Below are 144,179 nucleotides of genomic sequence, written 5' to 3'. Positions count from 1 at the left end.
ATGCCCAAATTTACTTTTGATCATCATTTTTTAAATTATATACATACATGTATAAAATAACATTAATTATTCAATTGAAATTATTTAAATTCGTCTTAATATATACTTTTGAGTTTTGACAATTAGTAAAAGCAACGCCCAGTATATGTAGATCCGGAAATAATTAGATAAAACAACAATTTATCATGCTTTCAAAATTATGTGCTTTTATAGTTGTGTTAATATTTTTTTATGCTTTATTCGTTTTTTATTGTTGTCTATGTGGTTTTAATTATTTACTTCCATTGTCCTTCTGTAACAACATTTGTGATTATATTTTAATGTTTTGTACTGTGCATTGTGTGTGCTTTTTAAAAAAGAATAATTAAAGCCAACCCGATTGGAATATTTAATAATACAAATTAAAGGGTAAACATTTTAAAGATAACTGTTGTATACAAAGCACTCTTACAAAAGAAGATTTTCTTTTAATTAAAAAAAAATATTTCTATTGTATTCTATCAGCTATCAATTTTTAAACAATTTAAACCATCTCAAAATAATAATAATAATAATAATAATAAATAAATAAATAAATAAATAAATAAAAATGAAAATAATTTAGAGATAAAAAAAAGTGGTGAAATCTAACCTTTTGCATTTTATGTGGGTGTTTAAATATAATAAACGAAAATGTAGATGATTAAATTAAAATACGAGTAGGGTGTTCTGAGGGAGGTAAAATACAATAAATCCAATAATTAATTGGTGCTCTAAAAATTTAGAATTTGAAACTATTTAAAGATTACAAATATATATTTGTGGATGTACGTAATGTCTTAAAAAATCAACATACTTTTTTTATTTTTTATTTTCTGTAGAAGTGCTAAACTAACCGTGAATTGGGAATTTTTTTCATACTTGATTATTTGGATGTGTAATATCAAGTTGGATTTTGTCTTGATTTTGATTAATTGGGAGATAAATACTCAAGTTTAGTTTAGTGTTATGGGTTTGATCTACTTTGATTTTGTTCCTAAAATGATTTGGTCCTGTGTAATTCGTTATAAAATTAGCAAATAATGGCCCTGTTTGGCAATTGGCTGTTGGCTGTTGGCTGTCGGCTGTTTTAGTTGGCTGGTTTGACTGGCTGTTTAGATTGGCTTTTGAGTTGGCTGTTTGACTAGAGTTGTAGTGTTTGGTAAATTGGCTGTTGGGTGCTAGCTGTTGTTAAACTATATTAACACTAATGAACTAATATAGTAATTTAATATTACTTAAAATAATAAATAATTGGTAATTATAATTGTAAATTAATTATTAATTATTTACAATAAGGTTACAATAATTTAATAATAATTAATTATAATTTAAATTAATTAATTATTGGGTAGAAATTACTAATAATTGTATATTACTCCATTTTAATACTAATTATTAAAAACTAATTATTCAATGATAATAATTAATTATTAATTATTAAATAGTAATTATTAAAAACTAATTATTAAATACTAATAATTTATGTTTCAAAAAAATATTAATTATTTATTATTAATTATTAATTACTAATTATAAATTACTAATTATTTATTATTAATTATTAATTACTAATTACTAATTACTAATTACTAATTACTAATTATTAATTACTAATTACTAATTACTAATTACTAATTACTAATTACTAATTACTATTATTAATTATTAATTATTAATTATTAATTTATTATTAATTATTAATTACTAATTTATTAATTATTAATTATTAATTATTAATTATTAATACAATTATTAATTATTAATACAATTATTAATTATTAATTATTAACTATCAATTATTAATTATCAATTATCAATTATTAATTATTATTTATTAATTATTAATTATTAATTATTAATTATTAATAATCAAAAATTAATTATGTCAACAAGCCAAAAGCCATAAGCCAAAAGCTGCTCCAACTAGCTTTTGGCTTTTGGCTTAAAAGCCAGCTTTTCAGCTAGTTAAAAAAGCCGCTAACCAAACATGTTTTTTGGCTGTTTGACCAACTTGAAGAAGCCAAAAGCCAAAAGCCAGCTGAAAAGCTGGTTTCCAAACACCCCCAATATTAGAGTAAGGAAAAAACAGTCCAAATGCACAAAAATATGTTCTAATGTACATCTATCTTATCAGATTTGGATAAAAAAAAAATGGTATCACATACTATCTTGCTTGATTTTGATTCTTTTTTATTTGAATTTCTATATAATACATTACAGTATAATTATTCAGTCTCCACATTTCTCATCTTGTACATTTATCTCCCAATTCATTTGCATCAACAAAAGTAACATAGATATGGTCTCTTGTGGGCCATGTGGCTGGTACTGACTTACCTTGAATGTATTACAAACGTACTATTTTCTCTTTGTAATTACTATTTATTGTGATCCAATTTCTTTTTTTTTTTTTTTTTTTTTTTTTTTTGAAAGAAGTCCTAAAGGACACTAAATTTCATTAATTAAAGCCATACGACATCTACAATTGACAAATAATAATAATGAAAACAAATTTAACAAAATCAAACAAGAATATTGAGGATATATTTTAGGAAATATTTTGTTAGTTTCTTTTGGGCTAGTTAATATCTTTTGATATCTTTTCCTTATTTTTCTAGTTTCCTAACCTGTCAATTAGGGTTATCTTGTATTTATATATTGGGGTTGAATCCATCAATGAGAATTAAGCTTTTACGTTTATTTAATTTATCATGGTATCGGAGCCAAGGTTATTTTAATTTTAAATATTTTTTTTTCTCTAAGTAAAACATGGTGGAAGAATACAATACTCCACCACCATCAATTAATGAGTGTAATAGTGGCCGTAAGGCTGCCATTACATTGATCAATCAAGGTCCTTGTTTGAGTTCTAATTGTCAGTTATTTATACATGACAAATCAAATGATATTACAGGTTTAGTGGGCACTACCACAATTGTCGATAATCGTGTCAATAATAAATTTGATTGTACATCTTGGATTATTGACACCGGAGCTACACACCACGTTACAGGAGAAAAATCTTGGCTTTTTGACACAAAGAGTCTTGCATGTCCAGTAGGGTTACCAAACGGTGAAACAGTGTTGACTTCTCTTATTGGTTCCGTTTAATTGTCGGACAAAATTACTCTAATTGGGGTGCTTTATGTACCTAATTTGAGTTGTAATTTACTTTCTGTTTCACAGCTTAATTCACTAGTATAGAAAAGGGTTATTGCGACGCCAAAAAATGGGCTCCTGCGACGCTAAAAAGTGCTGCTACACCCTATACCGACGCTACAAATAGTGCCGCTTAAGCTGATGCCGCAAGACCCTACGGCGACGCAATTTACAAGTGTCGGTATAGTATTAAAAAAGCGTTGCAACCTTGACGCGCTTTATAGTATCTTATAGAGGCACTTATAAGCGTCGCTATTTTCTAGTACCACGCACTGTACACCAACCTACCAAGGTACTTATAAGCGCCGCCATACCTTGTAAGGTGCACTTTTCTACTTTCTGTGGCGCTTTTAAGCGCCGCCATTACCATTGGAGCGCACTTGTCTATATTCTATAAAGACACTTTGAAGCGTCGTATAAGGTAAACTAGCACACTATTCTACATTTGTAAAGGCTCTTTTTATTGCAAATTAACCTGTGTTTTTTTTTTCAATATATATTTATAAAATCTATATAAAAAAATATCAAAAGTGAATTATAATTACAAATGTCATTGAGCAAGAAACATTAAAATTTATTCAATACCTAAAACATTCAAACAAACAACCATCTAAAATTTTTCAATAGCTAGAATGTATACTATTTTATGCCTAAAACAAATCTATGCATCTAAGTTCAACAATAATTTGTATGTAAGATTGTAAGACAGTATAACATGCTTCGAAATGGCCTTCATGTTCCAACTTTTGCCATCGCATAACCTGCATTAGTTAAAACAAAATATCAACAACTAAATTAAAAAGTAATCTATAAACCTTACAATTATTAATTAAAAATACACGTATCTAAGAGGTACCAAAGGCTTCCATTTTGAGTAAATTTATGAAATTTGTTAAAACTACAATAAACTCCAACCTTCATTTAAAAATCATACTACTACATGCAATAACTAATAACAAAGGAAACATCTATACAACATTATTATCTCAATAATAAAAAAAACAAAAGTATTTATAATGATAGGCGTTGAAAGGCTGATCAAATCATTGGGAAAAGGTTCCCTAAACTCAAATGAGGATCAGCTGAAATAAGAGGGAGCAACATCTAAATAGAAATTTAATCAAATACGGAGTAGAATGCACCTATATAATAATCCTTCTCATAACTTAGATATCCATGTATTTTATTCTCAAGCTTATCCCACTGCAACAATTAGATAAAATAAAAGATGAATCTGTTCAACAGTTAAGCAATGACAAAAGAAAAGCAGCTAGTATGCATGTATTTCATTTGAGTTCATTATTCACACTGACCTTCTCTTTCAGGTGTCAACTAATTAAAGATCGAGGTATCTTATGTTGAGGAAGCCTTGACCTGGAGTGAAGAGAACCTCCTTAGATCTGTAGAGAAGAAAAAAACAAAACAAAACTGGTTGAGCACCAGATCGATATACAAAGAAGAAGCCATGATAGCCAAAAACAACTACATCATCAAAAACAAAACAAAGAATGTCACATCAAAATATCAAATGAGAATAGTTTTTAATCCCCAATTTTTAGGGAATCTCCTTCAATAGTGTTGACAGTTGGTGAGATTAAATGTATAACCTACATTTACATAGTTAATCTTTTATATTACTTCATAATAATTTACGAGTAGTAATTAAATAGCCACCAAGATACATGCTCTTTACAATAATGCATGTTCTCTAAAACTCAAAGGACAATACATGCTCTTTATAATAAAAGCTCAACAACACAAAACAAAAACGATCCAATATTTGATTCCTTCTAATTAGTATAACAATAGTTCACCAAGATACTTAGTTAAAGTGAAGATACATAATTTATCAGCCCCTAAAATTTTGAAATGCAACTAATATCTAAATTGTTGGTTTGGCATAAATTTTAAAGAAAGACAAATATAACTACAGAGACCAACTCATATAGCATCAACTCTAAAAAAAAATCTGAAACATGGAGTAAGCAGGGGATATATTAATGAATTAATCAATATGACACACAATTACAAAATAGAGAGCAAATAAAACACTAATATATTAAGTATGATAAAATATTAAACAAAGCCAAATAAATTCAATATTGATGAGAAATATATATTCTTAAAACATATGAAGTATATATCGTCACAAATATGCAGTAAACATATGTAATTAACCTGTTTTTTCGACCTCTTTCTTTTGATCAGAAGTTCTTCGAGTGCTGCTGCTTACAACCAGACAACAAACCATGAAATTATAGCTTCAATTATTGATAAAAAAATTAGCTTAATTAAGCAAAACATAATCTAAATTGACGAAACAAACATGTAATAATGAGAAATAGACAAAACGCAAAACATTCATCAAATCGTATGTATTATAGTGAAGTAGATAATAATTAGGCAAAATTAAAAGGGGAAATTCAGCAAAACTCTAAAATTAATGAGAAAAACTTCACCTAAGGATGAGAAATTCAGCAAATTGTACAGGTCGATTAAGATTCACAAATAGAATTGGAAAATTAAGCAAATTGAAAGGGCAAATTCAGCATAAGGGCTACGAATTCAATGTTTAGGGTTATTTAAGCAATAATCGATCATAATATAGAAAGAAATTGGAGAGATTAAGGGCACAATTTGGGGAAATTGATTTTTTCAAGCGATGTTAGGGTTTCTCACCGAAAAAAGTAGAACGGCAGAAGCAATAAGTAGTGGGGTAGTGGGAGTTTAAGTTTTGAAATATTTCACTCAATAAAAATTTGAAGTCGCGCGTTTTTCAGCTTTAACGGCACTATATTGTAGTGCTTTTTAAGAAGCGCTCCAATTTTACACGGAAAGGTAAAATTTCAACACTATTTTTATATTGCGCTTCTATCCAAGCGCCTCAATAGACTCTTTTTGTAGTAGTGATTAATGATGAGCTTAATTGTACTGTCCAATTTAACTCTTATATGTGTGCTATGCAGGATCAAACGAAGGAGTTGATTGGAACGGGAGCTAGGAGGGACAGATTGTACTATTTTAGCAAATCAGATTCGGTGCATCATGTGGGTGCTATTGACGCAAGGTCTAATTTGGAGCTATGGCATCGTCGTATGGGTCATCCTTTCGAGAAAGTAGTTAAGTTACTTCCTACTGTTAATTGTAAAGATAGTCTAAACAAGGGGTGTGAAGTATGTATGCGTGCTAAACATCCTAAACATAGTTTTCCTTTGAGTGATAATAAAGCGTCTAGAATATTTGAGAAAGTTCGTTGTGATTTATGGGGTCCATATCGTCATGTTTCGTCGTGCGGAGCTCGTTATTTTTTGACAATTGTTGATGATTATTCTAGAGCAGTAAGGATATATTTGTTGATTGATAAAACTGAGGTGTTTTGTATGTTTTTGTCATTTGTTGCTATGGTAGATAGATAATTTTCCCAGACAATTAAATTTGTGCAAAGTGATAATGGTACCGAGTTTAATTGTTTACTAGATTTTTTTGCTGCAACTGGGATTATTTTTCAAACCTCTTGTGTGGGTACACCGCAACAAAACAGGAGGGTTAAGAGAAAACATAAAAACATTTTGGAAGTAGGGAAAGCTTTGAGATTTCAAGCTAAGCTGCCGATTTATTTTTGGGGTGAGTGTGTTCTTGCTGCAGCTCATTTAATTAACCGAACCCCTACTCCTTTGCTTCACAACAAAACCCCCTTTGAAATATTTTTTGATAAACCACCTTTATTTGATGCTATTCGCACTTTTGGGTGTTTATGTTTCTCTCATAATCAGAAAACAAATGGAGACAAATTTGCAAGTAGGAGTCAGAAGTGTGTTTTTGTGGGTTATCCGTTTGGTAAAGGGTGGAGATTGTATGATCTTGATCCTAAGGTTTTCTTTATGTCTCAGGATGTTAAGTTTGTGGAAGATGTGTTTCCGTTTGATACTCCGGAAGATGTTAATATTGAATCACCCGTATTAGAGTCACCTTATGATATTTATGATGATTTTGTTGAGTATGATTTGTGGGACAATAGTGATGGCAATGATGATTCTTTGTTGGGCAATAATACGGGGGATAATAATGAAAATGTGCAAGCCACCCCTACTCACACAGAGCCCACGCAGCAGGTCCCTGTTCACCAATGGGGACCCTGTGGGCGCTGGCCCTGCAAGGCAGCAGCACAGCCACGCCACTGGTCAGCCCGATGGAAAACCAGTGGGCGATGGCGTGCCTAGAAGCCCAAAAGCGCAGCAGAAGCAGCTGGCTAGGACTACCGAGACTAGCAGCCCGGCACAACAGCAGCAAGCCACGGCCCAGCCGCCCTTGGGTCGTGGTCTTCGTGATAAAATTCCGTCGGTCAAGCTTCGGGATTATATGACTCACTCAGTTTTTGCTAACAATCCGTCCCCGTCCACTCCGTTTTCCAATTCTCCTTCAGGTACGCTTTATCCTTTGGCACACTATATAAATTGTGACATGTTTTCTGTGAATTATCGAAAATTCGTTGCAACTGTTGTTCAGGAAAAGGATCCAAAATCCTTTAAAGAAGCCATGAAATCTAAAGGTTGACGCCATCCTATGAAAGAGGAAATACGGGCATTAGAATACAATGGGACATGGAAATTAGAGCACCTTCCTCCTGGCAAGAAGGCTCTAGGCAGTCAATGGGTGTATAAGAAAAAAAATTTATCCAATGGTGATGTTGAACGTCTCAAGTCTCGCTTGGTTGTTTTTGGTAATCATCAGCAAGAAGGTATAGATTATAGTGAGACTTTCTCTCCGATTGCAAAAAAATGACTACAGTTCGGGGTTTTCTCGCTATCGCCACTTCTAAAAATTGGGAGTTTCATCAGATGGATGTTCATAATGCTTTTTTACATGGTGATCTGGATGAAGAGGTGTACATGAAATTACCTCCAGATTTTGAGAGCTCGGATCCAAGTTTGGTGTGTCGTTTGAGAAAGTCTTTGTATGTGTTGAAACAAGCTCCAAGGTGTTGGTTTACAAAACTGACTGCGGCTTTGAAAGGGTACCGTTTTATTCAGTCTTACTCTGATTATTCTCTTTTCACATATACTAATGGCGATGTTCATCTTATTATTTCTGGGAATGATTCCGTTGCAATGACTGTATTCAAGGCTTATCTTTGTGATTGTTTCAAGATGAAGGATCTTGGTCCTTTGAAGTATTTTTTGGGCATTGAGGTAGCTCGTAGTAAATCTAGTTTGTTTTTGTATCAACGCAAATACACCTTGGATATTATTACAGAGGAAGGGTTATTAAGGGCAAAGCCAAGCGGTTTTCCAATTGAGCAAAATCACAAGCTTAGCCTTGCTAGTGGTGAGTTACTTACGAATCCTGAGTCTTATCGTAGACTGGTAGACAGTTAATTTATCTCTTGGTTACTAGACCAGATTTAGCGTATTCTGTTCATATTCTCTCACAATATATGCAAGAGCCTCGCATTGAGCACTGGGAGGCGGCTCTGAGGGTAGTTCGTTATTTGAAGGGAACCCTGGGACTGGGTATTTTGTTGAGTGCATATAGTGACCTGACATTGCAGGGTTGGTGTGATTTAGATTGGGCGGCATGTCCTCTTATTCGTTGTTCGTTAACAGGTTGGCTTGTGTTTCTTGGTCATTCTCCTATTTCTTGGAAAACCAAGAAACAAACTACAATATCTACATCTTCTACTGAGGCCGAGTATCGATCTATGGCATCAATCACAAATGAGTTGAAATGGTTAAAAGCTTTACTATTGAGTTTGGGGGTTCAACACCCTAAGGCGATCAAGTTGTTCTGTGATAGTCAATCTGCCCTACACATAGCCAGAAATCTAGTTTTTTATGAACGAACAAAGCACATTGAGATTGATTGTCATATTGTTCGTGATGCTATTACAAAGGGATTAATTGCTCCATCCTATGTTTCCACCAGGGAGCAATTGGCAGATGTTTTTACTAAGGCACTTGGGAAGACTCAGTTTGATACCCTTCTTTCCAAGTTAGGCATTTTTGATCCCCATGCTCCAACTTGTGGGGGGGGGGGGGTATTGAGGATACATTTTAGGAAATATTTTGTTAGTATCTTTTGGGGCTAGTTAATATTTTTTGATATCTTTTCCTTATTTTCCTAGTTTCCTAATCCTATCATATTAGGGTTATTTGTATTTATATATTGGGGTTGAAGCCATCAATGAGAATTAAGCCTTTACGTTTATTTAATTTATCAAAGAATTAATCGAGGAAGGGCTAAGAATCCAAATACATAAATATAACAATTCGGCACGTTCTCGATTCGTTGTCTCATACAAATTTTTGAGTGGATCCGTCGTCACTTCGCAACTTTGTGAGATTGTAAAATTCTTGTGCTGATTCCGTAACCCGAATTCGAGCCATAATCAATTGTAGCCCCGCACAACCAGAGACCAAATCAAACACAAATAAAACCTTGTCTTTCGAAGGAGTTCGAAAAACCTTGTCTTTAATTTCGAAGAGATCGAAAAAACCTTGTCTTTCGAATGAGATAAACCCTTTCTTTCGAGGGAGACATTATTGTAACCTAAGAAACAAAAAGCTTAAAAGAAAGTAAGGATTGGGGCTTTGCACCGGTAAAAATACGATGGAAGCCCCTTCAAAATTTATAATGAAAGCTAGAGTTTAGAAGAGAGAAGAGAGAGAGGAGGCTAGGGTTTTTCTTTTCTGTATTTTTTATTGTGATCCAATTTCAAGTTAACTAAATTTTTATTTAATACTCTTATTTATTAGATTTGTGGCGGCGGAGACTTCTTAAGTCAATCAACACTCACGTGATTTCTTCGTTTTTTGTTTCTTTTTTTTTTTTTTTGTACGTAAGCTGAAATTACTATCAGAGAATCATGGTGTACAAAATTACTCGCAAAGCTGAAAGACCTGCGAAAAGATCTCCGATAAAAAATAATAGACATGTCAATGACTTATTCCCTCAAGGGTTGGTACCAAGGCGAAAGAGGTCCGAAAGCAATGCAGTGAAGAATACCAAATTGATAGCCATGTTCGTAGCAAAAGATGAGCAACCAAGTGAAGTTGAGATTGAGAAAGTTGAAATTGGGGAATCAAATCCTCGTCCCTAGGTAACTCAATTTGTTATTCTGGGTCCGATTCCAAATATAGAGTATAATTTCATATCATACTCTCTTTGAAAATTTCGATGAAGACATGCCTTCTTTATCTTAATGCTTTGTATTCAATACAGTAATAATTGTCATTTGAAACTTTCGTGTGATTTGTGGTACCACCGCTTTATAATGCTCTTAATATATTTCATGGCATTATATATTCTTAATCTCTACTTTGATTATGTCCATTATCCTTATGTACTCATAACTCATTTGATGTCTTGTTATATTCATCTTATGTATATTTGAAATATTAACTTGTTGTACTCCATTTGTTCTAACTATAATAGCTTACACAATTATAAAGCTTGAATTGACACACACAATCACTATCCTTATGTACTCCACTGCATGAGTTTGAACACTAATATAAATAATTAAATATAAATAAAAAAATATTACAAAGTTTTTATTATGAAACTTCATATTAATTTCCGCCTATCCAAAAAAAATTACATGATAATAGTTAATTGATTTTCATACAATACGAAAAACAAACCTACAGTTAAAATTTTCTTAAAAAAAAAAAAAAAAAAAAAAAAAAAAAACCTATAGTTAAAGTTAGTAGTGAATACTGAAAAAAATCAACTTATACCAATTATTTTTTAAAAACAAATTTACAATTAGAGATATACTTAAATTCGTTTCTTTTTAGTTGACACGTTTCTTTAGTCACGTTTGCCAATGTACAACTTCAACCATTCATATCTTTAATTACCAATAAGAAAAAATTATGAAAAGTTGATATTTTGAAAATATATATCGTGACGAATCTAATAGGATCCCACATGAATATATTTTTCATTATATATAAAGCACAAAATACGGTCAAAGGAAAGTGTGTAAATAGTATTAAAGTCATAATGTGTCAACTAAAAAAAACGGAAGCAGTACTAAAAAGGAAAAATAATGTTAGAGATAGGCTCAATTGAGTGTATTATGTTGAATTGATGTAGATATAAAGCATGAATCCACCACTCATCAACTTGAACAATTTTATGATTCATAACTTGTCGAGTAAGTTAGCTACTATCTTGTTGATTTAATTCATGAGAATTTCTATAAGCTAGCTTAGGTAAAGGAAAAAGAATACTGAGTAAAGGGATATTGCCAACATCTTTCGCAAAGCATGAATCCACCACTGTTCCCTCGCTTCTCAACAATCGATGTTGAAAATTATTCAACAATGGAGGTCATGGAAATGAAGGTCGATAAAATCAATGGTGGAATGAAAGCTCAGAAACAACAACAAACACTTACCATTTGGGGCTAACCTTACCCTTAATTTGAATACTCTTCTTAGAGGTTTTCGTTAAATTCAATAACAAAAGAAGAATAAATTTTAAAACGGGAATTCCATGTTAATCTTCATGATGGACAAACTTTGTCAATCTAAGGGTATTTATGGTATTTCAACCGAGTTAGTTGAGGACATTATTGTCAATTTCGTCTAGTGAGTTGGATTACTTCCCTTGACTGAGCATCCACGTATGCATGGCCTTGCATTGTTGGACTTCACGGCTGATAATGACTACTTCCTGCCGTTAGTCAAAGAAAGTTTGAAGACTCATCATTAATTGTTGCAAAATTGTTTCATAGTCATCGGCACACACAGGGAAAAATATGATTTGACACAAATGAGGCATCTGATTTAGGAAGAAATCTATTAAATAAAATTGAAATTTTACTTTGTTTATTTGTGTAAATAAACATGTAAATAAATATTGTAATTAGGTAAAATAGATTTTCAATATTATAATGTGAATAAACTGTATTGTAGTTTAATTTCAATATTATTGTCGGATTCCAATAATTAGGTAAATATTGGAATCTGGCAATAATTGGTTTTTTTCCTCGACGTTGACCTTAAAAAATGACCCCCTTTAATTTTTTTTCCATGGTTTCTCTCAAATAATGGGGGTCATTGTTTAAGGTCACTTAAGAGGTCAACGTCGTAGAAAAAAGTCAATTATTGCCGAATTTCGACCTCAAGATCCCCCAAACAACAAAACAAACTTATAAGATCCTTTTAGACCACTTTAAACATATAAGGTCCTTCCAGAAAAAATAGTGAACATATATGCCCCTTCCACACAAAATTTCCAAGAAACTTCCCATATTTTATAAGGAATTTATTAGTACAACTGCCTGTCAAATTAATAAAAGAAAGAAGATTATTCTATTGTAACTACAATAACAGTAATTGAGATCTATCAAACATGAAGATCAGTGCGAGGTTAATGTGTGAGAGAGAGAGGGGGGGAAGTAAGCCATTGAAGGCAATCTTCCATTTTATGATGAGTGAAATTAAAATAAAGGGAAAACCAGGTCACCAGGGGATTGAAGAGTGGTAAAAAAATGTGATGATTGTGAGCATCATGATGAAGAGAAGTGCTTCTCAAAATGAAAAACATGCAATGTGGTTTGGCAGAAAAGAAGGGCTTCGAAAATATATCATTGATGATATTCGAAATTTTGCAAAAAAAAAACCACCTTTTATAAGCAATTTTTTGCAAGAAACCACCTTATAAATTTTTTTTTTTTTTTTTTTTTTTTTTTTTTTTTTTTTTTTTTTTACAATAAAACACCTTAATCATTTTTTTTTTCATATCAATACCTTTATGCCGGAAAATGAGGTTTGACCCCATTTTCCGGCGTTAACTACCTCAATCTACCCACGAAACCACCTCTCTCCCCAGCCCCACCCACGAAACCACCTCCTTCCCCAACTCCACCCACAAAACCACCCTTTCACGGCATCGACCACCCTAAACACACCCCTTTAACGGCGTTGACCACCCTAAACACACCCCTTTAACAACATTGACCACCCTAAACCCTCCTCTATAGCCCTAGCCACCCTTCTCCCCTCTAGTACCAGTGCCGACACCCCTAGCCGCACTCCCCTAATTCTAAATTAACACTTGAACTAGCCTAAATCTAGATTTCGCGAGGTGGTGGAAAGAAGGGAGTTTGATTTCGTTTGTGGGGATGAGGAGGGGAGGTGGTTTCGTGGGTGGAACGAGGAGGTTATTTCGTGAATTGGGCTGGGGAGGGGGAGGTTCCGTGGGTGGGGTTGGGGTAGTCAACGCTGGGAAATAGGGTTTAACCCCATTTTCCGACATAAAGGTATGGTTTTGCAAAAAACAATTTGATTAAGGTGTGTTTTTGCAAAAAAAAAAAATTATAAGGTGGTTTATTGCAAAAAATTGCTTATAGAAGGTGGTTTATTGATGATAATGTGACTAGAAAAATTGTGTTGGTGATGAGATATGCATCTATCACAAAAATGATGTAAAATTTGAAAAGAAATATAATCTTCTTTCTTTCAATAACTTGACATATTCCTTGTCGGAATGATGTTGCAGCTAACCAACGTGCAAACTAATAATGCTAATTCAATCTAATGGTATTAAACATTTCCATAATGGTACATGCATTTCCAAATGATACAAATGCATGTTTAAATATGCTATATTTCATGTATCAATTTGAGTTTTCAAATTTCCAACAAATTAAAAATTTATTGGACCAAATACTTCCTCCATCTCGTTTCCAAAATTCATTAACGGAGATTGTTCGGACAAATTTTCACACATTGGTTCTCTTCGAGGAGAAAACAACTTGAGTGTACCTTATATACTTACAAGTAAGTAAACCTAAGTATATACAAAAGTATCATTTTGAATTGATGGAGGGATTTGACATCATTTTGAATGAAGTTTTCTTCCCCGTTGATGCTAGCAACATCCGCAACTTAACATTTTAACATTCCCATCAGTTCAAGGTTGCATTGTGATAATAGGAATTGATGTGGTAGCTCAAACTTTTGACTTTTTGCATTATTCACCTAATCTATCACACGTTGACTAATGTTAGTGATCTATGTATAATAAAAAATATATAGTTGTCCTATGGGTATATGTTATAATCGTCGCAATGAATAGTTTATTGATTATTATTTTTTACTCATTGATGATTGGCATAATCCGTTGAATAAAAATAATTTGAATATTTTGTAATAGCCGTTTAATAAAAATATTTTGTAATTGTCTGTTCAATAAAATTAGTAAAAATATGAGAAAATATAAGTTTATCACCTTGATAAACAAAAGGGATAACAATGTACTTTTGAGTGAGTTGTCAGCCATGTCAGGGTTTATTTAGTAAACTTACTACCTTTAATAAACTTTAGGTGTTAACAGACGTTAAAGCCTATTTTCTCTCTCCTTTATTTTCTTACTCTTCCCCATAGATGTGTGACATATCTCTATTCATTGCTAGCAGAAGATCGTTCTTTGTTTATTTGGAAAGCTTAGTAGAATCAAAGAGGGAGAATTTAAGAAGGTGATAATAAGCTATTTTACAATCAATGGATGACGACAAACTCACAAGCATTATCAATGGAGGACGACGAACTCACAAGCATTATCGATGGACGACGACGATATCCCTTACCCTTTAGGGTTTATATGCCATTTATTTCACGATTTTCTCTTAGGTTTTCGTTTAATTGGCGGCAAAGCCGCCGAATATGTGGTGGTGGAAAAGGTGGTTCAGTTATAAGCAACTTCAACGGAGGAGATAGTAGATAAATAACCAGCTTGGTTCCTCCATTGTAAAATGTGAAGGTGCCCAAGGTGGGTCTTCTCATTCTGTCTCTTCTATTTGGAGGAAGAAGTAAAAAGGGAGTTAACGGACCGTTAACTGCAAGTCCTCATCACCTTACAACAAATCATTTAGTAAAAACAACGTGACTTTAGTTAGGTTAGGTTCTCATCACCTTCCAACAATCATTTAGTAAAAACAATTTAATTTTGATAACAATAATTTTCGTTAAGTAAAATAATTTAATTTTAGTAAATAAGTTTAATTAAGTAAGAATTAGTAAGTTCAAAGAATAATTACAACAACGAATCATTAAATATAATTTTTAATCGAAAACAATAATTTAAGATTAATAATAATTAAAAAAAAAATTAAGTTCAGCAAAAATAATTTAATTACTGTAAAGTAATTTTATTTCATCAAAAATAATTTAAGTTTATTAAAATTCTGGTGAAATGAACAAGACTTTTAGGGCAATGTGTTTAAGGATAAATTAGGATTTAATAAACGGATTTTTTGGGTATTATTATTATTATTATTATTATTATTATTATTAGGACTTTTTGTGAAGAAATACCTTATACATTTCAATTTTTGTGAAAAACTACTCCCTCTGTTTTTTCTATTTGCATTTGACCGGCATATTTGCCTAGATGCAACTTTGACCATTAATATCTTTAATTGTTAATTCGTGAAAATTATAACAAAATTATATTATGAAACTAGACATTATGATGAATCTAATAATATATTATATAATTACATTTATTTATTTTATAGAGGTGAAAAAATTAAGTCAACCATGGTATGTGAATAGTGCAAAAACCAAAGTGATGCATTTAAAAAAAATGGAGGGATATAAAAAAAAATGTTGTAAGAAACTACCTTATATAAACACTAAATGTTGCAAGAAACTATTTTTTTTTTTTTTAGAAAACCCGAGAGGGGAAATATATTAGGCTAAATCAAGGTCCGCCAAAGTATGAAGACTTTGGGGAAAAGAGTTGGTTCAAATTTGTTCCGGAGAGGCACTAGTATCCCATCGTGCAACAAAATGGGCAACCGTGTTTCAGGAGCGCCTAATATGAGAACATGAGAAATAAAAGAAACCATTACACATACGCAACACATCATCAAAAATCAGAAAAATGGGAGCAGCACCAGACTTCTTGCTTTGTATCACTTGGACTACGGTAAGAGCATCGCATTCAAAGTGCATCTTCTCGAATCCCTACCTGCTGGCGACCTCCACACCAAACCTCGCCGCATCGGCTTCTGCTATATCAGCCCCCCCAGCATGCATCAACCCTCCCGACAGCTGCTACAAGTAACTTACCACGATCATCTCGACATACAACACCCAATTGGAATCCTCTTCCACTCAAAATGTGAGCATCAACATTTACCTTTACAATACCCCTTCGAGGAGCAGACCAAGACAAGGAGAAGCACCAGTACATGGCGTAACGGTCCCCCTCACCCTCGCATTATAGGTGTAGTAGTCGGCATTCAGCTTAACAAACCCCGTAGCTAAATACACAGCATAACAGCCTCCACATTCCCAAACAAGAAATTGTTTCTGCAATGCCAAGCTGCCCAGGCTAGAGACGCAAACACTCGTAGCTGATCTCTATTTACTTTCTTTGCCATCCAACACAATCTATCAGAAAAATATCTTGCAGCCTCTGCTATCAAGTCACGGAAATCACTGCACCCCCAAATTTCAGTAGCAAATTTACATTCAAATAATGAATGTAGAATTGTCTCAGCCTAAGCCCCACACACTGAACAGCTACGTTCCAGACGAATATGGCGCTTGTAGAGGACGTCCATCACCGCCATTTGCCCCTTGCAAGCACGCCAAATGAAATGACAAAGTTTTGGTGGCCCATCCAACTTCCAGACTATGCTCCATACGTCCTTTTCATCGGACTCATCATGGTACAATTGCCAAGTACGTAAATACCCCAATCTCCCCGGCCAATACTCGCTCTTAATAGAGTAAATACCATTAGAAGTTGGCCACCAAAATTGCCTATCACACGAAAGCGATTTTGACAGAGGGATGTCAAGAACTGCATTCCTCTCATTCTCAGCAAACGTAGCATTTACCACCTCCTTATCCCAGCAGCCATTCACCGTATCAATTAAATCCACAACCCTTAAGTCCAAATTACTACCAGTATTAGGAGTTGGAACGAAATGTGTACCTTCCCCATTGAGCCAAGCATCATCGCATACTCGAATAGAGCTTCCATTGCCCACCCTCCATTTAAGGCCATCTAAAAGAAGAGATTTTGCACCCCACAAGCTTCTCCAACTATAACTCGGGTCATAGCCTCTTGCCGCACCTATAAAATCTGAATTCTTAAAATATTTGTCCTTGAAACAGCCATATAGCAGTGAGTTAGGGTCGTTGCAAAGGCGACATCCTTGTTTGGCTAGAAGTGCTTGATTAAAGCATCATAAACTATCTTGTAAAACATTTAATGTTGTAAAAAACTACTTTTTGTCAGATTATTACTTTAAATAAGGGACGTTAATGACCCATTTTCAATAATTTTTTCTCCTTTTCCCACCCAATTTCTCCATAGCCCCCTATATATAACCCCTAATTCCCCTTCTCTTTCATTGTTAAATCAAGCACATGGTAGCAACTTACAACATTTAGTTTTTATAAGGTAGTTTCTTACAACAATTTTTGTATAGCTTTCACAAACTTTGATGTATATAAGGTAGTTTTTCACAAAAAAACCTTATTATTATTATTATTATTATTATTATTATTTTACTACCACTACTACTTATTAAATCCAGTTCATTTTAACTTAGCTCCATTAAATAAAAATGAATATGGTTTAAGGCTCTGTTCACTTCATCTTACAAAAAAAATAATATTCAGTAGAAATAAGTTCAGTTCAATAAAAAATAAGCTCATTTGTTAATTTCACTTCAATAAAAATCATTAACTTAATAAAAATAAAAAATATAATATAGAATTAGCAAAAATAATTTCTATTCAATAACATTAATTTTAGCTTATTAAAAGTAATTTAAGATCAACAAAAAGTATTTTAGTTCAGCAAAACAAATAAGGCGAAGTGAATAGAGTGTGATTCGTCTAAAAATTATTGTAAGTTGGATTTACTTTTATAGAGCATTAATTACATTAAATATATTAGGTAAAATTTATTATATTTCAATGAATTATATGCAAGAGAAAAAGAAATAAATTATTTTCTTTTAATACAATGAAGATTTGATTCCTTATTTTTCATTCAAAGTCTTGATTTGCTATACCAAATAATATTCGAGTCATGCTTTATTAAGACGTTTTATAACCTCAAATAGTTTTAATTATATAGAAATAATTTTTAACAGTAAATATAATTTTTAATTTGTAAAAATCATAATTGTAAAGATTTATATATAATAAATTGAGAATTAGTAAAAGTAATTTAACTTTAACAAAATTAATTTCAATTTATTAAAAATAATTTTAGTTAAGCAAAAATAAGGTGTAGAAAATAGAACCTAGTGCATGTGGAGTTAATAAATATTGCAAAGTAAGTAGTATAAGAGAGAATCGATAAAACCATACGAGTATTGATTTCATGTCAAAATAAAAAAAAAAGTGGTGCAAGAAATTATTGGAGACAAATGAGAAAAATGTAGCAAATATTACAAATTACATTTATTAAAGTGCAAATTAAATTCTTTAAATTTAGATGTTTTTTCAATTATATTAGAGCTAGGTAGGGAAGAATATTTGAACCCCCAATCACTTATAACAAAGGTGGCTTATTAACCATCTTACCCCATTATCAAGCGTGTTATAAATATTAAAAAAAATTATACATAAGTGTAAACCACATGATTTAATTATTAAAAATAAAATACACATTCAATAATATCGATTTCATATTTCAAAATCCTTAACAAAAAGCCCCAATTGTACGATTATAAAAGTAGTAACCCGCGGCAACGCCCGGGCTACTCACTGGTTAACTAATTAAAGGTAGGTACAGTTTACTAATTAGTATTGTAACTCATGTCATAAGTCAAGCGTATAAAAAAAAAAGTCTATCATTTTTATGTCTACAAGTATCAAAGTTTATTTGACTTTAGTTTTATACTTTATTTTACAGGTTCGAGAAAAAGTCAAAGGAGATTATTTTAATGTAAGTTCCATCTAATTTATCCAAAGAATTATATAGTGTTTTGTTTAATTTAACTAGTAATTGGATGGATTTTTTTTTTTTGGTTCTTTACTCATTCACGTTTAGTTGAGACAATTCACCAACTTTGCTTATGATAATCGTCATTTGTAATTCATAGATACATGTATAAGAAACAATAATTCATTTGGGATTTGTTGAATTCATCTCAATATATACTTTTGAGCTTTGACAATTAGTAAAAGTTACACCCAATTATATGTAGATCTGCATCACTGTATGTAACCGGGTAAAACAACAATGTATCTTGCATTCAAATAATTATGTGTTTTTATAATAATGTTTATGTTTTTTTATGCTTTGATTCATTTTCGATTGTTTTCTACATTTTTTTTTTTTTATACTTTCAATGTGCTTCTATATAATATCATTATATTTGTGCTTTTATTTTAATGTTTTTTTTTTTTTTTTTTTGACAAAAGAGCTATCAAATAAAAGGAACAACAACCAAAAAACAACTGTCAACCCAAAAAAACTAAAACAGAAAATACAACAACTGACGACTTCGGGCACAACCAGCCAACCAGTGAGCAGGATTGACCCACAAACGAGGAACCTTTTGAACCTGGCAAACTAAAAAAGACTGAACCGAAACCCGCAACTCCTGAATGAGCCACCAAGCAGAGATTTCCATTGAACCAGAAGGAGGAAGAAGAGCAAGGAGGGCAGCACAATTTGTATAAATCCGGATTTTCAAAAAACCTTTACGAATCGCAAACTCCAAACCCCATATACAAGCCTGAAGCTCAGACTGCAACGCTGAACTAGCCATAAAAGCCCGAAAACCACCTCATAAGACCTCAGAAGAATCAAGATCACGGACTACCCAGCCTGCACCCGCCCTGTTAGTAGAACAATCCCAGGCCCCGTCTACAATCAAGCATGTCGTTGGAGAAATATAAGGTAACCCCCGCAAACACAACCACTGAACATCCTGCTTGGCCTCCAAACTAATCGAACGAGAGGACCTCACAAGCCGCTTCCAATCTAGAGCGTGCATATTACGAAGAACCCAATCTGATGCCTGGCCAACAATTGACCCAAGTGACCAAACAGCTTTCCTAAACCTCAAATGATTCCGAGAAATCCAAATCGCCCAAAGGAGAGCAAAAAACGAAGCAATACCCTTCCAATTTCTCGTAGACGAAAAGAGAGAAATTGTTCTTGAGAACCAAATACTAAATGGAGGAAACTGCATAAGATCCCATTGGATGTCCAACGCTCCAGACAGCCAAATAGTACAGATAGCAGGACAATCTCTGAAAGTATGAGACACGGATTCCACATCCATATGACAAAATGCACAAACCGGATCAACAGGGAGACCTCGAGAATTGAGAATAGACGCCAAAGGAAGCGCGTCGTATAGCAATTTCCATCCAAATATTTTCCACCTAGGAAGAATTGGTAAAGCCCAAAACTTCCTCCACCATGCTTGAGAGATTTGAGATGGATTACCTAACCTGACCCCAGGCTCACAAAGAAGGGCATACGTAGATTTCGTTGTAAAAACACCATCCCTGCAAACTTCCAGTAAACAAAATCATCCATTAAACGCACATGTCGATCCAACGAAAGAATTCTAGCAGCAGAGCTAGAATCAAACAACCCATGTATAACAGTAGCATCCCACGCGCAAGAACGCGGATCAAGTAAAGAAGACACAAGAGTCGGACGAACCGACTCGGACGAAAGATCCTTAAAATGAACTGGTCCCCCCGGAACCCAAGAATCCTCCAAAATACGAACTCGAGAACCCGAACCAACCTTCCAACACAAACCCTTCGACAGCAAGGACATCCCTGAAATAAGACCCCTACAACCCCAGGAGGGACGAGAAGCCGAAAACAAATCAGTAGAACGAAGAGCCGGATACTTCGCCGTCAGAAGCCTAGAAACCAACAGCTGAGGGCACTGAATAATTCGCCAACTCTACTTCGCCAACAGTGAAGAATTAAAAGGGGAAATACTACGAATTCCCAATCCTCCTAAACCTTTCGGAAAATGGAGCAACGACGAAGACCGAAGAGCCAACCCTCGGTTAGAAGAAGAAGATTTCCACCAGAACCTGGCTAACAAATTATCCATTCTAGAACATATAGAATCAGGAATTTTGAAAACAGACAGGATGTGATTAAAGGAGGCAATGAGCACTGAGTTAATAATAACAAGCTTAGCTGCCGGCGAAAGCCGAAGAGCTGTAAAGGCCTGTAGACGTTTGGCCACCTTGTCCAAGAGAAAACCAAACTCAGAGCATTTACTACGACCTAAATCAACAGGAAGGCCTAAATAAGATCCCAATCTAACTTCAGAGCGCATTTTCAAACAGCCAGACAGATAAGCTCGGTAATCCTCAGGAGTGTTAGGACTAAATTTGACAAACGACTTTTGCAAATTAAGCATTTGACCTGAAATATCACAAAAGTTAGAGAGCACCTGCAACACCTGTTCACAAGCCTGAGGAGAAACCTGGAAAAAAAGCAACGAGTCATCGGCAAAGAACAAGTGTGAAATGAAAGGAGCCCCCCTAGCAATTTTAATACCCTGAAGAAGGCCTTTTGATTCTGCCTTACGCAGCATAGCCGAAAGAACCTCCATGCATAACACAAACAGATATGGAGATAGCGGATCTCCTTGACGTAGACCACGTTGAGGACAGAAACCCTCTGTAGGTGACCCATTAACCAACACCTGGTAAGAAACTGTAGATACACACTGCATAATCAGATGAATCCAATAAGGAGGAAACCCAAAAACCTGAAGAACCCGGCACAGAAAGTCCCACTCAACTCTGTAATATGCTTTATTCATGTCTAGCTTCAGTGCCGCATAAAAACGTTTCCTAGCTTTGGAAGCATTCATAAATGAAAGAATCTCATGCACCATTAGGCAATTGTCAGACATTAACCTACCAGGAACAAAGGCATTCTGAAAATCCGACACAATGTCGGGTAGTATCCAACGTAGACGGCGAGCAAGACACTTAGCTATGCATTTATACAGAACATTACAGAGGCCTATCGGTCTAAATTGAGAAACAAGTTCAGGATGATCAACTTTAGGAAGCAAAACTAAGAATGTCCGATTCCAGTCCTTAAGTAAATAGCCATGAGCAAAAAAGAACTGGACAGCATTCACCACCTGATCCCCCACTTCACTCCAATAGGTCTTAAAAAAAGCTGAAGTAAAACCATCAGGTCCTGGAGATTTATCATCATCAATACTAAACATCGCCTGCCTAATATCATCAGCCGAAAAGGGAATTAGAAGGGACTGACGATGTCTATCAGATAAAGAAGGGAGGTCAAGAGAATTCCAAGGGAATTGAGAAACAGGAGGTCGATCCAAATTCCTACTGTATAAGGATCTGTAAAAATTAAGAACCAGAAAACGAATATCCCCCGCATCCGAAAGCCAGGTACCTTCATTGTCCTTAAGCCCTAGAATAGTGTTCTTCCGACGTCGGGCCTGAACTACAGAAAACAGCAACCTAGAATGCTCATCACCAAATGCATCCCACTTCACTTTTGCTCGTTGTCTCCAAAAAAGAAAAGCCGCTTCAACCTCCTTTACTTTTTCCATTCTAAAAGTGCTAAACAGACAACGACTACTCCGTGAATCAAGATTAATAGAAGCACTAGTGACATCCGCAACCAAAGCTTTCCAATCAATGCCCCACACCTTTTTATGAGAAACACACCAAGCGAGTAGACGATGACGAAGAACACATAGTCTCTTAGATAAAGAAAACATAAGAGACCCAGGAATATGTTCAGCAAAAGTATTTCGAACCATAGCAGCGACATCCCTAGAGTGTAGGCACCAATTTTCAATTCTATAAGGACGTTTGAATCTACCGGAAGGCAAAGAGTCACATAGAATAATAGCCGCATGATCAGAAAACAAAATGGGCTGGTGATGAACTGAGGTAGCCGGCCAATCCTGAAGCCAATGGGAAGTAGCATATGCCTTATCTAATCTCTCAAAAGTAGGGTCCATAACTGTTCTCCCGTTAGTCCAAGTGAAAGAAGGTCCAGAAAACGGAATATCAAGTAACCCATTGTCCAATTTCCACTGTATAAAGTCATGACGACCTGGAATATCAAGATTACCTCCGACCTTATCCGATAAATATTCAACCTGGTTAAAATCCCCAACTAACACCACATTCGGATAAGAAGCTAAAATATCAGTAATTTCCGACCACACAATCATACGATCAGAAACCTGAGGCGCCCCATACAGAAATAAGACATGTTTTATAACCAAATTTTCCACAACTCGACACAAAATTATATGCGAAGAAACCAAGAGAGGGTCAATCAGAATTGGGGCAAACCACAGCACACAAAGCCCACCACTGAGACCCGCTGAATCCACACCTACAAAACCTGAACATGACAAAGAAGATAACTTATGCATTACAGAATCTACAGACACCATAGTTTCAGCCAAAAAAATAATATCAACACCACAAGAGCGGACTAAGGACGCGATGTAAGGAACTTTAGGGGAGTCCGCCTGACCCAAACCCCTACAGTTCCACGCCATAATCTTCATCTATCACCTTGTGGCCTTGAATGGGCGGCCACCAAGCCCTCAGAAGAAGAACCAGAAAGAGACATCTGATCTGGAAAAGAAATACCAATTCCTTTACGTTTCTTAAACGGGAGCCAAGATAAACCACTAGTATCATCAATCTCCGAACCTATTTTCTCAGAATAGAACAGAAAATTCATAGCAGACCTCGAAGCCGATCTCTTCTTAAAATAGACTGATATAACCCTTTCTGACAGCGAAGAGCATCGAGCTGGCTTTTTCATTGAAACTGACAAAGAACTAAATAGATTTGGCCGTTTAAGCGAGAAGAATCTCGGTTTGAACCTCGAGGGTCGAGGGGAGTGAGCTAAATGGGTAGTTGATGGGGTAGTAGTATTGGTGGATGATAGTTGATAGGACTCTCGACCAAGGTGGTTTTTTTTTTTGGGTCGTGTAAGGGATGCTGGTGGGTTAAGAGAGGAGGTTGGTTCGGTGTTTGGCCTGATTTATTTGGAGTAAGGTTAATGTGTGTTGTCTCTGATTGTGATCTTCTTTTTTTAACGAGAGAGAAAGGTGTAGTAGTAAGTTCACGGGGTCTTTTGAGGGGGTGACTACTCTGGGATTGGGGTGGGTCAATGTTTTTGGAAAAGTTCCTGAGATTCACGATGGTCATTCTGTATTTTTCAATTCGTTTCAGACCAATATTTAAATTTGATAGATTACGGTAAAGTAAACTAGCAGGCTTACACGACCCATCCTTATCAACAGCAAAAGGAACAGAACTATAGAGATTCAAAGGGCAAGCATTCCTCTTATGTCCAACTCTATTGCAGTTAGAGCACAAAACAAACATATTCTCATATCTAAAATTAACCCATTTAAACTCATATTGTCCAAGGTCCAAGTAAAAGCATGGTAATAAGGGTTCCAAAATTCACATCTCTGATTGACTTACCCTGAGTCCAAGGACTAAAGACCAAGAGAGCCGCTTGGTACGCCGCAGAGCCTTGTTGTAGCATAGCTTCTCGACCACGAACGTCCTCACACAGAAACAAGAAAACACTATCGAATTTCTGGACTTTAATATCCCCAAATGTAATCCAGTCGTTGGAAACCCACTTTTGGATTCGGGTCTGGGAAAAACTTCTGTAATCTATGAACTTGCCCAGTACAAGATGATTAAGGAAACAAGGATTACCACTTGAGGGTGAGCGTTGCCGATTCATATGTGCGAATTTCATGATTGTCATCTTCTACGAAACAGGGGAATACAAAAGGGGGAATTTAATATGAAGTGGGATCACCGACAATAACAAGAAATTGAAAAATTAAAATGGTTTTTGTGAACTATAAACTGATCTTAGCTTTTTTTTTTATTAGAATTAGAGATTTGTGGAGCCATGGATGAGTGGGAAAAGGTGGAAAACGGTGGAAGAAGATGGGGTTTTGGGGATAAGGCTCTAGTACTCTAGAGAGAGAAGCTCTCTTTTTAGAGAGAGAGTTTCACAATTATCATTAGTTCGCTTTTATTTTAATGTTATGTGCTATGTTTGTGCTTTTTTAAAAGAAAAATTAAAACCAATCCAATTGCATTTTTAACAAGGATAAACAATATAAAGATAAGTGTTTTTGAATAAATTTAGTGTTTGACAAAGCACTCATACAAAACGAGACTATCTTTTGATTAAAAAAAACATCTTATCTAGTGTATTCTATTAAATATTGACTTAAAAACAATTTAAATCATCACAAATTTTTTTTTTTTTTAAAAAAAAAGAAAAACACAAAGAATATTTTGGCTGATAATTAATTCGTATTCAAAATATTAAGAATCTAAAACTGCTTAGGATTACAAATGTATATCATAAAATCAACATAGTAGTACATTTTTGTAGAAGTGTCTAAAGCATAAATTGTGAATTTATTCGTATTAGATCATTTGGATAGGTATCAATATCATGGGTTATATCAAGTCAGGATTTGTCTTGATTTTGATTAAATCGGAGATACTCAAGTTTGGTTTAGTGCTAGCCATTTGATATACTTTGATTTTGTTCCTAAAATTATTTGGCCCTATGTAATCTTAATGTACAAAAATATATTAGTAAAGCAAGGAAACAGCCCAAATTGTACAAAAATATACCTTATGTAAATCTATCTTATCATATTTGGATTTTTTTTTTTAAAAAAAAACAAACCCAAATTTGCTTGATTTGATTTTTTAAAACCATGCGTATCAGAATTTCTATTATATAATATAGTTCTTTAGTCTCCACATTTTTCATATACATTTTCACATTTAATCTCCCAATTCGATCATATGCATTAATAAAAGTAGCTTATGGTCACGTGTGGCCGGTGTTGATTAAGTTGAATGTAATACTCACGTGTTTTCTCTTTGTTGTTTTTATTAATTGCGATCTAATTTTAAGTTAATTAAATCTATGTTTAATTTTTATTAGATTTGTGGCCAGTGTTGATTACGTTGAATGAATGTGATACTCTTGTGTTTTCTCTTTGTAGATTTTATTTATTGCGATCCAATTTCAAGTTAATTATACCCGTGTTTAATTCTTATTAGATTTGTGGCTGGTGTTGATTACGTTGAATGAATGTGATACTCTTGTGTTTTCTCTTTGTAGATTTTATTTATTGCGATCCAATTTCAAGTTAATTATACCCGTGTTTAATTCTTATTAGATTTGTGGCTGGTGTTGATTACGTTGAATGTAATAATCATTTGTTTTCTCTTTGTAGCTTTTATTTATTGCGATTTAATTTCAAGTTAAATCTTTGTTTAAGTTTTATTAGATTTGTGGCGGCGGAGACTTCTTGAGTCAATCAACTCAAGTGATTTCTCTTTTCTTTTCTTTTTTTTTTATAAGTTGAATTTACTATCAGAGCAGTATGGTGTACAAAATCGCTGGCAAAGCTGAAACACCTGCGAAAAGAGTTCAGGTCAAAAATGATGAAAATGTCAATGACTTATTCCCTCAAGGGTTGGTACCTAGAAGAAAGAGGTCCAAACCAACGTAGTTAAGAATACCAAATTGATTGCCAAGTACGTAGCAAAAGACGAGGAACCAAATGAAGTTGAGACTGGGGAAGTTAAAACAGGGGAATCCAATCCTCATCCCTGAGTAACCCAATTCATGATTCGGGTCCGATTCCAAATATAGAGAGTAAAATTATGGATCATACTCTCTTTAAAATTTTTGATGAAGACATGCCTTCTACATCTTAATGATTTGTATTCAATACAATAATAATTGTCATTGAACCTTTCGTGATTTGTAGCACCACCTTTTTTTTAATGTGTTCTTAATATATTTTGTTTTGGCGTTATATTTTCTTAACTGTACTTTGATGATGTGCATTATCTTTATACTGCCTACATTAACTATTATGTGCAACAAAGGGATATTATTTGTGGGACATAAAATATTCCTTTGTTGCACATAATAATTAACAGAGGTAGTATAAGAGAAATGTACTTATGTAGTCATTTGATAGCTTATTAGATTCATCTCAATATTTACTTTTGAAATATCAACTTAGGGCTTGTTCTCATTGACTGGAATGAGCTGAACTGAATTTATTGATTAGTGATTTTTAACTACGGATTAATGATCTTTGATTATTTATTATTATATATATGTGTATATACAAATATACATATTAAAATATTTATAAAAAATATACTATATAATTAAAATATTTATGAAAAATATATTAAAAACATGGAACCCCAAAACATTTTACAAATATATACTACATAATTATTATTATTATTATTATTATTATTATTATTATTATTATTATTATTATTATTATTATTATTATTATTATTATTATTATTGTCGTTGTTGTAATATAAGCTTAAAAGTATGAAATTTGGCTTTAAATCATTAGCAATATCATTAGACATAAACTTATTAGAGCTGAACTAAATTGAACTGAACTGAACTGAAAATAATCTAATGAGAACAGGCCATTAGCTTGTTGTACTCCATTTGTTCTATATTTACTTACACAATCAATTAACAATGAAAAATGAAAGATTAATCTCCATTCTGTTAGTCAAGAAGAGTTCTATTTTCTTTAGAATGATAATGATAATGATGATCCAACTTCTAAGGGTGATGATGCTTCAATTCACCATAGAAACTATAAAGAGGGATGAGAGATAAATATTTTATTGATTGCAGCATACAAAGTCTTTTAAATAGTACCTCAAATAACAAACCACCACCTATAAAATAGGAACGTGAGCTAAATTAGAGTGAATAGTGAAGCCACTAACTACTCCTAATACTTAGTAGAGAATATCCATATACATCACAAAGTCTTATATGTGGCTGGCCACACCATGTGGCAGAGGTTACTTCATCAGTATAATAGGGGTTACTTGGTTAGTATTACAAGGGTTATTTCATCAATGTTATAGGGTTACTTGATTAATGTTATAGGGATTACTCGATTAATATTACAGGGGTTACTTGATTAGTGCTATATGGATTACTTTGTTTTTTTATAAGTGGTTGGCTAGCCACACAAAAGACGAGCTGCTTATATTTTAGGAGTTAATTAACCACTAACAATTTAAAGTAAATATTTCAACATTCACAACTTTGTCGGTATTGATGATGTGAGTATACGTATAAATAAATTTAATTTTAGTTTATATTTCTTTTAGTTTTAGTCCATTGTTATTATAACTTTGTCCATCATGTTAGGTTGTTATTATCACTAGGAACTTAACCTTGAAGAAGTTGATAGGATATGTTGGATTGGGGTTGAAAGGGTGGAAATATTGTCGATGGCCGTCCTTTCTTTCCACTGACTCTTAGATAAAGATGTGTATATATATCGTAAATAACATTAATTGTCCAAATGGAGAGAATTGTACTTTTAGGAACCTAGTTTGAACGATTTATTGGATAAATCCATGCTAGTTAATCAAAATATGATTTTAAGCACTAATATTGCTGCTGAACTTGATAATTGTCAGATTATTTTAATTGTCGTTAATATTCCACTCAGAATGAATTCAAAGGGCAATCCAAAGCATGTGACAGTAAAATTTACGCTTTCCATAGACTACAATAGTGATATTCATCATCGTTATTTTGACCTCTTTCGTATCACTATAAATCCTAAATGCATGGCCGTCTTAATCAAATTAGAGGCCCTGTGCTAAACTGCTAACTACAAAATTAAGGTTCTTACTATGTAAAGTGAATAAAAATTGAATAGATATAATTTTTTGAAATATATTTTTTTTTCCAATAAAAATTGAATAACATACCAAATTACCCAATACAATTTGAAACTGTTTTATTGTGTGTCTATACTTTGTATTTCATATTAATCCGCTATTTTAAATAAAATTAACGATCTCATTCCCAACAATCATTCTATTATCATAAGAAAGCAAACTTGAAAGTATTAGACGTAGTTAAAAACTTTAAATTAGGATAATGAATTTTTCATTCTTTGTAGGTAATCTGGACAAATTCATATGGAAAATCTATGGAGTATATCTTTTCAAACAAAAAGCAAACTTGAAATTACAAAATAATTCATAATTAGTTTACCTTATTTAAGTTTACTGATTTTTTTTTTTTTTTTTTTTTTTTTTTTTTTTTTTTTTGGAAACGCATAAGTCATAATGCATAATTCAAGTAGAAATTTCCTTACTTAGAGCCATGTCATCAATTTACAACCAATTAATTCCAAAAAAAATTAAGTTAAAAAATGAAACATGTTCAGTATGGGTAGATTTTTTTGAAACACCCAAAATAGTATTTAACATTATGAAATGGAGGGAGTATAAACTATTCCAAATATACACATAACATTTAACGGAGGTAGTATATACTTTATATTTTGTAATATTATTGTCAAAAATATTTAACAATCGTGCATTGCACGGTATTTTAACCTAGTTTTGGCATCTTACAAAAACCTAAATTCACCCAACAAAAGGGTACCACGTTAATGAGATGAAAGAAGGATAAAAGAGTCTTTAAAATTAATTAGCAGTGGAAATTTTCAAGAGAAACTTTCACTATTGCTTTTCACACTTTTGTGGCCCTTATAATTGTAAGGTCTTGTGCAATACGACTGGTTGGCTCTTCATCGGTCTTGTCTGAATGCTTCTCCAAAGATTCCGCCATACATGATTTGTTACATCCTCGTTAAATTGTTTTGGGAATTTTTAAATGATGGTCAACATGACTTTCGAGATTATATTTGACAATGATAAAGGATGATCTTGATAGGAATGAGATAATGGATACAGTTTCTTCCATTAAATTTACCAAATCATTATCAAATGCAGTGAATGCGACCCAGCTGACTATAATGAACATAATTATATAAGTCAAATGTGTGCAATATAACATTTACGTAGTTACATATAATTTATTATTTTATAAATAATTTCACGTAATTTGTTAATCCCTTTTCCTGTTAGAATATATTAGTAGGTTTGACGAAGGACAATGCAATAAGTATTATCACGACTTTATGTGATTCATGTTCATGTACCTAATCAAGTAAAGTAAAGATTAGTTAGTAAAGTTTAAAGTGAAGATTTGAAATAAGTAAAGTTAAGTTGATTAATGTGTTATATTATGTTATTAATTGTTGATTTATGTGCTATCATGTGTAAATGATTTTTAATTAGTGAGTCATAATTATTTAAGGCACTCGTTTTTAAAATGAATTAGACTAGTAGTTTTTCTAATGATTGCCTTTATTTGTTTTTAAAAAAAGTTCATTTTATTTAAAGGGTTTAATCAATGAACTTGTTTAATAAGCCTAACTTGGAGTTTATTTTTAATGAATTTTAATCAATTATATTAAGTTCTTTTAATTAGTATACATAATCAGTATTCGCTGACTTGTTATGTTATTTGTTTAGCCATTTCTTTTCTTCGATGATAATGTGATGATTCATATTCATACTTGTGATTATAGGAGCAAAAATTATTAAATTTCACGTGATTCTAGTTGATGTATGCTAAGGGATGACATAGAAATTATTTGAGCGTATAAAGTTTCTGGTTTATTTCTATGAATAAATATTATGTTGGTTTATTAGAAATAATATTTGAAGCATTATTTATTTAGGAATATTTTTAAAGAGGTCTATAATGGTTCTGATCGTAAGCTTTACTTAAGCGCATTTGAAATAAATTTTTAAGAAGTTTTAAGTAAATTAGAGTCTTCTGCTGTCGTACTTTGATAATTGCCTTATATTCAATCAATAGAGTTGGTTTAATATGGCGGTAAATGTTAATGCACTTTTAATTCTTGTTTTTATGATGCCACATGCCAAACTAAATATTTTATACAAGAGAAAATTATGAGGGTGTGATACATTCAAGTTGAATTAAGATCCGAGCATTGCCTATCATTCATCAATCAATGTGCAACCAAATATAATAATCAATTAAAAAACGCTCTATATGGAAAACGCTCTCAACCAAGAAGTCTCTCTTGAAGAACGTGACCAGTTTGCTAGATCAACCAAGAAATCCAAGTGAAAAATCACCCATCTGATCTTCAACAATGAACTAGCTCATGAAAAGGTGGTCCAGCCAAATCCCACAATCCAAATTCGGCAGCTAAGCACTATCTCCTACATGGATATGGTGCGAACAGAACAAATGCAGGAAATCATTCAAAATCAAATTGATGGAATGGAGGATGAGGACGACTGCTTCGATGATGATGAACCACCAGAAGAGGTGGAAGATGACTCTCGCTGCCCTGTCATCTTGCTCACTAAGGAGGAGAAAATGCGTATGCGCAAACCATGGAAACATACGCTTATAATCAAGATGTTTGATTACCAAATTGGTTATATGGCACTAATGAAAAGGCTGAAGAAAAAGTGGGAATTAAAGGGTGGTTTGATTCTGACTGATATTGGTCATGAATACTTCATAGCCAAATTCTCAAGTGTGGATGATTATAACCATGTCCTAACTCAAGGGCCATGGATGCTGGATGATAATTACCTCACCATTAGGAGATGGATGCCTAATTTCATCCCTAATGATGCTCCACTAAGGTTTCTCACAGCCTGGGTTCGCATTCCTAATCTGTCAGCGGAGTACTTTGACAAGGATTTTTTTCACAAGATTGGGAGCAAAATTGGTAAGGTAATCAGAATTGATAATAATACTGCCATGGCTCAAAGGGGACAATTCACGAGATTAAGCATAGAATTGGACTTATCCAAGCCATTGCTTTCGAAAATCTGGTTGAAAGGCTGAATCTGGAAGGTACAATATGAGGGTCTGAGGTTAATTTGCTTCAATTGTGGCAAAATTGGCCACCAATCTGAAAACTATCCGACTCACAGCAATCAAGTAGAAGACGAAGTTCATATGGAGGTCCATCAGAAACGAGCCCCTGTTGTTAATCCCAGAATTGAAGAAGATGACTTTGGTTCCTGGATGATGGTTAAAAATCCACCTCCAAGGAAGCGAAATTCGAGGCCAGAAAAGATGCAAGAAGGGCACAAGCAACACCAGATTAACCACCTCAACCCAGGCCCAGCAAAGTCAATGGGTGGTCAAAGGATGAGTCAGCAAGGATCGAGATTTTCGCTACTGAATGAGGAAAATCAGGAACCACAAAAGGAAATAATTAAGCTCAATGAGAATTCAAATGCAGAAAATCCGAGCTCGAATATTTTTGAAACAATTGACTTGGCGAAATCATCGCAAGAGCAGAACAATAAGGGGAAAAATATCCCTTTTAATGTGGGATCTCATCATCAGAACACCGATAATAATGGGAAAAAGATTGGGTCAGCAAGAAAAGGGAAAAAGATATAAAAAAAAATAAAAAAATTCCCCAAAAATTTATCCTAAAAGATAAAACGAATATGACTGCAGAAGATTCTACTCAAGCCCCTCTAACTACATCCATTGTCCCTACCAATCCAATAACTTTTCACGCACACAAAGAAGGCATCATCAAGCCCCACCAAGCCAATTTTGAAAGTACCACCCCTGTCACCCAATAATTAACTCGCCCAAGCCATGTCTCTGCCACCCCCTTCCCCAATTCTACTTTGCATCCCACCAGAAAAGATTATATGTGTGAATAACCCAATGGAGGAGCCCTACATGGGGATTTTAGACCCCCTGACCCACCAATTGGAAGTGGAGATTCACCTATGGTCTGCGACGAGCCAGATGATGCCCGAGTTGATAATAACTCTCAAATTGCCCAATGAAATCAAGCGAGCATTGAGTTATCTCTTTGATGCATTCAATGTCAAGTTCCCTCATTCAATTCAACTGTCTCTATGAATAGTGCACACAATTTTAATACCCTGCATTTCCTATCACTTGTATGGTATGGAATACCCAAGGTATAGGTAGTTGCGAGTTTATCTCAGTATTGAAAGAAATCGTTAGGGTAAATAAGCCATGTGTATTTTCCCTTGTTGAAACTCACATGGGAGGTGATCATGCTCAACATCTTGCTTCAATCCTCAACTACAATGGTCATACAAGAGTTGATGCCAATGGATTTAGTGGCGGCATTTGGGTTTATTGGAAACCAGAACTGGTGAATGTAAACCCGATTGTTAAGCACAATCAGTATATTACTATGGTAATAACTAGAACGGGTTAAACCCCTTAGTATTTCACTGAAATTTATGAGAGTCTTGACCCTTTTAAAAGAAATGAATTATGGGATGAATTTAAGGACTTTGCTGCCAACAATAATAAACCTTGCCTTTTAGCAGGTGACTTCAACGAGACAAGGCATCAATGGGAAAGAAGTTCGAGTTACAATGAAACTACCAGAAGGAGTGAACGGTTTAATTCTTGGGTAAATGATAATCAACTACTCAAACTTGAATTCTCGGGCCCATCTCACACATGGGCAAGAGGTAATTATGTAGATACATATCGTAGTGCAAGGTTGGACAGGGCACTCTGTAACTCTGAGTGGGGTTTAATGTTTGATACAACAAGAGTAAAACACTTGCCTGCCCTCCAATCTGACCATACTCCTCTCCTCATCTCCTCTAATGGCTTTTCCCCTCTCACGGCCATCAACAAACCATTTCGCTTTCAAGCGGCATGGTTAACCCATGAAAAATTTGAAGAATTCATCAATGAAAAATGAAACCCGAATGATCCACTTGCACCTTTGCTCAAATTATTTTCAGAAGATCTGCAAGAGTGGAACAAGGATGTTTTTCATAACATTTTTCATGAAAAAAGATCCTTAATGGCACGAATTAATGGTATCCAAACCTCTCTTGTTCGACAAAGAAATTCTAGCCTTATCAAAATGGAGGCAAAACTCAGAAGAGAACTCGACCAAGTTCTTCACCAGGAGGAGCTTTTATGGTACCAAAAAGCCCGAGTTGACTGGTTGTTTGATGGGTAATGCAATACCACCTTTTTTACTTGAGTACAATGGTGAGAAGATGGAGAAACATAATTTTTGCAATAAAAGATGAACATGATGTTTGGATCCATGATAAAGAAAAGGTGAAGGAATTGATCGTGGCATATTTCCGCAACCTGTTTACTAATGATGGAGTGCAAGGAGAATTCAACATCCCAGCTAGAATGTGCTCACCTTTTATAGAAGAAGATTTGAGCAAGCTGAACAGACCATATTCACATTGTGACATTGACTATGTTGTTCACAACATGGGCGCCCTCAAGGCACCAGGACCTGATCGTTTCCAGACCTTATTTTACCAGAAAAACTGGTATACATAGTGGCACCTAATGTATATTCTATGGCTATCTCAATGCTTGAGGGAAAGGGTCTTCCAGATTCTGCAAATGATACTTTCCTTGTCCTAATCCCCAAATCAGAAAACCCGGAACTTCCCTCCCAATTCAGACCCATTGGCCTTTGTAATGTTACTTACAAAATCATCACAAAGGCTATTGTAAACCGCATTAAATCTATACTCCCTAAAGTCCTCTCTTGTTCTCAAACGAGTTTTGTACCAAGAAGACAGATCACGGACAACATAGTCATTGTTTAAGAGGTTATTCACACTATGAAGAGGAAACAAGGGGGTAAGGGGTACATGGCAATCAAGATTGACTTTGAAAAAGCCTATGATAGGCTCAAGTGGAGTTTTATTAGAGATACCCTTACTGAGATGAATTTCCCGAGACTCATGATTGAAGTAATCATGGAATGTGTGACCTCACCATCCATGAGAGTGTTATGGAACGGAGAAAAAACTGATGCTTTCCATCCTACAAGGGGAATTTGACAAGGCGATCCATTCTCTCCCTACCTCTTTGTACTGTGCATGGAGAGATTGAATCAAACTATTGAAGAAGAAATCTTGTGTGATAGATGGAGACCAATTTTTACAAGCAGAGGAGGCCCAAGTCTCTCTAATTTATTTTTCGCTGATGATATCATGCTTTTTGCTGAGGCCTCCATTGATCAAGCTGTGGTTATTCGTGATTGCCTGGACAGATTTTGTGCAACATCGGGGGAAAAAGTTAGTCTCCATAGATCCCAAGCACATTACTCGAAGAATGTAACTATGGACAGTGGTGCTTTAATTAGCGAAGCCTTGGGTATGGAGTCCACGGATGACCTTGGTACATACTTAGGAATGCCAAAGTTTACATCTCGAGTTATAAAAGAAACTTTTGCTCACTTATGTGAGAAAATTGACAGAAAATTATCGAGGTGGAAAGCAAAATACCTGTCATTGGCAGGTCGTATCACTTTGACAAAGTCTACTATCATATCGCTTGCTACCTACTCGATGCAGACAACAAAAATTCCACGTTCGGTTTGTGATTCTATTGACAAAAAAGCTCAAAGATTTCTTTGGGGTGGCACCGAAGAAAAAGCAAAAATCCACCTTATTTCTTGGGATACATTGCAACTGCCAAGAAGTAAGGGTGGTATGGGATTAAGATTTGCTCGACAGTCAAACTCGGCCTTTCTAACGAAGCTGGGTTAGAGGATGCTAGCTGATCCTACCGCCTTGTGGTCACGTGTGATCAGAGATAAGTATTTCCATGGCCAATGTGACATAGACATGTTCAATCCAACTTTTATCATGTCTAACATTTGGTCGGGTATCACTAAGAATGCTTCGTGGATCAAGAAGGGATCAATCGTGGCTATTGGCAATGGTTACCGCACTCTATTTTGGGAACATTGTTGGGCTACAAACTCCCTTCTAAGAGAATTAGCTATTCAACATATCCCAGACTCGATTGAAGGGGCAATTATAGAGGAACTTTGGGATAAAAATGTAGGGTGGAAGTGGGATATTTTCGCCCATTTGTTACCCTCACATGTCCTAAATCTAATTGTATCTCACAAGATTGCGGAGAATCTAGAAATTGAAGATCTTTGCTACTGGAAAAGGTCAAGTTTTGGAAAATTCTCAATTAAGCAAGCTATGTTGCTAATGAAGGAAGAGGAGACGATCCCTAATCACCCCAAGTGGGACCTTGCCTGGACTACTTTGATTCAACAAAGAGTTTGAGTCTTCCTCTAGCTGATCCTGCATAACCGTGTTCTATGCAATGCAAATAGGCTCAAACGAGGCTTAACTGATGACCCAAGGTGTACAAGATGCAATGGAAATGTAGAAGAAACTTTACTGCACACTTTAAGGGACTGCCCTGCTGCTTCAGTAACCTAGAAAAGTATTAGAGATGCTGCTTTGCTTCCTGCATTTTGGAGTGACAATCTGGAACAATGGATAATTCGCAACCTTAAAGCTAATGGTTCAACGTACTCTAATAGGTGGCCTACATGCTTTGCTACTGCTTTGTGGTGGCAGAGGGGATGGAGAAATGCTAAAACTTTTGGGAGAGAGCAAGATATACCCTTGTATACAGGGTAGTTTGTTAAAGGTCAGGTTGAAGAAGTCTGGAATGCCTTTCACAATCCCAAAAGAATTATGTTTGACAACAAGAATCACCTAAAGCCTAGCAAGGAAATCCTGGTGAAATGGAAAGCTCCACCCCATAATTGGGTTATGTTGAACACTGATGGGGCAGCCAAAGGTACCCCAGGGCAGGCAGGTGGTGGAGGACTTCTAAGGTATAGCAGCGGTGCGTTCTTAGGTGGATTTATTGCTAGTTTTGTAGTTTGTACAACATACAAAGCTGAGCTGCTTGCAGCCGAATTGGGTCTTGAACTAGCTATGAGGAAGAATGTTAAGAGGCTAGTTCTTCAAATGGACAATCAAGCTTGTATTGAGGCCTTGAAGAATCCAGAAATCTAAGGAAGGTAATGCTACCATATTTTAAATAACTGTCGTTTGTTGTTAAATTCTTCTAAGTGGTCTTTTTGTATTGAGCATTGTTATCGTGAGGGAAATAAAGTAGCTGATAATTTAGCTAATCTAGGTGTGATCCAAAGGGAAAGGGTTGTTTATTTCGATGTTGCACCACCGGAAATAAACTCCCTTATCCGTGAGGATATCATAGGAGTGGTCTTGCCACGTTTAGTTGCTTGATTTTATTTTATTGTACGGTTTTGTCCCTCTTTTGCACCAAAAAAAAAACATTCAAATTGAATTAATTAAGTTAATACTTCAATGAATTCTATGTCTTCTCTCCAAAAACAACGTAGAATAGGAAAAACTGTTATAAAAATTCGATGAACCCCTATTTATACTTTCTTAAAAATAAAAATTATATTTTGTTCACACGTACATGGTCGTGTGATGAACATGACCATGTAGCTAGTCTCGTTTACTCGATCCCAAATTTAATCATTTCATATGAATAGGGCATCACATAACCATGTAGCTTAAATTTAAAAATACTTATTGTGTTTTAATAGTAAAGTTTCCAAAATATTAATTTTTTATTGTTAATGGCTAATGTCATGTTTATTTATTTATTTTTTTAAAATTCAAGTTATTGGATAAATTATTCGCCTAAAATACCTCAATTTAATTTCACAAACTTTCATATGTGGCCGGCCACACACTATAGTGTGGCCAGGAAGATAATTTTTTTGTTTTTTTTGAAAGAATGGTTTGGATTACATGGTCATTTAGGGGTACTCACTAGGTCAGGTGTTACTCGGTTGGTCAAGGGTTACTCAGCCAGGAGTTACTTACTTAAGGATTACTCGGTCTGTCAGAGATTACTTGGTCAGAAGTTATTCGGTCGATCAGGGGTTATTCGTGTGTTAGCTGGTCACACGATATGACCAACCACACACAAAAAGGGGCTATTAAAAAAATCAGGTGTACAATAATTATCGTACATCCGTTATAAAGCTGTCATAAAGTGATCAAAAGTTACCCCTAAAATAAATAAAAATTACCCTAATATGTATAAAGTAACATAATACAAATATAATTTATCTATACTTTATTTGTAAAGAATCGCAATTTAAATGATTGAAAATTAAATATTAGTGTTTGAAAGTAATTATATTACCCTTAAATAAATTTTCTTGTTATCTATTTACATAAAAATTGTATCAGGTTCAAAGTTACCTAAAAAGATAAAAAAAAAATTACCCCAAATTGGCCAAAAGTTACCCTTATACTATTCGATGTACACTAATATTAGTATAAACCGGGTGTACACAAAAGTTTTTTATTCTATTTAGTGCTTTAATGATGATTGACTAAGAATATTTAGGTAATTCTAGGAGGACACCATATTCTTACCCTTTGGCTTATATAATAGAGATATCATATGACTATATATATATATATATATATATATATATATATATATATATATATATATATATATATATATATATATATATATATATATATATATATATTTGGTGTTTAGAGAACCACAAGGGTGGGGGTGAGAATCAATCCCAAGATCTCCTGAAATTTTGAGGGAAACTCTAACCACTTGAGCTATCCTTACTCTCTATTGTTATTATAAGGAAATTTTGTCAATTATAGCCATTTAAAGTTTGTAGTTCCAAATTGCAGCCGTTTAAAAAAAATTGCAAATTGCTGCCCAAAAGTTCTTATAAATTGTAAATTGCAACCTGATTTAACTTTTTCATCGGTTTACACGTCGAAAAATATTCGATTAAGGTTTTAGGGATAATATTAGTTCTTAAGGGTCCGAATTGAGATCGAAATTAGCAAAAAAAATAACGTAAGTGCCTCGTTTTGCGTAACAAAAATGTATCGATTTGTGGGTAACTATTTTTTGTTTTAAAAATGAGGCACTTACGTTATTTTTTTGCTAATTCCGAGCTCCGAGTTAAAATGACCCCTAAAACTTTAACCGAATATTTTTTTTGATATGTAAACCGATGAAAAAGTTAAATTGGGCTGCAATTTACAATTTATAAGAACTTTTGGGCTGCAACTTGTAATTTTTTTATTTTTAAAATGACTGCAATTTGCAAAATACTAACTTTAAATTACTGTAATTTGCAAATTTCCCTTATTATAAAATTAAACTTTGTCTTGCCACATAAATATAATTGGGCCGAAATCTCTCTTTTTGGAACCTTAAAAATATGTTGCCATAAGATCCATGAAATGTGAGCTGTTGGCAATATCCATAGGCCCAAATTGTTGATGTATTGTATTCCAAAAAAGAAATAAAAAAATGTTGTTGATGTATTATTAATTTTGTATCAAACTTTTACTCGGCCCATAGATCAATCTCGCTATTGGTCCATTAAGCGCTGGTTTGTACAAACACACACAGATATTGCAAATTTTCGCATAACCCCTATGCCCCTTTATGCAAAATAGCATTGATTGCACTCTTAAATGATGATGTCATTTTTTATAGTTAATTTTTTTTGAAAAATTTAAATTACTTGTATAATCGTTGTAAATAGTATGAAATGAGGGTAGTGTATTTATTTTTGTATTTATAAATGTTCATTTTAATATCCTTTAGTATTTACTTTTTTTTTTCAAAAAAAAATAAAAATAAAAACCGTATTTACTTTTGTTTTATACAAGCTTACGTAGTGCAAAATTTGATTTATTATGTTTTATGTATTTGTATTTTGTATTTTTTTTTTTATTATTATGTGATATGATTCAAATGATGCTCAAGATTGAGCCACATTAATTCACCAACATAATACAAACAAACCCCTAATTTGCCAACTCTAGTGAACAAGTAAGTCTATTGTGAAAGACCCAATATTTATTTGAAATTTCTACAAAGAAAAATTTCATAATAACACCCATCAAACCTAACCCCAAATATTTAGACCCACAATTTCATAATCCAATAAAATGTTAATAATTTTATTTTCATTTTGATTGTATTTCATTTATTTATTTATGAAGTATTATTTAATTTTTGCTCATCACTAGGATTCTAACTATAATCATAATGATGAGATATAAAGTTTTGAGTATTGACAAATGAAGAAATTAAATTAGTTGATATGAGGGGATATTAGTAGTACCACCTTGAATGTTTAGATGCCATAAGAGTATGGGACCCAAAAATGGAACAAATAGTCTACCAATTTTAATACCTCCCCACGTGGGTGTTATTTATAGTAAAATGATTTGTGTAACGTACATAATGACATAATGTATGTAGGAAACATTGCAATTATCAACTTTCTCTTATAACCAACAACATTAGGAAGTCGAGTAGAAAGATCTCTATAATTAGTCACGAAGGCCCGGGTCCGGTCTCGATCTTAGTCCAGGGCCACTCGATCGATGGCCCCGCAGGTGGGGGAGTCTAGCCGGCCTTAGGGTTCATAGCCAGAGTGTACTGCCTGCCCTCGTGCGACTACCGCGAGTTACCAAATGGTGTAGCAGCCTAACTGCCGACCAATTTTAATAGATTGATAGGAGTTTTTACTGTGCGTTATTGCTTGCACACTCAAGGCCATTAGCTTTGAATTGAAAGTGGTGATTCTATTAATGTATGCATAAGGTAGGTAAAGCTTTTTTTTTTTCTTTTTTTTTTTTTTTGACACAGAATTGAAGGTTTATTAGTTATTCCATATTTGTATGCACATATATAGTTAATGTAATATCAATTTGTATGCATAGTTAATGTTAGGGTTGAGCAATTAAAATTACCCGAAAATTCGAAATTTTGATCTGCAATTGATCCGAAAATTCAGGTACCCGATGTTTAGGTATCCGATCCGATAATTTGTTAACGGATATGGTTATTATGTATCATTATAAAATCAACGGTTACCCAATTTGATAAGCAATTTGTTCTTTTTTTTCATACTTAAATCTAATTATCCAAAATCTAAACTGTTACTTTATATTATAATCACTTTTATAATGTGAATGATTCGTAATATTATACTTCGTAAATAATTTGGTCAAAATCATGTGATATTGTTGTTAATTAGTGTTGAATGATATCATAATAACTACATTTTAAAGTTTAATTATCATATTGGGTACCCGATAACAGATCTAAAAATCCGGGTACCCGAAGTCCGAGTATCCAAACTTAACAGTTCAATTTATGGATATCATTTTTAGTGATATTGGTTATTGATTGTCCAAACCGTTAGTGTTAAAGTTCGGGTATCCGACCCATCCCCTAATTAATGTAATGTCAATTTGTATGCATATTAATATAGTGTCTACCTATCTATTATCTCTATAAAAAAAAATAATAATAACAATTCAAAAAAAAAAAAAAAAAAAAAAAAACCTATATGTTATCTATTAATCAGTTAATTCCAACTCAAGAATCCGCTTTTTTACCGACTAGTATTTTGAAATTCCGAACTACACATTAACAAGAACGTAACATCTTATTCTTATAAGTGGTCAAAAATGCATTTATCGAGATAATACTATTATTAGACGAGATTTGTACAAGGATGAGGACAGGAGAATCAAGTAAATCCCTTGCCCGCGCCATATATTGGGTAAATCTGTTTTCACCCAACTCCATGCCTTCTTTGAGAGATGTCGATGTGTTATGGACTCTTGGTTTACTTAATATTTGAAACTATGTTTGGGCCTTGTTTTATATTTTCTTAAGATAGCTTAGGAATTGACCAATTGTATCATTAAACCAAATTACATTAGTTGCACCAATGATTTGAGATACATACTTCACTAGTTCCACATTAGTATACTAACATTTTATATATTTCATGCAACAATTGATCAATAAGGGGAGTTATCATTTCGTCAAAGATAACTAGTGCTAAATTATTGGTGTTTTTCTTTTCTTTTCTTTTTTTTTTTTTTTTTTTTTTTTTTTTTTTTTTTTTTTTTTTAACAAACAAACTATTTCTACAATATCAAAGCAATTGCTTAAGGCAAGCATGTGCTACATAGCTTTACCAAAGTAAAACTTTTGGTTTACAAACGGACCACAAAGAAAAAAACCAAACAAGTGGGTGGTTTGATTATATAATTTATAGCTAAAATTCAGATGGACGAACTATCACTATTAATATTTCTCAACTTTCTGCAAAGAAGACATTAGAGTTGTGACATTACAATTCATACCAAACAAGAAAGAATAAAGTGATAGATTTATCTATTATTTCCATTCCATCAAGATTGTCCCATATTAATATTTTAAATGTCTTATAAATGATATACATTGTAATTTCCCATCAATCGATCTCATTCAATAGCTCATGTGGTTTGAAAAAAAATATATAACTTTAAATTAATATTATGGGACAGTTTTAGTGAGACGATGACATTATTTTCTCTCAATCATGCTAATAATAATATAATATGAATGAAAAAGAAACTTACTAAATGATATTTAGAATATATTTTTCTTTTTGCGTTGATAATTTTGTTGAGAAAGGTCCCCCAAAAACTTTGGGTGGCCCCTATGATTTGGTTAATGTCCACAGTTAACCCAACATGTATGACCATGACCCTCCCCATCTCTTTATCTCCATGTTCATCTCTCCTTGTTTGCATGCAATTATTAGTATGATCATACAACACGCTACATTCTAATTCTGTGGTCCAATTATGTACAAATCCTTGTCTTAAAATTTTTACGGGAGTGAAAATGTACTATTGTATCTAGTTGTCTCCATTTCTTTTTCTATAATGAAAATGAAATACATTATATGACAAATCAATTGCTAGCATAGTAAAGAAGCTAAGACATTAAGATACATTGTATGACAAATCAATTGGTAGTATAGTAAAGAAGCTAAGACATTATTACGTTATTTAACCGTTTCGAAAACGCTATCACATGAATACAATTTACTTCGTTTTCTAAATTTTACTCATTATTCATGTAGTTAAATTACTCCTTTTTTAATGGCGTAATAATATTAGAAATATGATCTGGATCCTATTATTAGTTAGGATTGATCATAATTGTCCAAGATTGTGTAGGATCGACCAAGTGTAGTTGAGGCGAACTTACTTTTTACTCGTTTAAACATCGATAAATCAATTACATAAACCTAGAATTTCATCATTTGTATTGCTTGAAAAAATTATATTTATTCACATACGTAATACGGTGTAGAAATTTTTTTTAACTCTTTTTTTTTATAGGATGCTACAATTTGGTTTTACTGATTCAATCGGAAATCCTTCACTGATACAATGTGGAACTTAGAGGATTTTTTCAATTTTGGAACCCTCATAATAGGGTTTTGAAAGAGAGAAGAGTGTTAAGAAAGAGATTGAAGATTTCTATGGTTGTGCTTGGAAGTTGAAGATCTAATCCAAGATTTGAAACCTCTTTGTCAATACTTATGAGTTTGTCTTGTTATCTCCTTTATTTAGCCTCATAATTTATTGCTTTATTTATGTTTTTTTTTCTATTTTTGAGGAAATAGATTTTTCTTGTTTCTTTACATATTACCTTATCTTCTTAATTTAATTTCTCTATGGATATATTATTCATTGCATTCTTTTTTTTCTTCCCATTTATGTTTTATGTAGTCTTGAGAGTGAGGGAAAACTCAAGTGGTTAGAGCTTCTCTCCCGATTCCAGGTAATGTTGGAATCGATTATAATCACTTGTCTTCATGACTCTCTAAACTCCCAGGAAAAATAACTCTTGTTTCAATTCATTTTGGTTTAAAATATGAAAATACAAATTGTACTCCCTCAATAATTAAATAAACGAAACGTTTTCCTTTTGCGTTCGTATTTAAATAAATGAAACTATTTACATACTTGCTTTTGACTAATTTTATTATTCATAATTAATGAAAAATACATTCGTATGTACTATAATTTTTATATAATTTTCATTTGTGGATAGGTAAAATATTTGTGAATGAAATAATGAATTAAATAGCTAAAATGGTAAGTGTTGCAAGTTAAAAAAAATCACAAGAACTTTTCATATATGTTCGGTAGGGCAAAGCAAAACTGCCCGAAAAATCGAAAACCCGAAAACCCAATCCATAACCGTTTCGACAATTAGGGTACCCAATCCAATAACGATAACGGTTCGGGTACCCGTTCTGATTATTTGTTATCGGGTATGTTATTGGGTATCATTTTAAAATTAACGGTTACCCGGCCCGATTCGATAAGCAATTTTTTGTTATGCTTTCCTACTTAAATCTTTTTTTTCAAAATCTAAACTCTTACTTTACTTCGATCACTTTATAATATCAATGATTAGTAATATTATTAATAATTTGGTCAAGATCATGTGGTATTGTTGCTAATTAGTGTTAAATGATATCATAATAACTACATTATTAAGTTTAATTATTATTCTTGGATATCTTATTAGGTATCCGATAATCGATCTAAAAATCCGGGTACCCAAACTTATCGGTTCGGTTTAGTGATATCACTTTTAGTGATATTGGTTATCGACTACCTGAACCGTTAGTACTAATAGTACGAGTACCCATCCCATGCTCACCCCTAATATTCGAGTGCACATAGATGTAGATGCAGGCCCGACCCTTAGCCGATGCGGCTGTAGACACCCAAATGTGTCTCCCCAAAACCAAACCCAGTGATGAATACCTTTCACGTCATTTGATTATCGAACAAAGTGAAAGTGTGAAAAGTCTAGTGATGAGGATGTTTTTATTAAAATATCTCTTCTTTTTTTTTGAAAATATTTCTTTTCTCACCCTATTTTATGAAAACGTGCATTCCATTTTAATTTGGTCCATGATAAGGGTCTAATAATGGTGTAGTTGGATGGGTCTTGAAAAGACCTTTCCAACGATATATTATAAGCTCAATTCCGTTGAATAATGAGGAAGTTATGGCCAAAATACTAAACTGGGCTCAAACCGGATTTTACCTACGGCCCAATGATCATGTGGAGGGTCCAAAGGTTTAATCCTATTCCTAAACTATTTAGTATTAATTAGAAGCTTCCATAAGTTTCTAAAAGATCTTAATTATCCTTTTTTGAAAAGATAAAATCAAAGAATTTGAAATTGAATAAAAACTTTCCTTTTTTAAAAACTTTCCTTTTTTAAGTCCTAATTCTATTCGAATTTAAAGATGTTCAAAGACAGTCAGATATTATTTTCGTGCCTCATAATTTTTATCCAAATCTTATATGGTTGGATAAATCTTGAAATTATATTTCCAATGATATATTATAATATTAATTCCGAGCTATAACGAAAAAGATATGAAAGGAATACGAAAATCTATCCAAAACTGACATCGTTCCACTATTTCGGCCATATATTTTTATCTATAAAATATTTTAATCTGATTCTAATTGGGTTGGAAAGTAGACTTCAAGAGCTTTCTAACGACATATTATATGACTTATTTGGACTTCTGGATCAAAAGTTATGATAAAAACAAAATTCGCAAAAACTGCTGACCGACGAGTTTTATTTCGATTCGAATTCGGATTCTTTTCTTATTTTTCGACTCTCTTTTTTCCTATAAATAGAGCTCATATCTCCCCTTTTTTCAATCATCTACAATCAAAAATCACCTCTCTCTTTCTCTCTCTAAAGCTAGAAGCTTTCCTTCTCTCTATTCTTTTTCTAAACCTTCCCTCTTACACAATTCCTCATACATTAGCACTAGACACACCTAGTCAAGTTCGAAGTTGCCTTCGCCCTAGACGTGAAAGGTTATAATTTCTGAGGGTTTGGTCCCTAATCTCAATTTCAATTATTTGATTTGATTGTTTTGATTTTTATTTTCCTTGAAGTTACTAACGCGTGTATTTTGTTATTAGAAAAAGATACGAGGCATCAAAGTATGTAATCTTATTGCTCTATTCTCGTATAAAGCATGTTTAAGGCCCTGTTCTTTTGAGCTTCTGGGCAGAGCAGAGCAGAGCAGATTTCAGCAGAGCAGAGCAAAGCAGAGCAGAGCAGATTTCAGCAGAGCAGAGCAGATTGAAGCAGAGCAGAGCAAAGCAGAGCCGAGCAGAGCAGAGCAGATTTCATTAATATTAATATTATTATTATTACTAATATTATTATAATTACTAATATTATTATTACTATTATTATTATTATTATTACTATTATTATTATTATTATTATTATTATTTTTACTATTATTATTATTATTATTATTATTACCATTATTATTATTATTATTATTATTATTATTATTACTACAATTATTATTATTAATACTGCTACTACTACTACTACTACTACTACTATTATAATCATTAAATTTTATTATTAAATATTAATTATAATTAATAATATTTATATTATTAAATATTAATTATATTATTATTATTAATATTATTATTATCAAATATTAATTATGTTATTATTAATATTATTATTATTAAATATTAATTATATTATTATTAATATTATTATTATTAAATATTAATATTTAATAATATTATTATTATTAAATATTATATATTATTATTATTAAATATTAATTATATATTATTATTATTAAATATTAATTATATATTATTATTATTATTATTATTAAATATTAATTATATATTATTATTATTAAATATTTATTATTATTATTAAATATTATTTATATATTATTATTATTAAATATTAATTATATATTATTATTATTAAATATTTATTATTATTATTAAATATTAATTATATATTATTATTATTAAATATTTATTATTATTATTAAATATTGTTTATTTATTATTAATATTAAATATTAATTATTATTATCATTAAGTATTAATTATTTATTATTATTATTATTATTAAATATACATTATTATTATAATAATTCAATATTAAGTATTAATTTTAAGCAGAGCAGGGCAGAGCAGAGCAGGGCAGGGCAGAGCAGAGCAGAGCAGATTTCAGCAGAGTAGAGCAAAGCAGAGCAGATTTCAGCAGAGCAAAGCAGAGCAGAGCAGCTCTAAAGAACGGGGCCTAAATTTGTTTAATTCCTAGTATCATGTTAGGATGTTATTATTGCTTTCTAGTATCATGTTTAGGGTGCCTTTTACTCTTTTCTAATATCATGTTAGTACCATGTTAGGTTTAAAGCTTTGATTTTTATTGCTTAGTGACATGCTAGGGTTTATTATTAATCTTGTTAGTATCATGCCTAGGATCTTGCTATTATATTTAAGCTTTATTATTAACATGATTATAATTGTTATGATTATTGTGATTATCATGTTGCTTGATATATATTATTGTTATTGCTTGATCACGCCTTTTATGCATGCCTAAAGGGAATTTGTACTTGTAATCACGCTTAATAAGATAATTAATAATCTTGTTTAAGGCTAATATGGTTATAATTCAAGTGATCTCCAATAATAGTTTTGCTTGTGCATTAACTTCAACCAACATGGATAAACAGGTTTAGGGTTAATCTGTTGATTGCATGTTAGTCAGAAAGCGCACATGAATACGAGAAGAATAAAGTAGAGGCCTATTATTAGGGCAGGTTCAATCTCTTTTAGGTTGGATTTGTACCTTCATCCCCGAACCCTATTTGGTTCAAGACCTTTTGGAATTGACGATCTCATGGATCGTTAAAGGGTGTAACCTTCACCCTGTGAACGGTTTACAAGTTCCTAAAACTTGTTGGCGACTTTTTTGCTCTAGCTTCCTTCCCTTTGGACGCCACCATACTTAAGTGTATGATCACAGTGGGGTTCAAGTTTGGGGTAATGCTTGAAATATTCCCTACAGGTTTGCGCAACCACTCAGGGCCCATTAATTCCTGGGGCCTCAAATTAACACAATATATACATATTATTGTGATATAATTTTAGAATAATTATTGCGGCTTAGCGATAACCCACTACATATGAATAGCTTTGTTTAGGTAGTAGATACATGGTTCAATTCCCATTGATTCATTTTTTCTTTCTTTTTTACTTTTTTTTGACACACTTATTTCTTAATTTAAAGGTTTAGATATTTCCTCCCTTTATCTTTTAATATGTGCTCTATTTTTTTATTTTCGGCCTTTTTTTTTAATAAGCATTCCTATATTTTGGAAGATTATAACAATATTTTAATAAATCTCTCTTCTCTACAATAACCTATTAACACTTTTATAATTTCTGTTTATGTTTTCAACATGTTTTGTCTGAATATCAATTTAATACATTTATCTCTTTGTTCTACACCATCGTGAAAATCAAGCGGAACACTTATTAAAACACGAGAGTATTATACATTATTTCATTAAAAAGGGGGGGAGGGGCTAATTTTATTTCAACTGCACAGGGCATCCATAATAATTGGGATGGCCCTGTGTAGATGTACCCAAGAGTCATAGATGTAGGCACCCCAAGGGTCATTTTATGCTCACTTGTTTTTTATTTTTTCATATAAGATTTAAAATGAGCCAAAAATAACCTCTAAAATGCTTGTTTACATCTTTACATCACTGAAAGTATGTTGTTTACAACTTATGAATAGTGTTTGAAAACTTATACTTTCTAAAATGCTTATTTACTTATTTAATTTGCCCTCATTAATGTTATTAATTGCCTTTTTTGGAACTCTTATGTAGATATTTATACCCCTAAAAATAATTGTTTTTATATATACCCTCGTTAATGTTGCCAACATCTGAAAGAACTCTCCAAACATGGCTAGAGATGTGCGCGTTAGCCACCCTTGGTAATTAGAATATGGAACTTTTGTATTTTACCACCCACAACTAACCCACTTTTTGAAATTACCACCAAAACTAATAATCTATTTTAAAATACCACCCAAAAAAGACAAAAAGAACTTGCAAACGGGTAGGGTCAATCAGTATTTGGGTTAGATCAGTTCGAGTCGAGTCAATTTTGGGTAATTCAATATTTGGGTCGGGTTTCGGTCGGGTCGAATCCATTCGGGTTTCGGGTCAATTATTGTTATTCGGGCCATGTCGAGTATCGGTTCAACACTTCGAGTAGAGTTTGGGTCAGGTTGAGTTCGAGTAAGGTCGAGTTCAGGTCAGGTCAGGTCGAGTTCGAGCCAAGTCAATTCAGGTCATGTCAATCTTCAAGTCGTGTTCGGGTCGGGTTAATCTTCTTCTATATCAATGTAGAAATTAGACCAATAATCTATTATAATTATCAATAAGTATAAAGTATAACAGTTGAATATTAATTAAATTTTTATTAGACAGTTCCAATAGTACTATACACACAAGACTGCAATGTTTCATATGTATAATCACTATCATTGATTTATTGGTCAAAAATTCAAATTAGTTTACGTGCATAGTAGAAAAAATTACAATATAACACTTACGAAAAAGAATAGCAATAGTAATAATAACAATAACAAGCGTTTCTAATCAAGTGGAACATTTTATGAATTACAAGTACAAAATTACATGCACATTCCAACAGTACTATACACACAAGATTGTATTGTTTAGGTTATTTTCAATACGCCTTTAATCGGGTAAGAAATTGAACCCTGGATCAGTTAGGTTACTTTAAGTATCAGTTAATTTTAGGTCGAATCAGTTCGGGTCATTTCGGGTTTTGAGTCCGCCGAGTAACAAAAGTTGTAACAACTCAAATGGCAACGTGATAAATATTTGCCTTGGATTTCGCAAATAATAATTTTTTTTATTCTGTTGAAATGTATGGCGTGTAACAGGATGAGTTAACGTTAGTTTCACTGAAGTTGGTGTTGGAATGCTGGGTTAATATGTCCCTAGAAAAGACAGAAAGCAAAAAGATTGCAAGTGGAATCGATAGAGAACACGTGCACCGGCACTATTAGAAAACAGGAAAATAACGACGGACTGGTTCCGACGGACACATTATTCCGTCGGAAAAATCAAAGTTTCCGACGAATTTTTATTCCGTCGAAAACTATGTTTTCTAACGAAATAAAAATCCGTCGGAAATAATTTAAAAAAAAAAGAAAAAAAATGCTTTTCATAAAAACCCTAAGACACCTCTCTCTCATTTCCGCCTCTTCTCTTTCTCTTTCTCTTTCCTCCTTTTCTTCTTCTGTCGTTCTTCTTACTCCTCATATTTCCTCTTCTTCTTCTCATTCTCCTTCTCACTCTTCCTCTTTCCTCTTCTTCTACTTCTCGTTCTCCTTCTTACTCCTCCTATTTCTCTTTTCCCCTTCTCTTTCTCTTTCCACCGCCAACACTAACCACCCGCTGCCACAACAACACCGACGTGAACAACAACATCGACGGTGCAACACGAAGGTTTTTAGGTCAAATTCGACCATGAAAACTCTAGATCTAGAGTTTTCATGTTCGAATTTGACCTTGTAAACCCAATTTCGAGGTTTAGTGTGGTCAAATTAAGGTATGTATCTCTTTTTTTTCTTAATTTTGATTTTATTTATTCTTTTTTCGGATTTTTTTTTAAAAAAAAATTATGGTAGTGGTTTATAGATCTGGGTTGTGGTCGAATTTTTTTGATGTTTTTTTTTGTCGGAATTTTTTTGATGTTTTGGTAAGGATTTGGGTGGGTGGATCGAGTTAGGGTTTGGGTTAGGTGGATGGATTTCGGTTGGTTGTGGGTTGTGGTGGTGGGTCGTTGTAAGTTAGGGGTTGTGGGGATTTTCGGTGGTGGGGTGAATTGCGGTGGTAGGTCGTTTTAAGTTAGGGGTTGTGTGAAATATTGGTGGTGGTGGGGTGAATTGCGGTGGTGGGTAGTTATAAGTTAGGGGTTATGGGAAATTTCGGTGGTGGTTGGGTGAATTGCGGTGGTGGTTAGGAAAGGAATTTTTAGGGAAGGGGATACGAGTGGTGGCGCCGTGGCGGGGCAGGCTTTTTTTTTTGTTTTTTTTAAGCATTTTTCGACGGAATTTCCGTCGAAAATTTTCGACGGACTTTTTCGGGCCTGAAAATCAGTTCCGACGAACTGATTTCTGTCGAAATTTCTACCAAAAACGTGTTTCCGACAGAATTCCATCGAAAATTGTCGTTGTAAAAGTTTTTGTCGAAAAAACAACCTTTTTCGATGGAATTTCCGACAATTCAGGCGTCGAAAAAGATATTCCAACCCCGAAAAAGTCATTTGGAAAATTCCGACGGACAAAATTCCGCCGGAAATTTCTGACGAATTTTCCGTCGAATATTTTGTCGGGAAATTCTACAAAAAATTTTTTTTTAAAAAAAACAGCGCTCCGCTATCACAACTGCCACCAGCGCCACCACTACGCCACCTCCTAACAGGCCTTAACCCACACGACTAGACCACCACCGTACCCATCCCTAAGGCCCTAACCTTAACTGACCCGACCTAGTCACCCTAACTAACCCACCTAACTAACCTTAAAACAACCCACCACAGCCGTTGAACCACGAACCACCCACTTAACCCTAAAACCGACCTAAACCAAGACTAATACTCACCTAACCTTAACACCGCCCACCGACCACGAATGGCCAACCACCGCCACCCCACAATAAAAAAAACCCTCATCAGCCACAAGGCCCACAACCGTTATGTAATCCAAAAACACCCATGAATTTCATAAATAAAAAAAAATTCAAAAATTAACGAAAAAAAGCTCCAAAAATTGAAGCCCAACATTACAAAAAAATACCGAATTAAAAATCCCAAATTTTTTTGAAAAAATTATAATAAATTTATGGAAAAGGGTAAACATACCTTATTAAATCTTCAACTTTGGGTTTATATGGTCAAATTCGACCGATCTGGAGTAGTTTCTATGGCCAATTTCGATCTAAAAAACCTTAATTTGTTGTGTCGTGGTCGAATTCGATCTGGAGCTGTGTACGCAGCAAACAAGGGTTGTGGTCAGGGTTTTCGTGGGTGGTTGATGATGGTGGTGGTGGTGGTTGACGTTGCAACGTTGTTGTTGACGTTGGTTGATGTTGGTGGTGGATGGAGAAAGAAAATGAGAACGGAGAGAGAGAGAAGAGGAAGAAGACAAGAGAAAGAGGGGGGAAGGAGAAGAAGACTGAGAAAGAGATGGGAGGAGAAGAGAAGAGAGAAAGAGAAGGAAAGGAAGAAGAAGAGGAAAAAGAAGAGAAGAAGAGAGGAAGTGAAAGAAGAGGCGGACATGAAAGGGAGGGTTGGCTGTTTAGGGTTTGTGTTTTTTTAAAAAATTAGATTCCGACGGAAAATACATATTTTCTTAATTTTCCGTCGGAAATTTTCGACGGATTTCCGACGAAATTTTTGAATCCGTCAAAAAAATCCAACGAATTAATAATCAGTCAGATTTTTTTTCCCGACAAAATTACGTGTCCGTTGAAACCCTGTTGTCGGAAATCGACCAAATTCTTGTACTGGATATCAACATTAATTATTCAATTTCATCAATGGTATCAACATTCATCAACAAAATCAGTAGCAAACATGTATTGACATCCCAATGATACACAAATACCCAATGAGACACACTGCAAGATTAATTATTGAATTCAACATGTATTTCCATCCTAATTATGTCCAAAGTTCAATTAAAGCCCATAAACCAGCAATAATAGAATAAAATAACTGTGGAAGTGCTTACATGAATTCAACAGTTGATTTGATTATCGACGAAGACAAAGCTGCTATCTCCGATACTTCAATTCAGTGCTCCGCTCTCTATCTCCAATGTCCTTGAATTCATTTGGTTCGATTTTAAATATCGACACCGTACTGAGAGCAACCTTAACCAATTTCAACCCTAACCAAGTTCGCCGGTAAATCGAAAATCGACTTCAAAAACTCAAATCACTTCCTCTAACCCCCGGGAGCAAACCTTGGTTATTCGTAAACCCTAAACTTATCGCCACTAATGCCCCTTTTCCATCTGTTTCTAAGGATAACCCAATACAGACAATTATGCCTTTACTAACGCCACCAGAAATTACCAACGTGCCCTTGTGTAACAATTGATGTTACTCAAATTGAGTAACTTGGATTTACTTACTCAAAAAAAAATAATTTCAATTGAATAAAACGAAGTTTAGTTCTGTAAAAATAAGTTTCGATCACTACATACCTCCAATTCAATTGAGTATATGTACTACATTTCGCATAGTAAGTTTTTTTTTTTTTTTTTTTTTTTTTTTTTTGAGGGAACATTTCGCATAGTAAGTTGATACTAAATTACTTGACAATTTATCTTCTTTTCATATTGCGTTTTAGTTTGTTTGTGTAAGCTCATGTAAAAACAAATAAACAAGTTTCAATTCATAGTGCGTTTCATCAATTTCTTGATATTTATATCGATGTTCATTTTTGGTATCATATATATGTTTTGCTTAGCATAATAATAATAATAGTTTTTGTTGTTATGTACAATGTACGCAATTACATTATAAAAAGGAAAATTTGTCAAAAATAAGTCAACCTTTATATGGTTAGCTCAAAATAAATTAACCTTTTAATTAACTAAAAATAAGCCAACCTTTTATAGGTATTATCTTAATTAAGTCAAATGACTTTGAACTTGTCCAACAAGTCACTTTTCTCGGCCCCTTTTAAATTTTTTTATTATTCTTCCATCCCAAAAGCCAACTCCCAATGAACCACTATCGGCCAACCAACCACCACAGCAAACGAATCACCCTCAAACCCCTCACCACTCATACCCAGCAAGACCAGGTGGTTTCTTGGGCGGTAATTGATGACAATGGTGAGTAAGAAAAGCAGCAACGTCGTCCATGTAAGAAAGGGGTTGGGTACCGGGGGGGCTAGCCGGCAAAGGGAGGTTGTTGATCGATTTGGCATGGCCGATAGTGGAGGTTGGTAGTCACTGGCGGAAGGAGTCTATGGTGGTCGACGACAGAAGGTTGACTAGTGCAGTGGGGGAAGGGGCTGACTAGTGTTTTGGGGGTATTTTTTTTTAATAATTAATTTTAATTAAAATTTAAAAAGAACTATTCAAAAAAAAAGAACCAATTATATTGTGACATGTGGCATAATTAACCTAAATAACCGGTTAACAAAAAATCTAGCAGGTCATGATTCATTTTGAGAAAATACTATATAAAGTTCGACTTATTTTAAATTAATTAAAAGGTTGATTTTTTTTAAGCTAACTAGACAAAAGTGGACTTATTTTAAGCTAACCAGACAAACATTAGCTTATTCTTGACAATTTTTCCTTATAAAAATTAATTAAATAAAAAATATTTAATTCTATATATGTAGTGTAGGCAACCAATAGGAATGTGCATGTGAAATATGAATGGAGAAACAACAAGTGGGGCACATCATCTAACGAGATGTTTCAAGTAAGATCAATATAGTTCATAAAATGAAACTACAATCGTTGGATCACTAACAAGTAACTGGCTAAAGGGCAAACAAGTAGGTTGAAAAAAAAGACTTATTATTATTGATTGAATTGAAGTGATATTGATCGAGGTATGGCTTGATTTGGTTGTCTTAAAATGAAGTTGGCCTAATCATAAGGATGTCCTTGCATGTGTGGTGTTACTTGTGTACGTTAAAGCCATGCACACGAGGACACTGCCTTTATGTTAGTTCAAATATTATTGAACCCTACCATTTCAAATTAGTCTATTCATTGATCTATGGACTTTGGTTATGCTACGTTTGTTCTTTGGATTTTGCATTTTGGATCACTTTTTAAGATTATTAATCATCTACTTATCATTTGTCATTATATGTTCAAGTGTTTACTATATGGCAAAAATATCGTCTTTCTTGCACTATTGTTAATAGTATTCATTATTCTTATCAATCTTTATCATTATAATTTTAATCATTTATATATGATTAATACGTCACCAATTTTTATTAGAGTTAACTTGCAACCCTACTTACATAATTAAATGCATACACAACTTAAGTGTATTTGAGCCAAGTGACATGAAGGTGTTACTACGGCTACAAACGAGACAAGTTGATGATCTGAGTCAAGTTATTGATTTCTATTTTGTGTTTTTGTAGCCAGGCCATTTAAGACATAATTAGGCTTCGGAATTGGATTTGGAAATCAAGAAAAGCTAGAAGATAATTGTAGAATAGTGTAATTCTCCTTGATTGGAGACTTCTCATTACTTCAATATATATAGGTATATACAAATCTAATAATGAGAGTCTAATTACACAAAATATAACTTTACATAATATTAACAAGATAATATTAATCTACTATCTATCACACCCCCGCAATTGAAGCGGGAGGATGTTGAACACTTAGACTATTTCCGAAGTCCAAAAGCTTAAGCTGATAATTGAGGTCCAAAAATATGTTTTATACACTATCACTCCCCCTCACATGAAAGGTACTTTAATTTGGGCTTGAAATGTAGATGCAGCACAAACCCTCCCATACCCGGAGCGAATTAATTTCACTTTGAAGGAGGGGTGGATGAGATTCGAACGCGTGACCTCTATATCACGTTGGCTCTAATACCATGTAGAATAGTGTAATTCTCCATGATCGGAGACTTCTCATTACTTCAACATATATAGGTGTTTAGAAACCTAATTATGAGAGTCTAATTACATAAAATATATCTTTACACAATATTAACAAAATAATAATAATCTATTATCTATCAATAATATTGTAGGTCGCAAATCATTAGTGGATGAATGATATCGACTGATTAGGCTTTTATTGATTTATACAGTGATTTTTCTTTAATTGGTACATTTATATAATGAGAAACTTTAGAGATGTAGTATGTATGGAGTGACTTACTAACTTCCATTTTGGACTTTTGTTGCTCTGGATCATAGTCATAAACTCTTTTTTTTTTTTTTTTTTTTTTTTTTTTTTGGTGAAGATAGTCATAAACTCTTTAACTTACTTGTATAACTAATTAGTTTTTCTTCATAAGTTTTAAATTTTATTTTCTTTATATTTCGATGTAATTTTAAGGTTTTTTTTTTTATTTTATTTTATTTTTTTTTTAATTTTTTTTTTTTTTTTTGACAAAGAATGTAATTTTAAGGTTGGACAAGCTATATTTAACATATCATAAAATGAGTTTAAGCTAAGTAATTTTAGGCTTTTAGCAAACAATCGGCTCATTTAAAGCTTTATTATGTGCCATAGCCTACCCCACTTATTATTGCCAATGCATACTGCAACGAAGCAAGGGTTAGAGTAAACGAACGTTTTTAACCAATCTACTACTTGTTTCCATGCTAGGATGTGTCCTTATTGTATTCAAGGATTTGAAGAGGAGATAGGTACATGTATGAAAATGTTAAGTAGTTTTATGCTCGAGCGATATCCTGATTTGTTGATTACATGTATGAAAATGTTAAGTAGTTTTATGCTCGAGCGATATCCTGATTTGTTGATTTATTACGATAAACTTTTTTAGCCAAAAGGCATTATTATGAACATAGTTTGACATGGGATATCATTGATTTAGATTACTATATATGTATGAACAATAACTTATAGTACTATATATACTGTATTGAGAAACAAAGGTAGGCCTAAATATTTTCATTAGTAATATAACATTATAATCGTTATTTCAACATTTGAAGAAGAGTGTCCTAAATTAATTAGTTGATACGATTTGATCGACACAAGCAAATTTTAGGCATATCAATTTTGAATTTAGTACTTTGTTATGTAAAAGTTGGTAGGGATAATTTTTATTGAAATTATCAAATTACTGTGTTATGGGATCATTACTTTTGTTAGTGGGTTCAAGCAAGTACACCAAAGAGGTAAATTCATAACACGTGATAGCAGATAAATAACACAACGTATAAATTTGATGGTTCCATTTCTCTTTAGGAAATAAATGGTAAATTATATAGGAACGATGTTATAAGAAAAGTTTGTCAATTATATAGGAATTAAGTGAGTAACTAGACGATGCCCTGGGTAATTTACCTTAACTTTAAATATTTGTAGATATTACTATGTATTATTGTTTAATTGGTATTGAATATAGAAAAATAGCATTCAAGAAAACAACCATTAGTACGTGATTGATTTCTTACAAATTAAATTGTAGTTTAATGTGCAATATTTAGAAGTTACATTCTACCGGAATTAAATACAAAGATTACACATATGAAGAGTTTTGAGTGATGATACATAGGGTGACACGTAAGGGTGACACATAATGATGATGTGGCGTCAAATCACATTGAGAGAACAATGACACATGGCGATATTATATTGTCCCTTTTTGTTTTAATATTATTATAGATAAATATGATCTCAATCAGTCCATAATCGATCACTTAATAAATATATACTATACTATATGTAAATTAAAATACAAACACATGTTACCACCATTTCAAAGTTGTTAACACTTTTGGGTACCTCATAGTATGAAGTACGCTATAATAATTAACTTTACATGTATCCGATATATTGAATACATGTTTATATTTTCAAATATATTGAAATTTATAATTTCATGGGATTTTTTAATGGAGTTTAATTTTTTTTTTCATGTTATCCAAGTTTTTTAAAGATTTTATGCAAAAATGATAAGGAGATTAACTATACGGCTACATGGTACACCCTTTTTTTTTCCCTTTAAAACCTTTTTTTTTCCCCTTTAAAATGAAATTAAAAAAAGCTAATATAAAATTACCAAAGTTGATTGTTGTTTGAGGCCCTCAAAAAAAAAAAAAAAAAAAAATGATTGTTGTTTAATGTTAGGACTTTTGAGATTGCAAATAAAACCCATGCTAGACCCGGAAATCAAATGATGTCTTTAAGTTGTAGTATGTTTTAATCATAGGTTACGTATAGATTGCAAATAAAACCCATGCTAGACCCGGAAATCAAATGATGTTATTAAGTTGTAGTATGTTTTAATCATAGGTTAGGTATTATTAGTTCCTCTGTTTCTTTTTAGATGTCATGTATCACTTTCAAAATAAGAAAATTTTAAATTATTAGATGCATCACTTCAATTCCTTTTATTTTTTTATTTTTTTTTTATTTTTACAATGGAGTAAATAACCAAAATACACAACTATTACTCATCTCTAGCGATACTTGCTAGATTTTGAGTAGTCTTACACGAAATACAAATACTACAACAATTAAAATCAAAAGTGCAAACACATAAACCAAAATTACGCTTCTTGTTTGGATGGCCGGAGAGATTCATTGATGTACCACCTTTCCTCTTCATATCTGCATGAAATTTGGATTTCATAATAAGATAGGCATGGTTAGGGTGCAAACTCTTGCTTCATTTTCGAATCCTTTCTCTGATTCTCCTTTTCTGAAGGCAGGAAAATTTGGCTAAAGCTTCTAAAGAGCTTTTCCTCCTCGACTTACTCTTGAACTCTAGTAGAGGTTGAACATGTTCTTTCTTAGGATTTGGCATATTAGTATTCTTCTCTTTGGGACCCTACACTTGATACTCATCCTTGATATTGATAGATTCTTGCGGCGGGTGGACATGGTTAGTTCCAACATCAACACAGGCATTCTCAATTTCATTCACGGACGATGTTTGTTTTTGATTGGTGTCATCATCCTCAATAACACTCGAAGTTGGTATCGAGTGAGATACCACTGCTTCCCTCGAACTATGTTCGTGGGGGGGTCTCCATCATGATGTGATCTTTCGAGGTGAAGGTACACACCTTCAACAAAGACATAGAATGTGGTTGATAGAGCCACAACTCTTTCCCCCGCCTCAAATTATATAAATCTGCACGGGCGATTCTCAAACAAGAAGATGACTTTTTCAAGTCGACAAAAGCCACCTTACCCTCACGAATGGTAAAATTCGAACAATTCGAAGTATCCACCTTCATGGGGACTCCATTATCCTTCTTATAAGACTCCTGATTACCATTAAGCACTTCTTTGGTAGCGTACAGCTTAGCAACAAAAGTCTCCACTTCATTCTTCTCCACCTTGGACCCTTAAAGTCTGGTGTCAGTATCTATATCTCTTTCATTAATTAAGCTTCCTTGACCTTCACCATATTGAAGATGCATATTCTCCTCAACCTTTTCCTCATTACCATCCTGTTTCCTAAACTCACCTTCCTCCGATCTAGTCCTTTCCTTCCTGATTTCCTTATTATTAGGTTTAATCTCTTTTGCTGATTTAAAATCATCATATGCCTTCTCCCATGCTCCCAACTTCTCCAATGCTACTCTTATTCTAAACAATGCCTTTACATTTTCTATTATTAGACTCTAAAATCAAAGAACACTACTAAGCTAAAACCAAATTAGCAAATAAGCCACATTCCAAGAAGCTAGAAACATGCAGACTCAGAGCAAGAATAACTCTGTTGAAAAGGACTTACGATTAATTGAAACGCCGACGTCGACGAAAAAAAGCCACATATCTTTTGAAGATACGAATATTGGGACAGTAGGGAGTCAGTGCTTTAAAGGAAGCTCGCCGACGACAATAGGAAGGGAACTGGCCACCGGCCAGCTTACAGGTGTTAGGAATGTAGTGGGTTAGGGGAGAGAGAGAGCGGAGTTTACTAGGTTGTTATTAATTGTGTTATGTTAATTCCTTCGTCTTAGTTATAATAAATTCTCTTTTATCTCTTATAGTCTCATTAATAGGGGTGCACACCAAACAAAAATAATTAAAACCTAACAAATCGAGTAGAGTAAGTCAAGGTGGATCCCACATAAAATGTAGTATCAGTATTAGGTTGCTATGAATTATAACTAGTTGACTCAATCAAATATAGGGTTGAATACCAAACTACTTAAACAGGAAATCAAATAATTAAAACATCTAGAATTAAGTATTACCGCTGGCATAATCAATACAAGACAAATTCCTACCCCAACCAATCAGTTATATGTTCACAAGGAAAAGTAATCCCTAGATAATACCAAAGGTCTCTCAAGTTATCAATGGCTTCCCTTATCACATTCAAGCATACTGTCGTGGAATAATGCAAATTAGAGATATTAAACACATTACTCTAGCTTCCTAATCATTCATTCAACTACTCTCGTGATGAACCTCAAACCCTTTTTTAATGATCTATTAAAGTCCGTTAAAATCGAACTCACGTTGCGATTAAAACAAAGGAATAATAACAATACTAATTATTTCTAATCTAGTATTGGCATAAGCACAAGCAATTAAGCATGGACAATACAAACCATTAATTAAGAATTTAAAGAATAAATCAATTATCAATTATATCAGGTTTCAACCTAACCCTAGAATAATAATCTACTTTAGCACTTGTCATGGCACGGGCGTTCCTTAGCTCACTCGTCATGGCATGAACGTGCCAACCTGAGGCAGGTCCTTGCTTCACTGTTGCGCACATAGCTCGACTTAAATCGATTATAACTTGAGATTCAAAGCTTTTGTTTGAGGCGTGTAATATATCGTTGGAAAGCTCTTGAAGCCTACTTTCCAACCCAATTAAAATCATTCCATTATCATTTATAGATCAAAATTTATTATCAATATAGTGGATGAAACTCATATTCGTCAAGACTTTCGATCATTAATATTTGCCGCTTCATTCTGTCCCAATTTCGCCTCAAACACATGAGTTAAGATCCTTGAGCGAGATAGATTCAATTCCATGATTATTATACTCGAGATTGACCAACCATAACCCATTTGCATCTAAATCACCCGAAATTCATCAAAACACACAACGGAGAATAGTACGGCACAACTTACGCAAATAATATAAGGCCATGTTCTCTTCACCTTAAAAAAATAATATTAAGTAAAAATAATTTCAGTTCAGTAAAAATAAGTTCAGTTCAGTAAAAATAAGTTCAGTTCAATAAAATTAATTTCAGTTCAATAAAAATAATTTCAGTTCAATAAAAATAAGTTCAGTTCAGTAAAATTCAGTTTTTTTAAAGAAGAATTATAATAGAAATTCAGTAAAAATAATTTCAGTTCAACAAAGATAATTTCAGTTCAGTAAAATTAATTTAAGTTCAGTAAAAAAAATTTAAGTTCAGCAAATATAATTTTGTTTCAGTAAAAATAATTTCAGTTCAGCAAAAATAAGGTGAAGAGAACGGGGCCTAAATACGCACCTTAGACCTCTAAATCTATAAGAAAATGAGTGTAGATATGCACCTAAAATGTGTACAAATTAGAAATTATCACTCATATCACATGTGTCTTCTTACAAAACTGCCTAGGAGTCCGTTATTTTGCAAATGATCCATTTATAAAATTTTTAAACGGAAGAAGTCTTATTATTATTATTATTATTATTATTATTATATGAAGCTGTGCATTGCACGGTTTGTATTTTTTTTTACCAAATAAAATACTCTACTATATATATATATTTATCTCCTAAACTTTGTGATATTCTCTTGCTTACTACTTGAATTTTTTATTTTATTTCTAAAAGTTTCATATGTGGTTGGTCACATCGTGTGGTCAGGATTACTTAGTCAGGGGTTATTCGGTTGGTCAAGGGTTACTCAATCGATCATGGGTTACTTGGAAAGTCAAGGGTTACCCGATCACTATTTTTGTATATCACATCTGGCCACACGATATGGTTAGCCACACAGAAAATGTGCTAAATTTATTATTATAATTATTATAAAATTTTAGATTTAAAATAAATTGCAATTCTTTTTTTCATTGGTTAAAATATAATATTTTTCTATATGATGCTCTATAATATCTTGAAAAACTCTCCTTTATAAAATTTTTGTAAAATTTAATTATAATGTTGGTTCCACTAATCACCCAAATAAATTATTTAATTTTATTTATGATAATTTTTAAAAATAATAATCTTATGTGTCACTCTGATAATTTTTTAATTTATTATTATAATCCTACATAGAGTTTAAAAAAACTTATCATACATGACATAATTGTATTGTAACATTTTAAAAATATTAATCCTACATGACGTTTTTTTTTATTAAATCCTTTAAACAAACTTATCTTATGTGGCATAATCCTATTGTAGCATTTTAAAAATAATAATATTATTATGGCGCTTTAATAATATTAAAAAAATTAAAATTCTATGTGGCGCTCTAAAATCTCAGGAAAAAACTCCCTTTATATATACTAGTAACACGTGAAATTCAACACCGGAGCTCCGGCGTTGACCACCCGAAAAACTCACCCAAGTACCCCTAAAAAAATAATACAACTTAAAAGGTCCTTTTTCACAACTTTTCATTTAAAAGGTCCTTTACAAAACAAAAAGTCGACCACTTAAAAGGTCCTTTTAACAAATTTCTCTATTATAAATAGATCTTATTTTAAAGAACTTTTTAAAACGAATTTTATGATGGAAATAGTACTCAGTTATAAGATATTTATTAAATTTATAATTAATTTCGTATATATGAAATATTGAAAGTACATCGATAATAAAAACACTATACAACATTTTTATCTTACAAAATTTATCCAAATTCACAAACTTAACATCCTATGTGTCACAGTCATACCTATTTGTCGCTTACGTAGCTCGGCACTTGGCGAAAATCTAGAATGTCAAGTATTGATGTCTCGTGACCTAGCTGCGAGACCGGTTTTATATATTAGTGATATGATATGATATGAAATTAGATTAGATTTGACAAGAAACCAATTCGACCCAAAAGGATACACATACATCGATCCGACATGGCTCGACCCAAACATATGATTAGACACATCTAAACAACTAGTCAAATTACACCCATTCTCGTAGCACCATTTACATAGACAATGGGTAAATTAAGGTAATGGATGCTAAAAACTACCTTCCAAGGAAGGGCACCCATCCTGCGCCATATATGGTCTGCAGCCTAGTGAGTTGTAAACACCCTTCACTTTAATTTGGTAGGGACTGTTCTTTTGTAACCACACAAACTCCCTTCCAAAGGCTCTTCTACAAAACCGTAAGAGCCAAGGGGACACTAAAGATGGTTGTCAATGTCACATTCAAGGGTATCCAATCTTTTTCTCTTTTTTTATATGCTTTGTATGTTATGAAATAAACAAATTGGTTAGACCAAACTCATCTAGGAGTCTTTTTTTTTTTTTTTGGGGGGGGGGGGGGGAATAATAATTTTGTAAAAATATTTTTTTTGAAAATATATATATATTTTTTATATATCACTTTCATAAATGGTAGAGTCCTATCTTATCATATGTCAATATATGTTGTCTACTTAATTTATTTTGTTTTCTAAGTCTCAACTCTTATGAACAATAATGGAGGCAGACCTAATATGGTTTAGAGTTACTATCATTATCAACCTAACAAATTGGAGAAGCAAAGGATGTGTAAATCTTGAGCACATGAGTGTAGTATGGGCTTCCACATGAAGATGGACCCCTTTTTAGGGCTTTTATTTCTTACGTGGATTTGTCCACAAGGTTGGACCTTGTTTTTGTTATATGTCATTGGTTTCTCATTAATGCTTTTTGGTCCTTTTTCTTTCTTTTTTTTTTTTTTTTACCAATTTTGTCCATTTACCATTTAATTTGAACATTTGCATCATATGACATATTATATGCAATCATACTAATGAGGTATTGGCCTAGTAGTTAAGACAAAGGGCCTTTGTATTAAAGGTGATCAAAATTCGTGTCAAACCTTAGCATCAAATCTCATGCTCAAACCCGCAAAAAAGTAACGAGCTTTGATAATTTTGCCGACAAAAACTCTAGTGTATAAATAAAAGTTTTTTCATTTATTAAAAATTGTTGTCCTAGCTCATCAATTGATATCACTTACAATAAGCATAAGTCGGATTTAATCAACAAATATAATTTCAGTTCAACATATAAAAAACTAGTACATGGTTAGATGGTCTAAGTCTTGGTCGTTGTTCAAGTGGATAAACATTATATATCTTCTTTCATAATTGGCATCCGATAAGGATAGTAAGAATTGTGTAAATTGAAGAAGCTCAGCTAGTGATATGAGCATAAAAAGAACAAAATACTAACATTTGATGTTTGAAATAGTGACAGAACATAAGGGTGGTAGGAACTCCTATCTCCCAATAATAATTAAAACAATGTGTAAAACTTGGTCATAAAATTGTTGAATTTTTTTTTACTATGGTAAATCTTATAAATACCCCTACAATGATGATTAATTATTGCCTATACAAATTCGTTTCTTGGCTTAGGGTTCAATACAAATCTACTAAACAATATTGCTTCTTTCTCAATTTGCTCTATTGCTGAGTTGATGTTAGTTAGTTTAGTTATTTGAGAAAGGGAGATTCTATTCTATTCTTTCGCACTCAAGCTACTATCTATGATCAAATTTTGACTACACGACTTCTATTATTTGGTTATTGGACAGGCAGAGTAGCCCAATTTAGTAGGGTTAGGTCTTTAACGGGGCTCTTATTGTGTAGGGTCAATATAAGACCAAAATATTTGTCTAATTTAATACATAAAGAAATTAGATTATGTAAAAAAGTTACATGCATATTTTTGTATTCAGACATACTTAATTATGTCTTCGTCCAACATTTATTTTAATTGATAGTTTGTTGGCCTGCCTATTATCGACCCGCTATTGACCCTATAAAATATGACCCTCTTTAACCTAAGCCACAATAAACTGCACCGACTCTGACCCGACTCGACCCTCCCAAAATCCAGGTTTGCATACAACCCCTATTGATATTCTAGGTTTAAGAATTTTTTTCGTATATCTTATTCGAATTATTTCTATACATAAGCCTTATTCTCTTGTGTATTTTGATACCCTCTATCTTTCTCGGTTTTTTTTTCTTTTTCAAATCTTCATACTTTTCTTTTTGATGTATCCATTTTTTTTTTATCTTTCTACTTTTGCTATAGAAAGTTTTCACTTTTATCACTCCTTAATCCACCACATGATTCACATAAAACTACTCTGTATGATAATACCAATGTTTCTAAATAAATTTCTCTCTCCTATCTAAAAAGTAAAAATAGGAATCTAATTTTCACTTACTACCTCATTTTATATGAACAATAAATAGGAAGATAAATTAGTTTAAAATTTTAATTACTTTGATACTCCATACTGTATAACTAGTTTAAAAAAAACGTTACCCTGGTATAATATCATTAAAACAAAACACCAAACTTGTCTTTGTGAGTTTTAAGAAAACAAGATCTCTTAAAAATTCATCAATGGCAATTCTTCTGCTATAAGATTACCTATAAAACATAACATTTATTAAATATAAACCCTTTAGATAATAAAATAATTTAAGCTCTAAATAGTAATTTAAGTTCAATGGAAAAAAAAAAAATTGATTTCAGGAAACTGATTTAACATCAATCAGTAAAAATAATTTAAATTGCTTAAATAATTTAATTTGAATAAATATCAAATGAAAAGAATATCACCTTAGTCTAAAAAAAGTTCTTGATGTGTAAGAACTATTTAGTTCCTGAGATTAAATTGGGTTAGTTGTTACGTTGTCATTCAAATGATTGTAAGAAGACGTAAAAACTATTTGGTTTCAAGGATTAAATTGGATTAATTATTATGTTGTCATTCAAATAATTGTAAGAAGGGTCCCATTCATTAAAATAGTTTTCATCATAACCTTTAGCTAGAAAGATTTTTTTTTTTAGCTCAATCAATTGTTGTGATTACAAAAAAAAAAAAAAAAAATGTGGCTAAATATAACCTATTATTAGGTCTAAGCTTAGGGCCTGTTCACATTTACTTAATTTCAGTTCAGTTCAGCTCCAATCAGTTCCAATCAGTTCAGTTCAGTTCAGTTCAGTTCAGCTCTTAATTTCCCTCTCACATAAAATATTCATTTTAGCTCAATTCAGTTCAGTTCAGTTCCAATCAGTTCAGTTCAGCTCCAATCAGTTCAGTTCAGCTCAATTCAGTTAATATGAACAGGCCCTTAGTCATGTTTTCAAATGAGATATAGGGCGTTGCTTAGTTAGTACAAGTACAATTTAGGTTGCACAAGTGTTCATCAAAGGTATAAGTGTGTTGCATTTCCCTCAAAACATAAAATTGAAACGTTCTTTAGTTTCTTTGATTAGTTTGTATTTTATTGAAGAGGGCAGAGTTTAGTAAGGGCAAATGACCAAAGCATACTTTTTAAAAAACAAATTTACCAAATTAAAATTATTGGTTATGGTAGGCAGGGCTAGCCGCACCTAAAATTATTAAAGTTCTTGTTTATAGGTAATTAATATGATGTTTATTAAAGCAAACAATGCCTATAGAGGTTAAGGGTTTTTTTTTTTTTTTTTTTTTTTTTTTTTTTAATTTTAGCAAGAGATTGGAGATTAAACCTTACCCCTCACCCCTTCGTCCTAAATTTTTGTGGCCCAATAACTGTCACTGATGGTCATACATATTCTCCTTTTTTTTTTTAACCATAGTTATGACTTCCTTTGTTTGATTGACCTTATTCAAATCTGTCTTAGCTTTAACTTTTCACTTGGAACCATATCAGTTGCTTTTCATATCAATAAAGTGAATAATGATAGGTTTCTTTGGAGCTACAATATATATTATCATCTTGTTTATTTTCTGCATGCCAACATTTTTAGGGTTCAACTTTGGCTAATAAATCCTTCAAAGTTTTTCATCAATTAATCTACAGGAATCAAATAAGCATACAACAACCTCAACCAAGGACAAAGTTGTCTTTCCACCAACAAATTAAAGTACTAATAACATATCACCTTTTCTAGCAGGACACTAGGAAAAATACTTCATTGTATTCACTTTTGAAAGTCAACTTTATAAGCCAACAAGGTTATCCAGTCTCTCACGGCTCATTAGGTACAAAATTATTACTCCATATTTGATTCCCACAACTCATTTAGTATGAATTAATATATATTTAGAATCATAACATTTATGGTAATTTTATTAAATTTGTATACAATTCAACGTTAAACGTCTCTTACAAACTAAATGTTCATTATTCCATTACATGTCTTCGACCAAGATTTTATTTCAATTGATAAATAACAAAAAGCTTGCATTATTGTGCGCATAAATAGTTGGAGTAATATGGTACACATGCACTGCCCTAAAAATAGAAACTATTTAAAACACACGATACTTTGTCAGAGAAGCATGAACCGCAAATATTGTTGACATGATATACAACTAGAAAGTAGAATCTAACCTTACAAGTTAAAATAGACAAACATCATAAAATATTCTACAATGACAACTTCTTTACTCTTTGATAAAAAGATCCGAAGACTACAACCATTTAATTTTTTTTCAAATTAATTAGAAAAACAAAAAACAAAAAAAAAAACAAAAAAAAAAAAAACACTTGCATTTACAAATCAAAATTTACATTTCATCTCTTCATCAATACAATACTAGTATACTACAAACGGAATACTAACCTTAAATCAAAAAAAAAAAATTCTAAATAGCAATCCACGTTGCTACTGCTATTAATAATATTAATATTCCGTAATAGTTTAAATAAACTACTAATTAACAATATATAAAAATTGGGGACCCACAACTATCCCTATTTTCCTCTCTTTTGCCTGCTTTTTCCCAAACTTTTAATTAAAAATTTGAGATTACAAATTTTTTTTGGGGTGGTCTAAAGTTTGTGGGAGCATGATCCTCAAATTAGGCAGCAAATTCCTTCAATAAGTCAAATATCTTTACCTCTAACAACCAATCACCTTGATTTGCTTGGCGAATGTGAATTAGTAGTTTCACTTTTCCAATATCCCAATTAGACCATTGTAGTCTTGAGAGTTGAGAGTATCTTGAAAGTGGGAAAATTTTTGTACCCTTTTTTTTAGGGCACCCAATAACATCCAAACACCTTGGACTTTTGGAATTAATTAACTTCTTCTCCCCAAAATTGATGGATAACTTCGACGTAGTAATAAGCTTAATTAGCTTAATCTCATTCTTTGGTGAAGAAAAAGAATTTTTATAACCCTAATAGGATGTAGTAGACCAAGGTAATTGGTAGCGCTATCAACATCCCAAAGATCACGCTGTGCACAACAATTGAAACATCAAATGTTAGAACTTTTTACAACAATTTATACATAGTCATCTAGTAAAAGTCGATCTGGCTAATTCTAATTTGTCAAACAAAGTTAATTTATACATAATCACATATAGTGAAACTTAAAAAATAAAAAAAATAAAAAAAACCTTATTATGCGTAATAGCTATATTCAATGTTAATTGGTCACTTAAAATATTAATGGACTGTCACTTGTCAATTTGAAATCCAACACAATATTATTGGTTAATCTGTTTTTAATTAGCAATACAATAATCTTCAAGAAGAATACTTATATGAGAATAAATTAAAGAAAGCATTACTATAATCTATAGACAACAACTCTAATGTTACATAGCACAAAAGGTTATTGGCATTAATTGTCATTATTTATAAGATAAGATTCATGTAACATAGATTATAATTACTTTTGATTATTTAATTATGAAAAAAAAATCAACTTTTCACGTGTAGTAAAGTATAATGCAACATGATGAAACGCAATTGATAGTCATTAAAGTTTGCCGTTCTTTTGTTTAGCAAATTGCATCTGGTTAGGCACGTAAGCACGTTACAATTCATATTACATATAAAGTTTAATTTTTTCAATTAAAAAAATTCATAATATATTAAGTTAAATAAAGAAATAGCTTTAGAAATGTACTTACGCAGTGCTCAGAATGGCTGGATGATTGTTGTATTCTTTGGCAAAAACAAACGGGACAATCCCTTGAGGAAGTGCTGCCTGTATTTTATATATAAAAATATTATAAGTTAGTATAAATTTTATGTACTCCGTACCAAGTTATTCATGTTGCAAAATAAGTCATCATTTTATATGACTGAGTGTGTTCTATTCACTTGAAATTATCTAAAATAATTTATTATTAAACTTGATAGTTAGTGATTATTACGTACTTATTTAAATTGATTAGTCTCGATTAGACCTAATTAACGTTGAGATTTAATTTTTTTAAGGTTAACAAAAACTACTGTCAATATTCATATTTGTTAAAAAAATTTATTTATTGGGTTGCCAAGTAAGTTAAAAATATGCGTACAAACCTGAACAATGGCAATTCGAAGAAGATCACCCCTTAAACCAATAGCAATGGCAGCCACCGCCATTACCGCCGGACCGGTAAGAAATCTCACAGCCATAGCAAAGGTGGCAACTTTATTCCCACATGCAATCATCTTTGGTTGTAGAGCCATGAACAAACCTTTCAAAAGTTTCCATTTATACGAAAGAAAACAATTATTCTCTAGTCATAAATCATAGTAGTACAACAGGTATAAGTGTAACAAATTATGCATCCTACTCATATTAGCATCCACCAATATAATTTGCAGAAAATATACAACACAAAAACATGAGATAAGGTTTTAATTGTTAGTAAGACCTAATGGCCTTCATGCTAGGACCACAAACCTATGCAGCACAAAGGTAATGGTCCTACTTTTTTGTACATACGTCAGTCCATTACTAACCACAACTCTAAATCATATCAATGGGACTTTTGACATTGTTGCCGAATTTTTAGTATTATTTATCATTTCATATCGATTGATATGAGAGAGGTTCTTATCTTATAAGATCGATCTTTCATCTACAGAGTAGTATTTATCTAAAAAAATTAGCTCAAGCCTAATGATTCATTTACTCTTTTATGTAATATATCAAGTACAATCTTAGTAATATACGAAAAATGTGTAATTAATGTGAGCTAACAACTAACTAACTAACATTCTAGTTCAACCAATTATGAAATTATAACAAAAGGACATACATATAATGTATTAGTATTAAAATAGGTGATTTGACAACGATATAGAGAAATTGTATTCCAATAGTTAATACTCCATATCCTTTCATGATATGATATATGGAAAATGATATATATACTTCTAAGAACTATGTATAAGAAGTTAAAAAAGGAAATAATGGAGAAAGATTAACATTAATTACACCGAACTGTGCGTGATTTTGTCACGAATTCCCAACTTAATTCCATTTTAGAAAGTATATTTAATACTTATATATAGCCCTAAAGATTACATATATCATTACCCATGATTTATTTAAGGCTTTTAAGAATAATTTACCATACAAATTTATTAGGTGTTCTTAAAAATTGATGAAAAATTTTTAATACGTTGATTGCATTTCTTAGACATTGCATTAAATGATGATGAGAAAAATAATGGTAATTGTAAATTATGTTAATCGATTAAATGACGAAATTTAAGAAGACTTTTACAGCACTAAAAAAAGATAATCTCAAAAGAATTTAGCTTAGGGTATAATGTTGTATGACTTAACAATGAACATATATATCTTCAAATAAAATCTATCTTCTTTTGCCAAAAAAAAAAAAAAAAAAAAAAATTGTATCTTCTGTTTTATGTTTAGCAAAATCCTTTTCAAAATACGACACAATATTCAAAGTAATAATATGTTTGCTTCAAATCTAACGACAATGGATTCCTCAACTATGTGTCATCTCATTAATATGAAGCACATTTGTCCCTTTATCTAATGATAAAGATCATGTTACAGACTTTAAAGTCCAACTAGTATGGGTTTAAAATAAAAGAAAAATGATGTATAATACAACTGTATATAATCAATTTTTAATAGGAGATTTATTAGAAATTCGTGAATGTAATATATATTTCTAAATTAATATAGTTCATTCTAATAACTGTATAAAATACATGTTTATATAAAACACGATATATACTATCGATATTTCAATCGGAGTAACTAATTAACTAGCTAACATAAAATCAAACAGTAATTTCCAACATTAGCCAGCTTATGGAGAATAATTAACCCTAAGGCCCTAACAAACAAAGATACTATCAACAAGTCCAGATGCTAGATTAGGACAACCATAATCAAAGAAGTTAAGGGAGAAGAGAGAACACTTTAGTAAAAGCAAAAGCACCGAAAAAAGGGGACATAGTTGGAGCATATGGTTAAATGTCAGCTTTGCAACAGTGTCCAAATAAAATTAACATAAAGAAGAACTAGTAGTTATCGATCAATGTCCTATTTAATTCAACTTATTTTATCTAAATTTATCTAATTTTAAATTATAAACGGATTCTAAGCTTTTTTATAATAAAGAAGGTGGACATAAAAGCGAAAAACCATCCCAAATAATTGCAATTGATTGAAATAAAAAAAAGAGAATTTTAAAAATATTATATTTATATAATTTGGTGTTCTAGCAAATGGACCTACATGATCGGTTAAGAAACATAGCACATGGGAAATTGGGAAGCATCAACCAGAAACGTTATGGGAGTATAACTCACCTAAGCTGAACATAGCCATACCAAGTCCAGCATCTGAAAGTATTGAGATTGATTTCTCTATTATTATCGGCATTTTCACATGAAACCTGCATTTGTAACCAAACATTCATTAAACTTTTTAGGTATACAATTCATTAACAAACAAAAGCAGACAAACAAACAACACCTACTTCATATGTTCGGATTTAATTGTTACTTTATACGTTGTTGTTAGTTCTGATTAAACCAGCAATGTGACTATTAAATCTTGATAGAATGATCGACGGTCAATTTTAGTGTAACATAAAATATAAAATAAGTTTAATAGTAATTTGTTAATCAATATAACCGTTATAATTGAGAGAGTGTAATTGTAGAGCATGCAACACTTTCTAAAAAGGCGAAAACCAAAAAGGTTACCAGAACATTATTTCTTTGGCTAAATTTTCTTTGGTAGGGTCCAATTAACTTACCGAAAAGAAACCAATGACCAAATTAGGCCGATTAGACTTGAATACGTGTTGGGATTTCTAATCAATTTTCTCCAAACCATGATTAAGATTAATCTTGTCATTACACTAGCCGGAGGCATGTGTTTAGCACCACCTAATTCCTCCGCTCCCGCCACTGCTTTCGGTTGTAACTCTGCCGCCGAACTCGACCCTAGCTTATTTATCCCCGCCATCGGTATCGCCCCGTCCTTTTCTCTCTCCTCTTCTCCACCTGTAAAGCTGAAATCCTCCCTTGCAAATTCCTCACTTTTCCTAAGCCCTGAAATCAATAATGGGGCTGTTTTTTGGAATTTATATATACATTTACATATTCAATAATAATTTTCTAAAGCTGTTTAATTATTTTCCATACATCAGCAGTCAAATTTGAGTATAAAATAAACTAAAGTGGTATTTTGTAACATGATTGGTTGGAAATTTATGACAAAATCCCGTAGAGCAGCGGAATATATATACTTAAATTAATGAAGAAAGTGTACCTTTTGTTTCACCATTTTGTGGCTGATCAGAAACCAACATCCGGATTTCCTTAGCACCTTGATCAGAGCGACCAGATTGATCAGGAGTGCCGAAATCATTACTTCCAAAAACGTGGAGCCCACCAACCTCTGAAACAGGAGAAGCACTAGAGCTCCACACGAACATGTGAAGCTCTTTAGCATCATGGCTCAATTTGCTTTGGTGGTGTCCTTGTCCTTGTCCGGGCTGCGCTTGTTGTTGCGGGCCCGGCTTTTCTTGATTCTTTCCACCACTTTTATTACCACCACCGGTGCCATTGACAAACTCTGGATTCGGCGCTGGGTAAGACCCAGTAGCCGAATTCGGAGGATTAGTACCGGGAGCTACAGTTGTAGTAGCTCCTGGGTAGAACCCGAACCTTGGAGAAGCGTTTGGGTTCTCATCGAAATTGGAAGGACGAGGGGTAGGTCCTCGTGAGGATTGTACTGAGTATAAGTCGGCAGGCCCGAAATTCGAGAGCCTGCCACCAAATCCTTGGTATCCCATCATAGAATAAAAATCCGAGGTATTGAAATTCGACCCTCTAGGGGTCGGATTTCTAGAGGAGCTGAGACTGTAAATCTCAGCTCCTGTTAAATTAGACGGTCTCGGTGTCATACCAGACAGAGACCGTCTAGAGGCATTAGACTTCCTCACCACAACATGGAGTTTTCCGTCTTGTCCAAGCTCAGCATCTGTCTCTAGGAAGTCCCGGCCGTCTAACGACACGACATCGGAATCGACTTTGAAGGATACTATAGATGCTGCAGTCTCGGGAAATTGTTCCATGATAAGAATCTTTGCCCCACGGTACTCAAACAAGAACAATAAAAGCGTGTACCAAATAATACACTGCAACACAACCACCTGAACCATAAGACTACCCGAATACGGCCCGTACATAGCAATGAGGAGCGGGATACCCATAACAAGGGTGTTAGGAAGCGTGGAAAGAGAAAAGATCGTTATCATCCACTCGAGGCTGCCGTTTCGAGTAAGGTTAGTCCAAAGGGCTAATAACACAAGCATGATCACTTTTTGTAGAGTGTCGGCTGCTATGAAATGAAGGTTCATCTCCCACGGATTATTAGTAGAGATGAAATGAAAGGAAAGGAGAGGCACAGCAAAGATGGCCACGAAACGGTTGATCCCGGAACATTGGTCCGGGGAGAAGATCTTCCACCACCGGACCGAGCCGTAAGCTAATATCATAGCCACATACAACGGCACCATGGCCGCCAACACAGTATAGAGGTCGTGCCACGAAATCATCTCTAATCAAATTTCAAAGTAAGAGCAATGAATAAAGAGGTTTCGTGTCAAGTGATGAACGAAAACCGTTAGGTAACTAACTAGCAAGAGTTGCTAGCTTAGCTAGCAAAAGGATGAAGATATGTGACTACTAGTTTTAGTAAAGGAACTATAGTGTTAAAAAGAGAGAAATAAAGAGAGATGGAAGAGTGTGAGTTAACTTTACTCTTTGTTTGGTGTTTAGATTATAATAGTTGAATATATAAACTTAGTGCAGTTTATATAACGAGAAAGGATAAGGTGCAGTGGGTGGGTAAATGGGGCCCCGAATTATTGTTTTTACAAGTACGGATTACTATCACTTGTTAGTTGTAATCACTTATTTGAAAGAAAAAAAAAGGTTGATTTAGCACTAAGATTGTTTTTACAGCACGGTAAAAAGTTAGGGACATGAAATTATTTTTTTTTTTTTGAGTTTTTTTTTGTATTATTAGCACTGTTGTTTTCGTGCTAATGAAGTTTAGATATGGCTTGGAGTTGAGAATTTTCGGTTTCCAGGCAATATGTATGTATGTGTTTTCTAAACTCGAGTTGTTTTCGTGTTATATAGGTAAAAAGGAGGAAAGGGGTAAACTAGAAGAAGTGGCATAATAGAAGAATTTGTAGATTCGGAGTTTGGCAGAGTGATATGCACTTGATTGATTGGATTTTAGTATATTGCCTTGATCTCTTTGACTTGATTATAAGGTGGAGGACAATTTAACCTCTATAATATGCTTGCTTGTTTTTGGATATTTTGGTAGGTTGCACTAGAGGAATAAACTATCAAAATTATATTGTATTAATTATGGATCATAATTATCAAGCAATCAAGCTAGGCTTGACGTAGTGGAAATTTTTGCATCTTACAATAATGAAGTTGTGGGATCAAATTCTACTAAAGGTTCTTGGGGGTGAGGATTTCCTTATCCTTCTCCCCACATCTAATAGGTCTACTCCGCTAGCTCGCACTAGGTTAAATAGTGCAAGATTTTAACACAGTTACACCTTCTTTTTTACCTGAAAAAAAAAATCATATAATTGAGTTTTTACAATCATGATAATGTAAAAATAGTGAACAATTGTTAGGATGACTACAAAAGTTTTTCAACCACTATAATGTTTTGATCAAGATTTAATTTTTTGTACTATATAAAGTGATGAGAACATTCGATTCAACAAATAATTTCAAGTAAAAAGTATTGCATGTGCCAAAATACGATATTTAGTTATTTCTTTCATTCACTTTAGGTAGCAACGTTTTGATTGTCGTTCATGCAATGAACAATTAAAATACTTCATATATCTAATTTTATATAAAGAAAAATTGGATATTATGAAATAAATATTAAAACAAAGCAAACAAATTCTCAAATGACTATATTTTTTCGAATATATTATTTATTAAAGGTAGTCAAACGAAATTATGTTTATAATGCGAAATTTAAACAATGCAATTAAAAATTAACGGAGGAAGTATTATATGAATACTATTTTCAATCCTTTTTGTTTGTCTTATTTTAAATCTTCAATTTGAAAGTGAACATTTTTAAGTATGAAATAACTTTAATAAATACAAGAAAAAACATTCTCATGTGGAATATTGTTAGATATATATGACATGTAGCTTCAAATTATAGTTTCCTACTCCTTCTATATATTCTTTTTTTATTGTTAAATTTTGACTTTTGTTTTCAATTTTTACAAAACATAAGGATGCCCTATCGTAAAGATCAAATTCATATTATATATATATATATATATATATATATATATATATATATATATATATATATATATATATATAGGATGTTATTCGATTTATCTTGAGATAAATTTTACGGAGTAAAGACTAAAGATATAAAATATTTACAATTATCTAATAGAACATAATGTTCGTGATCATGATCACAGATGTGCTTGAAAATCGTAAAAGTTAAAAAATGTAACAACTAAAAGTATTAGAGGACATAAGCTTTTACAACACATAGTTGAAGATATTGATGTTTAGTCATTTAGATTTGTGCACTAAAGAACTAACATATAGGTAAATGAAACAAATAAAAGGTAGTTTTTTCCCTCCAAAAGATAAACCTTAATATTTTTACATTCTTTATTGATCATTCTAATTTTCACTAGAAAACCTTATGGAAAGATTTATTATTCATTTTCCCTTCTGTCTGTTGAAATTTCAAGATTTATTATTCATTTTCCCTTTTTTTTTTTTGTTAAATTTTCATGACTTCTCATAATAGACTTCTATCAAAAAAGATTGCATGAGCTAGAAGATCAGATTTCCGATCTTGTACCTTGATTTAATCCAGTTTCTCTTGAACCTTGATCATAGCCATGTATTTAAACTTTAAATGTGTGTTCCAATATTGCGATTCTTCTTTAAGTTGTTACAGCAACAACACCAGCCTGTTAGTTTGTAGAAAGAGGAGGATGATGTTAATTTTTTTGATTTTTTTTTTTTAGTTGAAGAAATTATTTATTTTTGTAACACTAAAATTTTAAAAAGAGGCTTTTTTTTTTTGCCATTTTTATTATTTTTAAATTTAGAGGTAAAATTATTAATCATTGGATAAAATTACTCCTTACAAATGAAAGGATTTAAGCGCTACAATTTGTATGTAATTACTTGTAAAAAATTCTTCTGAAAATAGTTATTAGAGATTTCATAATCATTTGATGACACAAAATGAATCCAACGAATCAAAGTACATGGCTATGATTTAAGTTCTAGAGAAACTGAATTAAATCAAGATACTTAATTAGATACATGTACATATCATTCATCAAGAAGATAAGTACATCTCAAAATTGGAACACATACACATTTACTTAAATTAAAAATAGTTCAAATTATATATATATATATATAATTAAAAAAAAAGTTTCAAAATAAGCTTTATAGTAAAATTCTTGTGTACTTATAATTTTTGTTTCATTAGAGAGTTCAAAATAAGCTTTATAGTAAGATTTATTTATCATATTTTTATAAGATTAACTTAAAATTCCGTACTACTATAGAATCACCAAAATATGGGCTACCTGTTAAAAGTCTATAACATGTGACATCTTGGTTTGAAAGAAGAAACTTATTCATAATTATAATACTTCATCGGCTCCTTTTTATACTATTAACTTTCTACGAAGTATTATTCTCTCTATTCATATACTTATATGTTTTACTCCCTTTTACCTTTATTTTTTGATGAAACTTATTTCTCACTTTTGCCTTCCTTAAATACTTCCTTTATTTTCATTTATTTGCAACACTTCTCGTTTCACTCCTGTCAATTACCCTTTTAATTAGCAGATGTAAAAATTTGATATTATGAAAATAACAAAGTATATAAACAGTGTAAAAGTCAAAATATTGTATTCTCTCGGTGTTTAAATAAATAAAATATTTTCTTTTTCCTGCCGTATTTAAATAAATGAAACGTTTCTTTTTTTAGTAACTTCTCTCTATTTTTTTAATAATATTCTCTCTATTTTCTCAACCTTAAACGTTTAAATAAATAAAACGTTTCTTTTTTTAGTAACTAATGGTCTCCACAAAACCCTTCACTCTCTTCTCTTTCATCAACTTATACCCCACTACCTATTATTTTAAAAAAAATTCAACCAGCCTTCCTAAAACTCTGTAAAAGTCAAAACGTTTTTTTTTTTTTTTTTTTTTTTTTTAACATGGAGAGAGTAAGTAATACGAAAAAAAAATACTAAACAAGATAATTTTATTTTTTAATTTTTTTAAAAAAAAAATGATACGAGTAGCTATTTTTCTTTCTAGTAAAAGTGTTTGATCCACTACAATATGGACATAGTTTGGATCACTCATCAGTTTTGTCAATTTGGACTATCATAATACTCCCTCCGTTTTTAAATACTTGCTCTACTTTTCTTTTCCGTCCGTTTTTAAATACTTGTTCTATTTTCTTATTTGGAAATCTTTTACAATTTTTAATTAATTTCTCTCACTTAGTAAACCCACCATTAATCATATTGTATTAATTTCATGTTCTTTCTCCTCCAATTCTCTCCACTACTTTTACTTTTTACAATTTGTTTTTCTTCTACCTACCCTTGAGAAATAGAGCAAGTATTTAAAAACGGAGGGAGTACAATTTACACCCTTGCATTCTATGGGTGTTCATATATCTGTTCGGACCGAAAAAATGGACCGGACCACCTCGGACCGACCCTGACCAAATTTATCGGTCCGGTCTTCGGGTCTAGAAATTTTTTTTTCCGGTCTGGTCCAAAACGCTATAAAAACCGATCTTGGACCGGACTGATTTTTTTATTAAAAATCTGCGTGAAACCTTAAATAATGGTTAAGATTATCCTTAATAAGCTTAGAAAACTTTAAATTTATGAGTTTTTTTGTACTAAATATACCAAAAAAAAAAGACGTTAAAGTTTAGATTTTCCTTTACTTTTTTCGAATTTTCCATAAAAATAATAATAAAAAAAATAGAATTCTTTTAAAAAATTCTTAAATCGGTCCAAAACGGTCCGATCTGGGTTAGGTCCTAGCTTAATCGGTCCGGTCTTCGGTTCGTAAAATTCTAATTTTTGATTTTCGGTCCGATCTTGGACTGATGAACAGCCCTAATTGCATTCCATTTCGTACTGTGTTGAAACTTTATAGTCCAACAACTCTAACTTTGCAGACTAAACAAATAAAAGCTCAACCCAATCTACAATGGGTAGGCGCGTGGAGGCCCATTACTTCACTCTTCTCAATTATGTGTTCTCTAATATTCCGTACATAACACTACCTTATGCAAATACTAATTAAATTAATCAAGGTATACTGGCCATCCTAAAATGATGTTACAGAGTACTATTTTGACTTTATAAAAACGTACATTTGACTTCAATATCTTTGATTTATATTTATAAAAATTACTGTATAAAAATTTTATATAACAGACTACACATTAAGATGAATCTAACATATTGTACATGACTATTTTTTATACTATCTTTTTATACGTTAATGAGATTTTTGGTTAATTTTTATAAAGTATGGCCATGAAATGTCAAAGCAGAATTATTTTTTTGGAACAGAGGACGGAATATAACATGATTCCCGTCACACGTAATGTCATACTCCGTATTTGTTTACGGTAGCAGAGTAGCTTAATCAACATTAGTGCAAACCTTGTTTACGCTATATGCGTTATACTGTAGGTTCAAAAAGAAACCACGGGGCACTCCATACCAGAGGAAGTAAGCCTTAGATTAGAGAAGAGACGCCCGCTCGTTCAAGGTATGTTAGGTCTAACTAACAAGTAACAATGGCATAGTATACATTCACCTTATTATTATGACTTCCAAAAGTCTATTTTATCATTTTATGTGCTTTAAATCATGCTCAATCATCGTATGTACTACGTGCTAGGAGCATCTGTACCTAAAATAAAGCTCAATTATATGTGTTACTTGCTAGAAGCAGCTATAAATATATGCGCCAAAGTCTATTCTTAGAACCCAACACATTTTTTTACAAAAAGGTCAAGTTTTGAGCCTAAGTAATACAAGAATGGCAACTTCAACTTCTACCAAGCTCTATGTGATGATTTACTTGGCTATCGTCTTATTGGCTTTGGCTACGAGCATTTCAGAGGCCCGTCACCTTCACTCACGAGGGCCAAACATTGTGACAAAGATCATCGTTGGCGGTTGGGGCCGTGGGTATGCTGCTGCTGACTGTTGTTGTTAATTCCGGTGGTTGTGTAGGACCTCAATCGTAAGGCCAGATGTATCTGCGCTCATATTCACGTCCTCATCTTTCTTTGTGTGTTAACATTGCTAGTTGTATTGCATTGTGCTAGTTAGTATCACTGTAATCATCTTATATATTGTGCATTTGTTAACTTTCATATAATGAATAAAATTATAGTATTGTTAAGGTATTAATGTTTCTTGGAGATATGTTACAAAAGAAAAAAGAAAGAGGATAAACGGACATATAGCAATAAGCCTAAATTAACTTTAGGACAATGCTACTCACTACAAAATAGGAATACAATTCGATGATCTTAATAAAGAGGACAGCCACATTGAGTCAGACTCGCTAATTAGATAATGAACCACTATCACTGGAGTCCTAAGCAACTAATTGACTAACGCAGGGTACGGAGGATGTAGGGTGTTAGCCGTATAACCCCCAGTGCAATGAGACTTTCTGAGGCCAGTCGTCACCATCTACCACACATCACATAGAATTTGTGCTTTGTACCTTGGCCGTCACCCATCACCCCAAATGGGGTGTACCAGAAGGATAGCCTAATAGGGGTTATGTACTCCATATTCTTTGTTTTTGCGTGCGCATTCGTTAATGATTCAATAATTTAGACATGTAGTGCAGAAGTTATTAGTACTCCACATAGTGTTTTATGGATACTTTTGAATTCGACAAGCTTCTCTAACCCCTTTCTGTGCAGCTTAACCTAGAAACGCAGGAAAACAGAGTGAACCTTTTAAGGCTGAGCGTTTGTTTTCAATAGAGAGCTCACCATTTTTTTGATGTGAAAATCAAAGTTCAACTCACTTTTCCAATGCTACAACAATCTATGAAAAGGAAAAACTATGTACACAAGAAGATCAGTCGAAATACCACCACCAAGATTAGGACTTTTTGTTACAAAATGGGAAGCTAACGTAAAAGGGTTATGAAGATGACACTTCAGCTCCATCATTTAGAGCACAGCAAACAACAGCTTTGTGATGCCCTTGATATGTTTGGATGACTTCACCACTTGACATCGACCACAGCTTTGCACTTCCATCCGAGGAAGCTAAAAAAATCAACAATGCAGTTTTAGTATCGAGGCACAGACTACATAACTACGGGAAAACATACACCTTTGAAAGAGGGTGTATACTTTTAACTCAAAAAATTAGGCATTCTCATTTACTCCTACTCTATAATCACAATTCTATTTTAGGTTTCCATGATAATGAGACAAGTTCAATATCTAGAAAAAAGTTTGAACATCCCTATATTATAATAACCATTTCAATTTCAATATATATGTCTCGGAGAGGGAAATTTCTTATGGCGTGTTTGGTTGGTGAATAAACGGTGGTGATGGCTTAAAATTTATATGTAAACAAGGAAAGTTCATACCAGCTTTACAGGGAAGTATTCAAATCATATGAGGTAGCCAACCAACACCATGAGACTCTCATTACAGATTGCAATGAAAATCAATAATTATTATCACAATTAATCATTGCCTACCATTCCAACCGGTAATGACACCTTATATCAAAGAATTAAAAAAAAAAAAAAAATGCTACATTAATAATTTTTAAGGTAAAGATATACCCTACTTTGGTATGGTACACAAGTAATGCCTATAATCGTTAAGGAAAATTTTGGCAATTTAGCTTAATTCTTTAGGAAAAGAAAACTCACCCAAGCATATTAGCCTATTAGTTTTTAAGGGAGGGGGGGGGGGGGGGGGGGGGGGGATGGGGGGATGAATATTAGTCTGCCCAATTATGTCCAGCATTAATCAGTCCTCATTGACCTCTTTTTTGGCAAAATCATCTCTCTTTAATTGTAATCACAGAAAAAGATTGTAATAGTTTAAATCAAACCATAAAACTTAGGCATAGTAGATTAGAAATCTTGGCAACAACTGGGAAATAGTTGCAAAAAACTATATCCTCATTCATATGAAGGCCATAAGCTAGCCACTCAAAAAATGTGTACTATGAGTCTATGAGGCAGGACTTCTCTATGCAGAATGCCCATCAACAATCCAAATAAAACAAACTACTTATATTTCCATGGATATGACAACTAACCTGTAATTAGGTAGGCACCATCTACAGAAAAAACACAGTCCCACACCCACCGTTCATGCCCTGAAAAATATCAAGCACAACCATTGGTGAATAAGTAATGGGCAAGACTGAGCACTCTATAAGATCAAATACGTACATTAAAAGAGATAATTACCAGATAAAGTTTTCTCCAAGGTGAAACGGTTGTCAACATTCCATATCTTGACCGTATGATCAGATGATGTAGTTGCCAAGTATCTGTAGAACAAATTCACTCAGCATAATAAAAAAATATATGCTTGATAGTTGTTCCACTTTTACACTATTCACATGCTTTGCTTTAACCTGATTATTATAATAACAAAACTTATGCTGTAAAATATTAGTGGAATTTTCTTTTCTACTACAAGTGTATTTTTCGATTAATAACTTTTATACTTGTTATTGAAAGAAAATTATAGATATTAATGATCAAATATTGGGATAAAAGTTAGTGGATTTCGGGCTTATAGCTGACCACAGAGGGGGGAAAACAGCTATGGATTAAAACATAGAGAGAACATAAACATAAACAAGAAGATACAAGTGCGACATTCCTATAGTTTCAAAGGTGAGAAATATTGGAATAGGAAGGCAATCCAGATTAGCAGCAATATAGTATTTCGTAGTGTGAATGAAAGTAGTCATAGAGTAAATGCAAATTGCCATTTGTCTTGTGTCTTGAAACAAAAGAATTTTGTTTGCTTTTTCCTTCCTAAATTATATGAGGTTAATGGTATATGAATTATGCAAAACTAAAAGTGCTGCAATTATTTTGAAATATATTGCTAGAAATTAGATCAATGACATCATTCTACCAATTAGCCTTTTTTGCCAAACCCATGTATACTAGTCACCCTCCAAACATGCTTACAGTCAATCACCAAGAGGAGGTTCCATCTCCACTTCGTTATGAAAAGCACCTACTCAGGGATCAAGCTCCATTAACTGGGAAAATGTTTTCTGTCTCCACCTTCCTTTTGCTCCTTGTCAACATAATAAACTTTTATCCCAATAGTACTTCTATGTTCTATCTCTCTACATTCCATGTCACATTAACACTTGCCACAACCATCTCAGCCCTTCTTCCTGCGAGAATTTTACATGATGTTCCCGTTTGCATGCAGCTCTTTCCAGGCCTTGAAAAAAAATCAGCACTATGAAGCTCCACTAAAGTACTGTGGTTATCGTTAAGGGCTATAGGTCTCCAATATCCTATGGTCCTAATCCATTTGTGCAGCTTCCCTCCTGCTTAATAATCACTTATTATACATCTCTACGCCCCTTTGAATTTTGTTATCCTCTTCGGGACCATATTATTGTCAGATGTTAGTTAAAAGCCTTGTTGCTTCTACTAACTCCTCCTTGGCCTTGTGTCCTCCTCTATAGTAGCATTGCAGCTACAGGCCAAACTGTGCTTCCTTACCCTCTTCATTGCAAAGGTAAGCAAGCCTTCTCAAAATGCATTATGACTTGATAAAAATTGAAAAAAAAAAAAAAAAATCTTAACCAACTGCACCACTGCTGTCATTGTTCTTAGTATATTAAGTAATTTGGAGTCTCTTTTAATTTATATGTCCAAAATAAAACAAATCCTAAAAGAACAATGCCCCAATATCATGACATTCATCTATATGATATATCCTTTGCACCCAAATTGCAGTAGGCATGTTGTCCTCTTAGCTTTATTACCAAAGGGTAAATCTTACATCTGAAGCCGAAATAAGTAGAAAAGTGTTCCACTTGATTTTACTGGTTATTTTATACATAACCATCAATTTCATGGGTGTAAAACGAGTTCTAGCTGTAATATCATAAAGCATCCTCCAGTAAAATCTTGTCTAGCTTACAAAATGACTTACAAAACAATTAGTTCACCTTCCCTTTTAGATTACCATGTTCTTGGACAGGTACTGTAGTCGTTAGCTTCATGGCCTCCACATCAACTGTATCATCTTTCACAAGTATTAACAGCTAAATTAGAGCTTTTTAACCAAGGGTTCGGTCCTTCAGTGTTTGATCAATATACTCATCCTCCTCATGAATAATTTTCAACATTCACCAACTTTCTGTTGATTTCATTAGCAATGGTTCTGACCCTTGTCCAGAAGACACTTGAATGTAATATTTTTTATCATCTACTACCTCCATCTACAGATAGGGAAGACAATGCAGCCCAAGTTTGACCATAACTCCACCAGATATGTAGAAAATATATACGAGCAAGTCCGAAACCCCAAAAAAGTATATTCCAAACTTAAGGCAATACAAAGGCCAACCATAATTTGACAACCTATAAGTGTATGATCACATAGAAGATAAGAGTGAAATTCTGTATACTATATGTATTATCTGCCATAAGACACCGAAACTTAATATGCCCCCCCCCCCCCCCAACAACCTCTTTCTCTCATTTATCCTTTCTCTCTTCTTTGAACACACTCTCGTGGTCATGTTTCTGGTTCAAGGGGCATATGAAGATCTCAAAATAGAATTCCTAGAAAGAAGTAATCAAGAACATTAAGATAAAAGCTAAAATTAACTCTCAATAATATTCATTATAATTTCTATCTAATCTCCTCCATTTACTGACAATCTGATTCTTTATTCTCTGTCTCTCCTCTACCAAACTCCCTTGCTTTCCTCCTCAAGCTCTAACATACTCATAGGATTTCCTTTGGTAAGTTCCTTAAACAACAGTCGCAGACCAATATAGATGAGACAATGAGCACACAATAAAATCCCATGAACCAGGTACACCATGGCGTAACTAGGCCATATTTTTGCCTTATAAGAAACCACTTTCTCCTTAACATCGCCATCCCAAAATAATTCTGCCTCCTCTTTTACTCCACTTCCCACACGGCTTTTTTGAATACAAGGCAAGTCTTTGTTCTTTTTACTCTCTACATCTCCCTTGCTCCCCAATTTTTTTTTTTTTAAGGATATCGAACACCACAGCAATTTTTAGGGAAATTTATTGATTCCTTTGAAAGATGAATGCTATACCTAGGACTGTGCACTGGTCCAGAACTGGACCAGACCAGACCGGAATTGGAATGGACCAGAACCGGAAACCAGGAATTTCTTGGACTGGCAACGGGGACCTGATTATTCCAGTCCAGTTTTAGACTTGTTTGGTTTTGTGAACTATCAATTAAAATAAACAGCTTATCTAGAATCAACTTTGAGAATCTATCTATGAAACCAATTTGGAAAAATCTTACCAAGTAACAGCATCAAAATTTTAATTAAAACCAAGTTAGCTGCATGAGTTCATTCCTACTCCTTTGAATTCTATCCCTAAACTACAGCCATCAAGGATATATATCTATTCATGTGTATTGTTAAACATTATCAAAAACCTAAAGCAAAAAACTTATCATACAAAGGGTTACCCTACAAGCCAATACATGTCATTTGCCACACACCAATGCTGACACATATTGTTTATATGTACATTTGTTTGCAGTAAATTAAGCAACAATACTCATGGAACACCTTAAGAATGTGCAAGGAAAAAAAAAACACGAACTGCTCAGAGGACACAAACCTATTGGGTTCACAATATTCAGGTGAAAGAAGGCACTTAAGGATGTATCCTTTGTGCGCTTGAAGCCTGTGAAGTGGCTCAAAATTTGTCATTGTCTGGAATAGAAGAAATTCCAAGTTAGAGACCATCAAACTTACATAATGATTCTTCCTAAAAAAAGAAAAAAAAAAAAAGTTACATAGTGATTCATCAAATGATTTAATCACCTGTGTCCCACTCAACAAACGCCAAACAAAGCAGGTTCCATTATTATTTGCAGCGACTACCAAGGTTCCATCAAACATCACTGTCAAAGACCTTACAGCTGTATCCACTTCTGGTACCTGAGAGTTCAGATTTTTAGTTTAGTTGCATCTTTTAAATTCCTCAATCACCCATTCTGGTATTTAGAAGCAAATACCAACTAACTACTAAGTGCTAACTACAAAGTACATCCATACTATATGTATGAGTTGGAGCCAGTTAAAACCATGCTTTACTAACTTGACATACTCATACTTGTGGAGACATACACAATAGGATAATGATAGAATGGAGATGGAACTATGGAAGCATCGGCAGATTACATTTTGCACTACCTTCAGATTTCATGAAGAACGATAAAGATATAAATTTCATAAATCAAATAAAGTTCTCTTTACTCTTGTTACAGAAAACAAATTTTTTACTCATTCTCATCCAAATTTAAGTTACTCAAACCAACTTCTTTTCCCTAGCTTCTTAGAAGTCAGAGAAATAGATATAGGTGGTGTTTTGTTCAGCATATGGCATCAGGTATAGGGTTTGGTTATTAAAATTCATAATTCCATATTGTACTTTTTATATAAATAAACAAATAAAATAAAATAAAAAGAACCCTTAATTTCTCTCTCCCCACCCCTCTTCCCACTTTTACTTCTGCTTCCTCCGCATATGACATTAACCACCTTCTCCAGACTTTGCTAAAATCAGACCTCTACCCTCCTCTTCCTCTTCAGATCTTCATACTCTCCTATGAATTCTCCTCTTTGATAATCATGAAATGTGTGAAAAGATTGACTTTTGGTGGTCGACTTCTCTCACCAAAATTCTCACAGTAAAAAAATACCGACAAAGGTGATTTAGTTAATGTAGCTAGGACCTTTTCCCCATCTTTGTATGCAACAATCTAGGACTTATTTTGGACAACTATAGATAGAGAAACCTTACTGGGGTTTGGCAATTTAATCTACAACAAGCATTTTGTGTGTACCTTTAAGAGACAAAGATAGTCACTATTAAAAGTGAGGTTCGAGAAAATTGTAAGTGAGTGTTCTACTGTTCCACAATTGTATTGTTAGAGAAATTGTATTCCATCTATTTTTGGGGTGAAGTCTTCTTATATGAACTACTAGTCCCGTGATGTTTTACCATTTTGGGTTTTCCACTTTCCCATATACTTCTTGTGTTCCCTATTTTGATTGTTCTTGTTTTGTTTCCATCTTAGATTACACAAAGAGGGAAGATACAATTTTTCAGCTAAGGAACAGATATCCCAAAACTCATTCCCTATAGTGAAGGATACATAGCCAAAAAAAAAATTTACTTTATAGTTTATCAACTACTACTTTTTGTTTTGCAGTGGGAATGCTTTATAACACGTCCAGGCTGAAAGAAGGTAAAAATTTTGAACTGTTGGAGAAGATATTCAAGCTTAGACAAAACACTTTGCCGTTGGACCTTTGAATCCGTTGGACATGGAAAGCAAAAACCAGAAAGATAAACATATATGCTTGAAATGGCTAGACAAACAAGGAAAAAGTTCGATGATATATTCACTTTTGAACTAACAACCTCAATAACAGATGAGCAGATCACGAAATTGGCACTAGGGTTGCAAAGAAGCGGGCAAAGGTTTATATCGGCATTAAAATGGTGGATACAGCTAAATATTTGACAGGTGAGGAAACGAGAAATCTTCTAATGCCAGAAGGGTGTGAAGTGGGTAAAAATCAGAGGAATAGTGGTAGACTGGGTACGCCATACTACAGATTCTAGCACCTTCTATAGGTGGAGTCATGACTCGCTGTTGGTTAAACTCATGCATAGAGAGCATCAACATGGGAGTGCCAATGGTAGCATTGCCTATGCATTCTAATTAACCAAGAAATGCAGAGGTGCTAAGAACTGGTATGCTGGTGAGGGATTGAACACACTAAGCTAACCTAGTGATGCTGACTACAATAGAGAATGTATTGAGGAGATAACTGGCATCAGAAGGAGATGAAATACAGAAAAGGGCTACAGTCTACAACTGGGTGTTCGATCATCTGTTGCTACTGGTGGTGTGTCTCACTTAGAAGTGAATTCTTTTATTATTCAGATCACGGAAAATGTCTACGTCAGCAGTGGATACTTCCGCCTGTAGGATTCTCGCTTGAAGAGGTTCTTTTTCACTGCAGACTTCTGAATTTAGTGTTGCTAATGTTTCGTTTATACTTTACCAGCTATGTAGTATACAAGTACATGTGCTATGTACATTCTATAACAAACTATGTGCGTAGTATGAGCTGTACGTTCTTTTAAAGTTTTAAAAGTTACGGCCAATGAAGAGATACTCCTAGCATATACACGATTTATATTTGTAAAGCTCCAAAAAAAGCTAACCATTGCTATGACAAAGCAAGCACATATATAAATCAATCAGAGCCTTAAAAGATCAAAAACACTGAAATGAAAAATACAGCAGAACGTATTACTAATTTACTGAACTGAGCTGAGTTGAGCTGAACTGATTGGAGCTGAAGTGACATGAATTGAATTGTTTAAGAGAGAAGGAAATTAGGAACTAAACTAAACTGATCTGATTGAATCTGAATTGAACTGAAATGAAGCTAAAAAGAAGAGGCCCTAAGAGAACTGGAACAACACACCTTCAGAAAATAAAGTGGGATGACAAGAAGTAAAAAAACAAATTTCTTTTTTTCTCTAAAGCTAAAAAGATATGACAGTTACATTAATGATTCTCATTTCTATAGAACATAAATGATCCTTACACAAATGTTCCATATATCACAAATATTCTTGACACAAATGTTAAGTGAATTTTTCAACCTAAACCATGTTTGCAATCCTGAATACCTCAAACCTATTGCTAAATTGCAATATTAGGAATAGCATCAGTCCCTATTATCGTAGACGAGAGCCTTGGTGTTGAAGAGACTGCGGATTTTTCAGGATCCAAGAAATGGCTCATTAATGCCGGAAAAACGGCCGTGATTAATATCGTATAAGATATGAAATGCGAATGCGCCATCTTAAAAAAAGGGGAAAGTACAGTCCAAATAAGGCCCTAGCCCTAAAAAACCCTTCTTCTTTATAAAGGAAACCGGGGCCTTCTCTTCGGTTAATTTGTTAGTTTTTTCAAGTAAAAATAGAATTAAAAGAGCAAACAGAGGAAATACTTGAATTGGTAGGACAAAAGGCCTAAAATGATTATCACACACACAAAAAATCCTGTTTCGTATAATTTTTATGCAAAACCTTGAAGTTTGAAAGGAGAACAACCTTTTTTTTTGTATTTGGTTGAAAAACGAAAAAGATAGTTGAAGGAAAGGAACAGTCAATAAGAACAAAGTAGGAAAAAACGGATCAAAGAGGACACAGGCCAATTATGATTCCAGCCTAGAAGACTAGTTAAAGGAAGGATCAAGAATGTCATATATTTCAGGAGCTAGATTAGTTGATGATAAACAAGTAAAATCAACAAAAAAAGAGGGGGACTCTTCGAGAATTCTTAATCATTGAAGTTAAAAACTCAAATATGAAAATCCTGGCTGACCTCGAGGATCAGATTTCTACCAAATTCATATGTAAATCCGTTATTTTTTCGGAAAAGTCCTCTGATTTTGGTGGCTACAGCTACAAAATTGGATTATGAGCGACGGATGCGGTCAAAGCATACGTACAAGAATAAAACCCGAGACCTCTTTCCTGGGGTTTCTCCCGAAAACTTCGAGTCCGGCGCAAAAAAAGGGATTGGAGGCAATGCGAAAACGAGTTTAAAATCATTTTATGTTCAGGCGAGCTTCAGATCAGCTCTAAGAACTGGCAAAAAGAAATAGGCAAAAGAAAAAAATAGAAAAGACGAAGCCCGCCTCCAAAGAGGGCAAGGTGGTTCAAAAGAGAAAGAAAAAAAAGACGAAGCCCCGCCTCCAAAGAGGGCAAGGTGGTTCAAAAGAGAAAAAAGGCCTTTATCGTCTCTATTCACAAAAAAATAATGAAAAGCCTTTGGTCCTCTTTATTTTTCATTATAAAATCGGTCCTTTACCGTCTCATTAGTTTCATGGTGTGGCTGCTCGCCTCCCTTTATGTCTTCTTCTACAAAGATGGAGCACACTTGACTCCAGAAATGGTTCAAATCCTTACTCTAGAACAATTTTGTAACTGGCTTTTCGACTGGCAAACGCCAAGGCTGCCTCCCGAGTGGGGCCAGAAAACCCCACTATGGGAGACCCTTCATAACTGGATCTCTTGTATTTACCATTTTCTTCAATCGCTTTTTTTGTGATGTGAACCCCCTCGAGGGCAGGGCGTAACAAGATAGCCATAGGGGAACCTGTGGCTGGATTGAATCCTTTCGAGTAAGATCCACCTGAGGTATGTAATTGCTTATTAGAAGATTAGGGAATGAAATCCGAAGTCTTTCGGTTTTTCAAAACTCGGAAGCATAGTGATAGTCCTTTTCTAAGAAAGATTATGGTTCTCGGGTTAAAGAAAAAGTAGCTTGTGGCTCCGGGCCACCCTGGACGTAGTCGACCTTCGTTAGTCTTTGAAGATCTCGATGAACCAGGTAACCAAAAGTCACGATCGTAGGTCGAAACCCAGATCATGATTCTGGAGCACGCTGGTTCAAATCCAGCTCGTGACAAGACCATGGTCATATAGATGGGAGGATAGCCCTTTTAGGAGAGTGGTTGTCTATCCAACTTATCGTGGTTAAGCTGCTAAGAGCGGTGACGGGTTTATGCATGAAAGTCTAGGGGAAACCCAAGTAGTTCGAAAGCCCTTGGTCCTTGGTGCCGATGCAGAATAAGCTGTCTTGGGGAAAGCCGCAAGCACCACGAGGTCCCAAAAGAGGTTCCTTGTCTCTAGGCCAAGAATAGCAACAGAGAAGGAGACAGATTCCGTTCTACTATAGAGTGAACTGGTCACTTAACTGCGAATGTTGACTGTCTTGAAAGACTAGGTCATCGCCCATATTTCTCTTATTGGTTTTAACACTACTCTGCTATCAGAATAGGGCGATAGGTATTAAATCGAAACCCTAACCTCAACTGCTAACGGCTTCTTCTCTTGTTAGAGGAAGCCCTAGAAAAAAGTCTTATTTATGTTACACGTAGCAACTCTTCTTGTTCAATCCTGACATCCGCTCTCAGGAAGGAACGACGAGAGAGTGACTAAGCCAAAACGCAGGACTTCAATTTATTCTATGCTAATAGAAAGTCTTTAGTACAACTCTTCTTTCCTCCGAAGACCCCTCTCTTTAGTCAAAAATCCATGTGTTGAAAGATCTGACCGGTAAAGAAAAGGAGTTTTTCCCTAATATAAATTATATCTATCTCTTACTGTTTCTTCCATTCGTTGATAAAATCCTCAGGCTACTCAACTTTATTAGTCTTCTACTGATTAAGGATTTTTTTTTACGCCTTTCTTACTAAGGTAAATCTCTATTTATATACTCCTTTTGTTTACAACATTATCAAAGACTTGGGAAGTCCTGAGACCAGCATCAAGCTAGAAAACTTCCGCTATCCTCTAAAAAAGAAAACTCTTTTAGAGTCTTACCTTTGGAGATTTCCATGTATTCCTTAACTTAGATTACTGAGTTAACATCTTAGCTACTTCAAGTATAGGTAGAAGTGCTACTCCCCCTGAAAGATTCTTAATGTTAGAAGAATGACTCCGATACCGGATCTGCTAAACTAAAGAAAGTAACATCTAATCTAATAAGGAATATAGGCATCTAATCTAGAGATGGATAAGGGGCTTTGAGGGATTCCTTCTTCACTACTCTTCTGTTCTCTTTCTAGCTGCGGTTGGTGATATAATAGCCACTGCTTTTCTTTTAAGAAGTGCTCCTATAGGCAAAAGATTAGGAGCGGCTACTCACACGGTAAGAGCGCCTTTTGGAATCACTTCCTATTCTAATGATATCTCTGGCATTACAGTGAAGTTACCATCTTTCAGGCTAGGCAAAGTCTATCTTTCCTTTCCAAAAGCTTCGCTTAAGCGATTACATACCTTCTTAAGGAGTTGCTAGCTTAGTTCATGAGTCTAGTTCTGTTGAGTAGTAGTAGTTTAAGAAGTCTTTTCGTAGGCTGATCTTCTTTAGTCACAAAAACTTCCACTGAATAGGTGGAAGATTCATCACTTGTAACAAGTCATGTTAAAGAAGAAGAGAAGATAGTAAGAAGACTGGATTTCTACGGGATCTATATTGCGTTATAATGCCTTTTATGATAATTATCTAATTCCACATATATGATATGAGAAGTGAAACATCGCTTTATCTGCAATATGATTAAGGTATTGTACTAGTAGTTACTTGACTGTAAAGGTAAAGGAGAGGTTCGAAGATGCTCGTAAGAGGAACGATGTTGGCATCTCAGTGAATCACTCGATAAGATTGAATTATTAAGGGCTCATGTAGCCCATTAGAATGAGTTTTCTTATCTGAATGTGAATGACACACCAATGAATCGTTAAATGTTGTTTTATTGGTAATAATCTCGCTATCATAGTTAAGGTGCGTAGTTACTCTAAGCTATACAACGAGGTCCATCAAAGGCCCTGCCCAAAAACGATTCTCTAGATTTTAGTGTGCTTAATAATTCTCTTTGTACGAATTGGAGTACGAAAGGCCCTGCCCCAAAAACGAATAAAATAGTCCTTTTTTTTGGCCGGGTACCGCCACGCGGCTTAATTCCGATCACTCCCTCAGGAAGAGGAGGTAATAGTAGAACGCACATCAGAGAGTACTCCCCTTTCTTGTCTAATAAGGCTGGTTTCCAAAGCCCCTTTCTTAAGAGATAGAGCACTCCTTACTCAACAGCTCAAAGCTAACTAGTACAAAAAGCATGTGATCTGTCCTTAACCTTCTAATAAGCGACTACATACCTCGTTTACATAACCTACTTGCACTATTTAGCCCTGCCTACTCCGAATGAACTCGCTTCTACTTGTCTTTTTTTTATTGGCTGATTTGTACCGGGGTACATCTGGAACTTCCCTCGCCCAATCCTCACTCGACGGCTACGTCCTTTCTTAGGTGAGCTACGTGAGACTGAAGCTAGCTCTCTTTCTTTTCTTTCTCCAGAAAGACGGAAAAGCCCCTTTCCAGCTCACTCTGTCAGTCCACTAAGATCGGTATAGAGTAAGTCAGTACAGCACTAGCACTAGCAATAGCTTTTTCAGTACAATGAGTCCCCTTCTCCACGACCACTCTTATTTGTTTTCATTTGGGCTTTCCTCATGCTTCTAATAAGCAACTACATACCTTGGAAATTTCCGTGTCCCCCATAAACTCTTCCTAAGTAATTCCATTCCATTTTGGACTCGGACGTGGGCTTTTCAAACCATCAAGTGGGCTTTGCAATTCAGTATCTTCAAAACCATAATTACCCCATGAGTCCCCAATTTCTCCTCTTCCTGCTTGTCAATGGGCTTAGATGCATCAAAGCATTCAAGAGATAGCAAGAATGCCAAGTCCAATTCCTCAATATTCAAAAAATCTTCTTCTTCAGCGACCCAAGGAAGATCATCTTGTTCCAAATCAAAGAGGATAGGGTTCAAGGGTTTCTAAGGGATGAATCGTTTGTCCTTCCCGTACAGATAGGACTAGAAAGATTGTAACATGGGCTATAAACATAGATTTTTATCGCCTAGATCTGATGGTAGTTTACTTGCTTACTTGAACAAGTATGGATTTCACTTGAAAGAATCCTCCTTTTAATGCTTTTCTAACTGTTCTGGTTAAGGAAGGGATAAGTGATGGAACTGAACTAGCTTATTTGTTGTCTAGCCTTATAACTCACTATTGATATATATGGACGGCAAGAAACTAGCCGCTTGAAAAGGGAAGAAAAAGTTACATGGACTACTAGTGAATAACAGATACTTTGTATTATCCCTTGTCTATAAAGGGTACTGGCTCGAAGACAGAAGCACTCGAACGTGATGAACTTATTGATCTATCACTTGCCATTTGAAAGAATCCTTCCTCCTTACCTTTAAGTAAGCACAATGGTGCAAGGATGCTAAAGGAAAGGGGTTAGCCCAACATGAATAAGGGCTCTACTTAGTGGCAAAGCTACTCCGAAGCACCCTTTTGCATAGAGAAAGCTCTTTTTATCACCTCTTTCAGGAATCAACCAAGAGGTGTCCCAAAGTCTCGTTAGAACGCAGGATTGGAGCCTTCTAGAGCATCCAGAGCTTGGCACCAACCCCGTGGAAATTCCTTCTAAGGAAGGCACTATTGAATAGCTTCATTTTGAACGAGATATCTTAGTTCGTATCCCGGATTCAAAAAAGTCTCGTGAAAAGGCGCCTCTTTCTGAGGAGAATGCCATAACATAAGAAGAAGGGGAGAAATCTATGTCTCTTTTGCAGCACCTCTCGGACTCTGTTCTCTTGCCATTGCCTCTGAGGCCCCCTTAGCGGGGTCTCTTACACGGGAACCGAATACGGATAGCTCGCATCAACAATAGAAGTGCTCACGCCTAACCAAAATGAATCATCCCCCCTCCCTATTGAGAAGAAAGGGGATCCCTTAGCGAGCAGCGTACCGGACAGGAATGATTCTATTGAATCCCACAAAGATATGAGCTCTCTCTAAGTACAATAAGGGGACTCCCTTTAGTTTAGTGAATAAAAAGTGCCACCTCTTTCGAGGAATGGGAGAAATTGCTTATTAAGAAGAGTTGGAGCATATAAATCAATAGCATAGATTCTTCCCCTCTCCCTTGGGCATTTAGCAGGGCTAAAGAGAGCGATCGGAGGGGAGTCCTAGCCATGATTTATCTACACACGGGTGCTCATTCTATCTATAATCATTGCATGACAGCAAGCGTAGGTTTAGCTTACGTATGAAAGGGGCTTGACGATCCGTAGTCCGACGGTAGAGGAGGCCTAGCAAACTACTGCTAAAGGCATATGAAATGAATAAGGGTGACATGCGCTGACCCCTAATCTCTATATCACCGAGGTCACCTCCTGCGCTGCGAGATGGTCCTGCGACCCCGAATACTTCGGCGACTCCGGCACCTTCATTATTGAGGACCCGAGGCACCAACTTCTTCTTCCCTCTATGGATCAGAGAAGAAAGATTGAATACAAATAGAATAGTACAGATTCACCACGTGGTACTAATATTGGAAAATCTGTTACAAAGAAGACAGAATGAAAAAGAGAAGGAAGGTTTTAAAGCTCTCGTGCAGGAGCTCCTTCTAAGTCTAATGTTCTGGCCGTTCTAACGTCACTTTAGCCCTTCTCATTGGTCCACACCTATGGAGGGTTGGCGCTCGCCTTTATTCATATTCAATTGGCCCATCTCGTTGAAGTGCAACAAGTCCACAAGCGAGTACCTCAGCCTGGCTCGATCCATCATTGGTTAAGGCTTCCAAGTGGCTTTACAAACTACTATAGAAAGAACCCAATGACTGATCCTGGGTTCAGTACATGTACAATGCCTGATTATTGGTTGTCCAAACTCCCTCATTTACAACACAATGACCGACTCTAACAAAACAATAGGTGCAAACAACAGGAGGAAAAAAAGAATGCGGAATAACGCGACTTTCAAAACCCAATAAGGGTGAACACGAGGGGGTCGAAAACATGCGTTAAGACAACGAATTTATCCCATATCTTGAGAGCAGGTGATCGCTTTCGGCTTGAGCTTCCTGTGTGCGATGGTTCTTACATTTGCCTTCGGGAAAATCCTTCTTCAACATATAGATTTCTATCAGTGCCATGTGCTGGCATGGACCTGGTCCTTCACTAATGAATATGTCCAACCGGTATCAGATATGGGCTGACGTGGGAATCGGTGTCGTGTCAAGCAATCCATCCGGCTTTGGCCTTTACAGCCTTTTCAAATCGAATCTCTTATTCCTCTTCAATCGGGTTACTTTACTACCTTGAGAGGGGTCTTCTAAGTTTCCAAATAAATGGGTTCATGACCTCGGGTGCGTTTGACACCTATTTACAGTCTAGCGCCGGGATCAAAAATCCAAGAAGAGGAGGACTGATGGTGAAGAACAAAACACACGGAAGCAGACATGGCAGAGGTCCAACATAAACCTCCTCACAAGGAGCCAAAGATGGGTGAGGAGAGCTAAGGAAGCGATGGCTAATAATTCAGTGGAGCAGAAAGAATAGCTAAACAAAGGGATAGAAATATCTTGTCTAATTATGCTTTCTCGGGTTCTTTATTGATAAGTCTTTTTAAAGCACTAAACCCAAGCTTTCTATTATGAGTCTATTATGAGTTCAAGAATGGTTTAAGGACCCCCTCCCCGGGGTATTAAAGCGCCTTATCAGAGAGCGATGGGCCACCATGACATAACTTGTAAACAATAGTTTTAGTTAGCTCAAGGAAGATTCGCCTTTTCCCCAATAGCAGGTAGGGAAGGTCACAACTATGGAGATGTCCTCCTTGCCCAAGATTCAAATAGACTGTGTTACGATACCCACATCTGGTGGACTCTTTAAAGCAGCGGAGCTCTATCCTGAAATCGGCCGATGAAAGGGATGACGGGAACGTTGGGAATGGTAATGGGTGAATGACTGCTATTCCTTGGCTGGACTCTACTCTCGATCTACGGCCCTTTCACTAGGTGCACGGGTACACTTAAGCACCAGCTAAACGACTTCCTCAACAGCGCCCTTAAGCATCTCTAGCCATTTCCAACTCTTCAAAGTTCCCCCAAAGATCAATCTCGTCTCATATCTCGGAGCACCCAGTAAGAATCCATATGGATATGAAACCCCCCAGCATGTATGCTGCGGCTAAGGAAAGCTCGTCTCAAAATCTCACTTAAGTATAGATTCGTTTGGATATCTGAGGGAAGAAGAAAAAAGCTTTAACGCCGCGTATACGCCCGTTTGAAAGGAAGTGAAGTAACGCCCATTATAGAGAGATGGAGCTTTAGCTTTAAAGTATTCTCCTAAAGCACACCTCAAGTAAGGGATCCTTAAGCCCGGTGAGTTTAAGCTGTCTAAATGGAAGCGATAAAAGACCGAAAATGCAACCTGAGGGGTACTTTGTGGAGATTGAGCCTCAGAAGTATTGCTTCAAAAATAGGTCCGACAAAGCCACGTTTGGATGCTATGCTAATCAGGGTAATCCCTAGCGAAGGGTCCTAAACTGGCGCTAGAGCCTACGCTTTTAGCCTGTGCAGTTTGGTTCGCAGCTCTAGCCTAATTGCCGAGGATAAGTCCGCAGAGATTTCAACATGGGATCGGTAGTGAAGCCAGTAATTATCATCGAATGCCAACCCTAGAGCCAATCCATAGAGCACTTCGGAATTCTCTGATGTATCATCACTAAGCACGTTCCCCGTTCACCAATATTGACCGTCTCAGCGGAAAGGGTAGAGTTCCACAACGTAACGGCGGCAAAGGTGCCTCCCGGTCAAAGCAAAGTTCTTATCCCTTCTGGTAGCCAATCAGAATGAAAGCAGAGCTATCGGTGACATCAGCCTTGGAAACTGGTAACGATGAAGGAGAGGCTAGCTAGAATCGCTTGCATGGGGCAATTCCAATTAACAAAGCTAATAGAAAGTAGAAAGAGAGAGGTCGCAGAAAAATTACGAGAGAGAGTACAGCGCAAAGGCAGAATGCGACAGCAGGGCAATACCTCACCAAAAAACAAGCTAGCCATACCTTTCAAGCTAGCATAGCTAGCAAGACTAAATGCTTTCGAAATTGCCTCAAATAGCCAAGGTCGGTATAGAGCTTGCCAGCAAGCAAGCGAACAAAAAAGCCGGAAGGAATCAACCGATCCTGATTCTGATAGGGCAAAGGACAGAGGAAAAGCAAAGAAAGCGAAAGATTGGAAAAGACTTTCAAGCTCGATCAAACACCCATGCTTGGGAAGTCTATCCTTTCTTTCTCTTACCTAGAAATGGGAAAAGATTTCAAACAAGTAGCTCGTGGAACATCCCCCCTTTTTCTCAATCAACCATCTCGGACTACGTCATAATCGGCAGCCACACAATGTATTTCACTTCGGTTGAGCACAACATGTACACCGGCGCACCAGACCTATAAAAGACATAGTCTATACTATATATACGACTTCTATAGGTGCTTAAAGCCCTTAAAAAGGTTTAATGGCTATGACCGGCTAAAGATCACTGCCATCTCACGAATTGGATTAGAACCAATCAATCTCCGATACCTTTAATAGATCGTAAGTGGGTCTGTCGTCCTCTTCATTATAGTCCTTCTAGAATCAATAGCATTTCGTCGGAATACATCCTGTCTTTTCACCTTAGTAGTCCTATGCATAGTCAGTACTATAGCCCCAATCATGGCTACTAATAAAATAAGACTAGAAACCAAAAACCAGACAAAATAGTAAGTATAAAGTAAATTGCCCAATGTTTCCAAATTAGTCCAACTTCGTACCTTTCCGGCATAAACCGTATATCTCGGAGGGGTCGTATTTCTTTGGGTTGGTAGTAATGGAATGGTTTCATTATCTAAAATGAAGAACATTTCCCACCAAAAGATCAGTCCAATAATACCACTCACTGGTAAATAGCGCAATACTTCTTCGTGAATCTCCGCTATTTGAATATGGAACATCATAACAACGAATAGGAATGAAACGGCTATAGCTCCTATATAAACTACTGGGAAGATCATGGCGGAAAAATCGAGACCTAACAAAAGAAGTAAACCTGAAGTGTTGCGAAAGACTGGGATGGGAAACAAAACGGAATGTACCGGATTTTTAGCACGTACAACCATCAAACCAGAGACCAAAGCCGGGCTCGACAAAACAGAAAGTATCATGGTACGTCGTCCTTCACTGAAATGGAACTTTCATGCTGGTTTGGAGTAAGAACTAGCATGAAAGTCAATCTATTACGTACGACCAGCACGGTTGTTCATATTTCATTTCCTTCTTCCAAACCAAGCCTTTCTTGGAGAGCATTCACTGAGTTACTTACGATCTCTCGACGCCGAGAATTTCTTTTGTGCCGGGGTTCGGCTAGCTTCTCCCCCACCTTTTAGCGTTCTGGGCAATAAAGAAACCCAAAATCAAAAAGAAAGAAGTGAAATTGGGCCATGTTTCCCGAGGGAGGCCGCCTTCTCTCAGGCAGTCGACTAGAAGTAGAAGACTGTTGTATGAGGGCTTCCCTCTTTCTTGGGCTCTGCTCGCCCGTCTACGCCCCGACCCAGAAAGTCATAATTGAGAAAATGTTTCCTTACTTGTTCTTCTAAGTGAATTGGCATTACCTTCCTGCATTAAGATTTAAAACTTGTCGAAAAAAAAAGGCAATCAACCAAAATAAAGAAAAAAATGAAACCGGTTCAATATTTTATCTAGATGGATCCCTGTCCTTATCTCTATCCGTATAGATATGCCCCTATGAGCGACTACGCCGATCTTTATGTGTTTCGGCCACGCCCCTTTCTACTCCGAAGAGGAAGGTTTGGATCATTCAATCTTAAGTCGTGAGGGATGTAATCTATGTTAGGTCCATAAGATACCACAGCATTTAGTGTTCTATGATTGACCTCCGAATAATGAGTAGGTAGTTCTATCCTTTTGATTCTTCTCTGCATTCTCTTCTTCGATAAGGTCACGGAGTGATAAAAATTCCTCTTCATTCTGCTGTGCTCGGCGTCGGATTCAAACTTCTTTGTTCTTTTTAAGTCTTCTTTTTAACTTTTGCAAAAACCGGTCTTTGAGTAGTAGGCAGCATTCCTTCTTAGTTTTGAGTCGGTGGAACCATTCTGTTTTGCTTCTTCTCCACAGTCTTACTCGGCAGAGCCATTTTTTTTTTTGCTTCTTTTTTTATTTTTTCTTCTCTGCATTCTTACCCAACAACCCTAGAATTTGCCTATGATTTTTTCAACTGATATTTTGATATAGAAGAATCTCCTTATTTCTTCACCGCGGGTTCTCGCGTAATTTTCTTGAAAAGATATTATATCACCGTGGGAAACTTGAAAATGACTAATGTTGACTATTCCATTATTCACACACACTTTTCGATGACTTATCGACTGCCTTGCTTGAGGAATAGTTTCACAAAAATGGAGACGAACCAGAATTACGTCCAATCTTGTTCTGGGAGTAGAAAAGGGATATATGAAGTGAGTTTTGTTCTTCTATGCATCTTTGTGATGGGTAAATTACCATTAAAAGGGGACAACTTTCGTGTAGTTTGTAATTGTATGTAACTGTTACGATTTTTTCTCGGATAAATCTTTTTCTTAATAGATCTTTTCTTCATTCGCAATTTTCCGAGAATGCGGCGTTGCACTATTGTAAGTACTTTATTCCGAACATTTCCCAAAAGTAGACAACAAGTTTTAAATTTTAATGCACGCATTATGTATTGTTGAATCAGTCAGTCTTTTTCGCCACATCGGGGCTATGGGACTCGAACCCAACTCTTTCCGCGACCCCTCCACGAATAACGAGAAAACAAAACATTTCTCTTTTCTACGAGAATTTATGTTTCGCTGCTTTTCTACTTGGCTGTACGACATGAGTTTCAGTATACCAAAGGGTCAAACCCCGCTGAAGCACTGGAAAACTGTTGACCATGATTTCGAGCGCTTTTCAAAAACCATTTGCTCGCAATGCCTTGAGTGGACAGGTCTAAAAGTACGCCCACTAGATCCTTCATAGAGAACTGTGAAGAGAGTCTAGATATCAATGAATGAAGAACAGCTAATGAAGAACCGGTCAAAATGATATTATCCACATATAGCAGAATTATCACTATCTCAAAGGAGGATGACCGGATAAACATCGAAGGATCAGCTCCACTACAGCTAAAACTCTGAAATAAAGCTCGTGGAGCCTGTCGTAAACCATAAATCGAACGATGTAACTTACAGACATGTTTGTTTAGAACGAGCAGAGTCAACAACCTAAGCCTGGTGGTTGAACCATAAATACTTTTTCATTCAACTTACCATGTAAAAATAAAAAGGCATTTTTGACATCCAACAACGTTCATAGAGGGTTCATATGGCACTCAATACCAAGTCTTACTTTGCAGAAGAGCGGTATACTCATCTTTCATAGCCGAAACCCCCGACTGTTACCCTCAGGTACAAGGAATAGCTCTTTTACACTCCTATTAGTCTCAAAACCGAGCTATCTGCTAAAGGAAGTTCACTGCGAACTCCAATTCAAGCTTAAACCAACAGCATACACAGAAGCTCCCACCGGGGAAAAAGGTCCCTATGAGCACTCAAAAAGGATTTTTCTTTACGAAAAGTAGACTTAACCCATATATTCAAAATAGAATCAGGGTCATTACATAAGATATGCACAATATGCTTCACCACAGATACTTTGTTCCATTCATGAACTCTCTTAATGCCAAAACCACCTTCCCTACTAGGAGGTTCCATGCAAGGCTCCAGTGTGCTTTCAATCTATCCCTTTCCATAGGAAAAAAAATCCGCTCAATGTCCTTGAAAGGGTAATATTAAGATACTTTTACAGTAATTCTGAATAGAAAACAGGATTGATTTGATCATTGTACCATTCCAGCATAAGAAAGGCTCTTGTTGGGTCAAGGACTTCACTCTGGTAAGAATCCTTGATACTAAAGCTTTTGCACAAAGATTTTCTCTAAGTGTTTGAGTGAGGGTTGTTGACTCCGCTCGGAATTTGAAGCTTAAGAAGCATTCCTGTGACCTGACGGGCCACATGAAAGGTTTCTTTATCCTCCTTTACAAAGGCATAACAATTTAAAAAAGGTTTGCCTTTTTCCATTGACGGAAGATTCCTAGCTATTTTGCTTCCCCATTTGGCTGAAAGCATTTCCATAGCGAACCAGGCAAGGAAGATCACGAGTAGGCTGGTAACAATTTCATCACCAGCAAAATAGGCATCTTAATCTTCAGTAGGAAATTCCTTCATCTCAAATGATGTGGGTAAGGTACACCAATTTCTTTCCATTTCCAGGTAAGATGAGCGGAGACGAGTTTATCAGCACACCCCCGTAGGTAGTCGGTTCCCTCGGAAAAAGTTGGCGAAAACTTCATCCAGTTCTACCGTAAACACTCTCTCAAGAAGAAGAAGAAAGCCTCGCTTGGGTCCTTGCATCTAAGGCAATTGTCATATTACTAGTCAGAGGAAGTGCTTTACTTTTTCAATTTCCACAAGGTCTTCCACTGCAACTATCCCTAGCCCGTGCTATCTCCATCACAGAAGAAATGATCAAATTTCTTTCTTTTTTATCACACCATCCTGAACTCAGCTCTTCGAACCTTAAGGGACTCTGCTTCTTCTCTAGCTGGCATTCCGGTCTGTTTCCGCGAGTGTTGTTGCTTTCAACCGGCCGATAGCCCCCCGTGATCGTTGCGTAAGAGAATATAGTTGCTGGTAGATCTCCAAGTCCTTCTGCGCTTGGTAAAGAAAGCAGCTTAACCCCGGCTAGTTGAGCCCATTCTCTTAGGCGTAGGCTTCCCTTCTAGCCTAGTAGGAATTCTTCTTGCTACTCCATCAAGATGGTCAGTGCCACTGTCTTACTTGATTCATGTAGGATGGGTTGGTTAAGGCGAAGCAGGTTATAAAGAATCCATTCAATTAGATGTCGGTTCATTGGCGTTGCCCCTTTCCACTCCTTTACCTCTTTAACAGGCAGTTGAACTCAAAGCTGCTAGAACGAGAGCTCTTTTGTCTCCGATTCCTTATAGTGGAGCGAATTTCATCTCCTTCAATCCAACACTCCAAGGGGCATGTGGCCTGTAGTCCTATCGACGAGGAAGATCCTTTGTGTATGGGTATCCAGCAACTCTCCAGTCTCAGTTTTAGAAGACAATTCAAGACTAACATAAGACGATGAAGGGAAACTAACATCAGACTCCTTCGCTGCATCGGTGCTTACCAAAGAAGGGGATGTTTCTGCTTACTAGGATGTTTTATCCTAATCGTCTATAGAGTTTCGAGCTAGTGATCACTACAAAGTAGCCTTGGACTGGACAAGAGTACGTTCTTTTACGCTTTCCGTTGATCGAAGTAGGGCAGGTCTCAGTTTGAGAATAGGTCCTTAACGACCGATAGATAGGATCTCGCTTGGCTGCGGATGCCTCCGTCTGTCTCAACCCAAGGCTAATTTCCATGCCTGCCGCTCCGATGGATGTAAAGTTTTGAAAGACTTTTTCATGGTAATTACTATTTGCTTACTTGGATACTTCAAGCCAAGATCAGGACGATGGGCGGGGGATAGGGGCATGCATCTGTCCAAGAGTGTATTTTCTCGTTGTTGCCTGTAACAGAACATTATTAACGAGAAAAATGGCAGGTTCTATTTTCATGCTTCATGTTCTCGCCTTCGAAATCGATGCTTAAGTCGATCCACTTGCATTGGTGGTCTCTCTCTTCCCTCGTCGCATGCGCTTCACTTCGACCAGGGTGCTTTTAAGCTGGCTTCTTATTTGATTATCCGGTACCTTCCCTCGATCTGGTCTTCTGTAACAATCTGATCTTTCACTTTTTTATATTATGCTATTCTTTTGGGGAGCCTAGGTTGGGAAATAGCTATAGCCAAGTGGTGCAGAACAAAGAGGAGTGGAGCAGACTCATTAGCAACGGTTCCGGCCTAGAAATAGTAAAATTTTCATTGACCAAGCTTGAATGGGCTGCTCCATATCTTGGTTTCCGGGGAAAATGGGGTGACAAAGAGCAACTTGCTTCATTGGATCATTGCTCGGCTCGATAGGTACTTTTAGTGGTTTGCCGCACGGAGAAGCTCTTGTTTTCTTATGTGTTTATAATTAAGTCGTTTTTTTTTATTTGGAATTACATTCCATGTTAATCTAATAAAGTAAGTAGGTTCTTATATCCTAAAAGATAAGAGAAGAACTAGTCGAAAGAGGTGAGATCTAAGATCAGAAAGAGTTAACTTTAAGAAAGGCAAAAGAAAAGGCCTTTACCACGTGAATCAGACTAGGCTTATTTATCTCAGATGCAGGATTACCAATTCTACCTTTAGAACTCAGAAATGGCTACTCGTACAGGAAGTCCTAAAAGAGAGGCACACTTTCTTTTCTAACAAACCTCTTTACGTAGCTCTCCCGCCTTAACTAAATAGGCTCGCTACGTCGCCCTTATGTCGTATGCTGCTTCTTCTGCTCTCCTCTATCTTCCATACCCGGCATAGCTTCATTTGATCTACAGCAGGTTTATCATCCTTCCGCACCTGAGACCGGTCTGAGAATAGGGGAGCACGATAGCAAAAGGATCTAAGGGATTAGATTACTTATTTTTGCCTTTCTCCTTTATATATATAGGATATTTAGTGAACCAATCTAGTCCAATCCCAACCGGTTCTAGATATTCTGGAGGTGGAGCTTGTTGAGGAGGGAGGAGCTTCCCAAGATGATGTGATGGGTGAGGCCAATTCACGTGGCTTAGCCTAGTCTCTGCAAAGCAGCAAACAAAGCCCACTCCGCCCAATATCAAGCAAAGGTCATGTCCAAGCCGAAAGACAGCCCAATCGTTTGGCTCGGGATTTCTTTTCCAAGTTAGACTGCTACTTTTTTACTTGCTTTTCTCGATTAAGCATTCATGTGCTTAGCAAAGAGGTAGTGAAGTCTGTCGTGGTGCGGGGGCCTAAATTGTGCCTATCAAAGGCATGTGACGCCTTTGTTGAATTAGCCAATGCTTCTGGCTCGCAGTAATGCCCTTAGCCAAAGGCCTAGTTCCGGATTCGGACATGAATTCTAACTATACCTATTGTCAAAGCTCAAAGCAGAGAGTTATTTGCTGTGTTGCATTCAAGGGAAGTTCAAGTTGCATTATGTGAACTGTTTGCATTTTGTTACTTGTGAAACATTGTGTTGAACCATGAACTTTTGTGAACCTTGTTTTTGCTTTTGTTCTTGGGAATCGCTAGTAATTAAGGATCCTTGTGTTGCTTCCAAACTTTCCGCCTTCTGATTCTGTTGTTGGAACCTTGAGAAAGGAAGTTTGGGAGACAGGGCGTGCATATGTGGAAAAGATGTACGTTGCTGCAAACCGTTTAGACTATTTTTATGGTATGTGGAGATTGAGGTATCCGTGGTATGCTTTGGCCTTTATAGCTTGGTACTTACCTAAAGTTGGTGAGATTATTCCTATTAGGGAGAAGGATATTTCTGAACTTGAGACTTTATTAGAATGAAACGTCCCTCTTATTATGAAATTAAGTGGGTATTCCAATGGATGTCCTTTGTTTGGGTTGTATGGCTTGTCCACTAGGGCTTGGAGAGCCATGATTAATGAGCGAGCTCGGCCGACAAGAGAATGGGAATTAATCACCCAGTGATTGAATTGGATAGTGACGAAGAAGATTCAGAACCTGAACCACTTCAAGCCAATGAGAGCACTGAGTTGGTTGACGTTACTGAGGGCACCTAAAGCCTACTGTAGACCACATCATTCTTAGTGATAGTGAGGATGAGGTAGATAGCAGAGTTGACCCTATAAGGGAGGAGATGCTTGTTAGCACTCAGGCTAGTAGAGCTAAGCGAGTGGACGAAGCTGAGAGTTCGCTCAGAGGAAGAGGGCTAAGACGTGTGTTCGGAGACTTGTATTCGACAGTGATTCAGGGATATCCACCACTGAGGGACGACTCGTCCCGATGGGGGTTCCTTCCACACCGCCTAGTGCCTTTGTTTGAAGGAGTAGTTGCACCAATGAACAAATAATAAACCCTTGTTGTTCAAAGTCTTGAATGGGGAAACAATTTCAATGTTTTAAAACATAGGATGCAACTCAACTCCTTCCAACATAGTTATCATGACACCCATTATAGAAACAGGATAGTGATCGCAGATTTACCGCCCTTCCTCATCATTTTTGGTTCATCGTCAAAGATATAAAATGATTCTTCTCCGGTTTATAATTCTTAGACACAAAAAGAAATCCAATAATAGGGACCTTTCTAATTGTCATTCACCCCATTCACAACATCAGCCATTTTCAAGATGATCATAAACTTATCCTCTTCACTCATAACTTGCATATAAACAAAGAAGACGTTTGGAGCAACACCACTTACAATGGCCCAAGTCTATCTTTATCAGTTTCAAAAATGATTCCTTAAACATAAAAATTACCATCTTTATCATCACACATCTTGTTGATGATATGAACAGGATATCTCAATTCACAATAAAACCTAAAAAGAGCTACGACATCAATCGAATAGCTATTTAGTTCTTCATAAAATCCAACCACTTCAACCAGGCCCTCACCTCAACAGCAGCAGCTAGGAAGTGATGGACGCAATTGTCTAAGGAAATTTTGTTTTGATCTCTAATTATAAGTTTAATTACATAACCCTTCACTTCTTACTTTCTTAGCAAACCAACTCAACAGAATTAAAACTTCTTTCTTCTTTCTTTTCCTCTCTACTACTTCAGGTTGAAAATTTCACTTAATATTTGTGTTAAGGATGGAAGAATCCAACTATAAATAGAGAAACCTTAGTGAGGTTTGACAATTCAATCCACAGCCAGCATTGTGAGTGTACCTCTAACAGAAAAAGAAAGCCACTATTAAAAGTGAGAAACCTAAAAAAAATTAGAAGCGGGTATTCCACAATTGTATTGTGAGAGAAATTGTTATTCATCCATATTTAGGATTGGCAATCCAATCGGATCCGACCCTACTCCGCCCCGATCCGAGGGAAAAAAATCCGCTCCGAGTCCGTGAAAAAAAAAAGAAAAAAAAAATCCGAGCCCGACTTCGAGTCGGATCCTACAATAAATCCAAGAAAAATCCGACTCTGAGTTTATTTGGTTGTTTGCTATTGCACTTGTAATTTACTATGAGTTTTATGATATGTTGTACTATTGTAGACAATTTCACAAGTAGAGTGTAATGTTTGCATTATTGTTCTTTGGATTTGTATTATTATTGTTATTTCTAGTGGAATTTGTAAATTGTCAATTTACTATACTCCCTCTGTTTATATTATATATATATATATATAAGCTAGAGTCAAATTTGCACATTTGCCGAGACAAAACTTATGAAAAAATAAATTTACAAAAGTAGACATTATGACAAATCCAACAACCTATTATATGATCATATTTTTATATTATATACTAGATTAGATCCCGTGTCATGCACGGGTTTTCACTCTTTATTACGGAGTATTAATTTAAAATTATATTTAAATATAATAAATAATTTGGTCCAAAATCTATTTCTTATGTTATCCCAAATCAAGCAACTTAAAATATTTTTTTTAATCCTTTATGACTACATATTGTACTTTTTGTTCAAGCTTTCTTCTATTTTGAACAATGATGGAATGTTGTTTTTTATTTTATATTTGATAATTTTTCATTCACTAATTAGATTAGTTTGAAAGATATATATTCATGATTTTTTGCTATAGATAATCATTATACATAAAAAGTAATTGCTTATAAAGAAATTATTATAAAGATATGGTGAGAAATCTAAGTTGGTAAATACTCCAAATATTAATTTTTGATTTTTTCCTAAATTTTTGGGAAAAATATTTGCGTATATTCTCTATCAATTTTTTTAAAAGTTTTTTTTAAAAAAAAATAATATATTAAAGACACACTAAAAGATGACACGTGTCATTGCTGGTGTGTCTTTTAATATATAGTTATTGATTGGTAAATAAATTAAGTCAATAATGACATGAATAGTGGAAAATCTCAACTCTAGCATATTAAAAAAAAAAACGGAGAGAGTAAATGTTTTTACAAAAAACCGAAAAAACAAAGAAACTCGGAGTTGGGTCAGATTGGATCGGAGTTGGAGGCCAGATATTGAAGTCGGAGTCAGATTTAGCCCCGACTTCCTGTATGATCGGAGTCGGATTTAGCATAATCTACTTCGAATCCGACTCGTTGACATCACTATCCATATTAGGTGGAGTCTTCTTGTAATCCTACTATTATTAATAATGGAAGTTTTGCACTACTAGTCACTCGGATTTTTGGTTTTCCACATTAACAAAAATTTATTGTGCTCTCTATTTTATTATTATCGTTATATTTCCATCTTGATTACACAAAGAGGGGAAATACAGTTTATCCCAACGGGAGGAAGAACGACAATAGTGAAAGATGAAGTAGGAGAAGAAAGGATCCGACTCCGACTCTTAAGATCCGTAAAGACCGTAATAAAAAATTCCTTAGTGTTTTGGTGAGAACAAAAGAAATTCCTTCTTTTTTTTTTTTGTAATAAAAGTTGATTCAGAGATAGAGATAGGGATAGGGATAAGGATTAGATATAAACCCACCTCACTCCCTAGGGTATGAGAACTCAAGAGCTTCAAATCTTGTAGGTTGAGCTTATCATTTTTTTTTGCAAAAAATTCTAATTAAACACTAAGTATGGGTTTGATTCCAAACTCATACCTAAAACCAAAAATCTGTGAGCCAAAAAGCCCCTATAATGTTCATAAATCACCTACCCTATGTCCTTGGATGAATCTTAGAAACTTTTCTTTACATACCACCATTCTCTATCCTTAGATGACTCTTAAAACCCATAAGGTTCAAGTCAAAAGCATACGTCACAATGCCTGTAACATTTAACGTTAGGTCAGATACAGTCATAGAATCTGCCAAATATGGAATATCAAAACAAGACCGTAATCGAATTAGTGCCTCACAAACTATTTTTGTTGAGCTATGTCAATATTTTTTTTATCAAACATGTTCCTCTCCACTATAGGCAACCAAAACATATGGGGTAAGTTAGGGGTTCCAATTCTTTCCCATTATGTTATTCTTCATTCTTTTGCCTTCCCTTTGGAAAAATTAAATGGCCTTAAAAGCTAAAAATAACTAATGTATAAAAGAGATTGATACACTACAATTTCATCTCATATGTTACCAAAATATAAATAAAAGGCCAGCTGGTTTGGAAATTAAAAAACAAAATGCATGCCGAGGTCTAAACAGAAGGTAACCATAATGAGTAAAACCGTGTACTCTAGAATAGAATTGCTCCAGAATTTAAGAAGAAAGATTCACCAAGGACAAATATCAAGGATTGTAAGGAAAGAGAACAAAAATTCACTAAGTGTTCAACTCAGATAGATAAATCCAAAACTTTGAGTATAAACTATAGTATAAAAATTATACCAAACAAAACCTTCTTTCAATAACCAAGCATAAGCACTTATTTAAAAATTATATTGGTGTACCAGTTAGCAACACTAAATACCTACCAATTCACAGCTGCATGAATTTGCTGTCAAATCCCAAACCCGGATATTGCCATTCTGGTCTCCTGATATCAGTTCAGTCTGCAAAATCACCGTGAAGACAACATTGAATCTGGAACCAACCAGCCAACAATTATGAAGAAGTAACATTTTTTTTTTTTTAAAAAATATTATGTATAAAGATTACTTTTCCACCAAAAAAAAAAAAAAAAAAATACTACCTCTGTCTTGCAACAAAGGGTATTATTTGTGAGACATAAAAAATTCCTTTGTGGCAAATAATAAGAAACGGAGGTAGTACTTCGTATGAGCTAATAAGTGAAATTTGGTGATCCGTTAAGATGTAGCCATTTCGCAAATGCTATTTGTAACTTAACAAGATCCAATTGAGCAGGCAAAAGAAAATTTAGTTCACCACTTAATAAAAGAACTATTGTTAATGTACAGCGAACAAGAATATTTAATGACTTAACTCATTTTCCATAGTTAATAAGTTCTAAGCAAAGGTGTTAAGACTTAAGAGAGTCCACCATATGGTACTATGGACTAAGTCAATACGAGTCATTCTCCATCATCCAACATTGAATCAATTACCCAAAACTACAGATAAATCAAGCATAAAAGAGTTGAGAACAATAGCCTAAAATTAACCTGGTTTGGATGCAGAACAACAGTGTTCACAGCAGCACGACTTTCATATTCCCTTTGACAGCCTGGAGCTCTGAAATCGAAACTCAATGTCTTTACTTTATCAACTTCATTCTAACGAATCACAAAATTCATGTTGTTACCTGAGGTCCCATATCTTCACTGTACCATCCTCAGAACCGGAATACATCCAATTCCCATTAGATGGAAACCCAACTGCCATAACATTATTCGTATGAGAATCATAACTCATCACCTGCCATTTTGATATCAAAGATATAATCCTACACCATCAATTCGAAGCAACTAACACAACCTTCCCCCCTCGGGCCCTCCCACACACACACACACACACTCTATGTTACCTGGACTCTTCATCTTATCTCAAGTAGCTGTGTTAGAACCTCAACAATCCTACACGGGTACAGACACTTCCACAATTCATTTTGCACCAAAAAATCGAAATTTTTCATAAACAAGCCGAGTCTAAAACTTGGGCACATACCCTTGTCCGATATGGGTTCCAAAGTCCAGGTAACATAGAACACCCACACATAAACAGAATCACAATGGCATTAAACCTTCTGATCAAGGTATATTACCGGTTGAGGGTTGCTCGAATTAATATCGAACAATCGAATGTGAGGATTCCCAGCTGCAGCCAAATATCGCTTATCTGGGGTTATTTCAAGCCTATTAACTTGCTGTAAAACAAACAAAAGATCACATCTTTACACCAAATTCATCCCCTCATAAATTCAATATACACATATTCACCAAAATACAAATTATTCACACCATATCACAAATATTGAAAATAATACAACGTAACTCAACGATTAATTCCAGAAATTTCTCAACTACATTAGATTCAAACAAATAAATTAATTAATTAAAATTACAATTAAAAAAAAGACTTACAGAATCTGGGTATTGAATATTACGATAGCATCTACCAGTTTGAGCCTCCCAAAATCGAATGGTGTGGTCATAGCTAGCAGTTGCAAGAATCACAGAGGGTTGACTCATCTTTAATTACCCTCTTTTTGGAAATTTTTTCTTTTTGATTTAAGTTGATGAAAATTGAAAATACTCAATTAATTTTATGAATACAGACATTACAATTTTCTGATTTTCAATAAAAACTTGAAATCAAATTTGGATCATAATGGATTTGAGAGAGAAAGAACAGAAAGGCGTGGGCATTAGGGTTTTATGGTTTCAATGGAAATGAGAATCAGAATTTCTTCGCTAAACAAGATTAAGATTGAGTTTTAACATGAAAAACTTCAACAAGATTAAGGTTAGGGCTGATGATATTAAGCAACCTTGGCAATGCTTGAACCAAAGTTTAATACTCATTGCGTTCCTAATTACTCTTGATTAGAGCGTTTTAGGTAGTGTTTAGCGTTTGGACCATGGGCCAGTTCATTTCAGATTATTTTCAATTCAATTCAGCTCTAATAAGTTCAATTCTTAATTTTCTTCTCTCATAAAATATTCAATTCAGTTCAGTTCAGCTCCAATAAGTTCATTTCAGTCAATTAGAACAGGTCCCAAGTCAAGACACCAGTACTGGACCGATACGCAATACTCAAAGGAAATATAAGGTAATGGTTAGCGTTTGGACCAAGTCAAACAGAGCTTAGAGTTTAATACTCATTGCGTTCTACTCTAAACTCTGGACCGGTACACGATACTCAAAGAAAATATTTTACTGGTTGAGGGTTGCTCGAATTAATATCAAATAGTTAGTAATGGCATTATATTAGCCTTTTGATCAAGACTGTTTGGTGAGAGCGTCTTAAGTAGTGGTTAGTGTTTGGACCAAATCAAAACACTAGTACTCAAAAGGAAATATAAGAGTGTTTGGTAAGGTAGTGAGTAATGGTAGAGGTAATGTATTGGTAGCTTTTCTCAAACCATCAAACGTTACAAATGTTAACATTTGAAGATAGCATGTAACGACAAATTTCGAGTACTTTTTAAATATTGCATGTGGATTTTTTTTGTATTTAATATTGCAATCACTATTTTTACCAAACATTTATACTATTAACCATTACATTAATAGCTAACCTCTACCTACTACTAAATGACAGCTACCCCACTACCTGATCACTAAAAACTATCCCGCTATAGTAGTTTTGCCAAATATAGCCTATATTGCTGGTTATGTTTGACGCATATTTTATGCGGTTATTTAGGAAAATAAAATACAGAATAGTAAAAATCGATGATTAGATCTCACTATTGTGGGTCCAATCCAAATCTTTGTAAAGTGTGTTTTTTATTTTGGTGTTTGTGATTTGTGAATGACCCAATTTATTGACATTTTACTTAGAGAGTTTGAGTTCAACTTGCACTTATCATTTAATCTGTTTTGTCTTTTTAGTGGTGTAGGGAATGTTTCAAGTCACCCAACTTTAAGCCCCATTGTGATCATGCACTTAAGCATAGTAGCGTCCAAAGGGAAGGAAGCTAGAGTAAAAGAGTCGCCAACAAGTTTTAGGAACTTGTAAACCGTTCACGAGGTGAAGGTTACACCCCTTCACGATCATAGAGATTGCTAACTCCATAATGGTCATGAACCATGACTGGATATTCGGGGGTGAAGGTACAAATCCAACCTAAAAGAGATTGAATCTACCCTAAATAGGCCTCTATTTTGTTCTTCTCATATTCATGTGCGCTTTTCGATCAACATACAATCAATATATTAATTCTAAACCTGTTTAATCTATGTTGGTTGATTATTATTGCACAAATAAATCTATTATTGGTGATCACTTGAATTAAAATCATATTAGCTTAATTCAAATTATTAATTATCTTATTAAGCGTGATTTCTAGTACAAATTCCCTTTAAACCTGCAAGAGAGGGCGTGATCAAGCAACATAATAATATCGATTATAACCATCATCATAACAATCCCATCAAAGCATAATATTATTAGCAAGATCCTAGGCATGATACTAACATAATTAATAACAAATTCTAGCATGTCACTAAACAATAAAAATCAAAGGTTTATCCATAACATGATACTAGAAAACAATAAAATTTTAGAAATATTAATTAACTCCCTAAACATGATACTAAGAATTAAAATAATAATCTAAGCATGATTTCTATACCAAAAGAATAATTAAGTAATCAAATTATTTACTTTGAAGCCTTGTACCTCTTTCTATCACTAGTGGAAAAAACGCTATTAGCAACTGGCGAAAAGTGACTTTTAGCAACTGGCACGTGGGGCTGCTAGTGAGGGGGCTACTAATGATAATATTATTTGCAATTGACACTTGTCAGCTGCTAATAGTTATTATTCACAACTGCCATAATTATTGGCCAGTTGCAAATAGTCCTTTTTTTAAACATAAAAGGGTACTATTCACAACTGGACAAGTGTAGGCCCGTTGCTAATAGTAGTTATTTGCAGCTGGCCTAATTATAAGCCATTGCGAGTAGCCTTATTTTAAACTTAATAGAGTATTATTTGCAACTGGCCTAGTATTAGGCCCGCTGCTAATACTATCTATTTGCAACTGACCTAATTTAAGCCTGTTGCGAATGGTATTTTTATTAAAAATAAAAAAAAAGTAATTTTTAGCCTAATTGATGTATGAAATATATCATTTACTTGTAGAAAATATCTATTACAACAAAATTCATATTTATCAAACAATAATTACAAATTTAAAAAAAAAAATTACAAGGTTGGCTTGTCTATTCAACAAAAGAAACACATCAGCAACATCGTCTAGGAACAACAACATTAATGAGAAGTAGCGGCTCAAATCGACTAATAAGCCATGAATTTTCCTGCTAAACATAAAAGCAACAATAAACAACAATTGATTAGGAATTAATCTAAACATAAGTAAAAATGAACAGAAAAAAAAAGCAACAAAATTTAAGGAGAAAGAACTTAGATTGACAATGCCAATCTGGCAAGGGAACTCTATCTACACATCACAATTCAGAGACCAAAAAAAAAAAAAAAAAAAAAAAAAAAAAGAAAAAAGAAAAAAAAAAAACACAAATCAAACTCTAGCTTCATCATATTAACAGCAACTCATGATACAATGGTCGCTAACATTATGATCTTGTCTTAAGTGAATGCAATACTTGTATCAGTTGATGTTTTTAGATAAAATAATTGTTCACTAAAATATTGTAACAAAGATTATAACTATACTTGGCTTCTTGTTAATCCACTTTTGATAGCAAGGAAGTTCTTATTTGTATATTTAGGGTACCTGAAAACCATCAGACTTCTAACCCTTTTTTATACTACACTAAAAAAAATGGATCATAGTACTATGTATGAAAGCTCCACAAGAATAGAACATGCAGCATCACACAGTTGACCTCTAGCAATTGCTTTAGGGAATATTATAATCAATAAGATTGCCATGATAATCTTGATGAACAAATGAACAATAATGAGGTAAAATGTTGTGTATGAAAGCTCCACAGGAATATACCATGGCACTGACCAGCTCTTATGCAATCCTAATCAAGGGCATATAATGCGGGTTCCTTGAACTTCCCTATAGTCTTGACAATGTATGTTCGGCACGACAACTTCATCTGGACAGCATGATTCAGAGACAAAAAAAAAAAAAAAAGCACCAAATCAAACTCTAGCCTCATCAAGTAAAATTTATCTCATCATAGGCTACACACATGAATTAAAACAGGAGAAATGCAGCAGCAAAAAAAAATTGAAATGCAGTAGACCCACCAAAATCAGGTTACCTCAAAGCCTCCCCAATTGTATTATCCTTCATCAGGCCTAACCCATTAGTGTCATCAATTATTTTATTCATAATTTGTAACTACATTAATAATAAAATGGAAACTGGAAATTAGGAGCTATTTTTGAAGATATGTTCAAATGACTATAAATGATAATTTCCAACATTCTTGGTCAATGTAGTTAACGCCAAGGAGTTTAGCAATAAAAAAAATTAAAACAGCAGAAAGACACAAGTTTGAAGTTAAATTATAAAGATATTACTTCATTCTTAAGTTTCTCTACCCTATTCATAAATCATAACTAAGGCCTTATTAATTTCACCTTGAGAACTTTAGTTCAGACAAGCTAGTGACAACAAATTTAGGTCTATAAGGTTCATATAATGGCTAATGTGTCAAGTTTAGAGCTAAAAATAAAATAATTTGCACTTCAACTCACCTTATTTCCACTTACTTCTAGAAAGTTAAGTTCATATACTAGGTCATAAGTTTATACAAAACCTTTGGTTCTTTTTAGAGGAAGAATCATAAAATAACTTTTCATCCAACAAAATCAGCTTGATAAAGGTGGGTAACTATATCAGAAGTACCAAACTAAGTAGTTTACGAGATATAGCAAACGGGTTAGCTCAAATGGCATTATAAGACAAATAAAATGGCAAAGATATGAGCTTTGTGATCGATTTTAATAAACTGATGGTTGTTGTACCTCCAGAGAAAACTAGAACAAACAACTCACAATCAATGCCCACCCCAAATTATGTCCCAAATATGAACCGGACACTTGATTCAACTAATCTAATTTCTCAATTCAACAAAACACAAGTAAATGCAAAAAATTAACAAGAAAAATTCATACTCTCACACAAGTACACAACACCAAGTCAAACCTAAATTTCACTAAAAAACAAGAATTTCAAATTGAAACTATAAAGATAGACAAAGTATAAAAGGGTAATAGAAAAAAGTACCTTAAGAACAGAAGAAAAGCTCTTTGCTTGTTCAATTTCAAAAAATGAGAAATTTCACAGGAAAAGACTACAAGAAAGAAAAGTAGCTAGGATTTAGAAGTCAATATAATCCTCACTGAATGAAAACCTCCTAGTTCTTATAAGCAAATAATGGAAATACTCTTCTGTAAAAGCTGTACCAAATTACGAGAACTACAGAGTTTGGCATCTGATTTCCTGAATTGCCGACCAATATTTGCTACTCGGGGTTGAACTTCAGGAACTTTGTACTGCGTTATTGCGCATAAAAATACATAGTAGCAATAAACTTCACAGTAGATCTAGCAACTCAAATCACAATCAATCAAAGTTAACCGAACCAAATCTTTCATATCCAAAACTAATTTACCATCAACAACACTAAATCAAGCAAAATATCATGGAATCAGCTCCAACTATCAACAGATTTGAATTCAAAACCATATCAATGAAAAAAAATCGAAACAATAAACTAAAAAGAATTGAATCTAGGGAAAAAAATTCCTAAAGATCTGTCGAATTGAAGCAATTCCAAACAACCAAATTCAAGAAAAAAGCAAAAAAAAATACCCTAAATTGTCAAATTGAGTCTGTCAAATTGAAGCTTCAATTTGACGACTTGGCTGATGCGCCTACTTCAATGGAAAACAGAACGTTCATAAACTGCTTAAATGGAGAACAGAAGGCTCATAAGCTGCTTCAATGGAGAATTTGAAGTACGGCTTCAATCGGGTGCAGCACAAAATTAGGGTTTTATCCTACTTCAGTGTAGTGCATAAGAAATTAGGGTTTCGTTCTTCTTTAATTCTTGAGCAAAAATGAAGCAGATGGCTGAGTGAAGTTCAGGGACAATGCGGTTGAATTGCTGAGGGCTGATTGACGTTCAAGGACGAACAATGGAGGCAAGGGCTGAATAAGTGAAGTTCATCACCAAGGTTTTTTTCGTTTTTTGATGAGAGAGAAGGCGGATATATGAGAGAGAAGGGGGTGGGTCAAATTTAGAACATCATTTTCCTACTTTTAGCAGCTGGCCTTTCAAGGTTAGTTACAAATAATTTGGTCAAATTTTAGTTGACCTATTATTTGTAGCGGGCATTTAAAAGGTAAGTTGCGAATAAATATTTTATTTTAAAAATTATTATTATTAGCAACGGGCATTAAATAGGCCAGTTGCTAATATAAATTTTTACTTTTTCAATCTAAGTATTAGCAGCGCTCATTACTACGCCAGTTGCTAATGACATAGTATTTGTAACTAACATTATTTTAGCCAGTTGCAATTAGTGTTTTAGTAACTAACACATATAATGTCAGTTACTAATAGGGTGCTGCTAATAGCAATTTTTCCACTAGTGTATTAAAAGAATACACGCATTAGTAACTTCAATGATAATATTAAATCAAACAATTAATATGAATTGAAATTTGATTTGTGACCAAACCCTCAGAACTATCAACCTTTTACGTCGAGGTTTAAGGCAACTTCGAGCTTGGTTATGTGTGTCTAAGTCTCGTGATGGACTTATGGTGTATTTTGAAAAGGCTAGGCTTAGAAATCAAGAGAGAAAGAAAGAATAAGCTTTAGCTTAGAGAGAGAAGAGAGATGATGATTGTTGATGATTTAAAACGGAGGAAAAAGACCCTATTTATAGAGAAAAATCGACCGTAAACGATAAGAAAAAAAGTTAGAATTTAACTCGGAGTAAAATCAGCTCCATCGCGACGCGACAGAGCTATTGCACAACGATAGGCCTGTCGCGGCGCGATGGAAGCTGCATGATAAAAATTCGTACGGAGTCCTTCTAATTGAATTGGATTACTTAGAGTCCGTACTTATCTTTTATTAAACCGGATTTAATCTTTTTAAAACACTTGTTTTATTCCAAATAGAATTCTTTATCTTTTCAAAACCAATAATAATTAAAATTACAAATCATAATCTCTTTAGAACTCAAAATAACCTTCTAGAATTCTAGAAGATTAGGATAAATCCTAATGACTTTAGGAATACAACTATAACTAATGGACCCTCCACATGATCATTGGGCCGCCCATCAAAATCATTTAGGCCCAATTTAATATTTTGGCTATAACTTCCTCGTTATAACTCGGAATTGGGCTTATAATATATCGTTGTAAAGCTCTTTTCAACTCCTATCCAACTACACAATTATTGGACCCATATCACGGATCAGAATAAACTGGATTGGACATTTTTCATAAATAGGATACGAAATGAATGATTTTCGAAATAAGAAATGAATTACTTTTATTAAAACAGTTTTAGAAAACAGAAGAATTCACGAGACTCTTCAACATTTCACCTTACTCGATATCAATGACGTAAAAGGTACTCATCACTAGGTTTGGTTTTTGGGGAGACACAATCAGGTGTCTACAAGTGGTATTTTAAAATAAAAAAATTAATGGGTAGTTTAATAAAACGTGGAATTTCCGTAAAATATAATTTATTCTTAATTTTTAACTAATATTGGAATCTTTTAACCTATATAGATTTTGCAAAGAAGTGATTTTCAATAGGTCTTGTAAAAAGCAGATTTAGGTTAATTTTATTATAAGACAGTCAATTTAAAGGAAACTTCAAATGAATACATGCTATGAAGGCAAATATGATTAATCTAACACATTAAATGTGTTTTTTAAGGGTAAAATAAGAAAAGGGTAATTTTTTTTTTTTTAAGTAGATAAGGATAACTTAATACTTTTGCAATAAATTTAACCCATCTTACAATAACTTAATAAAATTTTGCTTTAATTAAGAATTATTGAGTGATTTTTATGAGGTAAATCTTTTAAAGGGTAAGATGATAGTTTTTTTACCTTATGAATTATTTTTAAAGAGATTTCTTTTTTTTTTTGTCAAGAGAATATTTACTACCGATATAGTAAGAAAACAAGGGACTTTAAATTAATGTCGCTTTTAATCATTTTAGAGTAATTTCACACCCGTCTTACACTCTTACAATCATAAATGTACAATTGCGCAAATATTTAGCTGAGGTCACGCCTACTAAATGAACATTTACTAGAAAAAATAAACATTTACTAGAAAAAAATGACCATTCATTTTCTGAACATTGCATTATATAAAAATGAACATTTATAATATAAGAGTAATATAAAGGGACTATGAAACTGAAAAAATATGTACATTTAATATTATATAACTGAACATTTCAGTTGTAAATAAAAATAAACCTATGATTTTTTATTCATCAACATTTTTTAAGTGTCAAGTTAAATACCTTGATCTGTTCATTTCTCTTGAATGGATATCATGCAATTGAGGTATATGATTTAATACCAATTAAATAAATCAACAATATGTTTTTTAATAATGAACAAAATGCTAATGTCTTACATTATTAATGTTAATGTTTATCGAACATCTTTTATTATAAAAACGAATATTTTATATAACTGAACAAACACAAAAAAATTGTATTTCGTATTAATTAAAAAATAAAATGAACATTTATTTTTATAAAAATGAACATCATACGACATGAAAATAAACATTTATTTTATAAATGAACATTATACTGCATGAAAATGAACATTTGTTAATTGAAAAATATAAAATTATTATAAAATAGATTCAATTAGAAAATGTTCATTTTTATTACACTAAATGTTCAACATTGGTAGTGACCTTAGCTAGTATTGGCTGAGGTCGACATTAGTCATTAACTACTGGTACAATTGTACATTGGCTTGGATCATTAGCTTTTAGAGGGCCCTGTGTTGTACATGCTTTAGGCCCAATAACGTGGGCTCAAATGCCCCTTCTTTTCATCTTTGACTCAAGCCTCTTACAAACAAAAGGGTTTTAGAATTAAAGACTTTCAGTATTTTGCTGTACTATTAATCTACTATGGCTATATGCTAGTAATCAACGAAGTAATGGGTGCAGTCCCTGCAGATGTGCAATGGTATCATGCTATAATAATAATTATTAATAAAGGTTTCAAGTATTAAACTCGAATCATATGATCTAAGCATATTCAGTGATATATGACACTATAAAGTTTCTATTATGTACATTTATAAAGTGTTCCCTCCTGGGTTTCAAAAAAAAAAAAAAAATAAATAAATAAAAGAAGTGTTCCCTCCGTTTCTAAAATATTTCATGTGTTTCAGAGTAATTGACACATTCAAGGGTAACATACATGTCAATCCAATAGTGTAAAAAAATAAATAATAAAAATAGATAATATAAAATTTTATACTAATACCTATTTATCAATATATAAAATTTGTTTTTAATATATTACTTAGAAACAATGGTCAAAATTAGTATATAATAATAAAAAAAATACAAACGGCGTCACAGAGAAAGTTAAAAAAAAATTAAAAAAAATTGACCCCATTCGAATAACCCTTAAAAAACATTGCTTTATACTGCAGTTAGTTGATTTTTCCAATTACAACCTACCTGCTCCTTATAATACAGTAATTTCTTAAAAAAGTGAAATAATGTTTAGGAATTAGGATAATCGGCTCGGACAATACCAAGATCTCCAAGTTATTGCAGGATTAGATTTATAATATTATACATGAATGTCATGATCAAATAATAATTTATTAAATACAATGATTTATACATTTTTGTTTTTAAAAGAATAACATAAATGCAATGAGGCACTAGTATAACAATTAATTACTCCGTAGTGTATAAACAGATAAACTTGAGATTGCAGGTCTAAAACATATCGTTCAATTCATGATTGAGTATCATATGACACGTGTATTTGCTTAAGTTTGTCAAATTGTGTTGTCTACTTTGATTATTTGGTCCTATTAATATTTTAAACAATGAAGAGGATTGCAACAATGAAGTCATGATATGAAATTCTCCAATCAAAGGAAAAGTTTGATTTATTGCTTGTACAAGAGCCTACAAGGATTAGGGTTAAGGATACATTAGTACTATACAACTAATTATATACATGAGATTATTTACATAATCTAACAGTGTATTAAAAAAATTTATCTAAAATGTGATACATGCATGTTTACATCTATACACGAGACTGAATTAAAGCATATTTATTTTTATATAATTTTTTTTTTGGTAAGAAAAGGGGTACAGCCTACTAAATTGATCTTAATTCACTCAAAGCGACACACTGATATAATTCAATATATAATCTCGATATAATTTCTACAACGAACAAAGTGAGTTGTATAGTTTAGGAGGACCCCTCTTGGTATTATTATGTATGATTATGATGCAACATATACATAACTTTGATAGAGAAGGGAATACATGTCATATTTAAGAGAGCAAGTTGTACATAGTTTGATCACCATCGATCTATCTCTTGAAAGCTCGATCGGTTAAGCTTGCACGTACCATCTACTAGTAATAGTACTATATATTCGTTGTTCATTAAGTGTTTAACCATGATTGCCTAGTTGTACCATTCACTGACACTCTCATCATCTTTTCTTAGCGAAATCATTTTGTATCCAACAATTTTATGCTGTAATGTCTACTTTTATAGTATCATATCATTATCCATCCAAAAGTTTCATTTTTCAAGTAGCTTATGTCTTGTATAAATCTGTTACACAAATTATTATTATTATTATTGGGTAGCTTAATTAGATGCATGTATGAGCCGAATTAAGAAATAAAAATAGATACTCATATAATGATTATTTATGCAGATGTTGTTCCAAATGTATATACAATCCAGTAACCAATCTAATTGCATGCATGAATTTACACTTTATAATTAGATACTATTACAATAATCAATTGAGTTCAAGAATAGGAATTTCTTTTACAAACTAAGAAGATTTTAAAGTATGAAACTTGATTGCTTAATTAGCTCATAGATTTATCTTAAACTAATTTATTTTGTATGTCTAACTACACAACTTTTGTTAGTATTACTGAAGAATTTAATTGAGTAACACATGCTCTTATGTAGTTATGTTAGTACATGGCAATGGATGAACCTTAAATTAATCATTATAGTTTAACATTTCGGTGTACTTGGTCTCTTTCACGTAGAAAAAGGGTGACACAAAATGTTTCTCTTGTCTTTCAACACAAGGTACTATGCATGAAATGTGCATCATCTACACCTCAAATAAACAATATAATGTTAAAAGGAGGATTTACGCACCATCTACACCTCAAATGAAATGTGCATTTAATTGCTTGACGATTAGTAATTTCAGAAGTATTTAGCACAAATGTCGTCTTTATTAAATAAAGGGGATAAATGTCTTTTAACTTGAGCGTATAAACAATCAATATTGTATGCATTTAGAAGTACTCGTATGTATTGAAAAGTGATCCAATTTTGCGTGTGCTTGTTTCGGTGTATGCATCATGTGTGATTAACTAACACAATACGTGCTCTTTCACAAGTTAGACACGACACTAAACAATTAAACACACTACCTCTCCACTTGTGCATGCGCATGTTATGTACACGTTAGATTGAAAGCACCATTCTCAATACTCTCGAGTGCACTTAATAATATTTAATCTAGCCATCGAGTAAGATGTTGGATCAACCAACTTGGCATCCAACATGGAGGTCACAATCAATGATTATACATACACTTCCACAAAGATGGGCTCATGCTATACATACGTGCTAATAATATACTTTTGTAATGATGATCAATCTACAAAATTTAGCTCTCTTTTGTTCCATAATAATACATATCTCAAATAACTCCGGCATATTGTATGTGGGGTTGTCTTATCTATCTCCTTTATTTCAATCATCTCCTTTACCAAAGTTGATAAATTAAAGCCATCTATTAGGCTCCTCCACCCTTGCTAAACAACACCCAAAAGCAACAACAATACTTATTCAAAAGCTCATATAGCTTGAAAGTGTTTAATCTTTCATCATGAGCTATTGATAAACCCAAAATGATCAAATATACAGTATAATCTAAAAGATCGAGTGTATATTATATATAGCTTAGGCTTTTAGCTAACTTAATCAAATATACACATAATATGTGGAGTATAAGTGAAAGGAAGAAGCAAATACCCCTAGATAGCTAGTGTTGATGATTCCTTGAGTGGTGGCTTTCTTCGTTATCATGTTCGATTTCTGATGCTGGCTCATCCTCCTCCTCAAAACCATCTACTCCATACGCGGCATGCCCATGTCCAAAGGCCTTAATATGGTCCTTGAGAGATCTCTTGTGCTTAAAATCCGATCCACAAATACAATACCAAAGTTTACCACAATTCTTCTCATGAGTCCTCCAATCACCTCTCACGGCGAAGGCCTTGCCACATTTCCTACACATGAAAGGCTTGATTCCATGCTTTCTCTTGTAATGTGTTTGCAAGGTTCGGAAGTCCTTGAGAGGTTTTGCTCGTGGGTGATCGATGTTGTTCTTGCACCCTGGTGCACAACAATAGCATGGTAGCCTTAGCATTCCTGTTGGTTGGGTGCCTCTCAATGACTCTGGTCCTTTCCTGTATTGAGATCCATGCCCCCACATATGCATCTACAAACATACAAAACAATATTTTTAGTGATAATTAAGTCGACCAATAAGCCAAAAACTAAATGCTTTCTTACTCCATTAAGAACAATCATATACATTCATACAAACAATATAATATATCGATCATAGTATGCTTTCTTACTCCATTAAGAACAATCATAGACAATTATACATTCATACAAACAATATAATATATCGATCATAGTTAAATGTGTATACAAAAAGTTTTCACATAATTGTATAAGGTTACCATGTATAGAAGTGACACTTATATTCAACAAATAAGAGAGTATAAAAGAAGTTAGCACAATACTATATATTACACACGTCTTACATTGGTATCATTATAAATTGAAAATATAGTCGATTATATATTTTATAGAAAGTATGATTATGAGTTTTGAAAGCATCATTTAAAGAGAATTTTTTTTTTTTTTGAAAGTATATGTCTCTTTGTTTTGCAATCCTTTTGTCTACAAATTATGATAGTTTCAATTTGTTTTAATATGATTTTTCATGGATAAGATTATACGTAGTACAAAATTTGACCACCAATTCAACTTGTATTTTTATAATTTTTAGTGAAGTACAATTTGGATAGACATCATTATTTTTCTTTTTTGTACAAATTTTAAGTTTCATGTAATAAGTAATAGTTCTAGTCAAAGATATACTTTAAAAATCCACTATTATTTGTTGGAAAGATAGGGGAACTAAGCCAAAAAAAAAAAGGGTCTGAAATTAGAGAGATTAGTTTCAAAATTCTATCTTGAACATGTAAAGGAAGGTAGAGCATTAGTTGGAAAACTAGCTAGAAGGTTCACATCATAATTGAGGAAATGGGAAATGGAAAACATAATATCTTCCTGTTTTTGTAGTTGTAATGGTGGTCGTTTTCACCCAACCGTTAGTAAGCAAGAAATAGAGGTGGCCAATGGATCATTTGCGTCAAGTTTAGTTTAGGTTTATTTAACTCAATTAAGTTTTGGCTAATTTTAATTCAAGTCGTCAATGTTAATTAGTTGTATAATACTTCATCAACTCGTATGGTGTTTAGGTTAAATAAGTTCAAAATCGGGTATTCATAAATAAATTATCTAGTTTTAGGTGCAGTTTATAGTTCGTGCGTGGTATTTTTGTAATTTGTTTTAGGGGTCGACATTTCTAGTTCCAACTTAACTAGGGTAAGATTTATACCTCATGTACCTATGCCCCCTCCCTCACAACCCTAAACTAAACTCAATGACAAGACATGTTGACACGGTGCATATCACCGCCTCAAGGTTAGAGCTCAAACCCTTCATCGATACCATTTTATTGTTATTATTTTTTATTACATTCAATTGTAATCCTTCACCAGATAAACTACTTTATTTTCAACTCATTGGGAATTTAAAATTTCACTTACTTGTGATATATAATGAACCGAGACACCGTCCTTATTGATACTACTTAATTATTCCTATAATTTTGTGGAATCAAAGCACATTGCACAACATTCTTTATATGGTTAGAATTTAAGAAAGCATCATGAACAAAACATTGGAATGGACAAAAATAATTCAAAACAAAAAGATGAGATGAATTTTAGTAGAATTTGCTAAGTTTTAGGTGCTTGATTTTGTCCCTTTTAGCCTCTTTCAATTTCAAGAAAGGGTAGTTACCCTTGGAAAAGTAGGGTATCATTGAAAGGCAATTATCATTGACAGAGATGTAAGAGGGAAAAATAAATACAAAATAATTTTACCTTAATTTTTTTTTTCTCAAAAAAAAAAAAAAAAAGAATAGAATTTTGTTTATCTAAATGTTGGGATCTTATTGTAACTAGCTAGAGAAAGTAGTTTATACAGATGAAAGATTACCAATATATGTGTTGGATAATCCAAGATTCTGCTTCCCACTCAAAACTATCTTCATGATCCTATTGCCCCGAAAACAACTACACATAAACTCTATTTCACCCACAACCTCCCAATTCAACTCGACGACATCACATATATATATATACTCTCTCTGTTCAGAATTAATTCTTAGTATGTATACTGATACCGTAACTACAACAATAGCTAGTCAGCTAGTAACGTACTAATAACGTGACAACTGAATCTAGACAGTTTCAGTATTATTCATGGCATGCAATTGTATGAAGACTTTATTAAATTCTTCATACAAGTTAAGAAGAAAGAACTAATGGGTGTTCATGGAATTGAATGAATGAAAGAGGAGAGAGAAAAATAAGAGAAAGGAGACAGAGGTTGAAATAATGTTGAGTTTTGACCCAGCAAACTGACACAATCAGAAGAATAGTACTACAGTGTGTATCAATAAGAATAGCACAAACTCCCAAGCACTCAATCCTATTCCTTCCTATTTACATACAGCAGAAAGAACATTGGCTTGTCTTGTTCAATCACATTTATTAAATATACACATAAATAAATTCAATTATATAATTTTTAATATGTGGTCTGTCTAATTAGCTAGATTGAGTTATTAAATTAAATATTTGTATAGATTTATAGGTTTAGGCAAACATAATCTTCAAAATAAAACTAAACAATTACCCCTAATCCATGCAAAATTGTCTTCTAAATTTAATCTTGTAAACAATCTTATGCCGTGATTTCCTCTATTGAAACCTCAATTCACTAAAACTTAATTCCGAAAACATATATTTTTAGAACACTTAAATTTTTTCTGAAAACAGTCTGCCTCTACAGGTAGAGGCTAGATCGAAAGGTTAATGATGTAGACGAGATTCGATCCGACAGTTTACGTTCTGGAGTGATCGAAATTAATTAAATAAAGAAAAGAGAGGAAAGTGACTGACCTGCATGTTGTTGTAACGGTTGAAGGTTTTGAAGCAAACAGGACAAGAAAACTGAGTAGGACCAATTAAAATCTGGGTAGGAGTAGGGATCCAATACTGCCCTTTATTAAGCCTGCTTAAAAAAGGATGCCCAAAATCTTCTGTTTCTTCATTTTCATTTTCATTTTCATTATTATTATCATTACAATCTCCATCTTCTTCAGTAATCATACTATTATTAGTATGATTATTATTGTTACTGTTTCTGGTGTTGGAAGGAGGTGAAAGAATGGAAGCAAGATCAGCTGCACTAGGGTTTGGTAACCCTATGTGTAAAGCTACTGTAACGGTTTCGTCTTCGTCTTCGTCTTCTTCCTCTAAGCTAGTGCTTTTTGACGATCCGAGTCGAGCCGAATTTTGATTGGTGAAATTGTTGTCATCGACTATGTCCATGGTTGAAGGGCATAGGCTTAGAAGAGGCAGGGCTTCTTTGAGAGGAGGAGAAGAGGGTGGTGTTGGAATATTATTATTATTATTATTGTGGTAGTAAAAATTATTATTGGAGTAATTAGGATAATAATAATTATTATTGTTGTTGTTGTTATTATTATTGTAGAAAAGGTATGAAGAAGGGGAAGGTGAATGAGGAAGAGAGTTGAATTTAGACCATTTGAGGTAGAAATTTGAGAAGGGATTATTATTATTATTATTATTATTATTATTATTATTGGTATTATTATTCATGATGAAAATATAATATGATGATTAAAAGGGGGAAATAAAAAGCAAGGAAGATATAAAAATGGGGAGGTTAGAAATTTGGAAAGGGGAAGAATTTTGCTTTTATAAATGGGGGAGTAAGGACTATGAAGAATGAGAGAGAAAGAGAGAGATGAGTGAAGAAGAGTGGGCGGTGGAGGAGAGTGGGGGAGAGTGGGCTCTCATTGTACTCAACTTATTAAAGGAAGCAAAGGTGTGTTGAGGGATTGAAAATTGAAAGGAAATTAAAACTAAAATACGAAGTACTCCTTCTGTTTTATATAAAGGTCTGATTTTTGTATTATTTATACAATTTACTTTGACTTTTTTAAATAGTTTATACTTATGAAAATATATAGTCGTGTGTAGTGGGATCTTATAAGATTTGTCTCGATTAATACTTTTATAATGTTATTGTATTTTATAGTCATTTTGTTTCAAAAAAAAATAATTTATTTTTGCTGTTTAACTTATTTTTATAGAACTAGAATTATTTTTTACTAAATATTATTTAATTAAGTGAAGAGAATATGATCTTTTCTTATCATCTAATATTTTCTAAAATTAAACTTTTTTTGTTGATGAATTTAAATTATTTTTAGTGATTAAAAACTTAGCTTACTAATATTAAATTAAACTTAATTTTACCGAATATTATTAATTTAATGCGAAGAGAATGAGACCTACCTTATTAAATTGAATTATTGAGGCTGATGTTAAAACTAATATATATATACATATATATATATATATATATATATACATATATATATATATATATATATATATGTGTGTGTGTGTGTGTGAAACATTGTGATTAGAGTGCTTTCCATTGATTAATATCTAATGGTTTTAATGAGTAATTAACTAATTATGTTAAGGCAAGACATGCTAATATATTATTTTTACAAATTGCATATCCTAAAACTAAGAAGAGAATATTACGCGCATATATCTATCTATCTATTTATTAACCTATACTAAAAGCGAATCCATCCATAACACTTGTCATTACTTTGTAAAAAAATTCCCGCTTTTATTTTTATTTATTTTTTTTTTTTTTTTTGCAAAATCTAAAAGTAAACTATTTATATTTTATGGCATTTTTTCCAATTTGACAATCATATTCCATATATACCCAAATGAAATATTTCTAAATATCTTTTATATACATTATGTAGTACTTTGTAATATTGTTATAAAAAATATTTAACAACCAGGTTTTTAACCTAGTTTTCTATATCACTATGATGAAACTCGTCCTATTGCAGCTTCAATATGGCTCTACATACCAACATATTTGCCCTCAACGCTTTTTTTCTCTTTTCATGTTTGATTTGTAAAAAGATCTTTTTAAAATAAATATCTTTAATATATTTATAAGACGACGTATGAAAATACTTTTATGTTCTATAAAGAACTCCAAGCTAAGTTTACTTGGTAAATCAGAGAGCGCAATGAATTTAATCTCGAGATTGAGTTCAATTTCTACAAAGGGGGACAATAGAGAAGGTCTAGGATTCTAGCTCGATAAGACCTTACATTTTACCTATAAAATTAGAAGTCTCGAAAGATGATATTCTATCTTTTTACACGACCGAGACAAATAAATATGATCAAGACAAGTGACGATCGTGAAAAATCAAATGCAGCAAGTTAGTTGGGAATCTAGTGATGGAAGTATTAGGGTTTACACAGGGTGAAGTTAATGGAAAAGAATCGAGTAATTAAGGTAAAAAGAGGGTAAATAGTGAAGATGTAGCCACTTTTTATTACAATGTGTAGTAAACAACAATTCGACTTGATTGATTAGTGGCTACTTATCAACTGTACAAAATCCCTTTCTTTAATAAAAGTTGATTATGTTTTTAAAGGTGGATTTTTGTTAATAAGGTCAAATTAAGTATGGCTTTTAAACTAAGAGTTGGGTTCTTTCACTGCATATTAATAGACGCCACGAATTGAGGGATTTCATTTATTAGTATTTCTAGATGAAGAATTTTTTAAATATACTGTAGTACGAATACCTTTTAAATTTAGTACGGACTAAATTTGAAAAGAAAATAGTTAGTCCGGACTATTAATTTAGTATGAATAACAAAATCATGGGTAAATTGGTGTATACAATTGACGTTTAATCAGATTGACTTAATTAATATTAATTTTTAGATTCTTATATGATACCTCGACACCTCGTAGCATTTTTTCACATTATAACAAAAATAAAAGCACTTAGATAAAATAAAGTTAGGATGTATTCTTTCTAAAAGTTGTAGGAAACTGATTTAGGCATACCCAAAAAAAAAAAAAAAAAAAAAAAAAAAAAAAAAATCATTTTGGCACACCTCCATGTGAGAGCATAATTTTCAATAGTCTGCTTGCATGGAGGTGTGCCAAAATCAATTTTTAATGTGCCTAAATAATATCTAAAAATTTTACCAACGTATTGATTTTGTTTTACACTGAATTAAGTAACAAACTAAGGTGGGATAATTATGTTTGTTTTTCATCAATTAATTTGCTTCAACGAAATACACATGGAAAAAGCTCCAAGTTATAATTATAATGGTCATTGTCTTGAGGATGGTGGAAATTCCATACGGGTCATACTTTATACCTCTTATATAAGTACAGAGCACACCCTCTGTCTTTAAAAGTTCTTATAAATTGGACAGTGAGGATTGTTTCAAACAAAAGTCAAATTGAAAAATATGTAAAAGCAGAGAGAATTTTTTCGTATTAGATTATGTAATAATTAGGTTAATTGGTACGGAGTAGTTTGTATTAAGTATGATTAATTCATTTTTAAGAGGGAAAATCAATTTAGTTAACCACAGATTAGTTTTTAAGGAAATTTACACAATAGTTGTAGCAAAAATATTATTGTTCATAACAAGAAGTCAACAACATGCAATGTAACAATAATATAAAAAAAAAATTTGTTACAAAATTATGTATTGATTTTGCTGGTTTCTTAGGCTATTAGGTCGAGTAACTAAGAGAGTTGCAATCTGAATTATCTTGCTGATCGAGTGGGAAATTATGACCTTTTTATCATAACTTTTAAAAACATATCGTATCGTCAGTTGCTTTGTTATCAATTGTCGTCAACATACCTTCAAACTTGAGGTTCCCACCTTTTTTCTTTCTTCTTTATGTTATAAACTCCCTTGAACGATTTAAGAATCTAATTACCATCCAAGTAGAATAAAGTAAAGCAAAGCAGAGCAGAATAAAGCATAATAGAGCAAAACAATTATTATTATTATTATTATGAACAAAGTAGAATAGAGCATAGCAGGAAAATTCAACTCAAAAGAATATGGCCTAATACTTGTATATGATAATACTAGTTTCTCGCTAGATCATCTGATACAAGAGTTATAATTGTTTTATATCTAAACATAAAAGGTGAAAATCAACACCCCAATCCAAATTGGTTGTAGCATAAATATGCTTAAATTTTAGGGTATATTCTCTTCAGCTTATTTTCAGTTTAGTTCACTTCAGTTCGGCTCCAATAAGTTCAGTTCTGTTTAGTTTAGTTCAGTTTAGTTCTTAATTTATTTCTCTTATAAAATATTTAGTTCAGTTCAGCTACAATAAGTTCAGTTCAATTTAGCTCAACTCAGTTCAGTCAATCACATATTAACACCGTTTTGATAAATTTCGAGATAGAGAGAGTAGCATGCAACAATTGAGATATGACGCGATTAAAGAGGAAATTTCAATAAAATTATGACCGTGTGTGATAAGATGATACTTATGAAGCAGATCGATATATTCCTAGTAATAGAGAAAGATACAGATCTCAAAAGAGGAAATGGCAAATTGCATTTTAAATTACTTTGTAGTATTAGGATTCTCTCGTTTCTTGTATTTTGCTGAATTAGACATACACCTTAGAAATTTTTTTTTTTTTAAAAAAAAAAATACATAATCCTTAGGACTAAATATAAGAAGCTTAAAATGAAAAAAAATAATAATAAAAAGGGTAATATTATATGTAGTCCTAAGGGATATATATAAGCATTAAATATACTTTTCAAAATTTTATAAAATTAGAAATTCATGACAAAAATATGCGTAAACCAGTGTAATTAATATTTATATTTTTATGATTTCTTAACTTTTTACGATTTTTCAAGTGTAAATTTAATGCTTATATGTAGCCCTAAGGGCTATGTATAACATTTTCCTAATAAAAATATAACATTAATTACATTGATTTGTATTTCTAATATTTTGTATTAAATTAGCAAATATTAAATGTTTATTTTTAACCCTAAAGGCTACATATAGCAATATCGTTAGGAAAAATACCCCCTGAGGAGGATATTCAATACAATTATTTCTCTAATCTACAAAATAAATTTAAAACAGGCATACCCTCATCGGGACTCGTGTCGCGACCTAGTGAAGGAAACAACCATTTTCCCACACAATGCAAGCTAAGTGACACAACATAAACCATCTTCATTGTTGTTTTGGGATTTGAGAAAGCTAAGCCATGCAGCGGAAGAGATGGCCTGGTACAGAATTTATGACAAGCCTTTAGAACACCAAAAACAGTCCAAAACCAAGTCTAAGTTACATAAATTGCAGCAGAAAAATATAAGCACAAGCTTATAAATCATGTAGGACATGTACGCCTCGATTTAGGGACTTGGGACTTGGGACGTAGGCCTAATAATCCGCACAGTGGGCGATAGCCGATGGCCGATCCGGGTTGATACATAAACAATTAGAAGGGGAGGGGGGACCAAAAAAACCAAGGTAAAAAAATGGGTAGAAAATGGGCCAATATACAAAATTGGGAGCTAAGATTGTACTGTACCCTTATTTGCACTACAACTAAAAACTGATGGAATTAAATTTACTCACTCTTTGTCGCTTTTGTAAGACATCACCAACCGTCTTTGTTGGTACTTAGAGACTACTATTTCCGATGTGATAGCCCTATAGGTTGATAGTGATGCATATTGATGTACACATGCAAACTCATTAAGATAACATACACATACTAGTATGTGTATTATTGTCGTTATCAGCTCATTTCTAATTTATTGGTAAGGAGAAGTGTTTTATCGGGTCTCAACCTCTTATAATTTTTTCCGATATGAGATAATGGGCTAAACACTTTGAGGTGATGTTTGATCCCATAACTTTTTTTTTATTGTGAAATATAAACTTTTCACTAGATCAAACTTTACTTGATATCTAATATGTAATTACTTGTTTAGTTTCTAATTGTTCCACATAGTAATTTATACGGTACTTTGTTCTTTGTTCATTGATATTTGACATACTTTGAGATTAGCATTATTCACATCATTTTCCTTAATTAACCATCTTTTATGAATTAAACTTTAGGATACATGTAGTTATATGGGATTTTAATAGATATATTGATGGTTAAACTTATTTATCAACAAATGTAATAGATGAAATAAGTCGAGTAAATAATAAAGGAGGTTGAAGGCTACAATATTTTTTCATAGGTACCTTATTTTCAATTGTAACCTCTCTCTTTTTCTCTCTCTATCTCTCTCTACCTCTCTTCTTACCAATATACTTCGTATGCACTAAGGGTTAACCTAATTCGTATAAGGGTGTTTACTCATGTACAAAAAGGCAAAAGTAAAAAAGTTATCTTGAAAAGATTGTCCTTATACTCCATCCTTTTCATAATAGTAGCAACACTTTCCTTTTATACCTATTTTATAATAATTGCAACACTTTTATATCTGGTAAAGATCCACTTTCCTTTTACAAAGCTAGATAGCCATACCATAAGTCGTACGAGGGAACAATCTCTCCATAGATCATCTACTTTGGGACCTATGTAGTATTAGAGCCAAGCATATGCTTTACAAAATATGTTAATTAACTAATAAACGTAGGAGTATTAGCTAAAATTAATTGGCCATATTGTGGCTCTTAAATCTTAATATCACAAATTTCAATTTTAATATTATGTTTCCAAGATTGCACGAGTGTGTTTTAATGTTACCTGCACGTTTACCACTTTCGAGTTTTCATGTCTTGTCATGTATTCATATTTCCATACATTTTTCCCTTTCTTGTTCCTATTACGGTGTTATATACTTTACAAATCCCAATATTTAGAGTTCTTGTCCTATTATTTCTACATTTAACACTATACACTTAGGAAATAGCATTAGGATTACTATGTATTAGAGTTAGGTCACTTTAGGCCAACTCCATTGTCATTTGTGGCCGGTTTGGGTCCGAAATCTCCATCAACCCCTAATACTACGTAAAAATTTTAATTTAGTCTTATGACTTTATTTTAACTATCATAATTTTTTTTAAAATGGATGGCTGGTATTATTTGTTTTTTATTAAATTTTTAATTAGTAATTTTTATTAAAAATCATTTTTTAATTATTTTATATATATATATATATATATATATATATATATATTTTATTTCCAGAATTTCAAAAATATTAAAAAATAATTTCTAGAAGATAAAAATATATTAAAAATAATTAATTTTTTTTAAATTAAAGTACTATAAAAAATAAATAAATAAAAATAATCTCGGCCGTCTATTTTAAAAATTGTGGTAGTCAAAAGTCATAAGACTACATTAAAATCATCTAATACTACATATGATATTTTCTATTAGTGTTTAGAGAATATTTTAATTGCTTCATTGTTTACTTGTGATTGGGAGTGGGAATGCCTTTACCTTTTTTCTTCTTATTTTTAAAAGTGAGCTTGTATAGTTGGTCTGGTTGACATATAAGACACGATGATTCAATATAGTTCTTTTCCTTAATTATCGAAAAATAAATAAATAATTAGGATCACCACTTGTGAGAATGAATTTAGAGTCAATAACAAGCCAAAATCCAATCAACATGATGCAAGTGTAATTTGTAATAAAGTTAATTAACTTGGAAAATAACACAACTGTAAGTAAAACAATTACATTATTTATTTTTACAAATAAAATTAAAGTGGGTTGGTGGGGGACAATTAGCTAGTTTTCTAGAATTGATTTAATAATGATAAACCTCTAACAAACTATTTTGCGCATTAAAACTTTTATTCGTATGACTTTATTGTATTCATCAGGGGACTAATTAATCCAAAAAAACCAATGTAAATTTTTCAAAAAATGATGGAAGTATATGCACATTATTTGTCCTTTGCATGCATTTATCAAACCATCAATAAAGACAATGATATTTGTATATGCTGAACTTGGCTACAATATGTATCGTATGTGGGTCACTAAATTATGCTAGATTTTTACATGGAAGCATGAAAACGACTGTAGAAGTTTGTTGGTCTAATCTTCGTCTATCAAACAATCTAGTGTCGGCAAATCGGCAATGGTGTGGGAGAATGTTAAATACACAAAATTTATGTGGATGGCTACTCCGTGTGGTTGGGGTTACTTATAGGAAATTACTCGTATAGATTATCTATTCAGGGGTTACTTGTTTGGTCAGGGGTTACTTTTTCAGGGGATACTTATTCAAGAGTTACTCGGTCGCTCAGGGATTACTCTCACACAGAAAACACACTAACCAATTGAATAAGTAACCCTTACAATAATTTAATAAGTAACCCTTACAATAATCCCTATAAGTTACTCCTGAGTAAGTAACCCTTGAATAAGTAACCCATACAAATAATACTTATAAGTAACACCTGTCACACGATGTGGTCAACCACACAGAAAAGTTGATGTGTTAAATATATTGCAAGCTTATACAAATTAATTATATAGTATTCGTATTTCCATAAATTTCTTTGCCTCATTTTCTTTTTCTTAATATATTTGTCTTTACTTTTCACTAACTTTACTCTTATTTTTAATCAATGTGTTGTTTCTCGTAAAGCACTAACGCCGTAATTGAAATGTGTGGCAAGGTCTAATAATATATACTTCTTCCGTTTTTTTTTATAGTTGCAATAATTTAACTTTTATACTATTTATGTGTCTCAATTTGACTAGCTTTAACGATTTATACTTAAGTAAAATATAGTCATGTGGGATATTGTTAGATTCATCTCGACTTATACAATTTTAATATCTAAGATTTATAATTTTTACATATTGGTAACTAAAAATATTAATGATTGAAAACATGCATCGGCAAGCATGAAAAGAGAAATGTTACAAGTATAAAAAAATAGAGGAAGTACCACCTTAATTATTACTGTTAAGGTAAGATTTGTTGACAATGTCCTCGTGAACAAAATAGAATATCATATACCCCATATAATCTCTTACCTCAACTTTTGTTTATTGACCATCTATCTTGCAATTTACTCCTATAACCAAAGATCATAAACATTGATCATTTTTACTTACAATTTTGTATGAACTATGAAGTATGAACAATCTATCATATGAAAATTTAATTTGTTAAGCTCGATCACCTTGATGAGGCATACTATCAAGTACTTTCTGTAATTTTATTAACGTTGAAAATTTTGTTTTATGAATTGTAAAATAAAAAAATAAATATTGATTGGAATCTTAAAAGAACCCAAATTAAAACCTCTAAACTTTGCTTAAAACTAATTATTTTACCACGACAGTTTAAAAATAAATAGGGTTATTAATTATTTAAGTTTAGAACCCATTCGTAAAAAGTAATCCCTTTAGGTCGTGCCTCGATTGGCCTTGCTGGAAGGTCCGTCTCTAGTAATAAAACCAATAATCTGTATAAAGTTTATTGTGAAACAAAATAGGCAAATAACTATGCCTAAAAAAAAAAAAAAAAATGGTCAAAGTTACTAGTAAGTCAGTAAGGACAGTAACTACTTTGCAGGGTAAGACTTGCTCAAAATTTCAGAAATCACAATCCCTAAGCTAAGCTTGCTTTTAAGTCCAAATGACCAATTTGAACGAGTTACCTAATGAAATACAAGCATGAGCAAAGTCTAATAGTAGTTGTAATAGTTACATGCAACCTTTTAAATGTGCAAGACTTGACTGCTCAACAACACCAATAGTAGCCTTGCAATAACATCTGTATATATGCAAAATTAGAGAATATTTTTACATACGTCATAATATACTATCGATCTACTATTCATATTTCAATGTAGAAACTTTGTCTCCCAAATACACCAATCACTTACTTTGCTTTGCATGCATGGTGTTGAAAAATGAAAACCCCTCTTTATCTTTCTTCCTTTTCTTTATATTTTTGGGTGTTTTTGTAATATCAACATGCATTATTTAATACGTACATCTTGTTACGATGTAAGCCCTTTGGTGAGTAGGGGATGACCGGCGCGTGACCGGCTTTTCCTTGCGAGTGATCTAATTAGGAAAAATAAGTGAATGATGGTGATCAGTAGAGAAGTCATCACAATATTATGGGTTTTGGGAGAGAAGCTACGACGTTTGGAATTAACAGTCACATATATAAATATATTTTTATAAATATTAAGATTTTAAGGGGAAAAAAATCCTGATTTCTTTAGTTAAGGGTAATTTTAGGAACAGAAGCAGGTAAACAATTTTTAGTGTAATTGACTTTTTGGATGGCAAGGTGAATTATGTAGCTAGACCCAACCATGTTCACGATTCTTTCCCCTATCCAACTAAGCTCCTTTAAAGTGGGAAAATGGTAAGGATATTTCCACCTAATTATATCAAGATCACCACAAAGCTAGGAAATTACCTCTAAATTAAGAAAAATTTAACCTTGGTCCCATGATAGCCTTAATTATTAGCTCTACTTTTACCAAGAATAAATTACCTTACACTTTTAGGAAAAACATATAGCAACATTGGTTATTAACAACAATTTACAAATTACGCGCACGCGTGATTATATTACATGCATCATTAAGAAAATTAGTACTTATGAGAAGGCTAGCTAGACAATTTCATTTTCAAAGGATTGATTTGATAGTATTTTAAATTAAGTTAATTGGAAGGGTGGATTATATGATGAAACTTTAATAACTGATGTTATTACAAAGCAAGGTGCATATATAATACTACGACTCAATTTGTGTTATCTTCTATTAAAATAAATACAACCTTAAATTCTTAAACATGGTTGATATGTTTTCACTTTACCCCTTTTGTATGACAATGCGGATTAATGCTTAACTTATAGCTTAGTTTGCCTAAGAAATTAAACCACACATCAAGGTTCACCTCAACAATGTATTTAAAAACAAAAAAATGTAACACAAAAGTTTAATGGGAGGGCCGCTAACATTATATGATGCCCGCATCAGATCCATTTTATCAATTCTTTGGCTTTCTCAGTTGAAATTGGTAGGAGACAACTTTTAATGAGAGGCTTCAATCACAAAAAGAAAAGAGATAAAATTAAAGCTTAATAATTATTGACCTATTAATTCACTTTTTGAATACCCAAAAAATTAAAAATTAAGAGGCAAAAATACATAAAACAAGAGGCAACTAATAAAATTCTACTTTTAGATTATTCCTTTAGAAAAGTCATTTTCACAATGATAAAAATATTATCCAAATCTATTTAATATATGCTGTATATAAAATCCAATGTATTTCTCTCCGAGTTGTATGTGATTGTGGGATTTAGAAAGTGGTATGATAATGAACTTGTAAGTGAAGGAACAAACAAACAAACAAGCCCTTATTTTGTAAGGTTATGGAAACAAAAACATACATGAAAAAAGAGAGAGAATATGAATAAATTTTTATATCTAGGCCTTTTCTCTCAGCCTTTGTCATGTAAAAAGTTTTGCATGACAATCATGGCCGTCAAATCATAAAGTCATCTTACTTAGTTGACAAATATAGTTCTTTCTCCACTATTTTTAATTAAATTTGCGATTTTTAAGTTATGAGTTTTCTATTATGGAGTACAGAGTTATTTTTTTTTCTATATAAATAATAATGAATATGTATATACGAGGTATATATTTTTAATATGTATCAAAACTATAATATATAGTATTAATGTTTAATTTCTAATTTACTAAAAGATTAGCTAATTGATTAATCTTTCTTTACGAAATAATTGATTAACCTTATTACTTGCTTGATTTTATCATCCCTTAATTCTTTGAAAAATGATATGAGCATCCGAAAAATCTGCACTTATGTAGATGATTTGAATACACAATTATGAAATCTTTTTATAAGCCTCAACTATGTCTTTGAATGGAATCAATTATTATGTCTTCTTTTAAAGCTATAATAGCAAGATATGAAATCTTTAATTTGTATGACATCAATTACATTATGTCTATTATAAAGGTAAAATCAAGAACACTAATGAGATCAACCTCTAATTTGAGCATGCATAAACTTGGAATACTCCAACTAATAAACACTTAATTGGGCTTACTAACTACTAAGTACTTTTTACATCTACATATATTTTCAACAAACCACTTTGATGTGCACTTTAAGAAAGATATAAGACTAGGTAACCGAACAAATTAATTGAATTAATTTCTCACCACCGATAAGAAGAAATTAAAGTGATCAAAGTTAGTTGTTATGGTTTTAAATTTTATTGCTTATTAATCCGTTCATTCAACTTTTCAAATAATTTTCTCAAGTAGCGTGTCAAGAAGATGTGTTACAGGTATAAAAGAACAGAGGAAGTATAATTTATCAATTGTGAATATAATTCTATTTATTTTTTGTAAACTTTTTAAAAATTATTTCAATCTTCTTGTGATCACATTATAATATCATATACACATTTTTCATTATTTATATGCATGGCTGTACGTATTGGTGAACCAGAAAACATTTGTCTGTGATTTAGTCTTTTTTTTCTTCAATGGAACATAGTGAAGAAAAATTAACACAATAAAGTTTAAAGAGTGTAAAGCAAAGGAGTTCTAATCAAATAATTATGTATAATAATAGTGCAACAAAAATTATCATCATAATTTGGTAGTCTGGATCATTGAGAATATCATTAAAGTTTAAATTATGCCTATTGGTTTGTTCGATTTTGTATCAGTTAAAAGGTGTATAGGTTAAGGTTTTTGGTGTTTGAAGCTATATTCCATTAGTAGTATAAAGCCTCATCAACTCCTTTTAATTTACAAAAAAAAAAAGTCTCAGAGATGATTATTTTGGAGAAAACGTTTTAACAGCTTTAGTACAATTAGTTTAATTTTCAAAATCATATGAACTAATCTCATTTGAATTTTTCTAATTTGATCCTTTTTTTTCCAAATTTGACCAAACTTTGATGATCTTATTTTTTACCAAAACCAGCTTTATTTATCAAGGAAAAAAAACAAGGAACATCAAGAGCTAAGGGAGACTTCTTCAATCCACAATCAAAAAAATTGTCGAATGAGAGATTGAGAGGTAGTCATTAGATTCGTATTAATATATATGTATTTTTAAATATAAAATTTTCATAATTTTTTAATTTAAGAAAATAAAGATGTTCAAGAATAAGTAAACGCAGATAAAAAGAGAAGATCTGATTTGATTTGACCTGATCTAATTAGTTATTTATGAAAGAAGCTAATCCCAACTTTAATATACTAAACTGAACATAGTTAGAACATGACATATATAAAAATTTGTTTGTTTAATGGCATTTTTCATTTTGTATGATGGACATAATTTTACTAAAAAATAAAAGTGGAGAGAACTTAGGCCTTGTTACGTTCACCTTGTTTTTACTTATTTAAGGAAGAATAAATTCTGAATAAGTTTAGATAAGATAAGTTCATGAAATTAAGTTCTAATAAGTTAACAGTTAAATATAGGTTATCCAGTTCATCTTACAACTAAAATAAGTTCTAATAAAGTCTAATAAGTTCTGATAAGATAAAATTAAATAAATACATACTAGCTAAATCCAAACATTATTCATTTATATACAATCACTAGCTAGTTTACTTGATCAAAGTGTCTACAACATGTTATGATTCCCTTTAAATTAAGACAATTTGATTATTGTTACCCATCTAACATAATATCAAATGATAACATTCTATCTCTTTCACTCTTTTAATGATAACCCGATTTTTTATTATCCCATACAATTTGCAAGTTTATCTTATTTTACTCGCAATATTTTACATGGATCTAAAGAAACAAAAATTGCTTCTATTATGTAATAACTTTTTTTTTTTTTTTTTTTAAAGTAGAAAATTTTAAGAGTCAATTCACTACTTTTTTATTGTATTTTATTTTTATTATTTTTTAATATGTATAAAGAGTGATAATGATAAAAGAACGATGATGAAGTCGAGATACTATCGATTAGGCATATACTAAATGAGGCGTGTTCGTGGATGGCATCCACAAAAGTTGAGAACCATATAAAAAATTGACAACATGACAAATAGAAGATTTTTCAAAAGTAGACATACATTCATTAAATACTCTAAAAACAAAGTTAAAATAGATAGAGTAGATAATTTCATGAACTACCAACCAATGTATTTATGCATAGATCTCTAACTATCATCATAATATACCATAATAATCCGACATGACTTTATTCTCTGGTTTAGTAAAATGCTACAATGGCAACATTCTTGGAATTTTACAGCATAGACTAGCCAATTACATGATCCCAATAAAAATGTTATAATGGTTTTCTTCAATCAATTGATATACTTTAGGTAGTGGGTCGATTTGCATGGATTATTGCAGAGGCCAGTACGTGGATGGTTGGGTCTATGTATAATGACATCTTTGTCATACGGAGTATTATTATATCCAAAACAAAATCACAAAGAGCTTAGCTAGGTACCTTTTCTTTTCAAAAAAGAGCCCTTTCAACAGCTTCAATTCCTATAATGATCTTTACAACTTATTAATTGATCTAAATAAGATGTCTTAATCTGATTTTGTTAACGTCAAATCTAGTTGAATCTTATATTTGATTTAGTAATGCACACTATTATCAAGTGGGATATTGTTAATCTTAATGAATATTTTTTAATATATTCGATTTTCATAATAGCCACTAAAAATATTTAGAAACGACTACTATGTTTACATGTTTTATGGGAACATACAAGGACTCTATTAGACCATATCTTTTAACCTAAATTCATAGGAAACCATGGGCGGGGAAGTATATAATAATTGAACTCTTGGTCTTAAGTACCCTAGGTCAAAATAGGATTTGAGCTAGCTAGTGATATTGTATTACATACTTGTCTAAGAAATACAATAATCACATAATGTGATTTAGTATTCTAAATCAGGTTTTGAGTATCACCCCTTGAGATTTTAACCGACTAAGCTAGTTGATCATCCACTTATGAATATTACATATAAATTGTTTTTTTATAGAGTATTCACCTAACTATTTTTTGTACATTCATTTCTTATAAATACTATAGTTTTTGAAAAACAATGTAGTAGAAATAATTTTTCAATATATACTTTTCTTATAAATATAACAAACACGCACTCTTTAAATATAAATACTTCATATATATTAGTTTAATATTGGTTCTAAATTATAATTCCTTTTTCCAATTCTAAAATAATTATTATCATCATGTTCCAATAAAATTCGATTTTTAGTGTATATAATATATACAAAGTGTATCATACATAAAATTTCTTTTTACATATTCAAATCATTCACGTATGGATTATATATCTTTATTATTATTTAATAAAGAAGATATTCTGATATACGATCACGCTGATTGAATAAACATAAAATTAATTAAATATGTGGAGTATATAAACGAATATTTAATTTTCTTATTTCTTTCTTGAGTCATTAGAGATTATCAAATTGAAAAGAAGCTCCTAGTATGATGGCAAAAACAGGTAGGGTAAATTTACAAATCTTTTTAAATTTCTAAAAAAAAAATTAAAAAAAATGCAATTCTTTTGATGTAAGTGGGCTGAGTCACAATTCGATTAAGGTATGAAGACAGCTTTTACAGAAAATGATGACAGACAGTTTTCAATCTCTTTACAAAAATAAGACGAACATATGATGTCACATTAACAAAGTTAAACTGCAACACTAGTACTTAGCTTGTACATTTTCTGTAGAATATATACACTACATAAAGCATTAAAGCCAACGGAAAACTAACTTCTACTACTACAAGTAGTTGCTATTTTGCTAATTAGGTGTCTTAACTCTTAATTTAGGGTAACAACATTTATTCAACAGTAGTGTCATGCAATTTTTTTTGTTATTTTCACTTTGACTATTATCTCATAGGACATCGAAGTTAAGTAATAGCACATGTTACTTGAACACGATTGTCACAGTTTTGCTATGCATTAATCTCTAGCTTGGAATAAACCGTATATATGAGAAACTTTAATTTGTAAATTAAATTGATATATACATATGTCAAATGTGTACATAGATGTCCATTGTTTACTACTTTATAATATTGAACATTAGACTAATGTAATATGAGAAACTTTAATTTGTGAAATTGAAGCTCATACGTTACGTCAGATTTAACGTACATCTATTGTTTACTACATTATGTGATACTTTGCATATTATTACCAAATAAAGATTGATGGACTTGGTGGAAATTCACCTTGTGACTTTGAGATCACGAGTTCGAACCCACTAGCCACATTTGCTTAGGAGTAGTGAGATTCCCTTTCCACCCCCTTTACTCTGAAGCGTTGACTTGCGGAGCTGAGCTGACTTAATTTGCGAGAGGTGCAAGTTTAATAGGGTCCTTCAATGCAGTTTTTATCGATAAATATTTTTTATTTTCGTAATAAAAAAATTATAAAAATTACATATTAATACAATACACATTATTACAAATCTAACAACACCCTATTTGATATATTTAAACAAGCCCTAACTCTATAAATTCAATTATTTGAAATAAGGATAGACATAAAATAAAGCAAAGTATTAACAGACACTAGATCTTTTTATTGACTAAACGTTGGTATCTTTTGAAAGAACAAGGTATAAGTTCATGAACTCACGTTGGTATTGCTTACACGTCATCATTGCGTGATTAGGTCGTATAATTTTTCCTACACATCTCAATTGAATTTATACGTAAAAAAACTTCCATGCAAAAGCATAATTTGTTCCGTCAAAAAGTTGTGTATACTCGCCATTAAATAATTGGATTGAAAGGGAACAAAATTAGAATAAAATCGATCACCAAATTAAAGTTACTTCTAGACTAGCTTGTCAAATCTAATAATAATGAATAAAAAAATAGGGGTAAGCTAAGTTAAAATACTTGTATAAAAATATAGGCATTATTCTAGAAAAGTTTACACATTTTATAAAAAAAAAAAAAAAAAGGTTTGAACATAATTTTATACTTTTAACCCAGGGTATTATATATAGCTTAGCTAGGCACCTATATATTGTAGCTAGCTAAGCTACCTCCAGACAATTTGAATAGACATGTACATGCACCCCATTTTGTCCCTAATTGGTCCTACATATTCCAATAGTTTTGCAAATTCACAATGTTGTGTTTGCAAAAATTAGACAAATAAGATTAAAAAAAAAATAGAGCCTTTATACTCGTAGATCATAGTGTTAATTACCCATAATCCGTAATTTATATTATTGCATCTCTTCACTTCTCCTTAAAAAAATAATATTAAGTAAAAATAATTTCAGTTCAGTAAAAATAAGTTTAGTTCAGTAAAATTCAATTTTTTTAAAGAAGAATTATAATAGAAAATCAGTAAAAATAATTTCAGTTTAGTAAAATTAATTTAACTTCAGCAAATATAATTTAAGTTCAGTAAAAGTAATTTATGTTCAGCAAAAATAAGGTGAAGTGAATGGGGACTTACTATCATAGTTTATACGAAATATTATACACTCTCCATTTTATTTATTTTGCAACATGCCTTTTATAGAAAAGATCAAAACGGATAAATTAATTGACATAATTTTATAAAGAAAAAAGTGTAAACTTGTTATGATATAGGAATGTACTTTGAATATATATATCTTTAACCTTTAGTTTACTTATTCGATCTAATCACTTTGTTAAATAACGTAATAAAAAATGTGTTGCAAATATGAATAAAAAAAAAAAGAGATACATATCATAATTGCAATAAATTCACTTTGAGTACAAGAATTATGTTTGCTTATTCAAAATTTTATTTTACATTAATGTAATCGATAGTGTTCAAGAATGATTTGATATGCGTGTTCAATTAGGCATGTTTTGTTGCATATCGTAACCATATATTGCGTTCGTAATCGAGTTTAGATAGTTTGATTAGAGTAATAATAAATCAGTAGGTTAACATGTTTGAATTGGGAATTTCGTAACAGTTTAGCATGGAGGGAATTGAAGATTCACCAAAAAGTGGGTTGAACAAAAAGATCAAACGAATCAATATATTTCACATTTGAAGGTCAAAAAAGCTTACCGTGGTCCATGGCATGCATTTGAACTAGCTAGACGTACTCAACAATTGGCTCCCTCTCCATCCATCTTTATTGTCCCATAATTACTTTGGACATTCTAATTAATTACATATTAGGGTAAACTTATTATTTACTTAAGCACTCATTCTTCAGATTAAGCTAAGTGAATGTTATATCATACTTTGGTTACACATTTAGTGCCGTGGAAGGGGTTTGAAATAATATTCAATAGTTTTATATACGACTGCTATGATTGTAAATAAGTATGTAGTATAAATTCGAAATTGGTTTTAATTTAGGGACATATGACAAAATTATCATTTATATCCGTATAGATGTAACTAATGTTTGTTTTACTTATGTTTTCACTTATATCCTTAAGTAAATCCCTAGCTATATTATTTTTCTAAGTAGTGGATGACGATATATATGTGCAAAAGCTTTTCTAGTAAAATTATACTCCTTTCGTCCCATAATATAACACTCATTTTCATGGATGTTTTTACATGAATCCGTTTGAAATTTTCACATTTTCATTTTTATAGTCAAAAATTTATATATCTAAGGAGTATTTATTTTTAATAATGAGCTACAGTGCTACACTACAACTATCTTAATATTAAATTATTTTATTTTAAGCCCTCCTCCATCAATCATTAAAAATTCACTAATTGTGTAGTCAATGACAAGTAATTAATTTAACTAAAATCAAACGCTAGAATTTAGCAGCCTTGTTTGGTCAGAAAATACTATAATTAAGAAACTGTAATGATGCTTAGTCGTTGTATCTTACAATAAGTATCAAAAAAGTGATAATCAAACCAGCTTTTATTCATAGATTACCAACTTTGGGTTAAGTATATTACCAACCGGAAGAAAATATACACCGTATAATAAAGCATTTTATAAAATATATTTCACTCATTTCATGAAAATAGTATTTAGAATATTAATATTTGAAATATTAATACGAAGTATAAGA

At 33.2% G+C, this 144,179-nt stretch overlaps 5 protein-coding genes, 1 long non-coding RNA gene and 1 pseudogene across 9 annotated transcripts; 1 reads left to right on the top strand and 6 right to left on the bottom strand.

Moving 5' to 3' along the window:
* Window positions 1-16,699: 16,699 nt before the first annotated feature.
* LOC145581297 (uncharacterized) lies at window positions 16,700-19,939 on the bottom strand. The gene is made up of 2 exons (XM_081638329.1): window positions 19,669-19,939; window positions 16,700-17,379 (listed from the first exon to the last, which is right to left on the bottom strand). Exons 1-2 carry the CDS (start codon window positions 19,937-19,939, stop codon window positions 16,700-16,702), a joined length of 951 nt encoding a protein of 316 aa, XP_081494455.1.
* Window positions 19,940-33,189: 13,250 nt separating this feature from the next.
* Window positions 33,190-34,137, top strand: LOC145581296 (uncharacterized). Its single transcript, XM_081638327.1, has 3 exons — window positions 33,190-33,348; window positions 33,445-33,631; window positions 33,914-34,137. The coding sequence occupies exons 1-3, from the start codon at window positions 33,190-33,192 to the stop codon at window positions 34,135-34,137; spliced, it is 570 nt and encodes a 189-aa protein (XP_081494453.1).
* A 33,079-nt stretch (window positions 34,138-67,216) lies between these two features.
* Window positions 67,217-73,748, bottom strand: LOC145583214 (auxin efflux carrier component 4-like). Of its 2 annotated transcripts, none has more exons than XM_081640399.1 (6): window positions 72,214-73,748; window positions 71,696-72,011; window positions 71,244-71,329; window positions 68,985-69,142; window positions 68,588-68,664; window positions 67,217-67,905 (listed from the first exon to the last, which is right to left on the bottom strand). In XM_081640399.1, the coding sequence occupies exons 1-6, from the start codon at window positions 73,502-73,504 to the stop codon at window positions 67,839-67,841; spliced, it is 1,995 nt and encodes a 664-aa protein (XP_081496525.1). In that variant the 5' UTR covers window positions 73,505-73,748; the 3' UTR covers window positions 67,217-67,838. The 2 variants fall into 2 exon arrangements, with proteins under 2 accessions (XP_081496525.1, XP_081496526.1); XM_081640400.1 differs by having other exon boundaries at window positions 71,696-71,993; window positions 72,214-73,747.
* A 5,653-nt stretch (window positions 73,749-79,401) lies between these two features.
* Window positions 79,402-110,276, bottom strand: LOC145582359 (target of rapamycin complex subunit LST8-1-like). The gene is made up of 10 exons (XM_081639360.1): window positions 109,928-110,276; window positions 109,609-109,710; window positions 109,150-109,262; window positions 109,010-109,079; window positions 108,362-108,439; window positions 85,133-85,249; window positions 84,927-85,021; window positions 81,510-81,592; window positions 81,356-81,415; window positions 79,402-80,337 (listed from the first exon to the last, which is right to left on the bottom strand). Exons 1-10 carry the CDS (start codon window positions 110,033-110,035, stop codon window positions 80,210-80,212), a joined length of 954 nt encoding a protein of 317 aa, XP_081495486.1. The 5' UTR covers window positions 110,036-110,276; the 3' UTR covers window positions 79,402-80,209.
* On the bottom strand, window positions 98,702-100,130 carry LOC145583408 (small ribosomal subunit protein uS4m pseudogene; annotated as a pseudogene).
* Window positions 110,277-112,625: 2,349 nt separating the features above from the next.
* On the bottom strand, window positions 112,626-115,731 carry LOC145582358 (uncharacterized). 3 transcript variants are annotated; one of them, XR_014099865.1, is made up of 5 exons: window positions 115,331-115,731; window positions 114,922-115,062; window positions 114,743-114,809; window positions 113,498-113,603; window positions 112,626-112,832 (listed from the first exon to the last, which is right to left on the bottom strand). It is a non-coding gene; the product is annotated as an uncharacterized LOC145582358 (long non-coding RNA). The 3 variants fall into 3 exon arrangements; XR_014099866.1 differs by having other exon boundaries at window positions 114,922-115,011; XR_014099864.1 differs by lacking the exon at window positions 115,331-115,731 and having other exon boundaries at window positions 114,922-115,322.
* A 5,590-nt stretch (window positions 115,732-121,321) lies between these two features.
* LOC145582357 (zinc finger protein WIP2-like) lies at window positions 121,322-125,893 on the bottom strand. Its single transcript, XM_081639359.1, has 2 exons — window positions 125,106-125,893; window positions 121,322-122,275 (listed from the first exon to the last, which is right to left on the bottom strand). The coding sequence occupies exons 1-2, from the start codon at window positions 125,826-125,828 to the stop codon at window positions 121,817-121,819; spliced, it is 1,182 nt and encodes a 393-aa protein (XP_081495485.1). The 5' UTR covers window positions 125,829-125,893; the 3' UTR covers window positions 121,322-121,816.
* Between the last annotated feature and the right edge of the window lie 18,286 nt (window positions 125,894-144,179).

This window comes from Chenopodium album, chromosome 15 (genome assembly GCF_948465745.1).
Source record: "Chenopodium album chromosome 15, dcCheAlbu1.1, whole genome shotgun sequence".
Taxonomy (NCBI): domain Eukaryota; kingdom Viridiplantae; phylum Streptophyta; class Magnoliopsida; order Caryophyllales; family Amaranthaceae; genus Chenopodium; species Chenopodium album.
This window is presented reverse-complemented; position numbering and strand designations above follow the sequence as displayed.

Coding starts and splice junctions, on each gene's coding strand:
- LOC145581297 (XM_081638329.1), bottom strand. CDS start 19,939: ATGGCTAGTTCAGCGTTGCAGTCTGAGCTTCAGGCTTGTATATGGGGT. Junction 17,380..19,668: donor GGCTGGTTGTGCCCGAAGTC/GTCAGTTGTTGT, acceptor GCTTTAATCAAG/CACTTCTAGCCAAACAAGGA.
- LOC145581296 (XM_081638327.1), top strand. CDS start 33,190: ATGGGAGGTGATCATGCTCAACATCTTGCTTCAATCCTCAACTACAAT. Junction 33,349..33,444: donor ACAATCAGTATATTACTATG/GTAATAACTAGA, acceptor GATGAATTTAAG/GACTTTGCTGCCAACAATAA. Junction 33,632..33,913: donor ATCTCACACATGGGCAAGAG/GTAATTATGTAG, acceptor AATTATTTTCAG/AAGATCTGCAAGAGTGGAAC.
- LOC145583214 (XM_081640399.1), bottom strand. CDS start 73,504: ATGATTTCGTGGCACGACCTCTATACTGTGTTGGCGGCCATGGTGCCG. Junction 72,012..72,213: donor ACAAAATGGTGAAACAAAAG/GTACACTTTCTT, acceptor TCCAAAAAACAG/CCCCATTATTGATTTCAGGG. Junction 71,330..71,695: donor TGGTCATTGGTTTCTTTTCG/GTAAGTTAATTG, acceptor TTACAAATGCAG/GTTTCATGTGAAAATGCCGA.
- LOC145582359 (XM_081639360.1), bottom strand. CDS start 110,035: ATGAGTCAACCCTCTGTGATTCTTGCAACTGCTAGCTATGACCACACC. Junction 109,080..109,149: donor GTGAAGATATGGGACCTCAG/GTAACAACATGA, acceptor TTTCGATTTCAG/AGCTCCAGGCTGTCAAAGGG. Junction 85,250..108,361: donor ATTCATGCAGCTGTGAATTG/GTAGGTATTTAG, acceptor CTGAACTCTCAG/GTACCAGAAGTGGATACAGC.
- LOC145582357 (XM_081639359.1), bottom strand. CDS start 125,828: ATGAATAATAATACCAATAATAATAATAATAATAATAATAATAATAAT. Junction 122,276..125,105: donor ACCGTTACAACAACATGCAG/GTCAGTCACTTT, acceptor GTATGTTTGTAG/ATGCATATGTGGGGGCATGG.